This window comes from Eretmochelys imbricata, chromosome 2 (assembly GCF_965152235.1).
Source record: "Eretmochelys imbricata isolate rEreImb1 chromosome 2, rEreImb1.hap1, whole genome shotgun sequence".
NCBI lineage: Eukaryota > Metazoa > Chordata > Testudines > Cheloniidae > Eretmochelys > Eretmochelys imbricata.
The window spans coordinates 240,467,727-240,611,905 of record NC_135573.1 but is presented as its reverse complement, the minus strand read 5'-3'; the positions used below and the strand labels follow the sequence as shown (position 1 = coordinate 240,611,905).

At 42.8% G+C, this 144,179-nt stretch overlaps 1 protein-coding gene and 1 long non-coding RNA gene across 3 annotated transcripts; one reads left to right on the top strand and one right to left on the bottom strand.

Moving 5' to 3' along the window:
• Positions 1-51,965: 51,965 nt before the first annotated feature.
• Positions 51,966-62,327, bottom strand: LOC144259940 (uncharacterized). Of its 2 annotated transcripts, none has more exons than XR_013344955.1 (4): positions 62,093-62,327; positions 61,522-61,581; positions 55,794-55,909; positions 51,966-53,413 (listed from the first exon to the last, which is right to left on the bottom strand). It is a non-coding gene; the product is annotated as an uncharacterized LOC144259940 (long non-coding RNA). The 2 variants fall into 2 exon arrangements; XR_013344956.1 differs by lacking the exon at positions 62,093-62,327 and adding an exon at positions 61,697-61,854.
• Positions 61,967-137,526, top strand: ITGB1 (integrin subunit beta 1). The gene is made up of 16 exons (XM_077808294.1): positions 61,967-62,150; positions 92,339-92,408; positions 92,724-92,809; positions 94,732-94,954; positions 98,226-98,396; positions 98,699-98,937; positions 101,050-101,205; positions 104,837-104,932; positions 106,224-106,313; positions 107,066-107,206; positions 107,374-107,576; positions 111,137-111,375; positions 113,050-113,272; positions 119,338-119,570; positions 122,281-122,447; positions 136,292-137,526. Exons 1-16 carry the CDS (start codon positions 62,142-62,144, stop codon positions 136,355-136,357), a joined length of 2,412 nt encoding a protein of 803 aa, XP_077664420.1. The 5' UTR covers positions 61,967-62,141; the 3' UTR covers positions 136,358-137,526.
• The last annotated feature ends 6,653 nt before the right edge of the window (positions 137,527-144,179 follow it).

The window sequence follows — 144,179 nt, the reverse complement described above, 5'->3', positions numbered from 1 at the left end:
TGAACAGTCTCAGTCTTGTTAATCTCTCTTCATATGGAATCTGTTCCATACCCCTAATCATTTTTGTTGTCCTTTTCTTTACCTTTTGCAATTCCAATATCTCTTTTTTGGAGAAGGAGCAACACATCTGCATGCAGTATTCACAATGTTGGCATACTATGGATTTATATAGAGGCAATATATGTTTTGTCTTATTATCTGTTCCTTTCCTAATGATTTCCAACATTCTGCTAACTTGACTGCCACTGCACATTGAGTGGATGTTTTTGGAGAACAATCCACAACTCCAAGATGTCTGTCTTGAGTGGCAACTGCTAATTTAGACCCCATCACCACTAAATTACCTCTCTCCATTCTAAAAACTGAAACTTATTCCTACTTTTTTCCCCCCTGTCTTTTTAACCAGATTCTGAGAGGACCTTCCCTCTTATCCCATGACAGCATACTTTGCTGAAGAGCCTTTGGTGAGGGCCCTTGTAAAAGGCTTTCTGAAAATCTAAACTATATCCATTGGATCACCCTTGTCGACCCCCTCAAAGTTCTAGTAGATTTGTGAGGCATGATTTCCCTTTACAAAAACCGTGATGACTCTTCCCCAACAAATCATGTTCATCTATGTGTCTGATAATTCTGTTCTTCACTATAGTTTCAGCCAATTTGTCTGGTACTGAAGCTAGGCTTAACGACCTGTGATTGCCTGGATTGCTTCTGGAGTCTATTTAGAAAATGGGCATCACATTAGCTATCCTCCAGTCATCTGATACAGAAGCTGATTTAAATGATAGCTTACATACCTCAGATAGTAATTCTGCAATTTCACATTTGAGTTCCTTCAGGACCCTTGGCTGAATACCATCTGGTCCTGGTGACTTATTACTGTTTAATTTATCAATTTGTTCCATGACACTTCAATCTGGACAGTTCCCCAGATTTGTCACTTAAAAAGAATGGCTCAGGTTTGGGAATCATCTTAAACATCCTCAGCTATGAAGACCGATGCAAAGAATTAATTTAGTTTCTTCATAGAAGGCACTCTAATAACAGGATAAGATGAATGGATGGATCAAGTGAGTACTGAACGGGCAATCAGGAGAACTAAGTACTATGCCCAGCTCTGCCACTGAGCTGCTGTGTTACCAAGGGAAAATCACTTCACTTCTCTGTGTCTCTATTTTTCCTCCCATCCGTAGCCTTTCTTGTCTATTAGGGTATGTCAGCTACACCAACATAGGCTCTGTCATGTAATGTCAGTGTAGGGAGCCAGGGTGGCCTCCCTCCAAACCAGAGGGTAAAGAGCCACCCTCTCAGTGGGCGGGGCCAGACCAAGCTTACTCCAGTCCCTGTGTTGGGGACACTGGGGCATGGCCACTAGGTAACTCGAGGGGATGGAAGACCACGAGTGTCGATGAAGCCCCCTTGCACTAGGCCCAGGTGTCCTTGGCCTCCCCCCCCCCCCCCGCCTGGAGGCACTCGCTGCAGCTCTGCGTACTAGGCCCAAGTGTCCTTGGGCCCCCCCGCCTGGAGGTACTCTCAGCAGTTATGCTGAGGATCTGCAACAATATGTTGCAGAGTCAGACTGCCTGAAACTAAACAAGGCCAAATAGGGCAAATATAAAAAAACAATGCTGAATAAAGCAGCTTCATGTATAATTTAACAAATAATACAAAAAACAAGGGAACTAGCTGGTAACTGGATTGGCTGGCTATATGGATACTTAGGGCAGCTTGCTATTAAATAAATATGCTAAAAAAAAATGTATAAAAGCCTGTGTAACTTCCTGCTCTGTGCGCAGGATTTGAGATTCTATTCTCCCTGTACCTTTTTTGCAGCTGCAAATAAACTTTTCTGCTTCTCCACCCTGTTGTGATTATTGGGTGACGCACACCGGGTAGCAAACCCCCCCGCTGTCGTGTTTTCCTCTCGGCACTGGGTGCTGGCAACACCCGGAAGGGGAGGGGTGGGACAGGAAGTACAAAGGGCGGGGCCCTTTGCCTAGTGAGGGCAGCACCAGGGAGGGAGACAGACACAGGTGGCTGGCTGTTCCCTCCAGAACCTGCTGCTGACCCGGGGAGGTCCTGAGCCAGGAGGAACCTGACCTGGAGGAAGGACTGAGGCGACCAGGACTGCCAGCCACTGAGTACCCAGGGGACCTGAAGGGGCCAGGCTGTAACCTGGGCCAGCGTGAGCTCGACACAGAGAGGGAGCTGGAGCTGCCAGCAGCTGAATACCCGGACGAGCTGGAGGGACCGGAGAGGCCTGCTTGAGAGACCGGGTAGGAAGAAGCCCAGGGGCAGAACTGCACAGTATGGTGGGTGTATTTGGTCAGTGGGGTGCAGATGGCTCTCCGCTGACCCAGCGGCGGGACCCTCTCCTCCTGCCACTGTCAGGGCCCTGGGCTGGAATGCAGTGGAGTTGGGTGGGCCTGCGTTCCCCTACCCCGGCCAACCCGCCTCGGGTAGCAGAATCCCGAATGCCGCAGGCTCGGGCCGCCCCTCCCCGGCGTGAGGGGCGGGCCGCCCCTCCCCGGCGTGAGGGGCGGGCCGCCCCTCCCCGGCGTGAGGGGCGGGCCGCCCCTCCCCGGCGTGAGGGGCGGGCCGCCCCTCCCCGGCGTGAGGGGCGGGCCGCCCCTCCCCGGCGTGAGGGGCGGGCCGCCCCTCCCCGGCGTGAGGGGCGGGCCGCCCCTCCCCGGCGTGAGGGGCGGGCCGCCCCTCCCCGGCGTGAGGGGCGGGCCGCCCCTCCCCGGCGTGAGGGGCGGGCCGCCCCTCCCCGGCGTGAGGGGCGGGCCGCCCCTCCCCGGCGTGAGGGGCGGGCCGCCCCTCCCCGGCGTGAGGGGCGGGCCGCCCCTCCCCGGCGTGAGGGGCGGGCCGCCCCTCCCCGGCGTGAGGGGCGCGCCGCCCCTCCCCGGCGTGAGGGGCGCGCCGCCCCTCCCCGGCGTGAGGGGCGCGCCGCCCCTCCCCGGCGTGAGGGGCGCGCCGCCCCTCCCCGGCGTGAGGGGCGCGCCGCCCCTCCCCGGCGTGAGGGGCGCGCCGCCCCTCCCCGGCGTGAGGGGCGCGCCGCCCCTCCCCGGCGTGAGGGGCGCGCCGCCCCTCCCCGGCGTGAGGGGCGCGCCGCCCCTCCCCGGCGTGAGGGGCGCGCCGCCCCTCCCCGGCGTGAGGGGCGCGCCGCCCCTCCCCGGCGTGAGGGGCGCGCCGCCCCTCCCCGGCGTGAGGGGCGCGCCGCCCCTCCCCGGCGTGAGGGGCGCGCCGCCCCTCCCCGGCGTGAGGGGCGCGCCGCCCCTCCCCGGCGTGAGGGGCGCGCCGCCCCTCCCCGGCGTGAGGGGCGCGCCGCCCCTCCCCGGCGTGAGGGGCGCGCCGCCCCTCCCCGGCGTGAGGGGCGCGCCGCCCCTCCCCGGCGTGAGGGGCGCGCCGCCCCTCCCCGGCGTGAGGGGCGCGCCGCCCCTCCCCGGCGTGAGGGGCGCGCCGCCCCTCCCCGGCGTGAGGGGCGCGCCGCCCCTCCCCGGCGTGAGGGGCGCGCCGCCCCTCCCCGGCGTGAGGGGCGCGCCGCCCCTCCCCGGCGTGAGGGGCGCGCCGCCCCTCCCCGGCGTGAGGGGCGCGCCGCCCCTCCCCGGCGTGAGGGGCGCGCCGCCCCTCCCCGGCGTGAGGGGCGCGCCGCCCCTCCCCGGCGTGAGGGGCGCGCCGCCCCTCCCCGGCGTGAGGGGCGCGCCGCCCCTCCCCGGCGTGAGGGGCGCGCCGCCCCTCCCCGGCGTGAGGGGCGCGCCGCCCCTCCCCGGCGTGAGGGGCGCGCCGCCCCTCCCCGGCGTGAGGGGCGCGCCGCCCCTCCCCGGCGTGAGGGGCGCGCCGCCCCTCGGGCCGGCCCACCTTCTCCGCTAATTCCCCAGTGCCCGAAAGGTGTGACTAAGGCCGGCCAGTGGGACAGTAGCTCTCCATTGCCCCCTAGAGGCTCGGTGGACAGATTGAAACCTGTCACAGTCAGCATAGCTATGCCAGCATAGGCCCCTAGCGTAGACATAGCCTACAATGACAGAAGGAGTTTTTCTTCTGGGGTACGAATATCCTGTCCCTGAGTGGTGTTATCTACATTGACAGAATTCCTCTTTCATTGACAAAGCTGCATCTACACTTGGAGTTTTGTCAGCATGCCTGTGTCACTAGGGAGGAGTGGTTTTTTTCACACCCCGCCAGACAAAACTGTGCCAATATAAGTTTTATGTGTGGACCAAGCATATGACTGTAAGGCCTTCAAAGAAGGAACTAGCTCTTACTACGTTTGTATAGTGCCTAGCTCAATAGGGTCCCAGTCTCAGTTACAGCTACCATTATACAAATAATCATTGTAACGAAGCAGCTTTTGGTGGGACGCTACTGAAAGTATCAATTCAGGACAAATTGCTTAGAGCAGGGCAGTCACAGCCCAAGGCTGGGGGTCCTTCACTACTAAGGCACACCAAACCAGCCAAACAGAGAGGACTTCGGTTTTACCCCACTGGCTAACTAGAAGTCATACAAGGAATTCCCTCACGCTCCAGTTTCCCAATATCACCACCAGCACCACTCCTTATGGGGATGAATGGTTACGAAAACCAATACCCCAGTAAAAGAAAAAAGGATCTCCCGATCTCAAAGGACCAAGCCCCAGACCCAGGTCAATATACCAGTCAGATCTTACCCACAAATCACACTGTTGCCAATCCTTTAGAATCTAAAATCTAAAGGTTTATTCATAAAAAGAAAAAAACACAGATCAGAGTTAAAATGGGTTAAATGGAATCAAATACATACTACAATTGCAAAGTTCTTAGTTCAGGCTTGATGGAATTACTACTGATTTAAACCAATCAAGTCTCTGGAGTACAAACATCCCATCTTGGATGGGTCATTCAGTCCTTTGTTCAAAGCTTCAGTTTCAAGAACAGTTCCTCCAGAGGTCAGAAGCAAGATTGAAGACAAAATGGAGGGGTTTCTAGGGCCTTTTATATCCTCTGCCATGTGGAAGCACTCTTTTGTTCTTACTGTGGAAAATCACAGCAGCAAGATGGAGTTTGGAGTCACACGGGCAAGTCACATGTCCATGAATTACTCAGTTTGCAGGCGGCAGCCATTGCTCACATGCTACCTTGAACATTCCCAGGAAGGCTCCTCAGATGTGGATTGGAGTCTTCTGAGGTCCATTGTCAGTTAAGTGTTTCTTGATAGGACTATTCTGAGTAAGTGCCCATTCTCAAGAAGCTGACAAAATGCTTCACTGATGCTACTTAGAATCAAACATATTGAGATACAAGTACATAGCAAATATTCATAACTTCAAATACAAAAATGATACACACATACAGACAGCATAATCATAACCAGCAAATTACAACCTTTTCGTTGACACCTTACTTAACCTCTTTTGTACAAGATTTGGTGCAACTATAGGACCTTGGTTGGAACAATGATCTATATTGTCAGTTCATGTCAATAACATCACAATCATTAAAATAATGGCCAAAGTAAAGCTTATACTGGCAAGGAATGCTGTGTAAAAACAACATCCAAAATCCACCAGAAATCACAGTCTAAAGCCATTTCACAAGTATATGCTATCAGTATAAGTATCATGTCCAGCACCAAAGTCACGCAACTCTACTGACCCATCAGGTCAGATACCCTCTGGTCCCTACTGGAAGGAGAGACATGTACTCAGCAATCCCAGAACATACCACTACTTCTTCCTGCCTGCCCCCCAAAAGGCAATTGTAGAAATGTGGGCCTTATTGAGCTGCTCAGAGTATGGGGCAGGACCCAATACAGCTGGAGGATAACCAGAATCCCTGTCACTGAGTCCTGCTCTGGGACAGCTGTATCAACATAACCCCTACTTGAATAACCCCAGTTCCTAATACAGCACTTAGATCAGTATAACAGACCAAGTTAAAAGTTGGCAACCACAGCCAGAACTAGTGGTGCATCTGAGTAGAAATAAGTGCCACGGGAGTATGATGTGTATTGGAATGAGAGAAACACCAGTATGGTGCCAAAAACTGCTCAACCTCATGGAAACACCTCTTCCAAATTTGCTGTGTACCCTTGGGTATCTTTTTCTATAATCAGACTACTGCCTAGATAAAACACAGTCATAGGTAATCCTTCCAGGAACTGGCACATAACATTTTGAAAGATTGCAAGCACATCAACCATCCTATAAGCCAGAACACTGCATTGATGCAGCCCATGCGTTGCCTATTGAAGCTTTTGGGACCCTCTTTGTAAGTCTGTGGGAAGTCCAATAGGGGGAAGACCGATCCTGTCACATTACCTGTGGCACCGGTAATGAGACTCTGCAGATTCAGTTATTTTGTAGTCTTCAACAAACAGACCGAGCCATCTACCTTGAGGACTTAAACCACCGGGGCCACTAAGTTACTACAGAGGATGGAGGAATATCACTGAACCTGCTTCCATCTCTGCTAATATTTTGTCCACTGCTTCAGTTAGCACGAGGCATGCCTTAAAAGACAGAGGGAAGGTTCCCATCCCACAGCTACAACTTACTCTTAACACCTCTTTTATTGTTGTTTTAACTGACTCATTCCTGGGTGGGAGATGGGGATAAACTCCTTAATTTGCACATATACAGTCCACCTTTGGCATGAATGGTGTCAGACAGGAAATTCACATTGGTTCTAACCAGGGTCTAACAGAGCTGTCCCCTTGCCTTCAGAGACTGGGAGAATCATGGCTGCAGTTTTAACTGAAAAGTGACCAGCACTTTCCCTTTTCATCAGAGCTTTTCTCCAGAGGATTTTCTCTATACCAGGGGTAGGCAACCTATGGCACACATGCCAAAGGCGGCACACGAGCTGATTTTCAGTGACACTCACAGTGCCCGAGTCCTGGCCACCAGTCCAGGGGGCTCTGCATTTTAATTTAATTGTAAATGAAGCTTCTTAAACATTTTAAAAACCTTATTTACTTTACATACAAACAATAGTTTAGTTATATATTAAAGACTTATAGAAAGAGACCTTCTAAAAACGTTAAAATGTATTACTGGCCCGCGAAACCTTAAATCAGAGTGAATGAATGAAGACTCACCACACCACTTCTGAAAGGTTGACGACCCCTGCTCTATCCCTTTGCCATGGCATTCAAACATCAGAGGAAAATGAGGTGGCAAGGTTACATGAATAATGCTATTGTTGCGTTTACCTTCATCTGCCTCCTATAAATATACTTGCTAGAATGCTGGTTGCATGAATGCTGGGTCATGGTGCGCTTGTATAGCTGTTGGCTCACAACAGTTCATTACTATTTGAAATGGGTTCTGGCTCCCCACTGCCTGTTGCTGTATAAGCCATTCTAGTAAGCATGACTTCAAAATCACAAATAGATGCTAATTTCGTCAATGAAGCCACAAATTCTAACAAGCTCCTGGACACAAGAGTGAACCATTCTAAGTATACTGTTCCATTCATCTGGTAATGGTCCCTAAGAATCCTGAATGAAAGCCAGAGAAGTATCATGAATGCTGCAGTGGTTTACCCTTCCACTAAAACAGATGCAACCATTTTCCCAGTTACCCCTTGCTGGCAGGGTAGCTTAGTCTCCTAGCTAAACCAAACACCCTTCCAGGATAATGAAAGTTCAAAAGGAAACAGAATTCCAATGATAATTCAGCCCTCCTCTTGGCTGCAGCTCCCTCCCAAAGCTCTGTACACTTGATTGTTCCTCAGTCCAGGGAAATGCAGGGACACCTCTACCAGAAGTGTTGACCATGGCCCTTAAGGGAAATGAGTGGTCCAATTCTTCAGCCTCCACTTCAGCTCTTTGTTCAGGGTTTCTTCCTCCACTTTCCCCTGGGGTCCTGCCCACCCCAGTACCCTCTCACTAGCCATTTCAAAATACAAACCTTTCCCTTCTTGGCTTTCCCTCTCCATCCATTCAGCTCCTTATGTTGCTACTGCTATGGCCAACCAACCAGCCAGCAGTCTAGGAGCAGGAGAGATCCACAACCTGATCCCTCTCAAGCTCACTCACTCTGTGTTGGGCAAAGGGCAGCTTTCAGCTGCTCCCCCTCCCCCTTACCTTGCTGAGAGAAAGAGGGAGCACTGATAATGCTCTTGTATAATGTCATTGACCAGCAGGTACTGTATGACAGGCACCTCGGTTGTTTACACAGCTGAGTGTCTTCCATACGCACCAGTTCAAAGACCAGTCCCTCTCTAGCTACCTTACTCAACATATACTGCAAAAATGTTCTATTCCTCATTTGTTTATGACTTACTGAGAAACTGGTATAATGACCAAGAGCAAACTGAGGGGGAAAAATATTATCACTGTCTCCAGTATTGTGTCTGCAGGGAACACACACAGGAACACAGATACTCTCCCACTAACAGCACAAGAAGAAGAACTTCTGCTGACGTACACAGGCAGAAATTGTGGAAAAACAACATCGCTTGCCTCATAACCTAAGTTCTGCAGAACGCAATGCCATTCACAGCCTCAGAAACAACCCTGACATTATAATCAAAGAGACTGTTGTCATCATGAACAGATCTGACTACCAAAAGGAGGCCACCAGAAAACTCTCCAATACCAGATTTTACAGGCCACTTTCCTCAGATTCTACTGAGGAATACACTAAGAAACTGCACCAGCTACTCAGGACACTTCCTACACTAACACAGGAACAAATCAACATACCCTTAGAGCCCCAACCGGGGTTATTCTAGCTACTACCCAAGATCCACAAATCCTGGACACCCCATCATCTCGGGCATTGGCACTCTCACTGAAGGACCATCCGGATATGTGAACTCTCTACTCAGACTCTACACCACCAGCACTCCCAGATATCTCCGTGACACCACTGATTTCCCGAGAAAACTACAATGCATTGGTGATCTTCCAGAAAACACCATCCTAGCCACCATGGATGTAGAGGCTCTCTACACAAACATCCCACACACAGATGAAATACAAGCTGTCAGGAACAGTATCCCTGATGATGCCACAGCACAACTGGTTGCTGAGCTCTGTGACTTTATCCTCATGCACAATTATTTATAATTTGGTGACAATATATACCTCCAGACCAGTGGCACCACTATGGGCACCCGCATGGCCCCTGGAACAACACTTCCTCAGCTCTTGTCCATTCACGCCCCTTCTCTACCTACGCTACATTGATGACATCTTCATCATCTGGACCCATGGGAAGGAAACCCTGGAAGAATTCCACCACGATTTCAATAGCTTCCACTCCACCATCAACCTCAGCCTGAACCAATCTACGCGGGAGGTCCACTTCCTAGACACCACACTGCAAATAAGTGAGGGTCACGTTAACACCACCCTATACCGAAAACCCACGGACCGCTATGCCTACCTTCATGCCTCCAGCTTCCATCCTGGACACACCACACGATCCATTGTCTACAGCAAAGCGCTAAGGTACAACCACATTTGCTCCAACCCCTCAGACAGAGACCAACACCTACAAGATCTTCACCAAGCATTCTCAAAACTACGATACCCACACGAGGAAATAAGGAAACAGATCAACAGAGCCAGACGTGTACCCAGAAGCCTCCTGCTGCAAGACAAGCCCAAGAAAGAAACCAACAGAACTCCACTGGCCATCACATATAGTCCTCAGTTAAAACCTCTCCAGTGCATCATCAGTGATCTGCAACCCATCCTGGACAACGATCCCACACTTTCACAGGCCTTGGGAGGCAGGCCAGTCCTCGCCCGCAGACAACTCACCAACCTGAAGCATATTCTCACCAGCAACTACACACTGCACCGTAGTAACTCTAACTCAGGAACCAATCCATGCAACAAACCTCGATGCCAACTCTGCCCACATATCTACACCAGCGACACCATCACAGGACCTAACCAGATCAGCCACACCATCACCGGTTCATTCACCTACACATCCACCAATGTAATTTACGCCATCATGTGCCAGCAATGCCCCTCTGCTATGTATATCGGCCAAACTGGACAGTCCCTACGTAAAAGGATAAATGGACACAAATCAGATATTAGGAATGGCAATATACAAAAACCTGTAGGCGAACACTTCAACCTCCCTGGACACACAATAGCAGATTTAAAGGTAGCCATCCTGCAGCAAAAAAACTTCAGGACCAGACTTCAAAGAGAAACTGCTGAGCTTCAGTTCATTTGCAAATTTGACACCATCAGCTCAGCATTAAACAAAGACTATGAATGGCTCGCCAACTACAAAAGCAGTTTCTCCTCCCGTGGTGTTCACACCTCAACTGCTAGAAGAGGGCCACATCCTCCCTGATAGAACTAACCTCGTTATCCCTAGCCTGATTCTTGCTTGCATATTTATACCTGCCTCTGGAAATTTCCACTACATGCATCCGAGGAAATGGGTATTCCCCCCTCGAAAGCTTATGCTACAATATGTCTGTTAGTCTATAAGGTGCCACAGGACTCTTTGCCGCTTTTACAGATCCAGACTAACACAGCTACCCTTCTGATACTTGACACAGGAACATGTTTGTTTAAAGTGTGGTTCTAATCTGAAAAGAGATACTGTAAAATGGTTCCATGTTTATTGTGTTTCAATGATTTCAGTGATTTCTGCATCAAATGTGTTCAATTTACAAGGCTCTTTTTTTTTCTAATTGCCAGTCTTACAAACTCAGTCAAGATGTCGGGTAGGTTTTTTGTTTTGTTTTTTTACATAACCACCAGTAAAAGGTTCTGCAGGTCAAGTAACACCTATTTACTACAGCCCCATTTCCTTCCATTTATACCCTCAGTGATACATGTACAAGCCCATTGTTTTCAGTGGGGCTGAACAGGTATAACTGACTATAACTATTAAACCATTGTGTATAATGCATAAGATTTGAACCAAGGATTTCTTTCTCTCTTAGCTGTTGGCTAAATTGGCTTTGCGCGGCTCGTAAAATTTTATTTTTGTCATTAAAATCTACAGCTGTAACTTGGAATACACAAAGGGAGCAGATCCATGAAGAAAGAAATTGCACAGTCATTTTTAAAGAGCAATGAGCAATTAAAATGAGGGTAGACGTACAGCTAAACATAATTTTTCTTTTTTGCAAATTGCATAATTGGGATTATTTGTTGAACTTGTGATTTATAAAGAAAATTAATAGCTTCATAGATTATAAAGCCAAAAGGGGTCATCCAGTCAGACCTCCTGCATAACACAAATCAGAGGGCTTCCCCAAATTAATTTGTGCTTCAAGCCCAATAGATGCAGTAGAACTAGAGCATATCTTTTAGAAAAACTTCCAGTCTTGATTTTAAAATTTCCAGTGATGGAGAATCTACTTTAACCCTTGGTAAAAATGACATAAAATGACACAGCTCCATGTGAAATTGATACACTCTAAGCCATTATAAGCTCTTACTCTTAATGAGATGGGGATTTCTTTGTCTGTTTTGGTTTGTTTGTTTTTGTTATTGTTTCACTTTTTCAGTTCATAAAATATAGGGCTTTGTGACAGGATGTACTTACCCCACACTGGACAAGGAGGGGTTAACCCCGTACTCGGGGCAGAGGAAGCTATGCCCCTCACCTCTGCTGGGCATACTCCCAGTGGAGCATCAGTATAAAAGGGAGTAACCTATTAAATCAAGGCAGACTGCTGAGGAGAGAGGATGTATGTTGCAGGTTCCCACCCTGGAGCTGCCGGAGCCCCAGATTGTGGAGGCCAAGCCTGCCGAGACACAGGTGAAAACCCAGCTACCTGTGGACATGCAGGAGGGATCCAAATCGTCGAAAACTTCACCGACTGGAGACCCCAGTGACCCAGGAGATCACCGAACTATACCAGTGATCCAGTCGTAGGACCAGGAACTAAGTCAGCCTGTTTCAGTCAGATCCCCGCTGACCCAGTGGTGAGTACACTCGCTGCTGACAGGACCCTAGGCTGGGACCCAGTGGAATAGGGTCACCTTCCCCTCGGGTGGTGGCCCATCCCCCTCTGGCCTTTAGGCCACATGGCCCTGCAAGAGAAGGCAGCCATACTGACTCTGGCTGCTAGGCCACAATGCCCTGAGGCTAAGGGAGGTCAGGTGGACTTAGCTGCAGGGCTATAACACCCCTTTCCCCAACCCAAAGTGAGGAGGTGTACTTACCCTGCAACAGGCTTACTGAATAATATGAATTAAATAGGATATGGAGAAATTAGAAAGTCAGTGACTCTGGTTGGTAGTAGAAACTGCTACCTTTTAAGTCTCAAAATAGAAAGGAGATAGAAGGCGATATTGCCATTTTGGAGCCTGCTGTTGCTTTGAATCTATCAAGAGCTAGAATCCCAATCTCCGATACAACCAAAACATCCAATAAACCCAAGATAAATTCAAAAACGAAACCTGTAATACCACTACAGAGCACATCAGAGGCAAGGAAATCCCTTCCACCATGAGAAAAAGAGAATGCTTAAACTAAGATGGAGCTGTAACTTGAAATTTAGGTCACTTACGGAGCTATGATCCAGAGAAAATACTGATATGTTTCAGAGCAACCACTGAAGCTAACCTATCCAGGCTTTTCAAGACAATAAAGACTGCAGGCAGTGAGGTACCAGAAAATAGAACCTTGAGGAAGTCACAACACCAAAATAGCTCCTGAGAAAGCCATCATAATAAAAAGCAAAGAGAAAAGCTTTCAGGAATGAAATAAAATGGAGCTGAAGAATTAAAGAAGTCTAAAAAAAATGACACACAGTCTTTTAAAGTACCAGTGCAAAAATAAATTTGATATGTCATAGTATTCAGGAGAGCATCTGTCAAAATATTTATTTGATAGAGTTGTGTGGAATGTTCATTTTCTTCAGGGAATTCAAAAGTAAAAATCATATTAAATAGATCTAAATATTTCAGATCAGTTCTCAAGGCTGAATCTTGGCTCTATAGTAGTCAATGGTAACTATGTAACATATCACTTAAACCAGCTTCTGTACCAGATGGCTGGAGGGTGGCTAATGTGATGCCAATCTTTTTAAATGGCCCCAGAGGCAATCCTGGGAATTACAGGCTGGTAAACCTAACTTCATTACCAGGCAAATTGGTTGAAACGATAGTAATAAACAGAATTATCAGACACAAATGAACACAATATGTCAGGGAACAGTCTACACTGCTTTCAGAAAGGAAAATCATGTATTAGAATCACCAGCCTATTAGTATTCTTTGAAGGTGTCAACAAACATGAGGACAAGAGTGATCCAGTGGATCTGGTGTACTTAGATTTTCAGAAAGCCTTTGACAAAGTCCCTCACCAAAGGCTCTTAAGCAAAGTAAACTGTCCTGGGATAAGAGGGAAGGTCCTCTTATGGATCAGCAACTGGTTAAAAGATAGGAAACAAAGGGTAGGATTAAATGGTCAGTTTTCAGAATGGAGAGAAGTAAATAGTGGTGTCCCCCAGGGGTCTGTACTGGGACTAGTACTGTTAACATGTTCATAAATGGTCTGGCAAAGGGGGTAAACAGTGAGGTAGCAACATTTGCAGATGATACAAAACTACGCAAGATAGTTAAGTCCAAAGCAGACTGCGATGAGTTACAAATGGAGCTCATAAAACAGGGTGACTGGGCAACAAAATGGCAGATGAAATTCAATGTTGATAAATGTAAAGTATTGCACATTGAAAAACATAATCCCAACTATACATATAAAATGGTGGGGTCTAAATTAGCTGTTACCACTCAAGAAAGAGATCTTGGCATCATTGTGAATAGTTCTCTGAAAACATCCACTCAATGTGCAGCAGCAGTCAAAAAAGCGAACAGAAGGTTGGGGATCATTCGGAAAGGGATAGATGGTAAGACAGAAAATAGCATATTGCCTCTATATCAATCCATGATACACCCACATATTGAATACTGTGTGCAGATGTGGTCACCCCATCTCAAAAAAGATACGCTGGAATTGGAAAAGGTACAGAAAAGGGCAACAAAAGTGAGCTGGGGCATGGAACAGCTTTCGTATGAGGAGAGATGAAAGAGATTGGGAGCTTTCAGCTTGAAAAAGGGACAACTAAGAGGAGATATGATAGAAGTCTATACAATCATGAATGGTGTGGAGAAAGTGAATAAGGAAGTGTTATTTACTCCTTCTCATAACACAAGAACCAGGGGTTCAATGAAATAAACAGGCAGTAAGTTTAAAACAAAAGAAAACACTTCACACAACGCACAGTCAGCCTCTGGAACTCGTTGCCAGGGGATGTTGTGAAGGCCAAAAGCATAACTGGGATCAAAAAAAGAATTAGCTGAGTTCATGGAGGATAGGTCCACCAATGGCTATTAGCCAAGAGGGTCAGGGATGCAATCCTATGCTCTGTAGTGTCTCTAGCCTCTGACTGCCAGAAGCTGGGAGTGGAGGACAGGGAATGGATCATTCTGTAACTGCTCTGATCTATTCATTCCCTCTGAAGCACCTAGCACTGGCCAGTGTCAGAGAACAGTATACTGGGCTAGATGGACCATTATTCTGACCCAGTATGGCCATTCTTATATTCTTAGTTTTGTAACTTAAGTCTCTTGGCCCACAGTTATAAAGCTATTCATATTATAATGCAAGGCCCCTGCTAGCAGTCCTGTATCCTGGACAAACAAAGAGTTTAGCAGTCACCAACCCAGAGTACCTGGCACCCAAAGGGTAGATCTAAGGGCTGAGCTACACACCAGTTCTTTGTCCTGGTGTAACTAAATAAATGTAGATAAGCCTTTAGTATCCCTTTACTCATAATATCCCTATATCTTTTGAGGGGCGTTTCTTAGGGAAACAAGAGGAAAGAAGATGGAGGATCTAATCTTTATAATTTGTTGACATCAAAATAAGACAAAATTCTCAGAAGTGAATTATGCATGGCATACACCTACCTGCCTGCTGACTGTACCCCCACTTTAAGGTATTCATTCATTAGAATTTATTAGCCATGAATATCTTTAGCTGCAGACACATTACAAAATATATAGAAAATATTGAATATGATATCAAAAGTGTGTCCAGAGAAGGTCTACCATACACCTACATATTAGCTACTATGTTACCTACCATACACACGTCACCACGTTAGTCACCATCTCTCCTGCCATATACCCATATTTCACACTATGTAGATATCCATGTTAGTATGTCTTGGCAATATGAACTGCAAGGAGTGCTGCAAAGCATAGTCGATGTTAGGGATGGAAGACAAGTGCAAGCTATTATCATGCAGTTAAGGTTAGAAAACATGGTTTTATTGCCCATTTTAATCTCTCTCTCTTTGTAATTTAAGGGCTAAACTTTTTAATTAATATTTTTCACATTAGGAAAAATATCCATGATTTTGAAGTGACTTTCCTTCTGGTTGCCTTAGCACAGGAGTGGGCAAACTACGGCCTGGGGGCTGGATCCGGCCTGCCAGCCATTTTAATCTGGCCCTCGAACTTCCGCTGGGGAGCAGGGTCTGGGGCTTGTCCCGTTCCAGCGCTACAGCCGGGGAGCAGGGTCGGGGGCCGCTCCACATGGCTCTCAGAAGTAGCGGCATGGCCCTACTCCAGCTCCTACGCGTAGGGGCAGCCAGGAGGCTGTACTCTCCACTCTGCACGTTGTCCCCTCCCCAAGTGCCGCCCCTGCAGCCCCACCCCAGAGCCCACACCCCCAGCCAGAGCCTGCATACCTTCCTGCCCCCCAAACCCGTGCCCCAGCCCTAGCCCTGATCCCATTCTTGCCCTCCAAACCCCGCGGTCCCCACCCAGAGCACCCTCCTACACCCCAAACTCCTCATCCCCAGCCCCACCCCAGAGCCTGCACCCCCAGCCAGAGCCCTTACCCCGCCCCCTGCACCCCGCCTGGAGCCTCCTCCTGCACCCTGAACTCCTCATTTCTGGCACCACCCAAGAGCCCACACCCCTAACCAGAGCCCTCACCCCATCCCGCACCTCAACCCCAATTTTGTGAGCATTTATGGCCCACCATACAATTTCTATTCCTAGATGTGGCCCTTGGGCCAAAAAATTTGCTCACCCCTGCCTTATCAGGTTTCTTGTCAGAAAATTTAAACCTGGACAGGTCTGCAGGTGGCCAGAAACACATTAGAGTAGTGGCTGTCTACTACAAGTGAAACTAATATATAAGAAAACAGAAAATCTCACAGGGATTTTGCCAGGCATTAACAGTTGACTGGATAGCAAGTGGTTGTAAGTATAAATTTCACTGAAACATATTTATTAGTGCTCCCTGCCCCTGTCTTTCTGGAATTATGAAGTGTTCTTGACATTAAACAACCCCCTTCCAAGACTATATTTGAAAGAAGCAGAAAAAAAGAGCCCATATATATTACCCCTTTTTGACCTGAGCAGTTGGCCAATATTTGGGGTCCTATGGGTTATTTTTGTTAGGAGTAGAAATTGATGCTAGAATCAACATTTTTGAAGTAACTCTGTTTATTTACAAAGAATGTACAAAGTCCTGTTTCTCCAAACGCAATAGAAATAAAAACAGGAAATTGCTATTTGCTCACAGTTCCAAGCCTCTTTTCAGCTAGCATTGTACGTAAAAAGCTTTCTACATGGGCTTCTTCTCAGGACTATGCACTCAGTATTTCTTTTGTCTGTCTCCTTGGTTTTCTCTTCCTTCTCTGTGTCTGTTTCTGTGGTTTTTCACACACACAGTTCCACCAATCAATGCCCTGTCCCCTAAGTTTGCTATAGTGGTCCTTATGGAAATCCCTTGGGCCACGTGGTTCAACTTTTACTCAAGCCTTACCATGTGTCTGTTTTTGGTGGTACTCTTATTATTTCAGCTATCTGGTTCCATAAAAGGAGCACAATTGCTTTTTATACTTACCCTGAATGAAAGGCACCACCAGCTTCAAGGTTCAACCTAACCCATAACAATATAATAAAAGGAAAGAGCATTTACTAACTACTCATTTCCTTCTCTTCCCTTTATAACACCTTATTGTTTAAGGAGCAGAAGAGAGTTAGGGCTGGTCTACACTAGAATGTTAGGTCAGCTTAACTACCTCTTTCAGGGCTGTGAAAAATGTCAAGCCCTGTGTGATGTAATTAAACTTACCTAAGCCCAGGTATAGACGCCATTAGGTTAACAGAAGAATTCTTCCGTCAACCTATCTACCACCTCTCGGAGAGATGGATTTACTACAGCGATGGCAGAATCCCATCTGTTGCTGTAATGTTAGCACTACAATTGCGCAGCTCCATCTTTGATGCGCTGCTGAAGCATTTCTAGTTCCTTAAGCACCCAACGTCTATGAATTTTAATGGGAATTGGGACATTCAAATCCCTTAGGAACCTTTGAAAATCTCAGTAGTAATTAATTAGTACAGCAGTTTGTCAACCGGAGCTTATAGCATGCTCTTGAAACATACACATATACCTGACATTATTCAGCTTTCAAACTTAAAATATTTTTAAAAGAACAATGTTTGCAAATTTACCAAATATTTCTTCCCTACTCCACAAACTACACACACTTTTTACTGGAATTTAGAGTCTCCAAGTGAGTGTTAGATCCAGAAAGTTTACAAAGCTACAGTAAGTGGTTTTCAGAATGGATGTGTGTGTCTGATGTTTGCTTTTAAGAACTTTCATTAATAAATAAACATATCCATAAATGTGCTGAATAAAACAAAGGCAAGAGAGACATACATTTCAGCCATTCACTACCAGGAAAAACATGAAAGGATTTCTTTACACAGACTTTTCCTGTAAGTTACATGACAGAACTTCATAAATCTTCTCTTTGACCTAGTTTAGCCATATGCTGCATTTTCCTGTTAAAATATTCATGCACAATTAAATATCCACAGGCAGTCACAGAGGAACAGAGATCATGTAGATCCAGGAGGAATCTGCTACAGTGAACGAGCTGTTTTTCTCTCATGATGTAAGTTACAGAGCACCCCTTAAATGGCCAATGCAAATTAAACCTGCTGAAAATCAGCTTTACCTTACTCTTTCCTCCCACCCTTTCTCCACCAATCATTCCTCCTCCTCCCCATAAATACCAAGAACAAATTGTTGGAGTCATGCAATCACAAACTCCATTGGAATAGAACTTCAGATTTATGTTTTAGATTCTTTTTCATAATAGACTCTTGTACTGGATGAAGAGGAGAGGAAAATAATTTAATTTAAATAAGAGACCGTCTTCAACAAACATCTATAACATTTAACTATCACAGTTGGAGGGGAGAGGGAAAGACCATTATAAACAAAACAGAAGAATCTCTATGAAATATTTTTATATGCCACATATGGAAAAAAGCACTTCCATCTTTAATGTCATCTGTTCTGAATTATAGATATAATGCATGTTAAAATCTAGATCAAATGATATGTTCATCCTCTGGATGATAATATATTTATTAAAACTTTTAAGCATTTTTTGTTGACAGATTTATGTAGCCTTTATTTGTAAACCATATTCTGCTAGCCCTATATTCAGTGTGTTCAGCCAATCTTATGGCATACTAAAAAGTCCTACCACATGGTAGAACAAGCATAAATCTAAATTAGAATCCGGTTCTATACTTTCTTGGGTTTTTTTTCTTTAAAAGCTTCTTGGCAGAGTTGTCCTAAAATATGAATTCCACTCACAGGTTAGAAAAGAGTTGCTGAGATGTTTAGATCCAGAAATATGTATTTTATTAATATGAAACATCTCATCTTGCCAACTGTTTATGATTCTAAATCCAGGAGAAAAAGGAGACCCAGTATCTCTCCTATTCAGACTCTTTCTTAGCTTTTGCTTCCTCAAGGATTCTCTCTATCCAAATGTTTTTTAATGAGAATTCTAGTGTTGTCATGATTATTTCCCTTTTTCAAGAGATCAGAAAACTGTTCTGCACAGAGTGAATCATTATCCAAATCCTATATGGTGGGGATTATCGCATTTGCAAACCCGTTAAGATCTAGGTCTTCTGTGATGTTTGCCATAACTTTATTTTTCAGGGAACTTCACTTTTTGTTCTCCAATTTTTTTTATCTGCATATATTGACTTAAAGGTTTGACTTCTGCCCAGTCAATTTCCTGCACTTCAGTTTTACTGCTATGTATGCAGTCATCTTGATTGTTTTTACTCCCATTTACTGTCCGGATAAGTCAGTGTATTTTGAATGCCATCAGTTTCTTCATGTAAAGCCCCAAGTAATCCTGGGAGGGGAATATCCATTGAAATCAAGAGTTACACCAATTTATGCCAGCTAAGGCTCTGGCCCATGGTTTTTACTCTAGATTGTATTTGCTCCCAATCATTCAAAGCAAATAACTGTTAAGTATTAGTAATAATATGTGAATACACAGGAGCTCCTGAAGAAACTAAAATGACAGTTCAGCTCTACTCTCTTCATTCTCAAACTATTTTAATGCAATCCAGAGCAAGTCACTTAACCTCCCTGACTGTGAAATGCTGACTACATTGAAGTCAGTAACAAAACTTCCATTGACTTCAATGGGACCAGGATGTCACCCTGGGTCTTGGTTTCCTTATCTGTAAAAGAGAGATAATTAACAGACAAAAATGCCATTACCTTTAAGTTAATACTGAGTTAACATTAAAGCTGAATCATGTGCCTCAAAGGGCATTCCAGTTTAAAAGACAATTGAAAAAAAAAGATAAATATTCAAATATCCTTACAGTTGTGACTTTTGCAACCCACCTGATATGCACTTAGGTGATGAGACCAATATTCTAAGGAATAAGCTACCAGGAAGCAAGTCATCTCCTTTTATGTATTCCAAAAATCTGTAAAGCAGTGAGTCATAACAGCTCTAGGCTCTAAGCTGGGCAGGGGGGTCAGGCGTCTGAAGAGAAGTGAGAGTATCCCTCCACTCTTCAATGCTAGAAGGAAGGAGGCTGACATGAGTCAGACAGACAGACTGGAACATGTAACCCTTTGAACTTTGCCTCTCTTAGAAAAAGGTTTGTCATTGTTTTACTGGTGTGCATTAAAAAATTTCTACAGCAAGTATTTTGTGTTCTCATTTTCTCTGTATTTTTATTCACTGCACCCCACTCAGGAGCTGTGCTTCAAGAGAACAGTTTCCCTGCTCTACAGGGGCTTCCAAGTCTCACCCTCATGAGTGGAGGAAACTTTACACTATGAACATGACAAAGACTCCTTCATGCTTTTTCCCTTCCTGTGTTTTTTTCCCCAGAAAGCAGAACATGTGATGCTTAGTCCCTAAGCAAGTATGACTGGTAATCAGGGAAGTAATGTAGCACTGTTTTGTAATTAATGCTGATTGTTATATCAGAGATATTTTCAAGATACCCTTTGAAAAGTTCTCCATTCTAAAATGTCATATCCTGCACTGTGGTATCATGCTCAGAATTCAATAAGGACACAAGTGACAGCTCATATAAGTGCAGCACAGACACTGATTCTAATTTCAGCCTTATGGTCGGGTGGGTTGCTTGAGGTCAGAAAGGGAGAAATTTGGAATGCCAGGCAAGTGGAGGGCAAGGAGCAATGGGTATCTCCTCCTTCAGTGACATTTGTCCTAAAGCTTTCCTTCCCGCCCACCCGGTAATTCCAAATCCCTAGCGTACTATGCCTCCAGCTAGAAAAACCTTCTACTCAACACAGTTTTATTTTTTCCCCTTCCTCCCCTGCTAATATTCTTAAGAAAATCTACCAGGTTTTTATTGAAAAATCTAGTCACCCTAGTTAAAAATCTTTGTTCAGACTGAAAAACAGAAGTCACTCATTTAAATTTCCTAGACTAAGGGCATGGTTACACTTGCAAATGTAGAGCGCTTTGAGTTAAACCAGCCTTCAGAGAGCGCAGCAGGGAAAGCGCTGCAGTCTGTCCACACTGACAGCTGCAAGCGCGCTGTCCTGTCCACATTTGCGGCACTTGCAGCAGTATTGGGAGCAGTACATTGTGGGCAGCTATCCCACAGAGCACCTCTTCCCATTCTGGTGCTGTGACTTGTGGGAAGTGTGCGGGGGGTGCGGGACATTCTGGGTCCTGTCCCAATGCCCCGTGATGCATCGGTTTGCATCCCAGCAATCCCTCTGCTTCCATCCACAATTGGTGCCATCTTTCAGTGTTTTTTGTACTGCACACTCTGTCTTCCCTTTTGGTCTGTGGGAATGGAGCCCAAACTGCTGAGGAATATGCTGACGAGTCTCTCCAGCACATCACGTTTGGCAGTTGAGTTACTCCTTAAGGTCCAAAGTGACGGTGAGGACTCCAACAATATCGACGCGAGTAACGCATGCGACATGAGATTGCTTGTGGCATTCACAAATATGCTCACCACCATGGAACGCCGCTTTTGGGCTCGGGAAACAAGCACTGAGTGGTGGGATCACTTTGTCATGCAAGTCTGGGATGATGAGCAGTGGCTGCAGAACTTTCAGATGAGAAAAGCCACTTTCATGGGACTGTGTGAGGAGCTCACCCCCACCCTGCGGCACAAGGACACGAGATTGAGAGCTGCCCTGACCATGGAGAAGTGGGTGGCTATTGCAATCTGGAAGCTGGCAACTCCAGACAGCTACCGATTGGTTGCTAACCAGTTTGGAGTGGGAAAGTTGACCGTTGGAATCGTGTTGATGCAAGTTTGCAGGGCCATTAATCGCATCCTCCTCAGAAGAACCATGACTCCAGATAATGTGTATGACATTGTGGCTGGCTTTGCACAAATGGGTTTCCCTAACTGCAGAGGCGCAATAGATGGGACGCATATTCCAGTTCTGGCACCAGCCCACCTAGCCTCCAAGTACGTTAATCGGAAGGGCTATTTCTCTGTGGTTCTCCAGGCGCTTGTGGATCACCATGGGCGTTTCATTGATATGAACGCAGGCTGGCCCGGAAAGGTACATGATGCACGCATCTTTTGGAACACTGGCCTGTTCAGGAAACTGCAAGCCAGGATTTTTTTCCCAGACCAGAAGATCACCGTAGGGGAAGTCAAAATGCCCATTGTGATCCTTGGAGACCCTGCTTACCCTTTAATGCCATGGCTCATGAAATCCTACACAGGGAGCCTTGACAGCAGCAAGGAGCAGTTCAACAACAGGCTGAGCCGGTGCAGAATGACTGTGGAGTGTGCTTTTGGCCTTTTAAAAGGCCGCTGGTGCTCTCTGTATGGGAAGCTGGACCATACAGAGAGCACCAGCGTTATACTGTTATACTGGTGCCAATAACAGTATCCCCGCGGTTATATCTGCGTGCTGTACCCTTCATAACATTTGTGACAGGAAGGGTAAAAGATTCACTCAGGCATGGAACTTGGAAGTTCAACACCTGGAGGCTGAATTTGAACAGCCAGAGAGCAGGGCTATTAGAGGGGCCCAGCGCGGGGCTGCAAGGACTAGGGATGCCTGGAGGGAGCAATTTGAGGCTGAAAGTCACCAGTAATGTCTGGTGCCCTGCATGGGAGTGAAGTGCAGTGGTTTCAATGTTAGTAGGAATCTGTGTTTGGTACATATGATACACTGACTTGCGGTGCCTGTTGCTTTCCTGGGCTAAGGTATCTTTTACGTTATGCAATAATAAAGGATGTTTCAAAGCAAAAAAATCCATTTAATGAAAAGAAAATGCATTTATGAAAAGAAATACAACTGCTTGGGAAACACAAAGGGCAAGGGGGTGGGGTGGGGAACGGTACAATCACAGGTTTGCGTATGTCCTGTTATACTCAGCCTTGCTGTCTGGAGTGCTGTGCAATGAGTGCTGCACTTCAGGATGGCTATACTGCATGGTGATGGGGGTTGAGTGCAGAGGGTAAGGGTTGTAGTTTTCAGGGCTGGGTGGTGAAGCTACAGGTGTTGAAGGCAGCTGGTGGCGGTAAGAACCCGGATGTTGGGGAAAGTGAGTTGGAGGTGACGGGGGCACAAGGGAAAGAGTTTTGGGACAAGGGCTGTGGGGGGTGGTGGTGGTTGGACATAGTAGTGTTCCACATGCATGGCTACGAGCACCTGGATCGAGTCTGCTTGGTGCTCCCATGATGCTTATGAGCTGCTCTGTGCTTTGGTGCCGGCGAGCCGCATTCTGCTGGTGGACCCTCCTTTCACACTCCTGCACTTTTTGATTTTCATTAAAGGAGTGCTGCATGACTTCATGCAGCATGTCCTCTTTGCTTCTACATGGCCTCTTCCTGATCCTTTGCAGCCTCTCGGCCAGTGATAACTCAGACGGCTGAGATCTCAAGGTTGCATCTGTGAAGGCAAAATGCAACACTTAACAGAGGAAGCATTGTTCACACCAGACAGAGCAATGATTCCCCCGTACTTAAGGAGGGCAAGCACAGTCTACACAATCGCATAATTTGCCTGTCCCAAAGTGAGCGCACATAACCCCCGGGAACCCCAAAATGGTGAGTAAGCACAGGGTCAAAGGGGACTGATTCTTTCATGGCTGTACTGTCCTCTGGGTTTCTGTGCCTTGGGGAGAGCCAACAGCTGCAGAGGGCCCCTATACTGAACACTGTCCCCACATTTTCCACAGGAGTTTGTTCTGGAAGATATCTTGCTGCTGAGGGTGACCTGGGAAGCAAGGGAGGGTCTTCTACTACAATGAGGCTTCCACCCTGGCCCATATGCAGTTTGCCTGCATACCGCTATGGTCCCCCCGCCCCCCATGGCACAGTGGCATGGACATGTTAGCCTGACTGGGACAAGGACCACAGTGGCTCTCCCATGAAACCTGTGCAAGCGTATTGCCCAAGTTCTGGATGTGACCTTTGAAGAGATCACTGAGGCTGATTACCATGATGTGAGAGAGCACATCACACCCCATTCCGCATCTAGGCATGCATGCAGCCCTAACCCTCCTCACCCCAAGAGTCCGCACCAAATAACTTCCTTCCCAAAATAAAAGCCACTTACCAGGAGCCTCCTCTGGTGTTTGTCCTTCCCCAAGTACTGGCTGCTGCGACTGGCTACCTTCCTCCTGGCTTGCGAGCAGCTCCTGGCTGCATGCATCTTGGGATTCTGGGGTGTCTTCCTCGACCTCAGCACCCTCACTCCCGCTTTGCTCCTCCTACTCTTCCTCCTGCCTTGTTGAACTGGGCTCTGAAGTGTCCATGGTGGTACTCGGAGTGGAGGTGGGGTCGCCCCAAAGTATCACGTCCAGCTCTTTATAAAAAAGGCAGGTAGCGGGAGCAGCACCGGAGCAGCGGTTTGCCTGGCACATTTTGCGGTAGGCATTCCGCAGCTCCTTCACTTTAATCCTGCACTGTAGAGCGTCCTGGTCATGGCCCCTTTCCATCATGTCCCTTGATATCTGCCCAAAAGGTATCGTAATTCCTACAGCTGGAACGCAGCTGGGACTGGACAGCTTCCTCCCCCCAAACACTGATGAGGTCCAGCACCTCACCATTGCTCCATATTGGGGATTGCCTGGCACGTGGAGGCATGGTCACCCGGAAAGATTTGCTGACAGTACTCCATGCCTGGCTGAGTAAACAGGAAGGGGATTTTCAAAATTCCCAGAGAATTTAAAGGGCGGATCTGATGGTTGGTCACCTGAGGGCAGGGCAGTAGAGTTCAAAGTGATGACCAGAGTGGCTAGCACAGGCATTGTGGGACATGTCTGGAGGCCGATCAGGGTGCATTAACAGCCAAGGGTGTCCACACTGGCACTGCAGTGCTCCAGCAAGGGCGCATCAAACGTTATTCTACTCGCCGAGGTGAAGTACCAGGAGCACTCTAGCCGGGGAGTCAGAGTGCTCTACGTGCCTTGCCAGTGTGGATGCATCGTGAGTTAGAGCGCACTGGGCTGCTTTAATGCGCCCTAACTCACAAGTGTAGCCATGCCCTAAAGATATGTCTTCACTAGCAATGTTAAAGTGCTGCCATGGCTCTCCCAGCGCTGTAAAAAACCATCCCCACGAGGGGAGTAGCTACCAGCACTGGGAGTGCGGCTACCAGCGCTGGTGCACTGCCTACACTGGCACTTTCCAGCGCTGAAACTTGCAGTGCTCATGGGTGTGTTTTTTCACACCCGAGCGAGAAAGTTGCAGCGCTGGAAAGTGGCAGTGTAGATAAAGCCTACTTATCTCCCTGCATTTGCAGCCCGTCGCTTAGGATTAACATTCTAAACTATGTTTGATGAGAACAATGATTTATTTGCTGAGCGAGAGAGGTGTGCTTTCCCATCTTTCACTGAGGCAACTGACTGCTTTATCATTACAGGTTGCCATTTGCAATGTATATTTATTCCCCTTTATTAGGTTGGGAAAAGGCGTGCTCAGCCTCATTTGCTGACTGAATTATACAGGACCACAAAATTAAAGCTAAGTTATATATACAATGCTGCACAATGCCTACTTTGCTTCAAAAAAATAACCTGTGACTGGACGACTACGGAAGTTACCATAGACAAAAAAGGGAAAGGGATGCAGATCGGGATAAGTAAAGAACACGTTAGAGATCTTCTGACTAATTTGAATGGATTCAAGTCAGTAGGGCCTGATGCTATTCCCCCAGAGTACGGTAGCCCGTAGGGCTAGCTTGCCTTTATTATATTCACTGCCTTGCCTTCATTGTAGTCTGCCTTTATTATATTTAGCAGTAATGCAAGGAACCTACATGTCTGTATCCTGTAAGACATTAGCTTTATCAGCTAGCATAGTTAGCATGAGGCTTGAGGACTATGAACTTTAAACAGATAAGCGGCCTAACGGAAAACCCCAAGTATTGGGGAGCTGCAAATAGAGTGTTTAAGAGAACTTTCTGACCACAGGACCAGAAGTTCAACCTTAAAAGTGTCATGGCAATGAACTGACGTACATAACAGGTACATGGTTACATCTGCAGATACCTAACCACAAGAGGGCCAGCGCAACAAATTGATATATATAATACAGTAAAAGCTGTTTTATCTGGCACTTCACCAACCGGAAAGCTCTATCAACTGGCATTTCTGATCTTCATTGAAAGTCCAGTTTATAGGCTGATTGGCATGGAGCTAGCAGGGGGCTGGGGCAGGGGGGTGCGGGCTCTGGGAGGGGGCGCGGGAAGGGGTGCAGCGTGCCGGATCTAGAGGGCGCTCACCTTGGGCGGCTCCCCGCAAGCAGCAACTGTCCTGGCTGCTCCTAGACAGAGGTGCGGCAGGCGGCTCTGCATGCTGCCCCCACCACAGTTCTCGGCCAATGGGAGCTGCAGAGCTAGCACACAGGATGGGTGCAGTGCGCAGAGCTGCCTGCCACACCTCTGCCTAGGAGCAGCTGGGACAGGTCGCCGGGGATAGGGGGAATGCAGTGGACATAATATACCTGGAATTTAGCAAGGTTTTTGACACAGTCCCACATGACATTCTGATAAGTAAACTGAAGAAATGTGGGCTTGGCCGAACTATCATTAAGTGGATATATAACGCTTAAACAACTGCAAACAAAAGGTAGCTATTAATGGAATGATGTTAGATTGGATAGAGGTCTCAAGTGGGGTTCCACAGGGATCTGTTTTGGGTCCAGTATTATTTAACATCTTTATTAATGACCTGGATATAGGAGTAGAGAGCACACTGATCAAATGTGCAGATGAGACAAAGCTGGAGAGGGCTGCAAACACTTTTAGGGATAGAACTAAAATTCAAAGGGATCTTGATATATTGAAGAACTGGGCTACAGACAACAAAATGAAATTCAACAAAGACAAATGTAAGGTGCTACACTTAGGAAAGAAAAACCAAAATTAAAACAGAATGGGGGATAACTGGCTTAGCAACTGCTGAGAAGCATCTGGGAGTTGTGGTGGATCACAACCTAAACGTGACTCAATCATGCAATGCTGTTGCAAAACAGCATTTCTAGGTTGCATTAACAGAGACATAGCATGCAAGTCACCAGCATACGAGTACCACTCTACTCAGCGCTGGTTAGCCCTCAGCTGGAGTACTGTGTCCAGTTTTGATCACCAATGAACAGAAAAGATGTAGAGAAACTAGAAAGGATACAGAGGCAAGCAACAAAGATGATGTAAGGGATGGAATGCAAGCCATATGAGTTAAGGAGGGATGTGATAGCAGTCTTCAAATACTTGAAAGGCCGACATAAAAAGATGGAGACTAGTTGTTCTCTCTTGCCATAGAGTGCAGCACATGAGGCAATGGGTTCAACCTACAGCATAGCAGATTTATATTAAATCTCAGGAAAAACTTCTTAACTGTAAAAACAGTAGGATAATGGAACAGACTGCCTAGGGAAACTGTGGAAACTCCTTCCCTGAAGGTTTTCAAAAGCAGTCTGGATAGGCATCTGTCTTGGATGGTTTAGACCAGGAGTGGGCAAACTTTTTGGCCCGAGGGCCACATCTGGGTATGGAAATTGTATGGCGGGCCATTAATTCTCATGAAATAGGGGGTAGGGGTGTGGGCTCCAGCAAGGGGTGCAGGCTCTGGAGTGTGGCCAGAAATGAGGAGTTCAGGCTGAAGGAGGGGGCTCTGGCTGGAGGTGCGGGCTCTGGGGTGAGGCTGGGGATGAAGGGTTGGGGGTGCAGGAGGGTTCTCCGGGCTGGGACCAAGGGGTTCAAAGGGTGGGAGGGGAATCAGGGCTGGGGCAGGGGCATGGGAGGGAGGCAGGGGGGCAGGCTCTGGGTGGCGCTTATCTCAAGCAGCTCCCAGAAGCAGCAGCATGACCCCACTCCGGCTCCTACGTGGAGGCGTGGCCAGGCAGCTCTGAGCGCTGCCCTGTCCGCTGGCGCCGCGCCTTCAGCTCCCATTGGCCATGCTTCCCAGCCAATGGGAGCTGCGGGGGCAGCACTTGGGGTGGGGACAGCTTGTGGATCCCCCTGGCTGCGCCTACATGTAGAAGCTAAAGGGGGGACATGCTGCTGCTTCCGGGAGCCGCACGGAGTGGGGGAAGTCCCTGACCCCTCTCCCCAGCTAGAGTGCTGGAGCAGGGCAAGCCCTGGACCCCGCTCCCAGTGGGAGGTTGAGGGCCAGATTAAAACATCTGGAGGGCTGGATGTGACCCCCAGGCCGTAGTTTGCCCACCCCTGGTTTAGACCCAACAAACCCTGCATCTTGGCAGGGGATAAGACTAGATGACCTTTGTGGTCCCTTCTAACCCTATGGTTCTATGATTCTACATGGCAAGAAACCCTACCGCAATAGATCCGCACATGGAGAGGACTATCTACTCAGGGATTTCCTTCTTACCACACTGGAGTAGGGCTTACACTGACTGAACCTCCTCTTGGTTCTGGGGAGGGAGTTCCGCTGGTCTAGAGATCTGCTTGGGGAAAGATGGCCAGAGGAGTGGGTGAGCCAAGGGCAGGGTCCCAGAAAATGTACATCATACCCCCCATTGGTTTACTTGCCATTAGAAGGAAAACACAATTACAGCCTGGGGCTGAAGTATCTTTCCCATTGCCTTTTCCCTTCCCTTCAGTCCATGATGGGACATACTCTAAGGACCTAAGGGGAATTCCTGATAACATGGCTTCATTGGGATACTTGCTTCCAGAGAGCTGGGGCACTGGAGGTGAAGAAACACAGGGCTTTTGTGTGGATGGCTCTAGCCCTCTTGCTGATCACCCTCTATCCACTGGGCTCAGGGATGGCTCCTGCAGCTCATTCAGTGTGGAGATAAACCTCATCCACCCCACTAGAATGATCAGGGAGCAGCTCCACGAGAGGTTCTGTGTGAAATTTCCTATCTGAGACCACATCCATGGGCTTTATTGCAGGAAGCACATTCCAGCCCACCAGAATAATGGATCAGGGATTGTTCCTGCTGTGTGATTGGGTTCCATAAGGCTCTATCATCACAATTTCCTGTCCGTTGTGGCTGTATATCAAGTACAATGGATTTGGCTGCATCAACACAGTAAACTGTCATAGGACTCCAGAGGATTTTTTTAGGATGGAAATAAAATTATGACTATGTTATTGTTATTATTAATATATTATTTGTATTACTTTAGTGCCTAGAAGCCTTAGTCATGAATCAGGACCCATATGCTAGGTGCCATACAAACACAGAACACAAACATGGCCTGTGCCCCAAGGAACTTACAATTGAAGTTTAATACAAGAGACAATGGAGGGATGGACAAGGGAGTACAAGAAAGCAATGAGACATCAGCCAGTAAAAGTTAGTTATAGTAATCCAGTCAAGTGCTGCACTTCGAATGACATTTTGTTTTTTAGAAAGAAGCATGTTTGCCCTGTGAATGCAATTCACTGTGACCAAGGAGTATTGACAAAAACATTTCATTTGATTTACCTTTTATTTCTATATTATATTTGTCCTTGCTTATTCTGACCTTTGTTTTGAAATACAGTCTATAAAAATAACTGATGTTTTGATAAATCAAAAGTAAAAAAAGACTAATGTATGTTCGATCTGCCAAAATCCAACTTTAACTTACACTTTGCTGTGTGATCTGCCTTTTGGGCTGTTTCTTCCCTTTTTCCCACTAATACTTCTTTCTCCTTCTCTAACACCAATGCTACCTCAATGATTGTTTTTATTTAATTTTCCTTTTCTCAACTCTTTAGTTCTGCACAACTACATAATACTATGTATAGTTGATAACAAATGGTTATGAAGGCAGCTGTTTTGCCTATAGCCATCCCAGTAAAATCAGTATCAGACAGAGAAGTTCATCTGGTGATTAGGGTGTTAGCCTAGGACCCAGGAGACTTGGATTCTATTCTGTACTCTACCACACACTACCGGTGTGACCTTGGGCAAGTTCAATTCAGGAGGATGGTATTATATCCATAGGCCCCTCATTTCCCAAACCTCTATTTAATATTTTTCAATTCCTGTCATCTATACCCAGCCAGTCAATAACTGAGTAACAGTCACCCAGCTCAGGATATTGGGTTTTTTAGTTAACCTTTCTGTTTAACTTTCTGTTTAATTAACTGCAGGTCATTTTCCTGCATTAACTGTAAATAAGAAGGTTTATAAGATAAGAAAACAGCACAGTTGACCCAGGTAAATTATGGCTTACAGTAAATATATCTAGAGTCCATCTCTTCCTGCTGGGATGGCAGCAGCTCCTGCAGGGCCCCTGGACTTGTAGGCCCCCAAGCACTGCTTGGGTATGATTTACCCTCCTAGCTTCAGATCCTGAGCTGAAATCAAGAAGTATTCAGTGCCGTTGATTTGAACCTCCTAATGTGCTCTCCTAATCCAGGGGCCTGACTTAGTGCCCATCACAATGCAGAGCTGCCTGCAGGTGTTTTAAATTGTGCCATCTGTCTACGGCCCCCAAAGACTGTTTTGGTGGCCAGTGCATAGGCACTAGGACTGGCCCTAGACCAAATACGCCCCAGCTGAGGACTGCCTTTAGCACCCTCCCTTCCATTTGTTAAACTTTTGAATACTTTATTTTATTGCATTTGTACCTCATTTCACAACTTTGATGCACAATTTGCATGCATGATTTATCTCTGTCATATAAAACGATAAATTTGCACACTCAGATCTATAAATCTGTATTTATTCGTGCCATATATAAGCAAATACAAAATTTGTTTCCTCTAAGCTTATAGAAACTTTTTAATTTAAGAATAACTGAAATGTACTAACATCAATACCTTAACATTATACTTCAAACATTCTATGTTCTGTTTTGTTGTCGCTAATAACAAAAACAGTATCCTGACCCTGGCACCCCCTAAACCCAACATCCCAGGTGGTTGCTTAGGTTGCCTGCCCTACATCTAGCCCTGATAGACACACCCTGGCTATATCCCTTGCACTGGCAGAGGAGTAATGCCACACCATGTAAAATATTCCTCTGCACAGGGGAAACAGAGGAAAGCTGGTTTTGTACATGGCAGGAGCTGAGACAGTAATCCCAGTGATAACCAAAACGAGCAGGCTTTAGACAATTTTTTTTTGCAAACTATATTTCCTAGGAAGAACAGTAGATGGCACACAATAACCACTGAATTGCTTTTTTACTTGGCTTAGAAACCAAGGATCAAAGCACCATCCAGAAACTGATAAAGTACAGAGCATAGAGTGACAGGTACAAGAAATGCTATAGAAACTCAGTGAAAATAATGTTTTCTTTAAAACCTAAGTCTCCCCTATCACTATTAAAATTTACTATTTATTTCAAATTTTGCTCAGTGGGACAGCCTCATAAAGTAAATGCATATTTTATTTTTGGGATGGTCACAGGGGACAGCAATGTCAATACAATAAAAATCATAATGCAGGACACAATGTAAGGCCCAATCTATGGGACAACACCTGGAGTACAATGGCACACCTTGGTGGTGTAAGTGTCTGTCACCTGGATTCCCTTGCAGGAGCAGGGATTTGATCACTCACTTCAGTTCATTTTCCATTGACCATGTTTTCCTAAAATAAGAGCTCCAAAGACAGAGGGGGACAGATACAGTAGCTATTCCAGCTATTCCAGCCTCTCGAGATAATTTTAGCTCTGGAAACTCTGGCCTAAACAGACTCCTTTAAGCAAAGGGCCTCTTTGCAATCTATAGCTCATTAAAAAGCTTAAAAGTCCAAAGTTCAAAAATAGCATGTAATAATCAATAAAAAGTGTTAAAGTGTTTGCTTTGAAATGGACTCTAAGTATATTTTCAAAAGACTGGGCCAAACCTTTTCCTGGTGCCGCTTCTTCACTGCAGTCATTGATGGAACATCAAGGATAAGTTTTGCCCACTATGTTGAAGATGAACACACAGTCACACTGAAGGTCACACACAAACTACATTTTTAAAATGTTTCTTCTGATGCCCTCTTGTCACACCACACTGAGTTAGCTTACAACTTAACACCATGTTCTAGGGTCGGGGCTACACAAACATTTAACACTAAAACTATTTTGGTTTTTAATTGCTTACAGAGAATCTTTCGTACTCAGAGTCTCAAAAACTAAATATGGAGCTGATCTTTTAGAAAAAATAAAAGAGCGGTTGTTTGACACAATTATCTGTGAAATCCAGCCCTGGCAAAATAATGGATCAGCTAATAAGAGCAAATAGATGTTAGCAGCCCAAGGATAAAGAAACCATAGCAAGAACCAGTATTGGTTATAAAGAAACAACATCTGACAAACCAAACCACTTTATTTACTGATTCACAAAATTAGAGGATGAAAGGAACACACTAGATGCAATTTATAATAGGCCACAATTTAATCCAGGATTTACATAAATGAGAGATAGGGACCTTTTAGTTCATGCCCACAGCGGCCACAGAGGGGAGTTACAGTGCAGCACACCGCCATAGTCTCAAGGCAGGGCAGCGTAGACCTGCCACAAAATCCAGTGTGAGCTTGCAGTGTCATTGGGCTGGGCGGGGGGGGGGCGCCAAGCTTCCTTGAGGTTACAAAGGCAGCATATCAGAGCAATGAGGAGATAATCTCTTTTTATAGGATTCTATCAAGACTGTACCTAGACTGCACTTACTCTGTACAGTTCTAGGAGGTATTCAAATATCCAAAGAACAGCAATCAAAAGGATTAGGGAGCTGGCGGGGGGGGGGGGGGGGGGGGGGGAGGGGAGAGAGATTAAAAGAACTTAGTACGTATAGGTTGGCTAAAAAATTAAGGGAAGATTGGTTACCAAGTATCTGAAGAGTGCAGACATCAAGGAGGGAAAAGAATTCTTTAGGATGATCAAGGGAATATACTATAACTAGGTGTAACAATAAACAGTATAAAATAAAGCAAAGGTATATTTTGGCCAAGTATCAGTGAAAAGTGTCCTAGGTTTACTAGACTATAACATATTCAAGAGATATGATAAAACCTCATTATTTGCGTCATTTACAACCCTCTCTAGAGCGTTTTGTATGGAACAATTTTTCATGGGCAGAGGGATGGAAGAGATGAGCTAATATTTATGATTCATACAGCTTTGGGAAAAAAAATTATTGCTATTTTCTATTTATATAATCCATAACTGTGCGTGACACTTTACAGAACAAAAAAGAAAGGCACTAATCCTGCCCCAAAGGGATTACAGTCCCAGGCTCTGATCCTGCAATCACACTCATGTGGATGATGCCTTGTGACTCTGCAGAACTCCACTGAAATAAGTGGAGCAAAGGGTCTGCCTACACAGATCACGTTTCAGGACTAAGGCCTATGTTAAGACAGTTTTAAGACAGACCATTTGAATACACGCAGTTAGTGTGTAAAGAAGCACAGCAAATGATTACACAGAGCCTTCAAGTTCTTTTACTGAGACAGAGAATGTTGGTCTGGACGTTAAGGGTGAAATCCTAGCCTCACTGAAGTCAAAGGCAAAATCCCATGGACTTCAATGATCCTAGGAGTTCATCCCATGATTATACCTGCTGCTTTTTTTTTTTTTTTTAAAGTAGCAGAGATCTCATCTCTTAGGAGTACAGGTAACAGGGATCTTAGTTCATGGTCTCTAACAACGCTTATCAGAGCCAAATTCTGTACACAGATGATTAGTGCATGTTCAAACATTCTTATTTATTACTAGAATGGACTTGTTGGCCTGACTAACCTGATCTGTCGAGTGTGTCATTAACCTGAATAGAGGAGAAATGCCCTTCCCTTTTTCTGAGAGAGAGGTGATTGGAAAGCACTGACTTTTGAAGATATGGCTGTCTTGGCCCAATATTGCATTTGTGAAGAGTGGCCAGAATTAATTAAACCTGATCTCAGGATGATGAAAAGACAAAAACAACTTTGTCATGTTTCAGGCTTTAACTGAAAAAGAAAAAAAGAGTCCTATCATATAGTAAGTGTGATTGTACGTAGTGCAACTGTGAAGAAAGCTACTTTGGGGGAATACAATTTTAATTTTGGATCTTTACTTTTATTTTATTTTTTACATTAAGAAATTGCTTCAGATTTCGTGCACCTGAATAACACATATTCTGCTAGTGCCCAAGCAGTATTACAGTTAAGATCTCTTCTAAATTTTCCGTTCAAACAAACTAACAGGATCATCCCAAATCAATATCTAATTTAGAGAATATATTCAAAAGTTACATAGGCTTGAAGTCTGGTACTAAGTTGAGGGAGCGAGGCCAAATCTCTATCCCATATTCTATAACGGGGTTCTCAAACTTCATTGCACCATGACCCCATTCTGACAACAAAAATTACTACAGGACCCCAGGAGTAGGACCAAAGCCTGAGCCCACCCAAGCCCCACCACCCCAGACTGGGGGGACCCAAAGCCAAAACCCAAGCCCCTGGCAGGAGCGGGGCAAAGCCAAAGCCTTCAGCCTCAGGCAGGGGGCCTGTCAAGGTTCCTCCCCCACTCTGAACTCTAGGGTACAGATGTGGGGACCTGCATGAAAAACCTCCTAAGCTTATCTTTACCAGCTTAGGTCAAAACTTCCCCAAGGTACAAAATATTCCACCCTTTGTCCTTGGATTGGCCGCTACCACCACCAAACAAATACTGGTTACTGGGGAAGAGCTGTTTGGAAACGTCTTTCCCCCCAAAATACTTCCCAAAACCTTGCACTCCACTTCCTGGTCAAGGTTTGGTAAAAAGCCTCACCAATTTGCCTAGGTGACTACAGACCCAGACCCTTGGATCTTAAGAACAATGAACAATCCTCCCAACACTTGCACCCCCCCCCCTTTCCTGGGAAATGTTGGATAAAAAGCCTCACAATTTGCATAGGTGACCACAGACCCAAACCCTTGGATCTGAGAACAATGAAAAAGCATTCAGTTTTCTTACAAGAAGACTTTTAATAGAAATAGGAGTAAACAGAAGTAAAGAAATCCCCTCTGTAAAATCAGGATAGTAGATACCTTACAAGGTAATTAGATTCAAAACATAGAGAATCCCTCTAGGCAAAAACTTAAGTGACAAAAAAGATACACAGACAGAAATAGTTATTCTATTCAGCACAATTCTTTTCTCAGCCATTTAAAGAAATCATAATCTAACATGTACCTAGCTAGATTACTTACTAAAAGTTCTAAGACTCCATTCCTGGTCTATCCCCAGCAAAGGCAGCATAAAGACAGACCCACAGACCCTTTGTTTCTCTCCCTCCTCCCAGCTTTTGAAAGTATCTTGTCTCCTCATTGGTCATTTTGGTCAGGTGCCAGCGAGGTTACCTTTAGCTTCTTAACCCTTTACAGGTGAGAGGATTTTTCCTCTGCCCAGGAGGGATTTTAAAGGGGTTTACCCTTCCCTTTACATTTATGACAGGGCCTGTAACCTAAGCCCTGCTGGCCAGAGCTTGAGCTTCAGTCCCAGGCGGTGGGGCTCGGGTTTTGGCTTTAGCCCCAAACTCCAGCAAGTGTAAGCCAGCCCTGGCGACCCCATTAAAACAGGGTTGCGACCCACTTTGGGGTCCCAATCCACAGTTTGAGAACCCCTGTTCTATAACAACCTTACCTGGGTTACTAGTGTAGGGAGAAGCAGGAAGCTGATGCACAAGAATGAGCCAATATTTGAATACAAGTGTTTCTTATATTAAAGAGAATGGGGAAAATGTTAACAAGCTTTATTTAAATATTTTCCCTAAACATAACCCTAATTAACTCTATATAACAATAAAAATATACAAAGCATTATATGGCACTTTCCATCAGTACGTAGATCTCAAAGCACTTTACAAAAGGGGCTGGTGTCATTACTCCCATTTTACAGATGGGGAAACTAAGGTATAGGGAGGTAAAATGATTCACCTAAGACCACCTAGTAGGCCAGTGGTTGAGCCAGGAAGAGACCCTGGGACCCCTGCACCCCAGTCCAGTGTTCTATCCACTAGGCACACTGCCTCCCCTACTATCTGTATTTTAGTATATTTAAATTCATAGTAGGATGACTAAGCTGTCTCTTCATTTCAATATTAATGTGTTGGTATATCCTTCAACTACAGGACTCAGTTGAATGAGGCAATAAACTGAGCTGACTGGGGTTTCTGGGCACACAGACTTCATAGGATCAAGCCCACATTTTGGATTTCTGTGAAGGCTCTTATGTGGGAAGACTATAGCAGGAGCATCTCTTGCCCTACTTTCATGGGAAAGAAAGAAACAGGTCAGAGGAGAAAGTGTTGCCACCAGAGGCACTCCTCCACTCTCTAGGAGGGGATTAGATGGGCTGTACGCTGATCCCAGTCCTCTGTGGCTTTCTTCACACAGCTTCTAGCTTCTTTGCTATTATTAACTTATGTGCAAAGCCTTATGACTCATTTTGATTGAACCTAATTTAAAAAAAAAAACTTTTTGGCAACATTTAATGAAACAAAACAAAAATCATAGCCTAACAACTCATATAACTGTGATAATGAGACAATCCCACATTCAGCAATGCTGCCCTGCCTGCTAAAAGTATTACACAGAGGAAAGGCAAACCACACCTATCATATAATTTATATTTTGAAAGCTTGTGCCAATACTTTCAGGCTGCTGTTTTCTTTTACTGTCAATCCAAGTGAGCTTTGCAAAACTCTATTTTCTTGTTTCTTTAAGTCATTAAAAAGAAAAGAGAAAAGAGAATGCATAAGAATCCCTCCAAAAACCTTAGAACACACAACAGCTAATAGAATCAATAGCAATTTTGTCTTTTGAAATATAGTTTTATAATTGCTGTATATTCTGAGCATTTTTGTTTTCAGTTCTTAAATTGAAAACAAACCCAAACTGGAACAATTTATCCAACCCCTTCCCAGTTGAACTTCGATGACAGGAGGAAATCTTAATAAAATGGGCTCCAGTTTTTGGCTTTTTTCAAACATTACTGATGATATTTTGCACACACAAAAACCAAACAAATTTCCTTTGGCTTTGACCAACTCAGTATTCATCATCGGTATTAGCAACTCATGGAAAAGTCTCAAAGTCCTCATTGATAGAGTCTAATTAAGGTTCCATGTTTGTCACAGAGGTCACGGATTCCATGACTTTCCATGGCCTGTGCAGCTGGCCTGGGAGCCACCTGAGCAGCTCGGGCAGCCCCTGGGCCAGTCACACCGGCTGCTGCTGGGGCAGTCTCAGGCCCCCCAGCAGCAGGAGTTTGGGTGTGGCAGGGCTCAGGACAGGGGACTGGCATGCGGAGTGGTACTTACCTGTGGGGGGCTCCCTGGAAGGGCGACAGGCACTCTCCTCCCAGCTCCACGTGCTGCCACTACCCGCAGGCACCGCCCCCACAGCTCCCATTGGCCATGGTTCCCAGACAATGGGAGCTGCAGAACAGGGGTTTGGGACAGAACAGAGGTAGCACATGGAGCTAGGAGCTGGAAGTCATCGCTTCCCAGGAGCTGGGTAGGGAGCCTCGCCTCCGCCAGCACCTGCGCAACCCCAGGGTCACCCCCACCCCACAAGTTTTAGTCAGGGGTATATAGTAAAAGTCATGGCTAGGTCACCGGCCGTGAATTTTTGTTTACTGCCTGTGACCTGTCCATGACTTTTACTAAAAATACCTGTGATTAAAACATAGCCTTACTTATAATGCCAGAAGGGATCACTAGGATCATCTACTCTGCCTTGCATAATACAGACCATAGAATTTCATTCAGTGATTTCTGCATCAAGCCCATAACTTCTGAAAGTTGTTGATAATGGGTGAAAATCATACACATGTAAAGGGCCTAAACAAGACCCTCTGTACTGCAGAACTGCAGAGGAAGGATTTGAAAGTGGGTCGGGGAGGAAAGCCACTGGAGTTACATTTGTATGGATTGCATGGCCCAAATCCCTATAGGGCAGTGGCAGCAGAAGGCATTCTAGCCCACTAACTGAAATCAGAGCTGATTTCCCCAATGCCTGTAGAGTTCCCCACACAAGCCCTATTATTCTGCTTTTTTCTGGGAAGAGGCCTGGTTAATTTCACCCTGTGGGCATATTTCTTTTTAAATCAGTTAGATGAAATTGTATGTTAAAGAGCAGAACAATTCTATATAGACTAAAAGTGGATGTTTTTAAAGCATATCATTTTATGTTCAAATGCGTTGACAGAAATAGCACAGGGTTGGTTGAATAATTGTAAAAGAATCTCTTTCATGCATTGTGAGAGAAGGTCCTTGTGTTTCTCAAGTAATCCAAACCCCAAATAAATCCATTTTACTCTGTATAGAGCTTATGCAGGGTAAACTCATAAATTGTCCACCCTCTATAACACTGATAGAGAGATATACAGCTGTTTGGGCCCCCAGGTATTAATCACTTACTCTGGGTTTATTAATAAACAAAAGTGGTTTTTATTAAGTATAAAAAGTAGGCTTTAAGTGGTTTCAAGTAATAACAGCCAGAACAAGGTAAGTCACAAAGCAAAATAAAACAAAACACGCAAGTCTAAGCCTAATACATTAAGAAACTGATTACAGGTAATATCTCACCCTCAAAGATGTTCCAATAAGTTTCTTTCACAGACTAGACTCGTTCCTAGTCCAGGCCCAATCCTTTCCCCTGGTAAAGTCCTTGTTAGCTCCAGCAGACATCTCAGGTGGTAAGGAGGGGTTTTCTCATGACTGGCAGCCCCCTTTGTCCTGCTCCACTCCCTTGTATAGCTTTGGCACAAGGCGGGAATCTTTTGTTTGTGCTTGTCCCCACCCCCGCCTCATCAATGGAAAAGTACAAGGATTAAGATGGATTCCAACATCATGTGACATGGTTACATGTCACTGTGAGACCCGTAGTGTCCATTCTTCCTGGGTTGGCCCACATTACACAGGAAGGTTTGCAAGTAAATAACCCATTTATAACCAATTGTCTGGGTCAATGGGAGCCATCAAGATTCCAAACCACCAATAATGGCCCACACTTTGCATAATTACAATAGGACCTCATAGTTATACTTCATATTTCTAGCTTCAGATTCAAGAATGATACATGCATACAAATAGGAGGAATATATTCAGTAGCTTATAACCTTTGTTATGATACTTTACAAGAGACCTTTTGCATAAAGCATATTCCAGTTACATCATATTCACACTCAAAAGCATATTTCCATAAAACATATGGAGTGCAACGTCACTCTATCCTCTTCTAATAAATAAATAAATAAATCCATAGCCACTTTGCTTTGCGTGAGACTCCTGTACTTGAGTTTGGCAGAGCCAGTGTTATGGAGAAAGTGAAAATGCTTAACTTCTACAAAAAGATATGAGGTACCAGGCTGAAAACTGATAAATTTGGAACTTTCACAGTGACTCAGAGCTGGGGCAAAGTTTAACAGATTGAGCATTCGAGTGGTAGTGAGAAGAATTGGATTCTTTTCATAGAATCATAGAATCGTAGGACTGGAAGGGATCTTGAGAAGTCATCTAGTCCAGTCCCTTGCACTCACTGAAGGACTAAGTATTATCTAGACCATCCCTGACAGGTGTTTGTGTAACCTGATCTTAAAAATCTCCAATGACGGAGATTCCACAACCTCCCTAGGCAATTCATTTCAGTGCTTAACCATCCTGATGGGAAGTTTTTCCTAATGTCCAACCTAAACCGCCCTTGCCGCAATTAAAGCCCATTGCTTCTTATCCTATCCTCAGAGGTTAAGAAGAACAATTATTCTCCCTCCTCCTTGTAACAACGTTTTATGTACTTGAAAACTGTTATCATGTCCCCCTCAGTCTTCTCTTCTCCAGACTAAACAAACCCAGTTATTTCAATCTTCCCCAATGAGTCATATTTTCTAGGCCTTTAATCATGTTCTTTGCTCTTCTCTGGCCTTTCTTCAATTTGTCCACATCCTTTCTGATACGTGGCACTCAGAACTGTACACAATACTCCAGTTGAGTAACTTTTCCTGACTGTAATAGTTTTGCTGTGTGATTCTGGGCAAGTCGCTCTGCTTCTGCATCATTAACCTAATGTAAAAATGTTAATTTGTATCCACCTTTGTAAAAGGCTTTGAGATCCAGTTGAAAAGGGCTGCAAATTATTTTCTGAAGTATGTATGCATCTTCGGGTATCTCAGTGAATGATTGTTCCCTGAGGTTTTTGTTCAGTCTAGTTTTAAATGCCCCACTTCATTGAGCTTCAATCACTTCACTTGGGAAATGATCCCGCAGCTGAATACACCTCAATGTCTGGAAGCTTTTCCCGATGTTCAGAATAAGTCTTCTTATTCACAGTTTCATCACTTTTCTCTTAGTTTTACTCCTCTTTACTACACTAAATAATTCCTGTATTACCTTTAGTATGATCACTCTTCAGATATTTGTAAACAGTTGTTATGTCTCCCTTTCTTCTATGTCCTGGCTGAGTAAAAGCTATGTGGTACATACTTAGTTCTTAAACCTTTCCTAATAAGTCAGTGTTTCTAGCACCAGGATCAGACTTGTTGTTCTTCTCAACTCTGTAGCTGTCAATATCTTTTTGATAACATGATATCTAGAATTGACATTTTCAGGTGTAGTTGCACCAGAAACCCCATTAAGTGAGCTGTTAAATGTTTGCTCTGTGAGAGTTTGGTTTGTATAAGAAGTCCAAAACATTGCAAAACTGGTACATAAACAGGAACAGTTCCTCATGTTAGATAGATGGGTCTCTATCCTATTTATCATTACTCATGTGATACGTTAGCCAGCTTTTAATTTACACAGACATTCTTATCCACATGGCAGCAGGAGAAAATTACGCTTGAATCAGTCTGGCAGAAAGTGGAAAGTCTACAGGAGTGTAGTCTGGTCTTGGCACTGATAGTTTCTTGCACTAGACCCTTCAAATGAAAGGAGTTGAGGGACCATTAGAGAGATGGGTTATTTATACCCTTTTTCTATAGAATATTGCACAACTACTTAACTGTGATGGGTTCGGTCACAGAGACCCCCTTGGGACTGTCACTTGATGTGCTGAAATTACCTGTGAGCCCATTTTCCCTGCCATTTTGGGACTTCCAGAACCCTGTCTTGTTGAGCCAGACACACTAATCTACTGCAACACAGACCCAGGGTCTGGTCCATGTCCCCAAAGCTGTAGACTTAGGTGACCTGCTGAGCTATTTTCAGTTATCTCCAGCACCCAGACACCCAGTTCTTAATGAGATCCAAACCCCAAATGAATACATTTTACTCTGCATAGAGCTTATGCAGAGTAAACTCATAAATTGTCCGCCCTCTATAACACTGATAGAGAGATATGCACAGCTGTTTGCTCCCCCAGGTATTAATCACTTACTCTGGGTTTATTAATAAACAAAAGTGATTTTATTAAGTATAAAAAGTAGGCTATATGTGGTTTCAAGTAATAACAGCCAGAACAAGGTAAGTCACAAAGCAAAATAAAACAAAACACGCAAGTCTAAGCCTAATACATTAAGAAACTGATTACAGGTAATATCTCACCCTCAAAGATGTTCCAATAAGTTTCTTTCACAGACTAGACTCGTTCCTAGTCCAGGCCCAATCCTTTCCCCTGGTAAAGTCCTTGTTAGTTCCAGCAGACATCTCAGGTGGTAAGGAGGGGTTTTCTCATGACTGGCAGCCCCCTTTGTCCTGCTCTACTCCCTTGTATAGCTTTGGCACAAGGCGGGAATCTTTTGTTTGTGCTTGTCCCCACCCCCGCCTCATCAATGGAAAAGTACAAGGATTAAGATGGATTCCAGCATCATGTGACATGGTCACATGTCACTCTGAGACCCGTAGTGTCCATTCTTCCTGGGTTGGCCCACACATACACAGGAGGGTTTGCAAGTAAATAACCCATTTATAACCAATTTTCTGGGTCAATGGGTGCCATCAACATTCTAAATCACCATTAATGGCCCACACTTTGCATAATTACAATAGGACCTCATAGTTATACTTCATATTTCTAGCCTCAGATACAAGAATGATACATGCATACAACTAGAAGAAATATATTCGGTAACTTATAACCTTTGTTATGATACCTTACAAGAGACCTTTTGCATAAAGCATATTTCAGTTACATCATATTCACACTCATAAGCATATTTCCATAAAACACATGGAGTGCAACATCACACCCCAGAGGGAATGAATAGAAGAGGTAATCATCAAGTGATCCATCCCCTGTCACCCTTCCCAGCTTCTGGCAAACAGGCAAGGGACACCATCCCTGCTCATCCTGGCGAATAGCCGTTGATGGACCTATCCTCCATGAATTTATGTACCTCTTTTTTTAACCCTTTTATAGAAATTATCAGGCCTACAGATAAATATCTGAAATCCTTTTTATCCCTAAAAAATAATGGGATTCTTACAGAGGTATGGAACTGGAAAGGAAAAATATAATTCACTTACATAATTCTTAGCAAATAAAATGCTGACATACCTGAAGGACCTGTAGCTTTTATTCAGGCTACTGAGGTCAACAACATGGTTGCCTGTATAACTCCTGAATTCGGCCCATAAAGTTTGAAGATATCAGGAAATATCTACCTCATTTAAAAGAGGTATTTAATGCCCTGAGCATTAGAAATTACAGATTGTTACCACTGTGATTTAACTAAAGATGATACACTTCTGGTACACAGGAAAAAGAGGGCCACTTCCAAACTGGTCACTTCCAGTGGAAAGAGAATGGCAGATATTTAGAAACTTATTTTGAAAAAAATATCATTTTATATATATAATTTGATCAAAACTCTGAATTGTAGCATTCTACAGGTGCTATAATTACATCATTTTTCATTCTTACTGTAAAGGTTCCTTTGAGAAATAGAAGAACAGAGTATTTTATATTTGTTTATCTATTTAATAATGTTGGAAAGAACATGAGGTTCGCCAGGTACCATAGAGGAAATTTAAACGGGACTAGTGCTAAAATTCATGCTCTGAACACAGGTAGGCACTGGAACATACGTGTGGTGGTGGTTTTATTTTCTAACAGGAAGAGGGTTCATGCCATATTGATAACATTCCCTATCGTTTGTACATTGAGAGAGGAGTGGAGAAGTATGCCTTACATATCATGGATCACAAAAAGCCAATCAACAAGTGCAAAGGATTCTTGTAGGAAGTTAGATAGTTGTGCAGTCTCCGCTGTGATAAGGTTAAGCCTCCTTTTCACGTAATGTATAATTTTTAAAAGTGTCTTAGAACTTCCAAAGATAAGTGGGAAAAGTCAGACCAACTTACATCACTTTACACAGCACCTCTGAATTTGGTTCACCATGTCTAATTAAACTGAAATCTGTCCAAAAAATTCTTGTCTTACACATGAGATATTTCAAATGATTTTGGTGAGCTATAGTAAAATACGAGGGGATTCAAATTTAGGTTTATAATAGAAAACGAGTTACAGTATTGACTATGGAGAGACTATCCTCTCTCAGTGATAAATCATCACAAGAGGTTTATGTGCATTAATTCAAAGCAAAACTGCTCTGCAAGAGCATCAAGTGGAAAGATGTGCACATTACAACCAAGATTTCACAGTATCTTTGGGCTGGATTCACAACAGGAATTAAGAACAGGAGTACTTGTGGCACCTTAGAGACTAACAAATTTATTTGAGCATAAGCTTTCGTGGGCTAAAACCCACTTCATCCGATGCATGCAGTGGAAAATACAGTAGGAAGATATATATATATACACAGAGAACATGAAACAATTGGTGTTATCATACACACTATAATGAGAGTGATCAGTTAAGGTGAGCTATTACCAGCAGGAGAGAAAAAAAAAACACCTTTTGTAGTGATAATCAAGATGGGCCATTTCCAGCAGTTGACAAGAACGTGTGAGGAACAGTAGGGGGGAAAAATAAACATGGGAAAATAGTTTTACTTTGTGTAACGACACATCCACTCCCATCTTTATTCAAGCCTAATTTAATGGTGTCCAGTTAGCAAATTAATTCCAATTCAGCAGTCTCTTGCTGGAGTCTGTTTTTGAAGTTTTTTTGTTGTAATATTGCGACTTTTAGGTCTGTAATCGAGTGACCAGGGAGATTGAAGTGTTCTCCGACTGGTTTTTGAATGTTATAATTCTTGACTTGATTTGTGTCCATTTATTCTTTTACGTAGAGGTGTCCGGTTTGGCCAATATACATGGCAGAGGGGCACTGCTGGCACATGATGGCATATATCACATTGGTAGATGTGCAGGTGAACGAGCCTCTGATAGTGTGGCTGATGTGATTAGCTCCTATGATGGTGTCCCCTGAATAGATATGTGGACACAGTTGGCAACGGGATTTGTTGCAAGGATAGGTTCCTGGGTTAGGTTTTTGTTTTTGTTGTGTGTCGTGTGGTTGCTGGTATTTGCTAGAATCAGGCCCCACGGGGATTCACAAAACCCCACTCAACTATCCCAAAGTCCAGCAGGCATCTAAAATCACTTGGCACCTAAATATTTGCAGTAGAAGTTCCCTAGGAGCCTATGTTTCTGCCTCTGTGCATGCAGGTTGCATTCCCATGCCAGGTGTCCGCACACCTAAGCCCCAGGGCAATGCATTAACTGGAAAATATAGGCATTCCTTCACCTATGTTGCCATGGGACCTGCTCCAATAAGTTTGCTCAGATTAGGCCTGTACAGACAAGCTTACACAAAATGGCTTGGGAGTGAAAGGGGAGGAGGACCTTCCTCATAACTTTTACACCTGTGGTTAGCGTTCTCACTTCGGATGTGTGAGACCTCACATTTCTTTGGTCCAATGTTGAAGCTATTCCACAAGAAAGGTGGAAGACCAGGTTTCAGTTCCCCTGCTTCAATTGTTTTTAAATTATTTATCCACAGTGGAACAGCTTCAACAGGAGAGACTGATAGAGCCCCACAACAGAATATCCTATACCTCAGTGATTATAGCACTCACCTGAGATGTGGCATATCCCTGTTCAAAACCATTCTCACCATGGGTGTCCCACATCCTAGTGAGTACCATGACAACTAGGCTAAAAGTTATGAGGGAGGTGGTCCTCCTCCTTTCCGATCTCTCCCTTGCTTCTTGCTAAAACAACATAGGTGATGAATGCCAACAGAGCAGCTCAGAATCCCAAGCAGAGGAAGGCACTTCCCTGCATCCCAGACTTGATGCCTATCTCCATAAGAGGAGGGGGGCTTAGCACACATCTCTTGACTTGGCACTTCTCATAGGCTATTTTAGGTGAGGAGCTTCCTACCATATTGACTTCTGTGAATCCCATTCTAAGGCAGCTATCTCACCTCATTCATTGTCCAGGAAGACTTGGAACTGAATTTAGGCTTTGTGAATCTCAGCGATGTTCTAGGAGCCTAAAAGCTTGGCGTGGTGACAAGGAGTATCATCACATTTACATTTCTTTTCTCTTTGTGAATCTTGCCTTTTGCTGCTTAAAGTGAATAAATCATTCATTCTTTCAATACTCAAAAGTTTAAAACAAATCCCAGAGCATAGTACATGAGTCCACTTACAGTGAATGATAACTAATTTTCCATGTGCCAAAACAAAAAAACATACAATATTTTTAAATAAATCATAATAAAAGAAGTCTGTGAAAAGCATAACTTCTAATGTACTAAAAATAAAATCCCTCAAAAATGACCTCCTGAAAGAAAGTCTCTTAAATTAATGCATTTACTGTGCATCCAATCCAGAGTATATTTCAATATTCCTTTTAAAGGAATAGATTTGTTACAAAAAGAGAGATGGTGCAATAGGTTTATGATGTATTTATCAGTACTGTATCATTTGTTCTTCTTCCAATAACCACAAAAGAACAAAGGACAAACTGTTATTAACCATTCAAAGCTCTCATAATAGTGAGTCCTAATCTCCTTCCTCAGGTGAATTAATGTCCTCTTTCTGCTTTGATATCAAAGCCATTCCCAACAATAAGAAGATTGTCATTATTATTACTAATCTTCACTTCAGACTTTATCTGACCGTATAACTGGGTATCCCACAGCCTGTTCTTCTCAACTCACAGTATAAAAGAAGACAGCATACATAGGGGTAATACAGTATTTTATTTCCCAAAGGAAATTATATCTATAACAATTTTAATTAAAATTCGATTAAAAAAAAGAAGACGTAAAATGGATGTAATGACTTGGTTAAAATGAAACATTTAAGTAAAGGAAGATGAACACGTCATTTTAAAGCCTCGGAATCTTCTTGCACAAACAACTTATGAGTCTATCCAGATCCAGCTGAACTGGAGGCATTATCTGCCCTATATATGAATCAGCCTGAGTCACTGCAGTGTACTTTTATGGTACAGTACTGGTATAGATTAGAGCAATGCAGCGCTGCTCAATGCATAGGAAATCCTATGAATGTATGTTTTGGGGACACTCTCCATTAAACATTTGCAATTAAATTAATAGAACAGGTAAAATCCCAGCAATTTATCAATTCCATGTTTTGTATTATTTACATTACAGTATTTGAAGCCCAAATTGTGAATAATAGCTGAATGGAGTCCAGAAATAAGACTGTCTCCAAATCACCTGCTGTTGAGACAAATCAGTTTGAAAACTGTTAGTGAACTCTTCATTCCATTAAATTACAAGGCCGTTTTTAAAACGATGAAAAGTAAACTAGAAGTCATATAGTAATAAAGCTGCAATGAATATGGAATGCTTCCAACTATTCCCTTCCCCCCTCCCACAATATATATAACATCCTGGCTGATATAAGTTATATTTGTATTGAAGCATGATTAGACTGATTTACATTGCAGGAAGGTTTCTGATTAACCATTCCCACTGACTGGCCAGAACACTAAGTGCAAACACTTCACTGAGAGTGTGGGTTAATAAGGACTGAAGAAGAACTGAGTCAAGGCTTCAGGACTTGGCCAATAGTCTCTAATCTATTTAACAAATATTATATAGAGCATCCTGTTACACGTTAAATCAGACCTAGACTCATTTCTTGTTACTCAGAAACCTGTTGAATAATGTTTTATACAAGTTTAAACATTGACAATTGCTAGTATAAATGGGGCACAGACTGTGTGGTCAACATTTGACAAAGCATACAGGAAACACTAATGGGGCAGATCCTCAGCTGGTGTAAACTGTCATTGCTCCATTGGCTATTGACTCCAGTGAAGCAATGACAATTTACAACAGCTCAAGACTTGCCCCTGGGTCCTTGGCAAAGACTTTACAGTCTGTTATCCTCAATCCTGCCCATGAAGAATCCTTGCAGAGCAACAGTGTTTATATTTTATACAGCATCAAAAGTCATAATCTTTGACAAAAAGTTGCATTTGTTGTGTAATCAGTTTAGTTATGTAGACTTTTATTTAACAAGTAGTGAAAACAGTGAGATATAAATTTAAAGTAAAATATTAAAGTTTTAGCTACTCTTTAATAAAATTAAGAACAAATTAAAGGGACATCATTAAGACAAATAATAATAACAAGCTTTTAAAAAATACTTGTGTTACCAATAATAGCTTAAATTATCAAAATAGAAAGAATGTTTTAAAATTCTAATTTAGATTTTATGATTTATAGAGGGTGTTTTTAACGTGCATTTTACTAAGCTCGAACAGTGAAACTACGCTGGTCAGTTCCACTTTTTGGTTCTCATGAATTAGTACAATAGTGAGGCACTTATGTTTCCCCCAGTGCAGGGAAATAAGTATATTAAATATTTTTTCTATTATTTTAAAATTATGCCATTATTTCTGTTAATTATTGGTCATGGCGGAGGGGATTAAGTAGTAAAAGAATTTGGAGTCTAAACTACGTAGCAATCTCCATTTAAATCTTCCAAAACAGTACTATAGGTGGAACTGGATAGTATTGCCTGTAGTTAATGTTGCCTAACGCTTCTAATTGTAAACCCTGGTCTACACTACATAATTAGGTCTATATAAGGCAGCATATGTTGACCTAATTATGACAATGTCTACACTATAGCCTTCCTCCAGCCAGTGTAAGTGCCCTACTACACAGACATAAAAACTCCAGCTCCACGAGAGGCATGAGGCTCATGTTGGTATAGTTAGGGTGACACAGAGTGTGTGTAGACACTGCCTCCCTTACATCTGCTGTCTTGTCAATTTCATGGCAGGAACCATAAATTGACAAGAAAGCCAGGGAACTAAAGCGCAGCTGCTCTCCCCCCTCCCCTGGAGAGCTGGGCGGCTGCACCCTGTTCCCAGCTGGGATCCAGGCAGCGAGAAGCTGGGGTGGCTTCAGACCCCACTCCCAGCTGAGACTCAGGGTGAGAAGCCCAAGTGCTCCCCCTACCCTTCCAGAATGGGGAGACAAGGGGGGGCAGCCTGCCGGGAGCCTGTGGGGAAGCCAAGCTATTGGGAGGAAGTTACCAGTGGAGCTGAGAGACTGGAGTCTCAGCTTCCCACACTGCCCCTGTTAGGTCGTGGAAGCGCTGCTGGTGAGAGTAGTGTGGACATGCACCATAAGTCGAACTAATATAGGTTTTGTAATGTAGACATACCCCTTGTTTTCATTTGTTTATATCTTTGCTAAACCTTAATCATTCGGGCTGAAATTTTCCAAGACGTGTCCGTCTGAGACTGACTTATTATTGAAAGTTTCAGCAAATATCATTTTGACATTTCCTAGAACAGGGGTCAGCAACCTATGGCACGCGTGCCAAACACAGCACACGAGCCAATTTTTAATGGCATGCTGCTGTCTGCCGGACTCGGGCAGACAAAGCAGCGTTCCACTAAAAATCCTCCTGGCCCAGCCCGCTCTTTTCCGACCCTGCTCTCTCCTTGCAGGACAGGCAAGCTTCCCCCTCCCCCCACCTCTTCCCCCAGCATGCTGGGTTCCTGCCCCTCCTCCTCTCCCTCCCTGCGGCTGATCAGCTGACGGCCCTTGCTATGGAGGGGGAGAGTTAAAAGCAGAGCCACAGCCGCTCTCTGTTCCAGGGACCTTGGGGAAGGGGATGGAATCAGGTGAGCTGCTCAGGGCAGGGGGCTGGGAGCACCCCCACGACCCCAGCCCTCTGCCCTGACCCTTACATCCCTATACCCAAGCCCCCTGCCCTGACCCCTGCACCCCCATCACACACCCCCGCCCTCTGCCCTGATCTCTGCACCCCCCAGCCCTCTGCCCTGACCCGTGAACCCTCCTCACACACACCCAGCCCTCTGCCCTTACCCCAGCACCCCCTCACAGACCCCCAGCCCTCTGCCCTGACCCCTGCACCTCCCTCACACACACTCAGCCCTCTGCCCTCACCCCTGCACCCCCCACACACCCCAGCCCTGTGCCCTGACCCTTGAACCCCCCCCACAACCCCTGCCCTGACTCCTGCACCCCCCACACATACCCAGCCCCCCCCACCCCATGCCCTGACTCTTGCACCCCCCACATACCCCCCTGAGCACCAAACGGGAGCTCCTGGACACACACACACACACACACATTCCCATCTGCACCCCTCGCACCAAATGGGAGCTGCCCAGGTCAGCGCTCCACACCCAAACCTTCTGCCCCAACCTTGAGCCCCCTCCCTCATTCTAGTTCCTGGCCAGACCCTGCACCCCAACCCCCAGCCTGCTCCTTCACCCTCAGCCATGTTCTCAGCACACTCCCACCTCATCTCAGTGCAGAGAGAAGAAGAGAATGGCTAGAATCAGGGAGAAGGTAGGTACCTACTCTATGTGGACAGAGCCGGGACTCCAGACCGGCAGCGGGCTGAGTGGGGCCAGCAGCCGGGACCCTGGCTTGCAGGAGCTGGCGGACAGAACCCCAGACCGACAAAAGCTGAGCGGCAGCAGGCTGAGCCGCTCAGCCCACTGCCAGTCTGGGGTCCCGGCCGCTGGCCCCGCTCAGCCCACTGCCGGTCTGGGGTCCCGGCCGCCAGCCCCGCTCAGCCCACTGCCGGTCTGGGATTCCGGCCAACGGCCCCTTGCCAGCCGGGGTCCCAGCCGCAGGCCCTGCTCAGCCTGCTGCCGGCCGAGGTGAACGGAACCCCAGGCCGGCAACGGGCTGAGTGGGTCGGCGGCATAAGATCAGCATTTTAATTTAATTTTACATGAAGCTTCTTAAACATTTTGAAAACCTTGTTTACAGACAATAGTTTATTTATATAATACATAGACTTATAGAGAGACCTTCTAAAAAATGTTAAAATGTATTATTGGCATGTGAAACCTTAAATTAAAGTGAATAAATGAAGACTCGGCACACCACTTCTGAAAGGTTGCCGACCCCTGTCCTAGAACAAGATTAGGGAAAAATACTGTGTTTTGCCCTTTTAAAAAATTCTTACAACTGTTTCACTGAGAAGCTCTAGGAGCGCCATGCTTTGGAGCAGGGGCTCAAAATTTAGTAGGAGGGCTGCCTTTGTGACAGGGGCGTGATTTGTGCTATTCCCATTAAAATATGCCCAAATTCGGCCAAGTGCTAAGACTTTGAAAAAATCTCAGTTCAAACATGTTCAGTAGAGACCTATTAGAATTTGGCAGCTAAATTTTCCAAAGATTCCATCTGCACTGAGCTTGCTCCAGCTCTACGTTGCAGGGGCTGAACAGGATTTTTCCCTTTATCTCCTGTTCCCATTTACTGAGGCCTGCTGTGGAACCGGTCACAGGAACTGAGGCCTGGTCCATATTTAATTTAGGACGACACAGCTGTCAGTATAGAGTGTGAAAAACCACATCCTCAGCCTAGCTATGCTGACCTATCCACCGGTATGCACAGCTATGTTGATGGAAGAATGCTTCTATCAACTTAGCTACCATTGTCTGATGTTCCTGCACCAATGGAAAAGTCCCTTCCATTGGTGTAGGCTACAGCTACACTATGGGGTTATACAGCATAGCTATATCACCATAGCTATGCCAGTACAGTCTCCATAGTGTAAACATACCCTGAGAAATAGATACCAGGTTTGTAACAGTTTTGATGCAGCCCAAGGGGCATGGCGCAGAACCCCCAGAGGGGTGTAATGGATGGAGTCCCCTATACTTTGGAGTATGGAGAATGACCAAGGTAGGAGAAAAATACCTGGCATACCTCCATCATACCTGGCACCGAGGGTCACACCACCACTCAAATTTGGGGAGATTGGGCAGGTAACTTGGGCCCCCTCTTCTGGTTGCACCACAGCTCAAACATCAGTCTCAGTCACATGTCCAGTGTACTGGTGGAGCCCAGGCCTCATGGGCCCATATAACCTAGCACCTATGACCCTGATATTGAGGAGACTGCCTCTCTTGTGCTCTCAGTGCTTCCCCTGCTGGAACTCAAGCAGCATGAAGAAGGAGGAACAGCCCAGCCTGGAGGGTGGGAGGACCACAAGGAGTAGATTAGATCAAGGATCCATAGGGGGAGCCAGGAATTGGGAGCCAGGGTAAGGGGAATACTTGAACTAGTTGGGTAAGAAGGCTGGGAGCTAGGGAAGGAAACTAGGACTGGGGATGGTCTGGGACTGAGAGGAACTGGAGGTGAAGGAGCTTGTGTGGCAGAGAAATTGGGACTGGCTGGGCAAGGAGACACCAAACTCTCATTTACTTCAGCACGTACTTGTCTGAGAACAGACTATGGTCTACTAGGGTAATTTTAGTTTTAGCTAAACTTCAGCTACTGCATGAAAGCTGAAGTGTGTGGTTACACAAAACAGCCACAGACCTTGAGTATGTTGTGAGGCATAAGGCTGTCGGCCAAATGCTTTCTACCTGCTAAGAAATGCAGACATTTAATGTGGTTGTCCTATTTAAAGTAAGCTTTTGATTTTAGAACAAGTATTTGCATTACATTTTTCTAACAAATGACTATACCGGATACCTTCACAGTTGGAATCTTTGAACTAACCAGCCTCCTGCTTTCATAGTTATTGGAGGAATTTGTGACAGGTTGGGTCACAGAAACCCCCTCGGGACTGCCAGCTGATGTACTGAGACTACCTCTGAGCCTGTTTTCCCTGACAGCTTGGCTCTTCAGTACCCTGCTTGTTGAGCCAGACAAACTAGCCTGCTGCAACACAGACCCAGGTCTGAACCACATCCCCCAAACTTAACTGAAAACAGCTTAAGAAGTGCTCCTGTCTCCAGCACCCAGATACCCAGTTCCCAACGGGGTCCAAACCCCAAATAAATCCGTTTTACTATGTATAAAGCTTATACAGAGTAAACTCATAAATTGTCCACCCTCTATAACACTGATCGAGAGATATGCACAGCTGTTTGCTCCCCCAGGTATTAGTCACTAACTCTGGTTTCAATAATAAGCAAAAGTGATTTTATTAAATATAAAAAGTAGGATTTAAGTGGTCCCAAGTAATAACAGACAGAACAAAGTAAGTTACCAAGCAAAATAAAACAAAAACACGCAAGTCTAAGCCTAGTACATTAAGAAACTGATTATAGATGAAATCTCACCCCCAGAGATGTTCCAATAAGCTTCTTTCACAGACTGGACTCCTACCTAGTCTGGGTCCAGCAATCACTCACATCCCTGTAGTTACTGTCCTTTGTTCCAGTTTCTTTCAGGCATCTCTTTGGGGTGAAGAGGCCATCTTTTAAGCCAGCTGAAGACCAAATGGTGAGGCTTCCAAGGTCTTTTATATTTTCCTGTCTTGTGGGCGGAAACCCCTTTGTCCTTTTGTGCAAAGTCACAGCAACAAGATGGAGTTTGTAGCCACCTGGGCAAGTCACATGTCTACGAATGATTCAGCTTTTTGCAGGCCGACGCCACTGTTTACACGTTGGTTTGAACGTTCCTACGAAAGCTCAGGTGTGGACTGGCATCTCCCAAAGTCCATTGTCAGTTAAATGTTTCTTGATTGGGCACTTACTGAGAAAAGTCCTTTCTCAAAAAGCTGACCAAATACTTCACTGAGGCTACTTAGAATCAAACACATTGAGATACAAGTACATAGCCAATATTCATAACTGCAAACACAAGAAATATACACACATACAGACAGCATAATCATAACCAGCAAACTACAAACTTTCCATAGACACCTTACTTGGCCTCCTATGTACAAGACCTGGTGCAACCATAGGACCCTGTTGCAACAATGATTTATATGGTCACAGTTCATGTCAATAACGTCACAGAATTATTTCTGAACATTCTAATTGTTATTAGTTCACTGACAACAATTCTTTTTGTCCTGGTCTGTTCATTCAACCTATCTGGCGTCAGAATGGAGTTTTGGATTTGGATTTTTATAAATGATAATATAATTTGGCAATAAAAGTTGTGATTGTGTGTACAAAAGGTAAACTCATTAGTTTTTTAAAAGATATGGAATATTTGTTTTGAGTGGTTCTGTGGGATATGCAAGTACTGCTACAAACTAAAGAGATGCCAGCTATAAAATGATGAGCGCTGCTGGCATGGAGAGGAAAAAAAACACCTGGTGTAAAACACAGAATGCAGCCAGAATAACCGTACAGGAAGTTGCTATGGAAGAGCCTCTTATGGAAATGAGATGAAAAGATAATGGAACAAATCTGTACTCAGGCAAAACTACCATTAACTTCAGCCTTTAGATCCTAGTGAACAAAAAAACCCCAATGAGAACTATGTTGTTAGGTGGAAATTCCGTAATAGACCTTTGAAAGTAGGAGAGCAGTTGGCTGTGAATCATTGGAATCCTAGTACAATCATCTCCTTCCGTATGAGCTGCTCTGCCAAAAGTTTTTGTGTAACAGTCTAGAAAAAAAGAGAGAGACAAAGAGAGAGGAAGAAACCGTTTTAAGGTGTTGGAATGTGGAGAGCGACATTAGGTGTGTAAAAAAGGGGAGGCACTGCATAACGGTGGGTAGAGCTATTTCAGAAATACACCTCTACCCCGATATAACGTGACCCGATACAACACAAATTTGGATATAACGCGGTAAAGCAGCGCTCCGGGGGGGCGGGGCTGCGCGCTCCGGTGGATCAAAGCAAGTTCGATATAACGCAGTTTCACCAATAACTCGGTAAGATTTTTTTGCTCCCGAGGACAGCATTATATCGGGGTAGAGGTGTATGTCAAAGCAGGACAGTATCTCACCAATGACAAAGGAAGAGTCACTATTTTAAAAGTAATGGGACCTGCCCAATATTTAATGTGTGTAGTCATTTTCATATTTAGGTCAGGAGGATCTCCTAATTCCAAATGACTGAGTGGGTTTTCTGGAGGCAGGGCTTCTTGTCTGTCACTGACAGAAAGTGCTACTTCTTTCCTTTAGACTCTCCCCTTCTTGTTTCCTGACTTCTCTTCTTGCCTGTGATCACCTCATCTGTATATACCTCCTCTTCCTCTCACAGTGTGCAAAAGGACTGATTAGCATAAAATTGTCCTCTGCCCAGATTATCTCAGACCAATCAGAGACCAATTTCCTATTTCCTCCATATTCTTCAGCAGGTCAAAAGAAACCCCTTCCCCCACCCATCTCCCCCTCAAAAAAGCTTAACCTTTTTTTTTTTTCACACAAAAATAAATAATATTAAAGGTTAAGAGCTGGAGCACCCTCTCAATGGTAAAATCCAGAAGAAAAGAATCCAGGGGGGAAAAAAACTCTATGGGAGGGTAATATTTACCTCTTCTTCAAATGAGCTTTGGGACATGTTCCCAAGCTCTGTGGATTCCCTAGGGTCAAGGGCAATCTATACAAAGGCCTCAGTGAGTGTTTTGTGACCCTCAGAGCCTACCCCTCCTATACAAAAGTCAATGTAGCTCATAGTAAATGGATTAAAAACTGACTAATTGATGGACCTCAAACATTGCAAATGCAGACTCATCATCCATTGGGGATATTTCTTGTGAGACCCTACAGGTTCTGTTCTTGGCTCAATATAATTCAATATTGTTAACAATAATCCAGAAGAAAATACAAAATAATTGCTAGTAAAGTTTGCAGAGGGCATAACAATTGGTGGAATGATATGCAAGTATAAGTTAGTTCTACAGAGCAATCTGGATCACTTGGAAAGCTGGGTTTGTTTGAACAGTATGTGTTTTAATATAACCAAATGCAATGTCACACATCTAGGTAAAAAAAAAATATAGGTCACACTTACAGGTTTGACTAGAAAACAGTTACTCTAGAAAGGACTTGGAATAACCAACTAAACACAAGATGCCAGTGTGATACTGTAGCTAAGAGACCCAGTGTAAGCCAATGTATATGTCGGGGACTACTGAGTAGAAGTGGGGAGATATTACCTCTTTCTACAGCATTAGTGAGGCCATTACTGTGTTCAGTTCTGGGTTCCACACTTTCAAAAGGATTTTGGTAAACTGGAAAGGGTTTAGAAAAGAATGATATGAGGGAGAAGACTTCTGATAGTAGAGGGCTCTTTAATTTAGCAGGCAAAGGCATAACAAAATCTAATGGCTAGAATCTGAAGCTAGATAGGTTCAGACTAGAAATAGGCACACCTTTTTAACAGTGAGGATAAGAAACCATTGGATCATCTTACTTGTTGATGTCATGATCTCTGTCACTTGAAGTCTCCAAATCATAGAATTGGAAAATAAGAAGTGCTGATACCATACGGGCAGTGTGGTCCAGTGATTTGCACTGGACTGACTCTCAAGAGACCTGGGCTCTATTTCTGTCTCTGTCACTGACCTGTTGAGTGTTATTGGGAAAGTTACTTGGCTTCTCTCCTTCCTCTCATGCTCTATTTAGACTGTAAACCCTTCAGGGCAGGAACTGTCTCTTACTTTTGTACAGTACCTAGCACAATGGGATCTGGATCTCTATTAGGACCACTAGTCACTATTGTAATATATATAATTATTATTAATAATACTTTATAGAACTTTACATCTTCAAAATAGTTTGCAAATATTAACTAATTATTCCTCAGTACAACCTAGTGAGGCAGGCAAGTATAATTATCTCATTTTACAGGGCTGTTCCATTGCTGTGTAAACTTCCTGGCTCAGGCTAGAGCCTGGGCTTTAGGACCCTGTGACATGGAGGGTCCCAGAGCGCCCAGAAGTCTACACAGCCATGAAGCAGCCTTGTATCCCGAGCCCTGTGAGCCAAGTCGGCTGGCAAGGGCCAGTTGAGGGTTTGTCTTTGCTGTGTAGACTTACCCAAAGAGATTAGATCAGAGGTTTTCAAACTGTGGTCCACAGAGTATTGATGATCCATGGGGTACTTGCTGGCGGTCCACAGTGCTGGCTCCTCCTTTTTATTGCCAGATGTTAAACTGCATTTAAGAATAGCTTTAAAGAATTGAACACTTTCCTAAAATTACTCTTCATGTAAGCAGTTACTGTAATTGCCACATGAGTGTTATATAGTGACACACAGGAAGAAATGGTCTGCTCAGTCATCAGTGGGAAAATGGGTGGTCCATGAAACACTCTCTGTATTAAAATGTAGTACATGAATGAAAAATTTTCAGAACCCCTGGGTTAGGTTCGAATCAGTGGCTAGGTCAGTCGTTAGCTGGAGTAATCTATTTCTAATGGCTAACTAAACTAGATGTGCCTACTAAGCAATGCCATATTCAAAAGATGCCATAAATATTTTAAAGAGAGTATCTAAGATGCTAACCTACACTCAGATCTGTTCTTGTTCTCACCATTATCATCTGTTCACAGGATCTCTGAATTTCTACCTTAATTTGGTTATTGGCTAAAAGGGGGCTCTATGGCATCTAATCCATAAAAATTAAATATTATTAAATGAACAGATTACAAATATATACTGGAACACGTACTGCTTTGCCAATATTTCCAGTTGACCTGGTACGTTCTACAGCTTGAGAATATATTCCTTAAACTGTTTATGCACACTTAATATATATTACAAAGAACTGACACAAAATGCAAGGCATCATTACCAATTCCTCCAATTAAAAATACCAATGAAAAGAGGGGGCAGGAGGACTATTTTAATTGAATTCAATAGTACTTTATTGGACCCATTACAATTCTTGTAAAATTTTGTTAGAAGCTGGGAATGGGTACCAGGGGTTGGATCACTTGACGATTACCTGTTCTGCTCATTCCCTCTGAAGCACCTGGCATTGGCCACTGTCAGAAGACAGCTAAATGGACCTTTGGTCTGACCTAGTATGGCCATTCTTATGTTCTTATGCGTATAATGCTATAAGTAAATTTTGATCATGCTATTTACCTTATAACATGGTATCAAATTGTTTATTTTAAATAACCCTTTATTAAGATTTCTAACAACAAATATTTACAACAGCAAAATTCCTATAAAAACATATTAGCCTGACTAAAAATTAGTAGTCCAATGAAAGGCATCAGTTCTAACACACACACATACCCTAGTCTATTCAGTTCTCAGCCTCTTCTCCCCAACCCAACCCATTTCTAGCTACCCCGCTCACAATTCACCATTGGCATGCAGTCCAGTGGGTTTTCTTGCCTTCCTCACAGCCTCCTGGAAGCCCAGGTGGGTTAGAAATACTAGGAATTGAGGTTCATATAATGCTGTTACAGTTACTGACTCATCAGTGCAGGTAAAGGCTAAAAAGGCCAGCTCCCAGAGGTCAATGAGACTCCTGCACAGGTGGACCTTGTGCTTATGTGGGAGGAGAAGCTTGAAGTTTTTGTAGGGTGAAGTTTCTCCCACTCAGCCTTGTGGCCTCTGCCAGGGGAAAAGTTGCACAACTGAACAGAGTCTGTAGTTTCATACATGGCCAAAGCCCTGTAACCTGCGCTGGAACTAATTAAATGCCTGGTACATGACAGCTGGGAATGGACAATGTAGTGCCAGTCCCCAAAGTATATTTAATAAAGTTGCAGCCTGCTGCTTAAATCTATCCCATGTCAATCATTCACCTACTTGTACTAGTGAAAAGTAGAGCTGTGCAGAACCTGGACAGTTAATTTACAAATCCCCCACAAAACTCTGTCTTCCACATTTTGTGGACAGGACATGCTCAAAATTACTTCAACCTTCTCAGGGTCTATTTTTAAACCCTCTACCATTAGAAGGAGTCCAATATACAGCAAAGCTGATAGGTGCAGTGTCTTTTTTCTTACTCAGTTTTAGACTCACTTGGTATGCTGTGTTGAGCAGCATAATCAGGCTATGATTGAGATCAGCATTAGCCTCTTTGAGGGAGTCTACACAACCAAACTAAGGCTACATCTTCATTACCCGCCGGATCAGCGGATAGTGATCGATTGATCCCCGAATCGACGCCTGTACTCCACCTCGGCAGGAGGAGTAAGCGGAGTTGATGGGGCAGCCGCCACAGTTGACTCGCTGCCGTGAGGACAGCCAGGTAAGTTGAACTAAGATACTTTGACTTCAGCTACGCGAATCTTAGTTCGAAACCGTGCCTCCCCCGCCCCCCCCCGTGCAGCCCAGGCCAAAGGGTATATCTACACAGCTGACATTAAAGCGCTGCCGTGGCTGTGTAGTAGAGAGCTCTCCCAGTGCTGCAATAAAACCACCTCCATAAGGGGAATAGCTCCCAGCGCTGTAGCACTATCTACACTGCCACTTTACAGTGCTGAAATTTGCGTTGCTCGGGGGGGGGGGGTGTTTTTTCACACCCCCGAGCGAAGAAAGTTGCAGTGCTGAAAGTGGCAGTGTAGACAAGGCCTTAGACTAAGGGCTAGTCTACACTACTGCGCTACTTCAGCTCAGCTGCACCGATGCAGCTGGACCACTGTAGCGCGTATGGTGAAGATGCTGTAGGCCAACAGGAGAGCACTCTTCCGTCAGCGTAATTACTCCACCTCAGCTAGAGGTGGAAGCTATGTCAATAGGAGAGCGTCTCCCGCCAGCATACATAGAATCATAGAATATCAGGGTTGGAAGGGACCTCAGGAGGTCATCTAGTCCAACCCCCTGCTCAAAGCAGGACCAATCCCCAATTAAATCATCCCAGCCAGGGCTTTGTCAAGCCTGACCTTAAAAACTTCTAAGGAAGGAGATTCTACCACCTCCCTAGGTAACGCATTCCAGTGTTTCACCACCCTCCTAGTGAAAAAGTTTTTCCTAATATCCAACCTTGCTCAGGGGGTGGCTTTTTCACACCCGTGAGCAACATAACTTACATTGACTTAAGCGGTAAACAAGCACTAAAATGTTATCTGCAATTGCCTCAACCTCCTCAAACCTCTCAACCAAATTCCTATTTGGCATTTCTTTCACAGCTACCTATATCTGCTAGGAGTCCAGAAGGTAGCCAATTAAGAGCTTTCTGCATCAAGTTTTAGCTGCAAGGAGCCATCTATAACACCTAAACCAGAAAAGACCTTTGCCTTTTATTAAGTTATTGCAGGATCTGTTCAATTGTTGGTGAAGGATAACAGCATTATAGAGCTTTATTGAGATGTAAGGAATCAATACATATCTGGAGTTTGCCTGCTTGTTTTTTTTAAGCTATGTTGCTGATTCAGTCTGTCAATTCCTTCAGAATCCCATCTTAGTCCTCATCTTCAAAAGAAACCTGCACAACACCTTGAAATGACAAACCCAGGAACTTACATTCATAACTTTGCTAGATACTAAAAATCGTGCACGGAATACAGACACTGGATTTATGGCTTATTGCAACAAGCTATATTCCACTTAAACCCCTCCCCCCAGCTTTTTTTCCTTCCCCCTCCTCCCATGAATGGAGAGGTGTTAATGGGACACTTCACCAGGAATGGTCCCTTGAAATGTGTAGTAATACTTATGCTAAACAATCTGTTCCACCTTGCATTTAGCTTGGCACTCTGAGGGCTAGTCTACACTGGCAATGCTAAAGCGCTGTAAAAACCCACCTCCATGAGGGGCGTAGCTCCCAGCACTGGTGCACTGTCTACACTTGTGCTTTACAGTGCTGAAACTTGCTGCGCTCAGGGGGTGGTTTTTTACACCCCTGTGTGAAATTTCCAGTGTAGATAAGCTGCAAGTCTGAGTACATTTCTCAGACCTGAAGAAAGAGCTATATATAATCTTGAAAGCTTGTCTCTCACCAACAGCTGATGATGATCCAGTAAAAGATATTAACTCATCACCTTGTCTCTTCAAAATAAAGTTCACTTTTGGAAAATCTTTAAGGCAATCTTTATAAATCATAACGGATCAGTCTAAGGTAAGGGCACAAATACATTTTCTTTTTCACCTTTGCTGTTCACCTTTAAAGCAGGATTATTGGGCCTAGAAATGGTGATGAGTCAGAAACCAGCAGCATCCAATTTATCAGCTGCTGCTTCAGGAACTTGGGAAAATGTGTCCCAGGATTTGGGGTACTCCCCGTGTCATATTGCCTAAAGAGGGGAGACTCACCAAATATATAATCAGTGACTTTAAATTAGAGGTGGAAAATGGAAGACACAAAGCACAGTCCAAATTCTGACTAGTGACTGAAATTAACATTACAAGGGAGAGCCTGAGATAAACATTTTCTACTGAAATTATAAGGAAGTGGAGAAAGACGGTTCCTCAAATTATCGATATACTAAGATGCAATGTAGAAAAACTGCCCAACTTTAGGAGAAAGGAAAGAAACTTCAGAGAGAAGTGTCTTGCCAAACACAGTTTTACAGCTTTGGGAGAGAGTTGAGAGAGTACAGAGAGAGCACCCGCACCGGATCAGGGATAAACAATGATGACAAATAGCTGGAGGATAAAAACTCCAAAGACAATGTGAAGCCTAGGCAGATTGTACTAACAGCAATAATGCCAACTGCAGGTATTCAAAAAATCATGTGTCAGGCCTTAAAAATCATGAGATTAATACATTTTGTGTTCTTTGCATTTATTTTCTAGGTTTTGAGCCTTTGGTGTGCAGCCAGGTCACATTTTCAAACTTCTCTCAGAGGGTTGCAAACTTTCTAATTGCAGAAAACCAAACACCCTTTCCCTGCCCCCTGCTCACTCCAACCCCCCTCCTTCCATTGCTCACTCTCCCCCACCCTTGCTCACTTGCTCATTTTCACCACAAGGCCCAAGCAGGCATAGGTACCGACTCCATGGGTGCTCCAGGGCTGGAGCACCCATGGGGAAAAAATGGTGTGTGCTGAGCATCCACTAGCAGCTCCCTGCCACCTCCTAGTACCTCCCACCTGCTGACAGGCCCAACGGATCAGCACCTCCCACCGCAATCAGCTGTTTCGCAGGATGCAGGAGGCTGGGGGGAGGAGCAAGGACGCAATGTGCTCAGAGGAGAGGGCAGAACTGGGTGGGAAGAGGCATGGCAGAGTGTGGGGCAGAGCTGAGGGTTGAGCACTCCCCTGCACTTTGAAAAGTTGGCACCTGGGCAGGGGAGATGGAATGTGTGATTCAAATACCCTTCACCTCACCAGGGAGAGATTTTAAACACTATTGTAAAATGTCTACACGGTAATGTTACAGCCCCAGTCTGCTAAGCCAGGGCAGCAGGGCATTTAATTGCAGTGTAGACATACCCTACAGAGCTCAGAGGGGCTGAAGTGGAGGCTCCTAGGTAGGGACTATGGGGGAAGAGAGCTGTAAATTCGGAGCATCTCCACCTGACCCCTCCTCCCCAAGCAGCCACCCGCTGCTTGTGGAGAGCAGAGCCACTGAGTTGAGGTGGCTGCTGGCTAGGAAGAGCGGGAGGGTGCTTGGGGATGGGGGGTATTGGAGGGGGTTAGGGATGCGGGAGGGGGTATGGGCTCTGGGGTGGGGCCAGAAATGAGCAGTTCAGGGTGTGGGAGGGGGAGCCTGCCTTAGCTCTGCTGTGGCCAACTGGACTTTTAGTGGCCTTGTCAGCTGTGGCCAACCAGAGCTGCCAAGGCCCCTTTTCGACCGGCTGTTCCAGTCAAAAACCGGACACCTGGCAACCCTACTCCACAGCCCGGAAGGCTAGACACTTACTTTTTCTTTTAGCTGAAAGCTGAGAGTCTCATACAATCACTTGAAACCAGGTGGAGGGGCCTATAAATAAATAAACAAACAAACAAATAAAACCCCCCCACCAAAGACGCCAGGCTTGAAATTAAAAGCAACACACACACTGCGGCAGCTTTGAGGGGGAGCAAGAGTCTCTTACACTTGGGCAGCGCCCATGTAACTTGCCCTGGCGATACAATGTTATGGGGCGTGGACGGCGGCGGGGGGGTCCCCTACACTGGGGATTGGGGGAGCCCCTAGGGGTAGGTGAGTCAGTCGGGCGGGGCCCTATTCCCAGTTTCCGGGCCCCCGAGGAACCCCCGCCAAGCTGCTCCCCCGCCCAGGGGCCGGGCCTGACGGCCGCGGGAAGGAATGCGCTTCCGGAGGCGAAGGAGGAGCGGCCGCTGGGCCCGGACCCAATTCCCACCCCCTGCGGCCCGCGCACGGGGCTCCCAGCGAGCGAGCGGCGCCGGGCACAGAGACACCCAGGGAACAGCGCCAGGGGCTCCCGCTGCGCCGCGCCCAGAGTCGCTCCGGGGCCCCCGCGGGGACAGACCTGAGCCAGCCGGGCCCCGAGCGCGCCTCTGCCGCCGCCTTCTCCCGCCATGGCCAAGGTATGGGGCTGGGGGGCCGCGCTCGCTGCCGCTGCGGGTTTCCGCCCGTTCGGTCCGCGGCCCAACCCGGGCCCGTTGCGCGGGCAGCCCGCGCGGCAAGGACTGCGTGACCCGCTGCCCGGGACGGGGCTGGCCACCCCCGTGCCCAGCGGGATGGGGCAGGGCACCGGCCGCTGCTTCCCCGAGGGCTGAAGTGTGGGGCGCTGCCCGGCGGTGCTGGGTCTGACCCCCCCGGGCGGGCCGCGGGCGGCGTGCAGGACAGGGAGCCAGCCGCGGCCGCCTCAGGGCAGTGCCAGCGCTGGCTCCCCGGCCCCCTGCAGGGCGGGGCTGCCCCCCACGGGCCCCGGTCAGTGTCAGCGTGGCCAGGGCTCCCGGCCCTAAAGCCAGACCGTGAAATGCCCGGGCCCTTTGTCCGCCTGCCGCCCAGCCCTTCAACGCCTTGGGGCTCGGCCCAACAAGGGCCTGGCCGTGCAGAGCGGCCGCGAAATACCCCGTGGCACTTTCCATAAGGGTAGCGGCTTTATCCCCGTGCCGCCCTAAAGGATGGGAGCGCCCCTCATCTCCTCGGCTCCCTGCTTTGTGGAGGGTGCTGTACGCACCCCAAAGGTGCTGCTTTTCTGTGGCATTTGTGAAATGGGGTGGGAGTCTAGAGGCTGACCGGAGGCGCTTTGTGAATGTGCAGTATGAATCCTTGTTCAGCCCGGCACTACTAGCGAACTTCTTAACTCACTTGGGTACTAGCAACCGTGTTCGTAAGGTGCATTAGAGAAACCAGTAAAAAGGCAAGGCCCTTACCCCTGCCCCGAAAAGGTTTTAGACAGGAAGGCGACAGACAACAGGGAGGGAGGGAGGAAGGAAGGACAGAGCTACAGTAATAATATCATATGTGACTCAGTTTAAGAGTTTGCAGATCTAGGAGGTTCCCTATTGCTTTTTAAAAAATTGTAACATGATTTCCTTGCATGTATTGAATAGATCAGTGAAAGCAAGCTTGTTTAACATTTAAATCTGATTTAATACATTGTGACTGTATTGTGATAGATATTGTGACTTTGCATGGTGATGTGACCTTCTGACTGCTTGATAGTTACGGATTTGTTGTTGTTTCTCTCATAAGTGATTGTTTTTCAGGGTTTTATAACTGCCATATAAACTTGTTGCAGTCTGAAAGAGAACAGGGAATGAATGCTAGGTCTCAGCATGTAATCTGTTGAATACATGTTTTTTGGAAAAATACTCTAGCTGCAGCAGTATGAAAGCAATGTAGTCTTGAAAGTATTAATTCTTTCCTCAGTATAGCCTGGTCCTTGGGATAAATAAGGGGGAGGGGAAACTTTTCCTCAGTCACTGTAGAGCTACTATATATTATGTCAAATTTTTGACTAATTCGGTGGGAAATGTCTAACAAAAAATCCACCCAGTGGTCATTAAACATTTTTTTTAAATAAAATCTGAATGGTTCGTTTCATCTACTGTATCTGCCCTTAGTATGCCAGTAAGGCCCTGCTCATACCAGTGCTTAAGTGCATGAGTAATTCATTATGTGAGCTGGACTAGTTGCAGTGGGGGAGGTTTAGGTTGGATATTAGGAAAAACTTTTTCACTAGGAGGGTGGTGAAGCACTGGAACGGGTTACCTAGGGAGGTGGTGGAATCTCCTTCCTTAGAGGTTTTTAAGGCCCAGCTTGACAAAGCCCTGGCTGGGATGATTTAGTTGGGATTGGTCCCACTTTGAGCAGCGGGTTGGAGTAGATGACCTCCTGAGGTCCCTTCCAACCCTGATATTCTGACTGCTCATGTGTTTAAAATTAAGCAACAGCTTACGTATTGGTGTGATTAGGGCTTTACTGGAATACAAATAGGTCCAGGCCATCTCTGGTGTTGATGCATTAGAAATTCAAGAGGAAATGCTATCACATGGGAGAGGAAATTATTCTGTGTTTAAAAAAAAACAGAGAAAACTTGAGAGGGATTGAGGTTTTGGATTTTGTAATTTTCCTTGAGTACTTTGACTAATGCCACTACCAAGTAAATTCAGAAATATCTAAATTTAAATAAGCCTTTGAAACTCGTGAAGACATGGTAGCAAAGACACAGTCTATACATCCGCCCTACTCATGACAAAACTGATGATTCACTCTCCTGTCACACACAAAAATTACTTACCTCAGGCAAATGGTTAAGTAGCATTGTGCAAGGCTGCCTAAAGCCATAAGTAAAGCCTGTGAAAACAGTGAGCAACTAGCAATAGATAGCCAAGACCAGGTGAGTTAAGGATGACACATTGTTAACTTTAGGCTATGTCTACACTTGCAGAGTTTGTGCGCTGTCAGTTTCACTGGTGATAGTGAACTGGTGAAAGAAAAGCACTGGTTTGTGTACTCACTTCCACGGGTGTCAGAGTGTGTTTCCTTTGCAGCACTTCCATTGCGGCCGACGAGAGCAGTGCACTGAGGGTAGCTATCCCACAGTGCAGCTCTCAACATTTTGATGATAGGTCTTGTGGGTGCCGGGGGGGGAGGGGTCCCTGCACAGCCTCCTCTCCCCAAACGCTGATCAGCTCCAGTAGCTCAGCATTGCTCTAAGCAGGGGATCCTTTGCTCTGTGGAGCAGGCATTGTCACCTGGCCAGATAAGTGAGCATTTGCCGAGAAAACAGGAAGGGGAGTTTCAAAGTTCCTGGGGCTTTACGGGGGAAGGGCTGGATGTCTGTTTACCTGGCATCAGAGCAGCAGAGCTGCTGGCCAGAGTGATCACCTAGGTGCTGTGGGATATCCTGTGGAGGCTAAAAGCTCTGTAAACAGGAAGAACGTGTCTTCACTCGCACATCACTGCAACAGCATCACCGGTAAGAGCTGTATGCAAAAAGTCATTGATGCTCCCACGGTTTTTGCACAAAAAAGGGACTTTTTCCCCTTTAAATGGCAAGTGTAAACGTGCCCATAGTCCTTTGAAATGTTTGCAATTCAATATATTGAGAAGTGCAAGATTGACAGCCATGGAGACTGGAATCCTGTCTTAATAAAATCTAGAGCTAGAAAACATCTTTAAGGTTTGTCAACACTTCAGTACTGGAGCTCTGGTCTAGTGGATTGAGCATTTGAGTGGTAGTTAGAATTATAGAATCGTAGGACTGGAAGGGATCTTGAGTAGTCAACTAATCCAGTCCCTTGCGTTCACTGCAGGACTAAGTATTATCTAGAGCTAGACCACCCCTGACAGGTGTTTGTGTAACCTGCTCTTAAAAATCTGAGATTCCACAACGTCCCTAAGCAATTCATTTCAGTGCTTACCCATTCTGATGGGAAGTTTTTCCTAATGTCCAACCTAAACCGCCCTTGCCACAATTAAAGCCCATTGCTTCTTATCCTATCCTCAGAGGTTAAGGAGAACAGTTATTCTCCCTCCTCCTTGTAACAACCTTTTATGTACTTGAAAACTGTTATCATGTCCCCCTCAGTCTTCTCTTCTCCAGACTAAACAAACCCAGTTTTTTCAATCTTCCCCCATGGGTCATATTTTCTAGGCCTCTAATCATGTTCTTTGCTCTTCTCTGGCCTTTCTCCAATTTGTCCACATCTTTTCTGAAATGTAGCACCCAGAACTGTACGCAATACTCCAGATGAGTAACTCTTCCTGACTGTAATGATTCTGGGCAAGTTGCTCTGCTTCTGCATCATTAACCTAATGTAAAAATGTTAATTTGTATTCACCTTTGTAAAAGGCTTTGAGATCCAGTTGAAAAGGTCTGCAAGTTATTTTCTGAAATATGTATGCATCTTCAGGTATCCCAGTGAATGATTGTTCCCTGAGGTTTTTGTTCAGTCTAGTTTTAAATCCCCCACTTTACTGAGCTTCAATCACTTCACTTGGGAAATGATCCCGCAGCTGAATAGACCTCAATGTCTGTAAGCTTTTCCCGGTGTTCAGAATAAGTCTTCTTATTCACAGTTTCATCACTTTTCTCTTAGTTTTACTCCTCTTTACTACACTAAATAATTCCTGTATTACCTTTAGTAAGAACGCTCTTCAGTTATTTGTAAACAGTTGTTATGTCACCCTTCCTTCTATGTCCTGGCTGAGTAAAAGCTATGTGGTACATACTTAGTTCTTAAATCTTTCCTAATAATTCAGTCTTCCTAGCAGCATGATCAGACTTGTTGCTCTTCTCAACTCTGTAGCTGTCAATATCTTTTTGATAACATGATATCTAGAACTGATATTTTCAGGTGCAGTTGCACCAGAAACCCCATTAAGTGAGCTATTAAATGTTTGCTCTGTGAGAGTTTGGTTTGTATAAGAAGTCCAAAACATTGCAAAACTGGTACATAAACAGGAACAGTTCCTCACGTTAGATAGATAGGTCTCCATCCTATTTATCATTACTCATGTGATAGGTTAGCCAGCTTTCAATTTACACAGACATTCTTATCCACATGGCAGCAGGAGAAAATCACGCTTGAACCAGTCTGGCAGAAAGTGGAAAGTCTACAGGAGTGTAGTCTGGTCTTGACACTGATAGTTTCTTGCACTAGACCCTTCAAATGAAAGGAACTGAGGGAACATTAGAGAGATGGGTTATTTATATCCTTTTTCTATAGAATATTGCACAACTACTTAACTGTGATGGGTTCGGTGACAGAGACCCCCTTGGGACTGTCACCTGATGTGCTGAAATTACCTGTGAGCCCATTTTCCCTGCAATCTTGGGACTTCCAGAACCCTGTCTTGTTGAGCCAGACACACTAATCTACTGCAACACAGACCCAGGGTCTGGTCCATGTCCCCAAAGCTGTAGACTTAGGTGACCTGCTGAGCTATTTTCAGTTATCTCCAGCACCCAGACACCCAGTTCTTAATGAGATTCAAACCCCAAATAAATACATTTTACTCTGTATAGAGCTTATGCAGGGTAAACTCATAAATTGTCCGCCCTCTATAACCCTGATAGAGAGTGATACACAGCTGTTTGCTCCCCCAGGTATTAATCACTTACTCTGGGTTTATTAATCAACGAAAGTGGTTTTATTAAGTATAAAAAGTAGTTTCAAGTAATAACAGCCAGAACAAAGTAAGTCACAAAGCAAAATAAAACAAACCACGCAAGTCTAAGCCTAATACATTAAGAAACTGATTACAGGTAATATCTCGCCCTCAAAGATGTTCCAATAAATTTCTTTTGCAGACTAGACTTCTTCCTAGTCTGGGCCTAATCCTTTCCCCGGGTACAGTCTTTGTTAGATCCAGCAGACATCTCAGGTGGTAAGCAGGGGTTTTCTCATGACTGGCAGCCCCCTTTGTCCTGCTCCACTCCCTTGTATAGCTTTGGCACAAGGCAGGAATCTTTTGTCTGTGCTTGTCCCCACCCCCGCCTCATCAATGGAAAAGTACAAGGATTAAGATGGATTCCAACATCATGTGACATGGTCACATGTCACTTTAAGACCCCTAGTCTCCATTCTTCCTGAGTTGGCCCACAGGTACACAGGAAGGCGTGCAGGTCAATAAACCATTTACAACCAGTTGTCCTAGTCAATGGGAGCCATCAAGATTCCAAACCACCATTAATGGCCCACACTTTGCATAATTACAATAGGACCTCATAGTTATGCTTCATATTTCTAGCTTAAGATACAAGAATGTTACATGCATACAACTAGAAGGAATATATTCAGTAGCTTATAACCTTTGTTATGATACCTTACAAGAGGCATTTTATATTCCAGTTACATCACATTCACACTCATAAGCATATTTCCATAAAACATATGGAGCGCAACGTCACACTATCCTCTTCTTAAAAATAAAAAAATCCATAGCCACTTTGCTTTGCGCGAGACTCCTGTACCTGAGTTTGGAGGACCCAGTGTTATGGAGAAAGTGAAAATGCTTAACTTCTACAAAAAGATATGAGGTACCATGCTGAAAACTCATAAATTTGAAACTTTCACAGTGACTCAGAGCTGGGGGAGAGTTTACTCCTTTTTACAGAAACCTCCTAAATATTTATGGTTGTCAGTTACTCACAACTTTTCCCTAGTCTCCCTGCCTGCTGTGAAGAGGAATAGGGTATATTTGTTTCGATATGAGTAGTTTCATTCTCTTGACTGGATGATGCTTGTTTTCTGAGCAGCAGTGAGATATAGTATTCTTCTGATGGGGTTCTGACTAAATATCTATCCATGTCTTGATTATTGTGTAAGGAGGCAATTTATGTGCATATGTAAAATGTCAGCAAATGCAGAACATCTTAAGCACAGCATTTTTAAATACTTGCCCTTTCATTTTAACAAACAGTCCTGGAGCTAGTGTCTAATCATTTTAAAAATAGCCTCCACATGATCCAGAATACACTGCAGTAACTCCTTGCTTAATGTTGTAGTTATGTTCCTGAAAAATGCTACTTTAAGCAAAACGATGTTAAGCAAATCCAATTTCCCCATAAGAACTAATGTAAATAAGGGAAGTTAGGTTCCAGGGAATTTTTTTTTGCTAGACAAAAGACTGTTTTTTATGTATATATATATACACACACACACACAGAGTATAAGTTTTAACCGACGATTTAATACTGTACACAGCAATGATGATTGTGAAGCTTGGTTGAGGTGGTGGAGTCAGAAGGTGGAAGAGGGTGGGATATTTCCCAGGGAATGCCTTACTGCTAAATGATGAACTAGCACTCGGCTGAGCCCTCAAGGGTTAAGACATTGTTGTTAATGTAGCCTCACACTCTACAAGACCGCACGAATGGAGGGAGGGAGGGAAGACAGCATGGCAGAGAGAAACACAGACACACCGTGTGTGTGTGAGAGAGAGACACACATTGCCCCTTTAAGTATGCTGACCCTACTGTAAGTACACTCTCTTTTTAAGTAGATCAGCAAGTTGAGACAGCAGCTGCTGCCAGCAAGCTACCTCCCTCCTGAGCCCTGTCATGTGGTGTTCCCCCTCCCATCGTCCCATCCCCCACCCAGCTCTGTGGAGATGGGGCAAAGGAGCGGGGGGCAGGAGCCTGGGTGAGGGGGACACCCTGACATTAGCACCTCTCTTCCCCCCTTCCCTCCCCGCACAGCAACCAGGAGGCTCCCAGGGGCAGCTCCAAGGCAGAGGGCAGGAGCAGCACATAGCAGTGGGAGGAGGGATAGCTGAACTGCCCGGCAATTGGTAACCTGTTGGGCGGCTGCCACACAGGGAACTTAGGGGAGCAAGGAGCTGACGGGGGGCTGCTGGTCCACCCTGGTTCCAAGCCCCCACCAGCTATCTGCAACGGGCTGCTCTTTCTGAAAGCAGTGGACAAAGCAGGCGGCTGCCAAACAACGCTATAAGGGAGCATTGCGCAACTTTAAACGAACATGTTCCCTAATCGATCAGCAACGTAACAACATTAACCAGGACGACTTTAAGTGAGTTACTGTAATTGAATATCACAAAGGCAAGTCTACCACTGTGTGGAAAACAAGTAGAGATGTTGGTGTTACTTTTTCTTGGGTGGGGATATCACTCACTGATCAGTGTTTAAAAACACACACACACACACACACACACACGGAAATGACAAGTTTTATTTTTCTGAAGAACACACTGTGCAGGTTATTTGATGCAAATTGTTTAAATTGTATCTTAAAGCAATATGCTTCATAAACATAGCAATGCCAATGCAGAGAGTTTTTTCTCTTATCTAAGGATGTGGTGGGCAGGCTGTGAATTTGCATCTTTGGATGCAATTGCTTGCATAACTTTTCAGAAAACAAACCAAAACAGGACTCAGCCATCTTGGCTTACTTAGTGTCTTGGGCTGTATTGATGCTAGCAATTTTGGTGGAATATTCCCATCCTTGTTCTAGCATTAGTGAGGATTTGAGTAGGTCAACCACTGGCATGTTTATGACCGAGGCTGCTTGGAGCTGGTATAGTTGGAGATAAAATGGCTTACATTAGAACTTACTGTTGCTAGCACTAGGGGCATGCACTGTTAGTGTAACTATTAGAATTGACTTAATTTCCAACGTAAGGAAGGTCTTAATTGTTTGAGTATGCATGTATTTTGGAATTTGCTTCTCAGGGGACATCTGTTACAGCTGTCTGTCTTGAAGCAGCTTTTAATTACAAAGGCTTTTGTGCCCACTTCATCATTTACTGTCCTGTCTACATAGGGGGTTTCAACTGAGGAACCTCCATCTTATGCATGGTTAAAATTTGGTTGTGGCTAAATCCAGTTCCAACTGTTGGGCTGGCTACCATAGATGGAGCCAACCTGAGTTTTAAAAAATATTCTAGTTCACAAGAGACACCTTAAAACTATGCTCTAACCCAGAAGTCCCCAAACTGTAGAGTGTGCCCCCTGGGGGAGGGGGGGGCACAGAGGAATGTTCAGGGGGACACAGCTGCAGCCTGGGCCAGCCCCCATGGGAGGTGGGAAGGGAGTGCTACCCAGCTACATTCCTGGCTCCGGCTGCTGTCCCAGTTCCCTGGCTGCCAGCCTTGCACCTGGGACCCCGACCCCTGGGGCCCCAGCTGCCAGTCACCTTACTCTGTCTGTGTACCCTCCTGGAGCTGCGGCTCTGCTCCCAGCCCCGGTGGGTAGGGGGGGAGAGGAGGGTGCAAATGGGCGGGAGAGGGGAGGTAAAGGTTACCTGTTGCATCTTGTTTCAGATTAGGTAAAACCACCTCTCAGAGAGTGACTGTCATTTTAAGTTTTGTAAAGAGCCTAGCATATTGCGGCCCCAATCTTGATCTGGGCCTTTGGGTGTTGCCATAGCGCAAATAAATAACTTATTCACGTTTTCTGGTTTTCTGTCAGATCAGGTTGTTCTTTTGCAAATATTTATACTAGAATTGTGGGATTACATATTTGTAGGAATCTAGGGTGCAAGTGTTCTGACACTTAACAACCAGACAACTATCTCCACCATGGAACTAATATTCACTGTGAACAGGTAACTGGTGCTACAATGCGTGCATGTGAGACATTAGCTCATGGGGCCCTACAACCAGTGTAACTGAGATTAAGAAGCGGAGTGTCATTTGCCAGCCAGAATTTTAAGGTTAAATGTATACATTGGGGATGGGGCGGTCTGAGAGCTTTTTGTTACTTAATGCTCAAATTGCTGAGCATTTACTCAATGGTGTGTGTAAATATTCTCAGTGTTTCCTGCAAATGCAATTCTAAATCATTTTAGAATAACGGATGATTAAGTTCCCAGTTGAAATCTGGGAAATAAATATCTAACCTTAGCCTTTGAACAATTAATTGGGAGCCTGAAAAGGAACTGGGAATAAATAATTTCAGCCTTGTATTGTGTTCAGTCTCTACCCTGAGCTAGATGGCATGTTGAACCTTTGTCCAAACTGAGTTAAACCCAGACTGGCGAGCAACCAAGTGTAGTTTGTTAATGATAGTGCTTAAATTCTGTTGAAGGACATTGAGAAGGGGATTTATTTATTACATAGTGCTTGGATCCCCAGTCAGGATTAGTGCATACATGCTGTGCAAACATGCCTAAAGCACTCGTGCTAGCTTTGGTGTAGACAGGCTTCAGGCAATTCACTACCATATATACCGGTAATGAAAATCTACTTCAGCTCGGTTGTACCATTGCTGGGAAACAACTAAAAAACACTTATCCATAGAATCACCCTAGCTGCTGTTTCATTCTGCAAATTCTGTAAAGTAGATGTGCTTAAACTTGCAAATTAAGATTGTGAGGATATATTTTAAAATAAGTTTGTGGCCTTTAAGTCTCTCTAGGCTAGTGTTTCTCAAATGCAGGCACCGTGGCTGCATGTGGCCACCAGGGGCTTTTCTTGCCTCCAAAGCCTCCTGGGCAGTGATTGAGGGGTGAAGGGAGCAGCGAGGTGAGGTTAGGCCCTGCCCCCCATTTTGAGCCACAAACATCGGAAGAGCAGTTCCCCACCTTCCCGGGGGCGGTGGGGCTGTGGCTTCCGGGCTTCAGCGCTGCTGTGGCAGGCAGCAGGCTCTGGCCACAAGGCAGCGGGCTCTGACCGTGGGAACTTCAGGATCTGGGCTTCCACTGCACAGCGGCAGACTCTGTCCCACGTTCGCTGGACGTCAGGCTCAGGCACCACCACCACCCCCATCACCCCTGGCCCCTCACCCATGCACCCCATCGCTCCTGGCCCCCACTGCCTCCCTACCCACCTCCCCATCCATGGTTTAATTTGTCCCCCCGTTTGGCAGGGCTGAGTAAAGCTGCTGTGAAAAGTGATATTTGCATGTTTGTTAATATTGCTTTTCACTGCCTCCCAGCTAGCAAACAAGTCTTTGCTGTGAAAAAGCGATATTAACAAACATACAAATATCACTTTTCACAGAAGCAGACTTACTAGCTAGCAGGTCTAACACCCCCACCACCACCAAAAAAGCAAAAGAAAGAACAAAAAGGACACAAACATGCAAAGCACCTTATTTGTGTTTCTATTCTGTTTAGGTCCAGTAAAAAATAGAGACAGCTGTATGTTGTTGTTGTTGAGTCTTCAAAAACACCCCATCATAAATAAATTACTGTGATTGCACATGCATATGTATTTGTTTTTCCTAAAGTTAATTAAGTATTTTAGGAAAAATTGTTAAAGCGGCCACAAGCAAGAGTTGTTGAGAACCCCTGCTCTAGGCAATCCCACTAAAAGGAGACGTTTCATTGTTTCAGGGTTGTCTTGTAGCAGAAGAAACAGCAGTGAACAACCACTAAAATTAAAGAGCAGTTTTTGTTAACTGCAGCAGAACCCCATTGATTTAATCTGGGGATTTGGGTTGTACCTAAAATTATGGTTAAATGTAAATCAGTTAAAATCTGGTACATTATATCTAGAAAAAAGAAGAGGTTACTTGATCATGTGTTTGTGCCAGTCACTGAAAGGTGAATACTACTATGTAAAACAAGATTTCCATTTAAATGTTGGGTTACTCTGTGGTCTACCAACTTCCTTCAAAATGTCACAGTAATATGCAGTGAAATGTTTCTAGACCTTTTTGTAAGAAGCAAGTAGCTAATAAACCTGCTTGCTTAAGCTTCTACAGTTTTTAAAAATAAAAATACATACTTTTGCCCTGCTATTTCTTTACAATGAAGGTAGGATAGATAGCTTGCCTTTGTGAAGAACAAGGTATAGTTCAAAGGCAGAACTGAGTCATGAGCACCAGTTCTGGTCAGCTGTGTAAGAACTATATTTATATGGTGAACTAAATATTGTATGTGGATAAATTCAGCCTGTAAGGTACACAAAACTAAAATAGCCTGGGAGGAGTGGAGGCTGGAAAACATAATAGGATTATTTTATATTGGCACAAAGGACGTTCATGTATGCTACCAGAAAAGCATAAATTGCTATGTGGGATTTTTATCTTCAATCCAGCTGAAGTGGAAGTGTTAGAATGGAATGTGTGTTTTGCAGGCTAACAAGGCCTTTACAGCCTGCACTTAAAGTGTTAAATACCCAACACAAGAGTCTCCAGAAAGTTATAGTGTCAAATTGCAAGTAAGACTTTAATTTACCATTCCTGGGCAACTTAAATAGAAAGACCTCCATAGGCAAATCCTTGCCCCTAATAGACACAGGTTCAGGATTATTTCTTTCCTGTGACTGGTTTATGTCAACCTGACTGAACAAAGCTTTAACATCATCCCCAATCAAAAGATCCTTAGGGAATAACTTCCTTACACCAGCTATAACTTCATGTTTAACACCATTCCATTCGAGATGGATTCTGGCTAAAGGCACACTTACAGTAAAATCATATTTCAGAGTGATAGCCGTGTTGGTCTGTATCAGCAAAAAGAACGAGGAGTACTTGTGGCACCTTAGAGACTAACAAATTTATTTGGGCATAAGCTTTTGTGGGCTAAAACCCACTTCATCAGAGGATTACAATATTCACACTCTTTTATTTACCAAATAAATCTTCCTCTTTGACAAGATCTGCTTTAACAAGAGTGATGTTAGAAGTTGTAATTTGCCCTAAACAGCTTTTACCATTGACTTTTACATTCTCTGCACAAGTTATGGGGTTACCTTCACCTGAGCTCACAGTAAAAGCATTTACATAAAAGGCGGCAGTGTTGCGGTAAATTTGGTTACACACAGGCAACTGCTTAGAGTCAAACAACATACTAACATTGTTACAAACTGAATAGATTCTATCCCCATCTCTGTGTTTGAGAGAAGCTGGCTTTTCAGGATGATACAGTTCCTGTTGTTTCTTTATTCTCTTGAGTTGGAGTTTAAGTCTGTCCACTTTTGCCTTAGCAATCGAATATATGCCATTCTTTGTTCATGTTAAAAACACAGGCGTTCTCTTTCAGCAGCTTCTCCTTCCATATCAACTATTTTTTGCTTTTGTTCAAGTTCTACCTTCTGGTTTCTCACTGCAAGCATTTTCGCTAGGTCTGCTTCCTTATCACTGGCAATTAACAGATTTCTCAGTTCCTGCTCTGGGGTCTTTTTCTTAAAAGACAACCCCCTCTGTGAGCACAATTCTTCCAGGCTTCTTCTGTCAGGATCTTGATCCTGTGCCACTCGGTGTAACTGATTTTTAACCCTTAAACTCTGCAATATCAAAATTAAATTTTGACAAGCATGTGGTTCTGATCCAAAAACCCAGTTAACCTGTGGTAATGTGTATCCAACCACGACTACGCCACTGTGACCAGTGTCCTAGTGGGGGCCAGCTATGGTCACTCAATTAGGGTGAACTGCAAAGAATGGGGCTGCCAAACCTCATAAAGCTGGTTGATATTCCAATACTTAGATTTACCAAGTCAGCATAAAACAGCTTCTTTATTACCTTACTGGTTACGAAGAAGTCCAAACACACAGTTTCCTTAAAGTGATCCAGCCTCAGACCTCTATCCAGGTACCCACGTCAAATATGATGATTTCTGAAAATCTTATTTCATCATATAAAAGAAAAGGTTCTACCAATCCCAAAGGTTCGACACGTTACCTCCCAGGTTAATGAATATTCCAGATCTTGCCCAAATACACGCTACAGCCAATTCTTATTAACTAAACTAAAATTTATTAAAAAACAAAAGAGTGTGTGGTTAAAAGATCAATATACATACAGACATGAGTTCAATTCATTGAGGTTCAGATTCATAGCATAGATGGTGAGCTTTGTCATTGCAAAGAGTTCTTTCAGAAATAGTTCATAGTCCAATGTCCAAATATCATATTCAGGGTGTACCAGCATAACTGGGACCTCAGTCTTGCGACTCAAACTTCCCCTGATGAAGCCTGAGCAGATCTGAGATGACAGAATCAGGACCCAAGGATCTTTTATACAATTTCATGTCCTCTTTGATAAATTGGGATTCCTCAGGGAACAAAAGGTAATTAGGATGACTTTGAAGGAGGTCCCTCACCTGTAGTTAGCTATAGGAATTAACCTAAGGCCATTTGCTTTTTCCTCCATCATTCACAGTACATTTCAAAGAGAGATGAATACCTTGATATCCCGTCTCTACAATTCATTTAAATTATATCAGAATACAAGCATAGACAGGGATTGTTGATTACATTGTCGACCCTACTCATACATATGTAAATACACAAAAACACAAACATTATCTCCCCACATGTCTTCTGTGGGTTATTTATTTTGCAGGATGTTTAACCCTTTCTAGCCATGCATCACATAAGGACTGACAATATTCTTGTAATAATCCCAGCCCCAAGGAAACTGCAGAGTAAGACAAGACAGGACACACTGGAGGAAGATGACAACAGCAGTGAGAACCCACTACCCCATTGCAGCACTAGGGGGCGCTGTGCTGCAGGGAGCAGGGTGCTCAGCAGGGAGCTTTTCCCCCTCACACTCAGTGATGACCCCAATGCTCTAGTGGTGGGGCAATAGGGGGCGCTGTGCTGCTGGTAGGTCTGCTGCTCACAACCTGCCCAGGCATGCTGAATAAAGATCCCCCAGAGCTCAGGCTTTCTTTCTCTTGTTTTCTCTCTAATATAGTGGTTGGCTATGTCATCTGGGTACTAGGATAGCAAGGACTTTGCATTTGTGAATTTCCAAAGCAGCTTTTGCAACAAAGGATGCAGATGCTGCAGTTGAGATTAGGCATAACCCACAAGTAAAATACTCAATGAATTTGTATCACTAGCATTTTAATTAGATATAACTGCCATGACCTCTGCCTGCCATGCTTTTGAACTGCATAGGCTAGAAAAAATATTCATCTTTTTATTTGTTCTTTCTTACATCAAAAGTACCTAAAATTCAGTTTTAAATGTTGATACATTAAGATTTTGATTGTTTAGAACACACAAACGCAGAACTTGTCAAAGGAGAAATGTAATAGAGTTAATAGTATAACTACAGCAAATGGCTAAACCACTGGTTAAGATATCTGAATAGGAGTAGAAGAAATAAATAGGGCTGTCGATTGATCGCACCTTTAACTCACGCAATTTAACTGAAAAAATTCATCGCGATTAAAAAAAATTAATTGGGATTAATCGCAGTTTTAATCACTGTTAAACAATAGAATAGCAATTGAAACGTACTAAATATTTTGGATGTTTTTTCTACATTTTCAAATATATTGTATTCTGTGTTGTAATTCAAAGTGTATTCACTTTATATTATTTTTATTACAGATATTTGCACTGCGAAAATAAGAAAATATTTTTCAGTTCACCGCATACAAGTACCATAGTGCAATCTGTTTATCGTGAAAGTGAAACTTAAAAATGTAGATTTTTTTGTTGTTGTTACATAACTGCACTCAAAACCAAAACAATGTAAAATTTTAGAGCCTACATGTCCACTCAGTCCTACTTCTTGTGCAGCCAATCACTAAGAGAAACAAATTTGTTTACATTTACAGTAGATAATGCTGCCTCTTCTTATTTACAATGTCACCTGAAAGTGAGAACAGACGTTTGCATGGCACTTTTGTAGCCGGCATTGTAAGATATTTATGTGCCAGATATGCTAAACATTCATGTTCCCCTTCATGCTTTGGCCACCATTCCAGAGGACATGCTTCCATGCTGATGATGCTCGTTTAAAAAAAAAGTGTTAATTAAATTTTGTGACTGAACTCTTTGGGGGAGAATTGTGTGTCTCCTGCTCTGTATTTTACCTGCATTCTCCCATATATTTCATGTTATAGCAGTCTCGGATGATGACGCAGCACATGTTCGTTTTAAGAACACTTTCACTTCAGATTTGACAAAACGCAAAGAAAGTACCAATGTGAGATTTGTAAAGATAACTACAGCACTTGACCCAAGGCTTAAGAATCTGAAGTGCTGTCCAAAATCTGAGAGGGACAGGGTGTGGGGCATGCTTTCAGAAGTTTTAAAAGAGCAATACTCTGATGCAGAAACTACAGAACCTGAACCACCAAAAAAGAAAATCAACCTTCTGTTGGTGACATCTGACTCAAATGATGAAAATGAACATGCATGGGTCTGCATTGCTTTGGATTGTTATTGAGTAGAGCCCATCATCAGCATAGAAATGTCTTCTGGAATGGTGGTCAAAGCGTAAAGGGGAATACAAATGTTTAGCATATCTGGCATGTAAATATCTTGCCAACTCCCGCTATAACAGTGCCATGTGAACGCCTGTTGTCACTTTCAGGTGACATTGTAAACAGGAAGCGGGCAGCATTATCTCCTGCAAATGTAAACAAACTCTTTTGTCTGAGCGACTGGCTGAACAAGAAGTAGGACTGAGTGGACTTGTAGGCAATAAAGTTTTATATTGTTTTATTTTTGAATGCAGTTATTTTTTGTACATAACTCTACATTTGTACATTAAACTTTCTCGATAAAGAGATCACACTACAGTATTTGTATTAGGTGAATTGAAAAATACTATTTAATTTTTACATTGCAAATATTTATAATAAATATAATGTGAGCACTGTACACTTTGTATTCTGTGTTGTAATTGAAATCAATGTATTTGAAAATGTGGAAAACATCCAAAAATATTTATATAAATGGTATTCTATTGTTTAACAGCGCGATTAATCGCAATTAATTTTTTTAATTGCTTGACAGCCCTAGAAATAAAGTATTAACAATCTCACCGGAAATTAAGTCTCAGTTCGGTTCTAGTTAATTTATTTTTTGCGGTGTTTATGCATAGTTTATAAACTGTAAAAATCCCACGTGTCTATAAGCAATACTTGCCTTTCTAACATTGATAGGTTTACCAGAATAACTTCTTAAACCATAAAAAGAAAAGGAGTACTTGTGGCACCTTAGAGACTAACCAATTTATTTGAGCATGAGCTTTCGTGAGCTACAGCTCACTTCATCAGATGCATACCATGGAAACTGCAGCAGACTTTATATATACACAGAGAATATGAAACAATACCTCCTCCCACCCCACTGTCCTGCTGGTAATAGCTTATCTAAAGTAATCTTCAGGTTAGGCCTGGATTTGTGCTGGAAATGGCCTAACCTGAAGATTACTTTAGATAAGCTATTACCAGCAGGACAGTGGGGTGGGAGGAGGTATTGTTTCATATTCTCTGTGTATATATAAAGTCTGCTGCAGTTTCCACGGTATGCATCTGATGAAGTGAGCTGTAGCTCACGAAAGCTCATGCTCAAATAAATTGGTTAGTCTCTAAGGTGCCACAAGTACTCCTTTTCTTTTTGCGAATACAGACTAACATGGCTGTTACTCTGAAACCTGTTCTTAAACCATGGAATCTTGGCTTGGACACACATTTTAAACAAAGCAGTATGAAGAAAGCATAGTATACAAGGCCTTGTCCACATTAGGACAAAAGTAAACTGTATAAACCAGGTTAACACTTCAAAAACCACTTAACATAATAGAATCTGCATAAGTGTGTTAAATTAAATGATTACTAGTATTATAGTAGCCCTTAAGAGCCCTAGTAATGAACCATCTCCCCATTGTGCTGGGCACTGTGCAACCATTAAAGACGGAAAAAAGGTTGTAAGGTCTTGAAGTAGGAACCGTGTAATCCACATTGCTCCTTCTAGGAAACCATTCCAGTGCACTGAATGATGGGGCATATACTTGGATGCAGCCAGTGTTTACTGGGCTCATAACAAAGAAACAGGCCTCTGGCAGTTGCAGCGTCCCCACATTGTCCCCTACAGCCTGGTTCTTTCAAGCTGTTGTTCCCAGCTTGTTTGTGGCCCATTTGAAGTTTTTTCCCCTGCTCGTTCTATTGCTGCCCTTCTCCCACCATATGTTTGGTTTCAGAGTAGCAGCCGTGTTAGTCTGTATCCACAAAAATAACGGGAGTACTTGTGGCACCTTAGAGACTAACAAATTGGTTTCTCATCTTTCATACTATGCTAATTTTGTTCTCAACATTTTCTATGCCCTCCTTTCCTGTCACTCCATCCTCCCTACTTCTTCCTGCTTCTCTTGCACTCCTTCTTTCTGCCTGTCATGTGCCAATGTTAAGTTAACTTCTTCTAACATGCAGTATCTCACAGCACACATTATTTCTATCAACATAAGGGATCTATTTAGAACACTTCACCAGCTGCAATCATGATAATCATGTATATGTGTCTCCTTCAAAGCTGTCTAATTATTATAACTTTTGAATTATGTGAATATTTCTTTGGACTTCTGAATTAGGTGAAGATTAGTGTCTTCAATTCCATTAGTCAGTGAATTTCATAATTTGGGGGGTGGGGAGAAGAGTAGGTGGGGGTGGGTGAAGGAGATATGGAAATACATAGAAACAAAGTGCCCTGAGCCAAGTTTACAATTAAGGCAAAACAAATTAATTCTGACCATAATATTCAGCTGGAAAGACTGGCTGTGCCATATCCATTCAAGGGTCTTGACTATGGATAGAACTACTTTGAAATCAATGACAGCAAGCCTACAGAGACTTTAACAGGAGTCTGATTATCAAGACATTATAGCCTATAATGTGAGCTGCTGTATTTTGAACCAACTATATCCTACATATAAAAAGCAATACTCTAGAGACTTCATTTATGAGTCGTTCCAATTCAGTTTTATTGAGCCATGGTCTGAGCCTGGTGATGTTATAGACTGATATTTGTTTATATATGAATCTTCAATTATGATTTTTGGGAATCAAGATTTAGAAAGCCTCTTAATCCCATTAGGTTCTTTAGTCCCATTGATTTTCAGTGAGACTAAATCACTCAGGCACTTTTAAAAACTTTACCCCCAACATTACTTACGTTTTATAGCAATACATGATACAACTGACAACATCACTAACTGTTCAGAAGCACAGATTATCACTTCTAATGATCAGTGCTTCTGATTAAGCTTCACAGTTATGGACATAATGCTTCCCTAGTAGGACCTACAGAACCATGGTATGATTCTGCATGGCTAGAAGACAAAGGTTAAACTTCCTATTTCTCCTTGTCTCCGATTCTACACAAGGTTTTCTAAACTAGGTACCAGTACATTGTAACTGTGCTGTCCAAACTGAACAGGAAGTTGTAGTTTCCTATTTAATTTTAACTTCCTTTATACAGAAATTTTTCTCATGGAATAAAATTTAAACCTAGTTTCTTTCATGGGTTTGTAATGGGGATACAGTCAAATACACAATATGTATTAAGAAACAGGGTCATTCAGTTACATTTCTAACTTTATCAAACAGAGTTTGAGAAACCACATAGTTATATTTTTCACTTACAACAAGATAGGTAGAGGGTAATGGGAAAAATAAGGTTCAATAAATGTTGTTGAATATTCTGGTTATAGCTTCACAGTGCATGCTTCAGTTGTCCCCTAAACAACAAACCCTGGCTTGTAGCATGTTTAAGTTAGCACCCTAATGGTGATTAATCTAATGTAGTCAACTGTCTAAATTGAAACTTGTTTTTCAAATTAGTGGGAAAGCAATTTTCCAGTTTTTCTATGTTAACAGGTGATAGTTCACTTCTTGTCCCAGGGTTGGAATCCATTTTTATTTTGAAGTGTTTGTACTAACTGCTAAAAACGAGTTGGCACCATAATCTATAGGCAAATGTTACTCTATACAGATCTCACTTTCACATACTTTCCCTCTGGTTGTGATGCTGTGAAGAGAGTACTTTTTGACAACACTCACTGTCAACTTTGGGTATCTTCATTGAACTAAGTCAATCGTTAATTGGTGTAAGGCAGAGGTAGTCAATTATTTTTTGTTAAGGTCCAGATTTTTTGGTCAAAGTATAGTCAAGGTCCAGACTTCAGAGAAAATAATAACTAAATAAATGATAAAAAGTAAATAAAAGGATTTTGGGGTCCGTTCAAAAGTGTCTTGTGTTCCGGATTTGGCCTGCAATCTGCCTATTGATTACCCTGATGTAAGGTATTTATTTGTGCTACTGCAAGATCAGAATTGAGTCTTAATTTCAATGTATTTATGTCATAGGGATGTTCCATATAAAAGCTATACTGATATTTAGATACAAAAATGTAGGAAATGAAGTTCCCTGGCATAAGACAATTAAGCCCCTTCATTTCATCAGCTTTATAAAGACTCCTTCATCAGGAGGACATTTGTTTGTATCAAGATTTCCTGCTATTCAGCTCTCAGTACTCACTGTAAAATGCATGTCCCCTTTCCTGTAAAAAGGCCATTGTATAGTTATTTGGCCCAGTCATTTTAAAATTCAAATTCTGTGAATACGGAATAGTTCAGTGTTTGCCAGCTACCTCTTCTCCCGCTAACCACCCAGAGAATTTGAACTTGGTGTGTCAATAGCATTATATTAGCAAAACCAAGAAAATGGCAGCTCAGCACTCAAGTGAATTACCCTTTGATTGGTGTAGCTGAGGCCTGTCCTGTCATGAGTAATTAACACATGGAGGGGCAAAATAAGTTAGGAATGTAGAGAGGAGGTAAAGAGGAAGTCGAACTGTGGATAGCCTGTGAAATGTGATTGGTTCCTGCAAAGTAAACAAGCCAATCCAAGAATGTGTGATGCAATGTATAGCAAATAGCGATGAGATGCGTAATGTATATAAAGGGAGAGGGTTTCTGTGTAACTTTGGAGCTGTGATGTACCTTGCATCCACTCCCCCCACCCCCCCCACCCCCCGCATTTGAGCCTAATCAACTTAGTGTAGCATTGCTATATGCCAAATAAAGATACTTGAGTGGCGAAGGCTGGAGTCGAGCTGAGTGCAAAGAGGTCTTGGAGGGAATAACTCTTACCGTGTGAAGTGTTTTACTTTCTGGTTGTGCTCCCTTCTGGTAATGTGTTAATTTGAAAAGGCAACAGGAGAATTTAAGAGTCAGTTCACATTTTTATTAGATTTCTTACCTAGCTCTCACAAAACAAAGGTGAGGGGACCTGTGGTTCTTGACACCCAATGTCTGTTTAGTCAAGCATACATCATATCATAGCATCGTAAATTGATATGGCAATACTACTTGAACATCATAAAGAAGCCATTTGTTTTGTCTGTAAGGCAACCTGTTTAATTTTATCACTACATATATTTCTACCAATGTAAATATCTGTATGTTGGGGATTTCCAGTGCATCTCTCTGTAGCATATAGTACTAGTAACCGCATGAAAGACTGGTACTTCAGGGGCGGGCATAGGAATAAAAATTTTACCACTTTTGGAGGGGCACGTTCTGTGCTCCCTCCGCGGCCCTGGGGCTAGAGGGGCTGTGTGCCCCCACTGATCATTGTGGGAGGTCCATGCCCCTGCTTGCCCATGCCCCTGGGTGCTTCGTTAGTTTTCAGAAGTTTTGATTAAGGTTGTGCCTTTCAGGCAATCTTTATTATAATCATCTCAAACTATCACATGAAATTGAGGTGACTTAGTGTAAGCCAGTTTTTATTTAAAATATTCCTTTTGTTTCAGGGCTGTCACAGTCAAAGGCAACAGTTTTGCATCAGTTAAATTGAGGTTACCATTTGAATTGGGGTACCATCTAAAGGATCAGTAGAGGGAAAACGTTAGCTAATTGTATTTAGTGTTGATATTTAGTTCAACACAATTTTTTTATTTTATTTTTTTAAAATTAGCTGAAGCTGCTACAGACTCTCCAAATTGCTGCGCTGGCTTGCCACAGAATTAGAATAGGCACCTTATTGAAGAACTTGCATCAAGCTTGTTGCAGAGTACAGGAGGCCTTGCATAAAACCTACTGCTAGAAACCTGATTGAGAGTTTTGTGAAAAAATTTAAGTCATGTCAACTGCAGTCCTAAACAAAGAGAGAATATCCCATTTGGGTGGAAGGTGTAAGAAAGGGAGGGGAGACAGTTTGTAGAATATCGGAAATCTATTAGTTGGTGGTCTAGTGCTGCTATGGAACATAAAAAGTTGTTGCTTACAGAATTCGCATAACTTACAGATACCCGCAGTTAGTGTCTAGGGTAGAGTTAATTGCAACTGTGTTGTACTTAGGATGGGCAAAAGGTCTTGAACACCTCTCCCACCACCTCAAAAAAAAAAAACAAACCCAAAACCTCAGGAATATAAATCAATAAAATAAAAATTCTCTTCTGAGGATTGCCCTTCACCCAGTTCCAAATTTCCCTATCTCAGTATTTAGTAAACAAAAATATCTAGTTTTCGCTTTCTTTCGGAAAGATAAACAGAAATCCTGAATTACCTTTAAACTAGGCTTCAAAACAAATTCACTCATATTAGCTGGATCCTCTCTGAAGGTGGGTAGCCAACTTCGCTCCCTGTAGCTGTTCAGCTTTCCTAGTGGTGTCCGTAACTAACTTAATGGGCTTCACCTGCTTCTGGTGTCTGCCCCTTAACCTTTGCCTCCCAGAATCCTGAAGCTTCCTGATCCACATCCCAGGCAAGTTGTGTACTGTATCACATATACATTGTGTAATACAAACTTTATATGTGTTAAGACTACAATACTTCCAACAATCTGAACATATGAGAAGGGACGAGGTGGCTTGGAAAGGTTCATATTTCCATTACTCTTATCCTCTGTATCAAGCACATTTATGCTACCACTAATTTAATAAATGATAGCTAACTGCTTATATAGTAAAGGGAAAAAAGTTTCAAGATGCCTGGGTTTTCTTGAGGGAGAACCTTGGCACCTACATGCCACAGGAACTGGCACATTAAACAATATGCATATGTTTCATTCTCAATTAAAACTACATTACAAAGGAGACTTCATCCTTTTTTGTTCATTGACAACTGGAACCATCCTTCTGAGTGATTACAAAGTAGTAGCCTCAAACTTTTTCACTGTTATATTTTATTTTAAAAAACCTTCCAAGTAAACACAATACAGATAAGTACAAATAGCAAGAACAATGAGGAGTCCTTGTGGCACCTTAGAGATTAACAAATTTATTTGTGCATAAGCTTTTGTGGGTTAGAACCCACTTCGTCAGATGCATGTGAAGTGGGTTCTAGCCCACGAAAGCTTATGCCCAAATAAATTTGGGAGTCTCTAAGGTGCCACAAGGACTCCTCGTTGTTTTTGCTGATACAGACTAACACAGCTACCACTCTGAAACAAATAGCAAGGAAACTCAGAGATCCACATGTGCAAAGGCCCAAAGCTATGTAGAAATCTTCCTCTGTAAAATAGGTACATACACAATTTCTGCTAAAATACCATTAGACAGATGTTCATGTGCAGAAATATTTTAAGTAGGGTTACCAGGCATCCGGTTTTTGACCGGAATGCCCGGTTGAAAAAGGACCCTGGCGGCTCTGGTAAGTACCGCCGACCAGGCCATTAAAAGTTTGGTCGGCGGTGCTGCGGGGCTAAAGCAGTCTAGTCCCTACCTGTCTTGGCTGTGCACTGTGTCCCAGAGGCAACCAGCAGGTCCGGTTCCTAGGCGGGGGCACCAAGGGGCTCCATGCACTGCCCCCATCCCGAGCACTGGGTCTGCACTCCCACTGGCTGGGAACCGCGGCCAATGGGAGCTGCAGGGACAATGCCGGTGGGCAAGAGCAGCACACAGAGCCTCCTGGCCCTCCCGCCTAGGAGAGAGACCTGCCGGCTGCTTCTGTGGTGCAGCGCAGAGCCAGGACAGGTAGGAACTAGCCTGCCTTAGCCCCGCTGCGTCGCTGCCTGGGAGCTGCCCGAGGTAAACCCGAGCCCCGACCCCCTGCTCCAGCCCTGAGCCTCCCCCAAACCCCTCATCCCCCAGCCCCACCCCAGACCCTGCACTCCCAGCCGGAGCCCTTACCCCCTCTACACACCTGCCCCAGCCCCGAGCCCGCTCCCAGACCCTGTGAACCCCTCATCCCCGGCCCCACCCCAGAGCCTGCACCCCCAGCTGGAGCCCTCACCCTCTCCTGCACTCCAACCCCCTGCCTCAACCCACAGCCCTCTCCCGCACTCTGAATCCCTCATCCCAACCCCCAGCCTGGAGCCCCCTCCGAAACCCTGAACCCCTAATTTCTGGCCCCACCCTGGAGCCTGGCCCCCCAGTTAGAGTCATCACCCTCTCCAGCACCCTAACCCCCTACCCCAGCCCAGTGAAAGTGAGTCAGGGTGGAGAAGAGAGAGCCACTTAGGGAGGGGGAATGTACTGAGTGAGGGGCAGGGCCTCAGGGAAGGGGCAGGGCTAGGGTGTTGGGTTTTGTGTGAGTAGAAAGTTGGCAATTCTAATTTTAAATCATGTTCTCATGAGGCGATAGTTTAAGCTGTTTTTGTAGGAAAGAGCAAAACTGGATGATTTGATAGCTGGAAAAATTTCAGTAAATAGGAGTGAGGATTTAACCTTTTGCAGGTTTGGTCTTTTTAAACTTAAAATGGTTAAATCAGAAAAAAAAATCATAGCATTTTAAGAAAAAGGCAGATTTTTTTTGTAAAGTGGTTTATTTAAAATACCTAAACAATGCCCTCATGCATTTGCTGTAGCAAACAATTATATTCTGGTACAGTATCGTGTGGTTTAGTGCTGCGAGGCGCTTGGAGCTTGAGGGTGCTTGTGATTTTGCTAGGAGTGTCTGGATCCATAATTAGCAGAGATACAAATCTTTGTTGAAATGTTTTATTTAACAGCCCAGATGGAAAAACTATTAAGCAATACAGTTAAAGGAAGTGAACTAGTATGTATAGGATGGGTAGGCCACTTGTTTCAGGAGAGGCATTGGCCTTCCCATATATGGAAAAAGACATTTTAGTTGTTAACTTCATGAGGAATCTGTGCCCAGAACTACATTCATCACAGGGCTGCATTTCCTCAGGAATGTTTCTGTTCCAAGCTGTCTTAGTCATAGCTTCAACAGTGTGTCACATCTTTATAGACTTATTTATATAGTCTGCATGGATTTGCTGTGCGTCCACAGTTAGGCTTCCCTAAAAAGGTGATCTGCTTATAATTTCTCTTTTCCTCTAACAGTAAAGGCTGTGTGGTGCCAGCAATTTAATTCTACTTACGGAATTTAATACAGTGAAAAGAAGCAGCATATATTCTATTATATTTAAACTGAAGCTTTTTGTAAATTAATACACAAAAAAGTTAATTGTAAAACAGGATTGCTACATGCACAATATGCCTGCTACAAACCCACAAAAGCAAGGAAATGCAAAGTTACCTAACAATACATAGCTTTCTTTATCCACAGGCACGCTCATTACCATTACCACTACCACAAGTACTGTACACCACAGACTGCATACTGCAACCTTAACTCTTCCCCTCTTTCACCCTCTGCACAGACCCCTTTATCCAAACATTAAGAGTTGTGGATGTTAAGTGTGATAGTCGGTTTTTGAGAGGGTAATTTGGCAAAGGGTGCAAACATGCACATGGAAGTTAGAGGAAGGCTCAGACCCCTACTGGGGCAGAATTCAGGATGCAGTGCATGGTCTCTGGTGTACAGTAATTGGATATTGGTAAGGTGTGTGGGACTAAAAGGATTATGCACTGTTAGGTAGCTTAACTTTCCATTTCTTTTCGTGTGTGTGAACCCTTACTGCTGCACAGTTATGTTTTTGTGTCTTAATTTCTTAGGTTGTTTTTTTTATGTTTCAGTTAGGGTTAGCAGTTTGATGGGGAGGGCAATTCTGTTGGGGACAGAAATGCAGCCTCTGTGGCTGCATGTGAAACCTTTTCCATTGTAGTATAAAACTGGATAAAAAAGTGTAGATCCTGATGGAGAAGATTTTCAGTCAGACTTTGGTGCACCTATCCCCTATCAATCAGGCTTGGGGACAGAGTATGTAAACTTTCACTAGCAACTAAAAATGCTCCTAAATCCTTTATAAAAAACAAAAAGCCTATCCCCACTGCCCCAGATCTACTAATAATTGTCTTCTCTTCCAATATTTTTGAAAAATCGACAATTTTTAAGAGAAATCTGTCAGCAAAGAAATGTAAGGCTGCCAAAGAAAAGTTGCAGCCAGAGCCCATTTTCAAATAATTTCTGTTAAAAATGTTATGAAGAGAAACCAGATAAGAATTACATAGAAAATGTAAAGTGCCTAAGAACTTAAATGTCACAGTGATTGGCTATATGCTTGTTGAGAAAAACAGGACCATATGCTTCATTTTAGAACACTATGGAATTACTACCAGGTATTTCCATAATAATAAGGGAAACTAACAGTCCAGTAATTTTCTGGATACAGTGGTTTATAAGCATTCAAATCCTGTGTTTTTCATATAAAATATGCGTAATATGTAGCTTACTCATATTTTTTAGGGATATCTTTATTAAGATTTGTAGTGTAAACAAAACACTTAATCCTTTTTTGTCTTGCCTGATTCCTGACATTTTCAGATCCATTTTAAAGTCATTTTACACTCAGAATGAGACGTTTCTTTTGTAAATAGTTATGTGAAAATTTTGTGTTTTTATTTCTAACTGATCAGAGTCTTATTTTTAATAGTTTCTCTGAGTTTTTACATTTACACAGTAAAATATCTTACTAAATTTGATTTCTTCCTGCCTAAATTCAATTACATCTAATTTTTGTATTTTCAAGATGTCCAGGAGAGCTTCAAATAACTACCTATGGTATGAAACCATGGAAATAAAAACATTTCATATCTATTTATATTCCAACAGACTATGGAGCATTATTGTACATACTAGAATCTGTACTCTAACCTGGGATTATCTATATTATGACCTCCACCAACCTTCACTCTGAGAACAGAAGGAGTAATTTATTCTGAAAATGGTGCATGTATTTAACTAACTTATGGCCATTTGGACTAAATGAAATGACAGGAAAAGAGTGGTTTCATCATTGTGGCATCTTCCTAAAACAGCAGTTGACTGGAAGGTGAATAAGGAGGGAAAACCTGTTAAGTCATATCAAAATGCCGGCTTGTTCTCTTTAGTATATTATACAGTGCCTTTGTTCAGTCTCATTTTAAATAACTGAAAAATGATGCTTCCACAAATTTCCATGAGAGACTATTAGTCAGTCCAACATATCACAAAATCAGGGCATTTTTCTAACGTTTAGTTTAAATGGGTGGGTCTGCTCGCTCACCAGGGATAAAGGGACCAATTAAGGATGTTTATAAAAAACTAAATGATTTATGTGTATCAGTCATCATCACAGGGAGATAACCACTCTTTTTTGGTAATAAAAATGAGGTACTATCAGCAATTGAGGTGTCAGAAGAAAAATGTTGAAACAAAATGATAATCTAAACAGTATTAAGTGACCAGGCCCGAATGGTATGCGTCCAATAGATTTGATGGAGCTTAAGTATGAAGTGGTTGAAGCACAGTGGATTGATTTAAATCAAAGCCGTTTTAAATCACTGATTTTAATCATGATTTAAATTGGCAAGCAGGGAACCTTGATTTAAATAATTGATCTTAATCTTGTTGTGGATATGTACTTTTTAATTCTTTACCTAAAGAAAGATTGATTCTCTTTGGCTTTTAGCCATTACGTCATGTTTTTTACAGCTAAATATAGCGTTTACAATAAATTTAATGCTGCTTTTTGGTAACCAAGAGGATACACAATAACTATACATATTTATTTAAGCAATTGTGAAGCATAATTTGCATTTATTCAGATTCTTAATTTTTACATTCATTTTAATTATGGTAGAAAATACACTTATTTACTAGATTTTTTTATTATTATTATTACTTATGATTTGTGTCAAGCTCTATTTGGATGGAAATTAAAATTCAATTAAAATGCACAAACAGCATTTTTGATTTTTTTATTGATTAAATAAAGCTACCTTAAATGAGCTGGATACATTAGAAAAAAAGCAAGTTAATCAAAACGTGTTTTGCATTTAAAATTAACCAATTTATGAAACAAATTAAGTATGAGCTATAGTCAGTGAATTGAGTTGTTTGTTTGTTTGGTCAAGTCCTTCAAGTTTTTAGAACTAGTCACTACTTTAGAACTAGTTACACCTAGTTTTTATTCATAAATTGGAAGAGGGAAAACAAGTCTTCCTGCTTTTTTAACTTCCAATCGGTTTTTTAATTTTGAAGGAGCAAGTAATTGAACTGAATTAGCTGAATAAACTGAAATGAAGAAAATAGTCTCTGCACCTGCAGAAAAGGGTGCTGCTGTTAAAAAGCTGGTTTATCATTTCAATAAACTCTGGTTCCAGGTGTTTAGCCAGTGGCTTCTGCCAGCTCAGTGGTTTGATTTTCTTTAAAACTTAGCAGCAAACATGTACTGCATAATTTTATTTTTTACAATTAAATGATGTTAATAAATTATAGTAAGTTTACGTATTAACATAGGTTGACATAATATCAAAATAAATTTTAAATAGGTTTATTTAAAAAAAACCCCTCTATTTGATTTAAATTTAAAAAATACAATTTTTTTTTTTTAAATATCATCCACCCTGGGCTGAACTGCTATCAAAAATTTGCAGTCTCATTAAAAACAGCTACTATACCAGAAGATTGGAGGATAGTAGATATCGTCCTTATATTTAGAAAAAGACTTTAGGGGGGATCCAGAGAATTATAGACTAGTGAGCCTACATCTATACTTGGGAAATTTGTTGAAACCATTAAAAACAGGTTTCAGAGTAACAGCCGTGTTAGTCTGTATTCGCAAAAAGAAAAGGAGTACTTGTGGCACCTTAGAGACTAACCAATTTATTTGAGCATGAGCTTTCGTGAGCTACAGCTCACTTCATCGGATGCATACCGTGGAAACTGCAGAAGACATTATATACACACAGAGACCATGAAACAATACCTCCTCCCATCCCACTGTCCTGCTGGTAATAGCTTATCTAAAGTGATCATCAAGTTGGGCCATTTCCAGCACAAATCCAGGTTTTCTCACCCTCCGCCCCCCCCCCCCCCCCCAACAAACTCACTCTCCTGCTGGTAATAGCCCATCCAAAGTGACCGCTCTCTTCACAATGTGTATGATAATCAAGGTGGGCCATTTCCTGCATAAATCCAGGTTCTCTCACCCCCCTCCAAAAACCACACACACAAACTCACTCTCCTGCTGGTAATAGCTTATTCAAAGTGACCACTCTCCCTACAATGTGCATGATAATCAAGGTGGGCCATTTCCAGCACAAATCCAGGTTTTCTCACCCCACCCCCACCCCCATACACAGTATGAGAACACAGTATGGGGGTGGGGGGGGGTGAGAAAACCTGGATTTGTGCTGGAAATGGCCCACCTTGATTATCATGCACATTGTAGGGAGAGTGGTCACTTTGGATAAGCTATTACCAGCAGGAGAGTGAGTTTGTGTGTGTGGTTTTTGGAGGGGGGTGAGAGAACCTGGATTTATGCAGGAAATGGCCCACCTTGATTATCATACACGTTGTGAAGAGAGTGGTCACTTTGGATGGGCTATTACCAGCAGGAGAGTGAGTTTGGGGGGGGGGGGCGGAGGGTGAGAGAACCTGGATTTGTGCTGGAAATGGCCCAACTTGATGATCACTTTAGATAAGCTATTACCAGCAGGACAGTGGGGTGGGAGGAGGTATTGTTTCATGGTCTCTGTGTGTATATAATGTCTTCTGCAGTTTCCACGGTATGCATCTGATGAAGTGAGCTGTAGCTCACGAAAGCTCATGCTCAAATAAATTGGTTAGTCTCTAAGGTGCCACAAGTACTCCTTTAATTAAAAACAGAAAAATAAAAGTCTGGGAAGATCATGATAGGATAGGTTCTAAAGAATGCGGTTTCTGCAAAGAAAAATCATGACTCACAAATCTGTTAGAATTTACTGAAAGTGTCAATAATAGAATATATGAAGGAGAACCAACTGACATAAATTATTTATGCTTTTGAAAAGCCTTGGATAGATCTCTAACTAGAAGCCACTAAATTAATGAATCTGTCCTGGCATGAGAGGCAAAGTATTGTCATGGTTCAAAACCTGACTAAGGGACAGGAAACAAAGAGTAGGGAATAAATTATCAGTTTTTATCCTGGCAAAAGGTAACAGCAAGATATCTCCAGATTCTGTACTAGGTGCGTTGTTTAATATATTTATTAACAATCTGATGGAGGGGTGAGCAGTAAGGTAGCAAAATTTTGCAGATGACAGCATTGATTAGGTTAGTCAGTTCAGAGAAGAATGTGAAGAACGTCCGAGGGAGCTAACCAAACAAAATGAATGGGCATCACAGTAGCAGATGAAGTTCAGTGTTGATAAATGCAAAGTAATACACATTGGAGGGGGAAAAATTGTGCTACTTATGGCTTGTCTACGTGAACATTTAGTTTGCAGCAAGCTAGAGTGTAAGTTTATCCCTCACTAGCCTGTTGTTCACTAACTGTCCATATAGACCCTGCTGCCTTGCACTAATGGTTAGTATGTTTTGATCTACTGCTGTTTCAAAGCAGGGTAGATCAGAGCATGTTGAGGAATTGTTAGTCCGCATCAGCAGGGTCTCCATGGACAGTTAGTACTCAGCAAGCTAGGGAGGGGCAGATTCACACCCTAGCTTGCTGCAAACTGAATGTTTATGTAGGAAAGCCCTCATATTCCTAACAGGGTTCAAACTTCACTGTGTTAAGTCAAGAGAGTTTTTAAAAAATAATTTGAAAATAAACTCTCCACAGTGGTACCTTCCTAGTATGACGTCCAATCTGCATATACTAGAAGTACAATCATATTTTGTTTAACCAGGTCATAACACACTCTCACCTAACCTATTTGACAAAATTAATTGAGGCATGTTATCACAATAATGTCTGAATCACATTTGTATGTCCATATTACCATGCTGTCCTACTATGTTTGGTATATTAGTAGCTCAACTACTTACATTTTATTTTTCAGACAAATTTCAACTCACTCATCTGGGTTGTACTACTATGTTGCTCGATTTGGCATGGATTTGCCCAACCAGGTACATCTAAATGTTGTAAAAACCTTGAATTCAGCAATAGATAGATTTAAAGTAAACTTGAACTGTATATTTTTACCATGGTTTCATTTAATATAAATAGCACACTTTTGCCTTCATGTACTTCATGGTAACATGTCAGAGAAGCAGTAATAATAATAAAATAATAGCTCATATTTTGCTTTTTCTTGGTGGCCTGTTTGAACTGGATTAACCTTGAGTTACATGGCTAGTAGTGAGTAATTTATTTATTTTAAATTAAGTGTGTGATTACGAGCATATTTTAAGATAAAATAATTTATTTCTGTTCCCTGACAGGTGGAAGTGATTGTATAAAAGCTAATGCAAAATCATGTGGGGAATGTATACAAGCAGGACCAAACTGTGGCTGGTGCAAAGAGGAAGTGAGTATATTTGTGAAATGCTTTCTCTGATGTTTTGTCTTAGGTATTTTAGTACCCTAAAAACTATCTATTCTTACCCTATTTTAGGATTTTCAATAGTAGCTATTTATTTCAGTGTCTACAATGTCTAAATCAAAGCTGAAGAACAATTCAAGTATCTTATGCTAAATAACGGGATGAAATCTGGATTGGCTAGCTCTGCCCATCAGAAAGTGCCAGAGATTTTGATCTCTCTTTCATTGCCAAATGTTAAGGGCACATAGACTTTAGGAGATCTGTCTCATAGTTATTTAAAATCATTCCAGCCTGGAGTCTGTCTGGGTGTGTTTAATTATATTCTCCCAGTGACATTAGAGGATTGGTAATTTTAGATACAGACGAAGTGGAAGAGGGAAGCTGGGAGTGAGAGGTTTGAGGGGTTTAGATAGGTTTTAAACCTGAAATGTTGAAGTTTCAGTATTTGATTCTTAGGGTGGATTGGTGTTTTAGTTTTATATTTCATACAAAAAAAAGACAATGCAAGGTTATGTAATTAAGCACTCAAGTCAGGAAGTGCAAAATTTAAGATTGAACGTACAGGGTCTGATCTTATGTATCAAATAATACAAGATAATACCATACAATTTATTCTACAGTCTTAGCCACATATGTTGAACTGTTTGTTCCAACTAAAAAAAAAAACAAAAAAAAAAACCTGAACAGGGATCAGGTATGGAAAATCTCAACCTGAAATGTGACTGTTTCAGACAACTATACAAAACTGAAAACAGGAATGTTAGTGGAGAGTCTGTTACATACAACTTTAACTAGAATGGTTGCTGCCAATTGCAAGTTATAATGTAAATTAATAAGACAGTAAGCCTTACCTATTTACTGTTCCACACACACACATACCCTCCGTAAATATTGGAATATATTTCGTAAACTTCAAATTTGTTGTTTTGGTTGCAGATTCATGTAGCTCCGGGCCAGTGTCACATCAATAAATATGTCTGACACGTTTTACGAGCCGTGCATAAATATCTTCAATTTTTGTTTATGTATTGAAAAAACTTCGCCTTTCTTTCAGTGATTAAAAATGCCTCATACTAGAAGCCATATGAGTGCATGTATTCATACCGTATTTACAGGTCAAAGTGCTTTTGTGGATTGTGGGATGGTAGCTTTTGTTCAAGACGAAGTTTTCCGAGACTGTTTAGTTCAGAAGTATGTTCCTCTCTTTCTCCTCCTCATTGAACTTTTCCCAAGTGTGTCAGGAGTTGTATACATCAGAGCATTAAAGAGAGAAGGTGGGTGAGGTAATATCTTTTATTGGACCAACTTCTGTTGGTGAGAGAGACAAGCTCTTGAGTTACATAGAGCTCTTCTTCGGGTCATCAAGGCACTGTAATTCTGTTACAGTCTACCTAAATACTGTGACATACTATTTAATTACAACATTTCCAAAAAAAGCAAAACTAAAGTTCTGTTGCTGCACATATCAAATACATATGTTCAGTCTCTTGTAGGCTAGTTGAGGAAAGGCAGATTTTCCCATTTGCTAGTGGTGGTTTTCGAGCATCTCAGTCAGAGTAGCTAATTGAATAGTGACTTCATGTTTCTCTTGGAAGAGTTAATTTGAACACTTTTTTTTTACCTTGCGTCAGTCACATGCACAGATTGACTTTAGTAAAGTTAACCGTAAGCTGCTGCACTGGATAAATTTTTCACTATAGTCATTACTAAATTTAGTAAAACAATATATTTGAGTTTTATATTTTACAATTTAAAATACACTTTTAAAAATTTGCCAGTGTCTCTAGAGGTTCTTGGTGCATAAAAATAATGGGGTAAATACCAAAAGTAGTGTTATGTGCTCAAGCCATGTGTCAAAGATTGTAAATTGCTGTGAGTTTGATGATGTTCTTCCCCATATCTTCTAGAACTTTTTACAAGAAGGAGAGCCAACTTCTGCCCGATGTGATGACTTAAAAGCACTAGAGAGTAAGGGCTGCTCTCCAAATAAAACAGAAAATCCTAGAGGTACCAAAGAAATCCTCAAAAATAAAGAGGTAACAAATCGTAGCAGAGGTACTACAGAAAATCTCAAACCAGAGGACATTACCCAGATCCAGCCACAGCAATTGACACTGAAGCTGCGAACAGGTATGGAGATATTAATTCTCATCTTCATATAATTTTTTAGGCTTTCAGTATTATTTATGACTTTGATGTGTTTAATGCTACATATATCTTTCTGCAATAATGATGATTGTTGCTAGGAAGCGCAGCGATTTGAAGAAGAGCAGTCCCATCCCTGTAACTCCAGGCGCTCGGATAACCTGGTGAATGAGAGAAAAGCTTAGGTAGATGGGCGTAATTGACACAGAACATTGAGCTAAAAACAAAAGATGACAAAGAACATGTAGGGGGCTTGCATTAGTAAATATATTCCTACGAAAGGACTAGTTTACAAGTTAAGACAAAATTGTCCCATTTTGTAGTGCTTTTGACCTGTCATCCTGGAGCATGTCCATCTGGAAAATAGAGTAGTAACCTGTCTTGAATTGGTTTTTCGACAAGCAGACTTGAAAGGCAGGATTAATATCAACGGTGAGTAGCTAAACAATCTCAGGTTCGCAGATGTTATAGTGCTGATAGCCGAAAATACAGCTCAGCTTGAGAGAATGCTTAAAGAAGTGAATGTGAAAAGTAGTCAAGTCAGATTAAAAATGAACTGGTCGAAAAAGAAATATGTGAGATCAGATGTTCTGCCAAGAACCCAAATAATTCTTGGAGGAGAGCAGATCCAAAAGGTTGATAAATACATTTATTTGGACCAGGAAGTCAACATGTGCCACAATCAGAAAGGCGAACTGTTGCACAGAAAAAAAAGCTGGATGGCGCGCATTCAGTGACATCAAGGACATCCTCCAAGGAAAGATCAGCAAAACAACTCGTGCAAATCTTTTTAACTCGACCATGCTTCCAGCGGTGTTATATAGCAGAGAAACATGGTCGCTGACAAAGACTGAAGAACATCAACTGTCACACAGAGGGTGATGGAACGAACATTTTTGGGCATTTCTCTCTGCAATTACATCCCCAACTAAATAATGTTGGAAGCAGGCTCAGCAAAATACGGTGGGCAGGACATGTGGCCCGACTCAGCAACAACAGATGGACCGCAGTGATATCCGAGTGGTATCCACGAGAACAGAAACAGCCATGCAGTCAGCCTCCAAAGAGGTGGGATGATTTCCTAACAAGGAGATATGGACAAGCATGACAAAGGATGGCTAGCACAAGAGAAGATGGGAAGACGTGTTGTGATCGGCTCAGTTTCAACTGATGAAGGACCAACAGTCTACACAGATTAATAATAAAAGGGAGGGAAGATGAAAAACACACAGAATGAAAAGTTATAAGAGCACTGCTGTCTGCCAAAGCACTCTGTGCCCAAAGGCTGCACTAGTTGAGAACTAGTTTTTGAGGTTTGGTAACCATGAGAGCAGAATCCCAGCAGCCAGATTTGCAGGTTTCCGTATAAGATACCTTGTTCTAGGAGGCCAAAGAAGTGGGTACAGACCTAGATGAATGAGCACAAACCACAAGGTAATTGTGTAGCCATTTTAATCCCTGAAATAGAGACTTGGCTCCTTTTGAACAGGAAAACAGAGTTCTTACAAGAGAAAATTACAATAGTACTCCAGAGATCTAGGAATCTAGCAGGCTCAATGAAAAGTCTTGCCATCTTTTGGATAAAATGGAGAATTGATTTAGGTATCAGCTCATTCAAGAACTACTTTATCTGGGTAGAACTAAAGTTAGGATTCTAGTTGAGACAGTTGCAAACTAAGAAACTCTGCAAGACAAAGTAATGGCTGGAAAAATGAGACTTTAAAAAGACTTTAAAAGTCAGATGGAAGAGAGAAGCTTTGTGAGGGGTTGAATGGTGGCTTCATGGGGGTTTGTGAAATTAAAGTGACTTACCATTACAGGTGGCCCTTTGACTTGAAGCTTCACATTGGCAATAACTTTCAAGAAGTATGAAGGGAGACAGTCAGTGTGTCTGTCTTCCTGTGAGTTTCGGAGGCTCAAAGGCATGGCCTTGGCCTGTGAGTAATTTAAAATAGTCAAGAAGAAACTAAAACCGACTTGTATGGCTCATGAAGGGGAACTAGATTTCACTCTTAACACCATTAGTAAAAGGTTTTCCAAATCCTTCTATAGCATCTTAGGGTAGAATCTTCCCAAGACTTTAGAATATCAGTAAGGTCCTGAGTGTAGCCCTAAGTTCCAAGTGTCAGTTTCTGCACTTTCAGGCAGAAACCTTCACATTGGTAGGGTCTGGGTATACAGGGCCCTAATGAAGCCTATCCAGATCTAAAGGGGGGACAATCTGCCATCTGTAATAATCTTGGAAACCATTGGTTACTTGGCCAGAGTTGGCAGTGGAATTTTAAGGATTAGTTTCACTGTGAGACATTCAGTCGACTATATTCATCCTGATTATCGCTACAAAAGGTTGTTTTTTTTTTCTCCTGCTGATAGTAGCTCACTTTAACTGATTATTCTCGTTATAGTTGGTATGGCAACATCCATTTTTTCATGTTCTCTGTGTGTGTGTGTATGTATATATCTTCCTACTGTATTTTCCACTGCATGCATCCGATGAAATGGGTTTTAGCCCACGAAAACTTATGCTCAAATACATTTGCTAGTCTCTAAGGTGCTTCAAGTACTCGTTAAATTCTTCAATGTTTCTGCAAAAAGAAATCTTGGAATAAGTCTTTCATCCTTGAATTTTTCATTTAAAGGGGATCTATCTTTGTTGGATTTTTTTTATTGCATGTTATATAAGCTCACCCCATGTTTTAAGGCTGTAATAAGTAATCACAACAGGGTGAGATAGGGATGAAAGGGTAAACCAACTCTTAATTTCCTTTAAGTTTTTTTTACCTCCTTAATTTTACAATATCCATAGTCTTTTGTGTTTATGTGTTTTAATGGCATAAAAGACAGGGGGAAATAGCTGTGCTACTTACCTTGCAGGAACGTTATTTGTTGAAATTAATATTTAGGTCAAGATTTCAGAAGTGACTACTGATTTTTGGTGTCACAGATTTTCATGTATTCAACATAAAACAACCTATAGGGACCTGATCTCAAAGAGTTGGCTTTCAGACCTTTCTGAAAATCAGGCTTCTTTAAGGTGTTTCATATGGGACATGCAAAATTGTTAGTAACTTTTGAAAATCCTGGATATATTAATTTGCCGTTGATCACTTCCAGTTATAGAAGTAACCTTATTCATGGTTGTGGTGAACCTTTTTTTAGGACGTTGGTGAAAGACCTTCAATAAAGAATTTATATTTCTTGTCAGTTCAGTTACTCTTCATTTTGTAATGAATGGGGGTTATTTTTGTTGGTTTAGGGGAACCACAGACATTTTCATTAACATTTAAGAGAGCTGAAGACTACCCCATTGATCTTTATTACCTTATGGACCTCTCTTACTCCATGAAGGATGATTTAGAGAATGTGAAGAGTCTTGGTACTGCTCTAATGACAGAAATGAAGAAAATAACTTCAGATTTTCGAATTGGTAAGAAAGGATTAATTAATTAATGGGCGTGGGAAAAGGGAAAAATCCCATTTGTAGATTTAAAAATAGTAAAGTTGAATTTACTGATGTATTTTTTGACTGTCTGAAAAATAATAGAAGAAAAATGAGCAATATTCATATTATTGCTATTCTTCTAGTAAAGTACAGTTTAGAAACTGTTCCAAAAGAATATTTGGAATGTTGAGGGGGAAAATTGAAATTTTTTGAACTGTGCACTATTCCATCATGATTATATATATACTAGAATTACACTCTGACTGAGGGGTTTTGTTCTGTTTTAGGATTTGGCTCCTTTGTGGAGAAAACTGTGATGCCTTATATAAGTACCACACCAGCCAAACTCAGGAACCCTTGTACAGGGGACCAAAACTGTACGAGTCCATTTAGTTACAAAAACGTGCTCAACCTTACCAGTAACGGAAAGACGTTCAATGAACTTGTAGGTAAACAACACATTTCTGGCAATTTGGATTCTCCTGAAGGTGGATTTGATGCAATAATGCAAGTTGCAGTTTGTGGAGTAAGTGTATATCAATTTTCATTACTACTATATTAGATCAAACTATTTTAATGCAGTCAGAGCGTCTCACTGTTGTTGACCTGAAATTTAAAAACAGATCTACATTTCACTTTACCAACCAAGACTGAGATTTATCCTTAGAGCAGCGGGTGGAGACAGAGCAAACAGAACTGGAAGCATGCACTTACGTTATATAGTATGTACATTCCACTCACTGAAGGTCCCTACTGGGAAATTTGAAATTAGGAATATGAGCCCTCTTTGGTGTGGAGGGCAGTCCATGAACATTCTCTTCCCAGAAGTTTCTGTAAAAGAAAAGTCAAAATCATGAAATCTTTGCGGCACATGGATGTTTTTAACAAGATCAAACAAGTGTTCTCAAATGACTTTTACATGTAATGTACCCTTCATGATTTTCTTTTAAAATATATGCAAAACACTTCTGTGTATTGCACTTTTTTACAGGCCACTTATACTGAGTAGATAGAACTTAACTCTCCCCTTTTTAATTTTTGCTACTTTTTGGGGGACTTCTATGGACCAGTGGATTCCGAGTTCAAAACGTTCACAAAGGAGCTTAGAAAACACTTGCTCACAAAACTTCCTTAGTTCCTCAGTAGTTTGTTCTGGTTCGAGTTTGGCCAGGGCACAACTTTCTACACTTTTTCCATCCCAGCCCACCCCCCTTTTTTTCTGTCATCCTTATTCAAGTAATTACAGCCTTAATGCCCCAGTAGAGATAACAAAAGGAAAGTGACATCTTAAGTGTATAATAACCTTCTCTTCCTTCCTACTCACCACACTCACAAAACAATAGGAAGACCTGTTACAAATAGAAATTCTAGAAACCTTTACTTAGAAGCTAATGTAACATGTCATGCCGCCAGCTTTCCAGACATAGAAATGAAAATACTGTATGTCACACAATACTTCTCATTTAAAACACTTCTAAAACCACCAACAAAAAAACCTTCAGTACAGGCCATTTCAGTAGTGACATGCCAGCACTTTTTGATATGTACAACCATTGGGTCTACACTTGAAGCTCTAAGTTAAACATAATACTATAAAATAAACCTGAGAGACTGTAATGTGCCACCTTCTCATTCTGTTATTTCCCAAACAGTTTCACCTGCAGTCATTGGTACTGATACACACCTGTACAATGCAAAATTCCAGAACACAAGCACGAGCTATTGCTTTTTTACAATATCATTGTACTGTTAAACTATTAAGTCAGAGTTAAGGTTGCTGCTGTTATTTAAAGGAGAAGCCAATGCATTATTTTAGAATTTCAGCTTTAACTATGAATTTTCTGAGATTCTAATGAGTATTTTGCCTTTTTCCTCCCTCTGTCTTAAATGCTATATATGCTTAAATGGCCCAGTCCTGTAATAACTTCTGTAGATGGCTGAGAAAGTTTACAGGATTGAGCCCCATATTTGTAGGCTCAGAACTCTGCTGCGCCCAGTTTGCAATGGGTGGAATAGCGATGAGAAGAGGGGATGTCAGGGATCTAGTTATAGCTCCCCTGATTCTCTAGCCTGTTCTGTGCTGGTTGTGGAACTTGTGCAGTTTAGGACAACCTAAGGGATTCTTTAATGTCCACTAGTTGATAATGGTCCTCTTGGTACCATCTGACCATACAGGCTTGCCAGAGCACACTGTGCACTTTTACCCCAAACATGCTCTCTATCATTGGGCTACAGGGTAGTGGTTTGGGAATTGGTTATGTCGGCATTATGTCTTACCGAAACTCCACAGTTGGGGTGATATGGGCAGTTTCTTCATCCTTTGTGCCACTCAGGTAGTGCTTAGAGAGCAGAACAGACAAGAGTCTAGGTCAGAAAGTGTTTTGTTCTCTGATGAAAGGTGCTATACAAGTGCTACTGTTGCTGATAATATTACAGGACAGACTTGAGCAAAATATGTGCATAAACTAACTATAACTAACTTTTAAAGGCTTATTTTAGGGTTTTTTTGAATATTTGTCATGTCTGCCTTCTTGTATTTAAATCTAAGTGTATGTTGCATTGCTTTAAACAAATTAGGGGGGGCGGGTTAGTTTTTAAAAAAATGAAATAAAAATCATAAAACTTTTTTTCCCCTAAGACACAAATTGGATGGAGAAATGTGACAAGATTGTTGGTATTTTCTACGGATGCTGGATTCCACTTTGCTGGAGATGGTAAACTTGGTGGAATTGTTTTACCAAATGATGGGAGGTGTCATCTGGAAAATAACATGTACACAATGAGTCATTATTATGTAAGTCTTCATGCCTAAACCAAAGTAAATTAATGAAGTTTAAGGTCAGAAAGGGATCATTAGATCACCTAGTCTGGCTGCCTGTGTATCACAGGCCATTAAATTTTACCCTGTTCCTCCGTATCGAGGCTAATAACTTGTGTTTGGCTAAAGCATATCTTCCAGAAAGGCATCCAGGTGTAACTTGAAAAGATAGAGATAGAGAATCCACTGTGTCCCTAGGTAGTTTGTTTCAATGCTTAATCACAGTCATTGGTTTTAAAAAAATTGTCTGATCTGAATTGAATTGTCTAATTTGAATTGTCTGGCCGTTGGTTCTTGTTATGCTAGATTTAAGAGCCTTTTAATAGTTGGTATATTCTCCCTGTGAAAGTACTGCTACACTGTAATTAAGTCACCTCTCAATTGTCTTTTTAATAAGCTAAACAGGTTGAGCTCTTTAAGTCTCACTGTAAAGCATTTTCTTCAGCCTTCAAATCTTTTTTGTGGTTCTTTTCTGTATCATCTCCAATTTTTCAAAAACCTTTTAAAATGTGGTCATCAGAACTGAATACAGTATTCTGGTATCTCTCTGACGTTATATACAGAGGTAAAATTGTCTCCCTAGTCACTTGTTTACATATCCAAAGCATCACACTAGAAGCTCATGTTCAGTTACTTGTTGACTGTAAACCCTAAATCCTTTTTAGAGTTGCTGCTTTCCAAGATACAGTCCCCCAAATCTGCAGGCATAGCCTGCATTCCTTGTTCTTAGATGTGTAACTTTTCATTTGACTATATTAAAATGTACTTTGTTTGATGGACCAATGACTTCCCTGTCCTCATCGCTATTTACCATTCTTCTTTGCTTGATTGCGCATGTGCACACCACTTCAAATGTGCATGCACCCGGTGCACCAGCATCAGAGATCTTCCGTTTAGCCGTACCTCTCGCAGTGGTGCGTGCATCCTGTGCTGCCATGTTCTACTCTGCAATGCTATAAAGGATGGAGCCAACCCTTACTCCCCCTCAGTTTCTTGTTACTGCTCATACTTGGTAGCTGGAGTGTGTTAGCTTGCTTTGGCAATGTTTTTCCTTTCAGGAAAATTATTTCTAGAGTATATCGTTGGTACACGTTTTTTATAAAGTTATAGTTAGTTTAGTGTATGTTTCATTTTTTAAGAGTTTAGTAGATCTGTCAGTTCCTGCTTTTTCTGAGTACTGACACCTGGTACTGGGGAATGCCTCGTTCTCTGGGCTGTATACCTTGCACCAGCTGCAGGAAATCCATGTCAGTGAGTGACCCTCATTTTTGATATGTGAAGTGCCTTGGTGAGGATCACGTCCAGGACAGGTGCCAGATGTGTAAGGAATTTAAGCCCCGAACCAAAAAAGATACAGAGGTGAAGCTTTGTCACTTCTTAAGATGGCTGTACGTTCCAAGTGGGCAGCATGCACGTCTACTTCTGTCAAGAGTGCTCCATTGTGGTGTCTCAGCAGCACTCTCCTCCCCCAGGACCAAAAAAGAAATACTGGTGGGGTACTTTAAAGGACTCTTCCTCCAAAAGATCAAGATCCCCAGCACTGACATCCAGTAGGCATGCTGGGAAACAGGGTAGAGTGTCCTCGGAAAGGAGGCACTCCCCAGTGCCAGTAGTACTTCATGAAGGCTCGTGGATTCCAGCACTGGGGCCTGTGGCATTATGACTGACCGCTGCTGGAGCACTGTAGCAACCCCTTCGATGCAACAACAGCAGCATCAGGTCAGCCCTCTTGGTCCAGATCACACCAGAAGCATGTGATGTGGTGTGATATCTCCAGTGCCTTTCAGTACCAGATTCTGTGGTGGTGCAGGAGTTGCTGATCCATTAGCAGTTGATATGTAGTCTTTGTTGCACTTACCTACCTCTTCTGCAGTTTCCACGGTATGCATCCGATGAAGTGAGCTGTAGCTCACGAAAGCTCATGCTCAAATAAATTGGTTAGTCTCTAAGGTGCCACAAGTACTCCTTTTCTTTTTACCTACCACTGTTATTCAGATCCAGTACCTACTTCAGACCATCTGGCACCTCCTCGCCAGACACCATCAAAAGGCAAGCCCAGCATGCTGTCCCTGTTGCTTAAGTCTTTGGAGACGCACTGCCAGACCTTGTCACTGTGTGGTACTGCACCTCCTTGGTCAGGAGACTCGGTATCTTCCTTAGAGTCAGAAGTAGGTTCTTATGCCCCTCAATCTTGGGATCAAAGGCATTGTTCATCTTCATCAAGAGAGTTGCGCTCCTGGTATGCAATAAAGGGTCCACATTGGTCCAGAGACTTGGTTTCATGTGCAAGTAGGGGTTGGGGGCCCCATGCCTTACCAGTGGCCATATTGGAATCCCTGGGGGTTTCCTCCCATGCTTCTCCCCAAGAGAAGAGACTCAGGACATTGTTCCCAGTGCTGATGTCAGTACCGAGTGAGATCAAATAACCCTCCTGGAGCCTTCTGTAAAAGAGGTTGAAGAGACTCCTTTTCAACCATCTTTGTATGTAGCCACCTCATTACTGAATGATGCAGTGATGTCTGGGGTGTCCTCTCCTCTGCAGGATGACTACAGAGCATACGAGAGTGACCTCCTCTGTGGACATACAAGTGGAGATGGTGCAAGATTCCTCCCATAGACTGGTGGACATACTGGGGTCAGCAGGACCTTCCCATATAGCTCTATAAGTTTTTTCTATAAAACCATATTGACTGGTATTAGTATTCCTGTATTTGAATTATTTGTTAATTGAATCCCGAATCAGCGTTTCTATTATTTTGTGTGGGATTGATGTCCGGCTGACTGGCCTACCATTACCCAGGTCATCCCATTGCCTTTTTTAAATGCTGGCACAATGTTAGTACTCTTGTGGAATTTCCTCATTATTCCAAGATCTATTACAAATTAACATCAGTGGGCCAGAGATCTCTTCAGCCAACTCTTTTAGGACTTTCAGGTGCAAGTTATTCAGGCCTGATGATATGTAGCATGTAATACGTTTAAGACAAGAGTGTGGTTAACAACTATGCTTTTGTGGCTTTTTGGTAAGTAGAAAAAATAAAATGTGTGTAGATAATTAAGTACTCGATTGCTAAAGACAAGTAGCTGTAAAAAGTGTGTGCGTGTACATGTTCCCAAACACATTTTATGTAGATTAAAATAAACGTTTTGTTTAATACCAGACTACATTTGAGTCACAGTTTGTTTCGTCTTTAAATGGATAAAACACCACACAAGGCTAATGGTTTTGATTAAGACAAAAGTATTATGAAACATGATAGGATATATGTTAGCGATTAAATCAGACTTCATAGGAAGTGATTAAGAATGTGAAAATTTGATTTATTTTCTATTTATTTTATATTATAGTCTTGTCTAAAATGTGTTTATACCATATTCACCTGCTGGTAGACAGTCCTGCCTTGAAGGGTTTTGTGGATTTTTTGGTTTTGGGGGAATTTTTGTTTGTGTTTTTAAAAAAGCTTGCCCTTTAACTAAACTATTGTTGTTTGGTTGGAAGCCTATGCTTTTAAAATTCAAAAAGCAATTTAATATTATGTAAGGTTAAAAAACCCAGATTGTTCTTTATCTGCTAAATTTGAATTAAGTTTCATGTCTAATTTTACAGGATTATCCCTCCATTGCTCACCTGGTACAGAAGCTTAGTGAGAACAACATTCAGACAATTTTTGCCGTTACTGAGGAGTTTCAGGCAGTTTACAAGGTAAAAAAAAAAAAAAAAAAATCACATGAGATAAGCTTCTGTTGCTTATATTTTTCCAGACAGTTGAGAGGCTGATTCTGATGATCCAGTATGCAATCATCGAAACTAATTTGATTTGAAATTAAAATGTGTCTGAAAACGGGTGACCATGAAAGTGATTTTTGCCATTCCTGCTAATTACTAAGCACTCTTTTCTTGAGCAGTTGCCTGTCCCAATATAAAACCTACCAGTCTGCTTTTATTTTTCAAGCAGAAAGTGGGTGGATTTAATCTTTCTTACTTTTAGGTTAGAAATAACAGTGCAGGACCTGCTTTTTGCTTCAAAATACCTGAGGGGCATGGAGACGCGGAGTCAAAGGAGAATTGTGGGAGGGGCAGAGCTGAGCTTAAGGGGAAGGAGTTTTGGAAAAGCACATAACTCTTAAACATGTTTTAAAACTAGTTCTCTCAATACCTGATTTAGAGAACTTGAAAAGGTGGGTTTGCCATTATTTGTATTTTATGATTTTACCAACAGAACTAACTTGTTTTCTTTCACCTTCATTTGATGACAGTTGATCTCCCTCTCCCTGACTGTTTTAATGCAGCAGAAGGAAATATGACTTATGGTTCTAAAACCTTTTATAGTTACAGAAGTATCTTCTTAATTAAATACTGTCTGAATATTTTTTAACTTAAATGAGAGGTTTTTTTAAATAATTTTTTAAGGAGAATACCTTCCTTTTTTATTCAATCAAAAGATATACGAGAATTTTAAAAGATTGCATAATTTTGTTTTCAATATTCCAGTCACTGTTTTTATTCCTTCACAAGTTACTGAAACTATTGGCAACATTTTTGTCTTGGTCTTGGGAGTTTTTCCTGACTGTATAAGGTGGAATCTCAGAGTTACGGACAGCCCGGGAATGGAAGCTGTTCAAACTCTGAAATGTTCATAACTGTGAACAAACATTATGGTGGTTCTTTCAAAAGTTTACAGCTGAACAATGACTTAATACAGCTTTGAAACTTTACTATGCAGAAGAAAAATGCTGCCTTTCCTTTATTTTTTTAGTAGTTTAGGTTTAATACAATACTGTACTGTATTTGCTTTTTTTTTTTTTTGTCTCTGCTGCTGCCTGATTGCATACTTCCAGTTCCAAATGTGGTGTGTGGTTGACTGGTCAGTTCATAATTCTGCTGTTCATAACTCTGATCTACTGCATCTCAGTGTATATAATAAACAAGCTTTTAGAGTGGGATTTATATTTGTGTAAAAGTAATTTACACTTTCTACTTTTAATATTAAAAGGAACTGAAAAATCTGATCCCAAAGTCAGCAGTTGGAACTCTGTCTGCAAATTCCAGTAATGTGATTCAACTGATTATTGACGCCTACAATGTAAGTTTGTTTTTAGTTCATGTATATTGGCATCAGTTTCTAGAGAAGCCCACTGAGGTATGCTCTTTTTTAAAAACATTGTGAATGGAGTAGAAGATGGAATGTTGATAATTGCATAATCTTGTCAAATTCTGATGAAAAGTGCACAGCTGTATGTAAAGATTAGCATTCTCTCTGCAAAAAAAAAGACTTATCTTCTCTTTTCAAACCCATCTAACATTAATTGTGTTTTCTTGCATCTGATGTGATCAAGAGGACATGCTTATTTTTCCCTGCATGATCTTTTCTTATTGTAAGGAGAGGAAAGAAGCTGTGCTTTTTCTTCACCGCAGCAACCTTTATGTTTAGTAATCTTTGAGCCATGTTGTTAAGTTCTGGAGGGAAGCTACCTCTGGTCTTTAAATGATGATGGTAGTACTTCAAAGAATAGTGAAAGTGGGTTAAAACAGAAGTAATGAATCTTTGGGGAACTGTTAAGAAAACACCCTGGCGTGAGAAAGGACTGATAAAACCTAACGACCCTCCACAGAACATTCTGAAAAGTGTCTTCTAATAAGGATAATGTATGTGCAATTTTATTCCTTTCCAGATTTTGTTCTCCTTTACTGTACTGAAGGCTGGTGTGTAGAGAATGTATTTTTGTGAAAGTCTCTCTTCAGGAAATGACCATTTAATAGGCTCCACCTTTATTTGTCAACTCTTTTAAAGCTAGATGGTAGTTATTACTTAACTAATAACAATTTTTGTTTTAGTCCTTGTCTTCAGAGGTTATCTTGGAAAACAGCAAGTTACCAAAAGGAGTAACAATCAATTATAAATCTTACTGCAAGAATGGAGTGAATGGCACAGGAGAAAATGGCAGAAAGTGTTCCAACATTTCAATTGGAGATGAGGTAATTTTTCTGTTCAGTTGAAGTATACAGTACATAGCTGACAACATACATTTTTAATACCTAAAGAATTGAACAAGACTGCAGATCTCTGTAATATTTTACTTTTTAATAATTTAGACAGAGCGCCTTTTAGTACTGATGTAAGAATCCATTTATTTCGCTTACAGGTTAAATTTGAGATTAGTGTAACCGCTAACGAGTGTCCAAAGAAAGGACAAAATGAAACCATTAAAATTAAACCACTGGGTTTCACTGAAGAAGTGGAAATTAATCTTCAGTTCATCTGTGAATGTCAATGTCAAAGTGAGGGAATTCCTCGTAGTCCAGACTGCCATGAGGGAAATGGAACATTTGAGTGTGGTGCTTGCAGGTAAATAAATGGACCTTTTATTCTTTTTGGCAAACGGGAAATATGAGCACACAGTTTCTTTAATTAGGCTTGCTTTTTTTTATTTTGGGCAGGTTGGCTGGGAGAAACATTACGGTGCTTGGTTATCTTAGGGTCTTACCTGTGTTGAATACTAACTTGTCTCCAGAAATAGTCCCACTAAAATAAGGGGAATTATTCATGTAGTAAGGCACTGCCAAGCATGAGTCAAAGTATCAGAATCTGGCCCTTCATGAGTTGGTCCTTCAAAGAATATGGAGGCCTTACTATTTTAAGACCCATTTATTATGAAAAGTACTGCAAGGATCAAATAAAAATGGAGCGTAAATTATAATATTCTTGTGAGCTTTAAGATTGACCTAATTTTTACCTTTGAGACATGAAGTCTAGATTTTCTTCCAAGGAGTTTTACAATGCATTTTGTAGCTTCTTGGCAGGAGTGCCTGGCAAGCTGGCACCAGCTGCTCAAGACCAGTGATGAATAAAAATTCAAGGCCAATCAGTATTAACAGACAAGGCTTTTAAGATGCTGTGATTTTCCTCATTGCTTTCTTTATTTTATTTATTCTTAATGTTTGGGGCTCTAATTACGTAGATATTTTCAATTTTTATATGTTTTAAAATCCCTTAGGCTATATAGAACTATGTGTTTATATGTATAATTGAAATTCCCTTTCATTAATTATATTTATTAGTGTTCAGCACAAGCTATGGAAAGTAAACTAGAAACCAAATTCTGCTTTATTACACCAGTGAAAGTCAGACTTAATTCTATTGGCTTTACTGGAGTTGTACTGGATTTTAAAAGATCAGAATTTGGCCCTAGAAGTGGGCCAGTTAGACATCAACCCGATAATCCCAGTTTGGGCTCTTCATTTTCAAAGAAACCTATAGCTAAAATAAAGATGATTCCTTCTGGAAAACCAGGAAGACAACCTGAAAATGTGGCTCAACTCCTAAGAATTTCACCTTTAGGGAAGTAGGATCCAAGCTCTCAGAGAGTAGTGAACAACACTGATATCTGGTTAATACATTCCAAACATTATTTATATGCAGTATTGTTCTAGCCAGGTTGGTCCCAGAATATTAGAGACACAAGGAGGGTGAGGTAATATCTTTTATTGGACCATCTTCTGTTAGTGAGAGAGACAAGCTTTCAAGCTTGCACAGAGTGCTCCTTCGGGTCTGGGGAATTGCTCAGAGGGTCTGTCTACACAGCAAAGAAAAAGCCGCAGCTGGCCCATGCCAGCCAACTCAGGCTCATGGGTCTCAGGCTACAGGGCTGTTTCATTCTTGTGTGGACCTCTGGGTTTCGGCTGGAGCCCGGGCTCTAGGCACGCACCCTGCAGGGCCCCAGAGCCCAGGCTCCAGCCTGAGCCCAGAACTATACACAGCAATGAAATAGCCCTACAGTCTGAGCCCCGTGAATCCGAATTGGATGGCACAGGCAAGCCACAGATTTTCTTTGCTGTACTGACATACCCAGAGTGTCACTACTAAATACAAGGTGCAACAGATTGTTTAGCATAAGTAGTTAATTCATGTTTCAAGGGACCATTCAAGGTGACGTGGACCATTAACACCAATCCTGTCATGGGGTGGGGGAAAGCTGGATTAACCACTTTTGCTGGTCTATACAAGAAAATTAGGTCAATTTAACTGCATCACAGGGGTGTGAAAAATTCACGTAGCTGAGTGGCATTGTTAAACTGACCTAAGTCCCTGTGTAGACACCAATAGTGCCACTGTAGCATTTTAAGTGTAGACATACCCTAGATCTGTGGTTCTCAAAGCCGGTCCGCCGCTTGTTCAGGGAAAGCCCCTGGCGGGCCGGACTGGTTTATTTACCTACCACGTCCACTGGTTTGGCCGATTGTGGCTCCCGCTGGCTACGGCTCACCGCTCCAGGCCAATGGGGGTTGCGGGAAGCAGCGCGGGCGAAGGGATGTGCTGGCCGCCCTTCCCACAGCCCCCATTGGCCTGGAGTGGCAAACCGCAGCCACTGGGAGCCACAATCGGCCAAACCTGTGGATGAAGCAGGTGAACAAACTGGTCCGGCCCGCCGGGGCTTTCCCTGAACAAGCGGTGGACCGGCTTTGAGAAGCACTGCCCTAGAGTACATATCTGAGGGCTGGTCTACACTAACGCTGTAAATTGACCTAAGTTACGCTACTTCAGTTACATAAATTGTGTAACTGAAGTCGACGTAACTTGGGTCGACTTAGTGCGGTGCAGACACCGCTGTATGTTGACAGGAGATGCTCTCCCACCAACTTATCTTCCGCCTCTCGGGAGGGTGGAGTACAGACGTCGATGGGAGAGCGCTCTGCCATCAACTTGGTTTATCTTCACCAGACCCACTAAATCAATACCGCTGCATCGATTGCAGCAATGACAATTTAGCCAGAAGTATAGACAAGCCCTGAGGCCTGAAGAAGAGCTCTGTGTAAACTTGAAAGCATGTCTCTCTCACCAACAGAAGTTGGTCCAATAAAAGATATTACCTCACCCATCTTGTGTCTCTAAACATTATTTTTAAATTGAAGAAGTTTTCAACCCCTTTCCCAGCTCCCTCATATGCAGTTATTTATTAAAGACAAACAGCAATAGACATTGATTTAATGGAAAGATTTCAGGAGCATATTTAATGCAGGACCTAATTTTGCCAGGATACTTTATATGGAATTCCCTTTGAAGTCAATGGAAGTGGTGTGTGCACTGAATGCTTGCAGATTGGGGCATGTTTCTCTAACTGGTAAGCATTTGGAAAGGGGGAGTCATCAAATATTACCTGCCTGAAGCACTACCTGCTTCACTTACTTTTACTTTTATACATCACTGCCACTGACATCTCTATGACTTCACATACAAAGACTAAAAGGATAATGGATTCAATATGAAGAATAGTTCCTTGCTCTTTTCTACACTTGAATGATTTCCTGATGAAAGCTTCATCTCTGGTTTAAGTGGCTCTCAGGTTTGTTTCTGGTAACCATAAGAAACCACCTTTTATTCATAAACACTAGTTCCTGATTTTCTGAAGTGCTGAACTGAAACCCCTTCACTGCAATTGAAGTCATTGGGAGCTGCAGGTGTTCAGTACCTCTGAGAATCCAGCCCTCGAATGCCCAGTGTCCAAGCGAGAATGTTTCCTTGATAGAGATTAAGTGGGGTAAAGGGCAGTAGCCATAGTAAATAGCCATTGGCACTACTTTTATATTAAAATAATAAGTAATAATGATCTCCTTTTACAGAAATAATGGCTATATAGCTGTGTTGTCATAGGTTGCAGCCCTCAGCTTTTCACCTGGAACAAGTAAACAGCTGAGAAACTGCTTAATGGCACAATTAGGTCCTAAGGATGGTTACACTTAAGTCTCAGCTGGTATCTAGTTTGAACCTCAAACCATTCCCTGCAGAAACAGTGACTACTGCCTTCTATCCTGTTGAATCTTTTTCTTGTATATATTATTGTATGTAAACATTTTCAGTTCACATGAGTTTTACCCAATTTAAATCTTAGGCATATATTTTTCCTCTAGGTGTAACGAAGGACGTATTGGAAAAGAGTGTGAATGCAGCACAGATGAAGTAAATAGTGAAGATATGGATGCTTACTGTAGAAGAGAGAACAGTACAGAAATATGCAGTAACAATGGAGAGTGTATTTGCGGACAATGTGTATGCAAGAAAAGGGAAAACACCAATGAAGTCTACTCTGGCAAATATTGTGAATGTGATAACTTCAACTGTGATAGATCTAATGGCTTAATTTGCGGAGGTGAGAAATATAGTTCATAGTTCTACAAAACTTTGCAAATATGTTACAGGGTGAGGCTGACAAATTTGAACTGTGGCTAGGTGACTTAGAGGATATGATAAATGACTATAGAGCCATTTGAATCTGGCCTGAGCAGATAGTGTCTGAAGATAGTTACCTAATAATATAATGGCCATCAGTCTATAGCCAAGGCTATGGTATGTGCTAGTAGAAATGCTAACACTTCAGATTAAATATCTTCCCTGCCAACACAGCTCCAGTCTGTGATGTAAAGTGAATTTGACAAAAGCTGTAAAATGCTATGAGACCGTCAAAAATTTAAATACTTTTGCCTTTTAAAAGGAGACCAGAATTTATTGTAAATCTCATAAATCTGACACCAGGCAAATACCTACAGTATGTACTAATATAAAATGATAAAGTAAATTATAAATGATTAAAGGAGCTGAAATCATTTGAGGGAGAATTTTGCACTTGTTTTTACTACATGCCCCATCTAAGAAGTGTTGGGTGGATCTGACAAGAGGTGTAGTAAATGCTGAGTCAAGTGTCTTGAGACTGTACTACTACACTGTCTTACTGTAACCTCGATCAGTACAAAATGAGCTGGTAATCTTAGCCCAGATACTAGTGGCTATTGTTCACATTGTATAAACCACTGGTGACTATTTAAGCTATTACCAGCAGGAGAGTGAGTTTGTGTGTGTATGGGGGTGGGGGGGTGAGACAACCTGGATTTGTGCTGGAAATGGCCCACCTTGATTATCATGCACATTGTAGGGAGAGTGGTCACTTTGGATAAGCTATTACCAGCAGGAGAGTGAGTTTGTGTGTGTGTGGGGGAAGAGGGGGGCGGAGGGTGAGAAAACCTGGATTTGTGCTGGAAATGGCCCAACTTGATGATCACTTTAGATAAGCTATTACCAGCAGGAGAGTGGGGTGGGAGGAGGTATTGTTTCATGGTCTCTGTGTGTATATAATGTCTTCTGCAGTTTCCACAGTATGCATCCGATGAAGTGAGCTGTAGCTCACGAAAGCTCATGCTCAAATAAATTGGTTAGTCTCTAAGGTGCCACAAGTACTCCTTTTCTTTTTGCGAATACAGACTAACACGGCTGTTACTCTGAAACTGGTGACTATTTGGTATCCTTCCGAGCAGTCTCAGAGAAGGCCAAGGACTTAATCAACTGTGAAGAGTAACTGACCTTTTGTCATGAGACTTAAGCTCTTCTAAAACAAGGTTGAGGTGCAAATTATGTTGTTTACCATATGTTTGTATAGTGCCGAGCAGAGTAGGGCCCCAACCTGATTGAGGCATCTAGGCTACTAGCATGATATAAATGTTAAATTATTGTTAAAGAGAGGTTGCACTGATGCTGATTATCTGTTGTGGGGAGAGGGCTTCATTTTATAATGGTCTCCATGAGTGACCTTTCACCAGCCTTTCTGGTTCTTTGGTTGTGGTTTTGTGAGGAGGGAAGAGAAATGTCTTTAACTATAAAAAAAAAAACTCTTGAAGGAGGCAACATTAATTCTACTTGTCATCTTTTTATCTTTGCATCAGTCAGTTTATATTTCTAATATTCCCTGATGGCAAACATTATTCAAAGTATTTCTCGGTGCCACAAAATGAATATTTACTTAAGTTTACTAAAATATCTTTTTAACATGCAGGAAATGGTGTCTGCAAGTGTAGAGTATGTGAATGTTACCCCAATTTCACTGGCAGTGCTTGTGATTGTTCCTTGGATAAGTCTTCATGTATGGCTTCCAATGGGCAAATCTGCAATGGAAGAGGAACCTGTGAGTGTGGAACCTGTAACTGCACAGATGCCAAATTCCAAGGCCCCACGTGTGAAATGTGTCAGACCTGCCTTGGTGTCTGTGCAGAGCACAAGTAAGTGTCAGTTCAACGAAGGCGAGGCTTTCAGAGATGCTGTGTGTATGTGCGTTTTTGGTATTTACATATTCTCAACTTTGAAAATGAGGCCCTTGATATTCATTGCTGCTTCATTCTCATATTCCAATCTGAAATATAGGGATATAATCCCCTGAGGCAGTAGGAGGAGATGAAGTAAAGTTAAGAGTCACAAACACACACAAAAAGTACACAACTTTGACTGGTTACCTTAGCTAAGATCGTTTAGTCCTTAACTTTCTTCCCTTTATATCAGAATGTGATTTGTGATAAATAAAAATCAGTTCAGACTGGCTTTTTTTGGATAATACTCTGTTTATAGGACAGTGACTACTGCATCATAGTTAACCTTGCAACCTGGTTTCTATGTAAAGCCAAAGGTACCCTGGATTGCATCCAGGAGACTGAGTTCAAATCTCCTCATCCAGTGACTGCAGTTAATATTTCTGTGTATTTCACAACCGTTAGTATTGACTAAAGACTCCTATGAGGAGGTTCTATGGCCTGTGCTATACAGGAGCTCAGACTAGATGGTCCCTTCTGGCCTCAGTATCTATAAATATTCCTACCCTAAATGCAAGGGACCCTCATTTCATAGATAAGATGACAGAGATTCTTCTTTGAATCGTGTCCGACCTGGATTGCATGCGCCTTTGATTGAAGATTTTCAGTAAAAGTGCCCATTCAGCCAGCGCATGTGCTTTATGCCGCCTCATGCCCTGCACCAAAACTATATCGGGCTGCACCAGCAGGCTGTGCTCAGTTCCTTGTCAACCGCCTCAGCCTGAGATGGAGCCTTTAGTGTGCCCATTTATAACTGTTCAGAGTTTATTCTTTAGACTAATTATTTTCTGTAATTTATTTTATATCTCTTATTTTGTAGAGGTTTGCATTATAATCCCTTTTTCTTAAGAGGGTTTTTTTTCTTTTGGGATCCCTGTTGTCTTGGGATATGGCAGGATCTCCAGGCTTCAAGTGTTGTCTTGCGTCACACAGGGAAGCCATCCCGGCTCGTGACGGACACTCCCAGTATATTTGCTGTTAGGGGGAGATGGATGTCCCTTAAAAGCAGAGCTATGAAGAATTGGGAGGTGAAACTTAAGCTCTTAATGATGGAGTATTCTCTCCATCCAGCATTGCATCCAAGCCCAGAGACCCCCAATGGACATCAGCCTCTGAGTGAGCATAGTGCTGCATCATCATCTGCACGCTCTTCACAAACCTCTACAGACCTACACAAAAGAGATCCTCAGAGGACTCAGGGAAAACCCATAAAAATAGGAGTCATTCTCTTCATAGTTTACTCCAGGAATGCCTCAATCTCCTCAAAATAAGACTACACTGGAGACCTCTTATCCTCCACTGGGTATCGCTGAGGCTGCAGGCTCCATCAGTATTGACCTTGTGCCTAGTGCTCTGAGCTTCTGTAAGGCTAAAGGAACAAAACATGCTTTGGCAATGAGGTCCTCCATTGTACCACAGTAGCAAGACACTCCAGGGAAGAAGTCTAAGCACTCTTTTTCTTAAAAGATGGTATCTAGAACTCTCTTGGTATTCACCATGCTTAAGCTGGTCATCCAGAAGACAGGCTTCTCATATTATCTCAGCACCTACCAAGGATTCATCTTCTTTGGTACCGTTGAACTCCATCAGACAAGACTTACCGGAACAGTCTATACCATCATTACCAACTGTGGAGCCTGGCTTCAACTCCACCCCGCGCCACAGCAATTTAGAAATTCCAAAGCCTTACTTGTCTCAGATATGTCTGAGCCTCCATTGCTAATGGGTACCTATCAGTACCACTTGATTCTCCAGCACACCATGACTTTGGCAGAGCTCCTCCTTTAGATGAAAAGGAATTCCCATCCGATTCTCAAATCTCAGTGCAGGATTCCCCTGCTCACCAGTGAAGGGAGCTTCCACCTGACACTTTTAGGGAAAGAGAGAAACTACAAAACAGTGCTCCTCCTTGCTAGTTCCAGCAGCATTGGATACCACCTTCTGTATCTCATGGACCTCCTCAGTGGCCAGACTGGGATCCTTGGGCTGCATATTGACAACAGTTTTCATGAGCCCCTAGTCTTTCTCCTACTTCAGATATCCCTCTTCCATTACCGCAAGTTAAAGAATTGTTTGAGGAGCAGGAGGCCAGAGTAGATAAGGAGGCTACTCTGCAAATGAATATCTCCTCATCTTTTCCAGATGAGACTGTCAAGCCTCCCCTGCCTTCAAGATTTAGTAAAATATATTGCGGACTCCTTACAGATCCCCTTAGAGGAGGTCAAAGAGTTGCAGTGGAAGTTACCAGATATTCTACAGTGGTGATCCTCATCTAGAATTGCCTTACCTGTCAGTGAGGCCCTGTGGGATCCTGCCAAGACCATTTAGCAGACCCCAGCAACAATATCACCAACATGCAAGCATGCTGACAAAAAAAAAAATTCTGTGGTCTGTTCAAGAACTCTGACTTTTTATTTTCCCATCCTTCATGTAACTCCCTTGTTGTAGAAGTGGTGACTGAACGTGGCAAACAGCACCCCATCAAATCCACACCTTAGGATTAAAACTAAAAATGTCTTGATCTGTTCGGCCGTAAGACCTACTCGTCTGTTACAATTCAGTTTAGGATTGCACATTACCAGACTCTTATTATGAAATATGATGACAGAAATTATTCTAGGTTTACCACCTTTGAGTGCCTTCCGCCTGAATACTGCGAGCAATTCCAGTCCATTATTAATGAACATCAGCTACTAGCTAGGAGCTTATTCCAAGCCTTGTTGGACGCAGTTGACACTGCAGCGTGTACTGTTTCATTAGCAGTGCTCATGCGTCAGGCACCCTGATTCTAGCTTTCTGGGTTCTAAAGGGAGGTCCAAAATATGGTTGGGGACCTTCCCTTTGATGAAGTAAGCTTCTTTGCTGAATCCACCGATTAATCCTTACGTGCTTGAAGGATTCTAGAGCCATCTTGAGATCCCTTGGGATTTATACACGGTAGTGAGGCAGTGTGGCCTCCCTCTGACCCAGAGCGGGAGGAACTGGCCTTTGTGCACAAGTGGGCGGAGCCAAGCCTGCCTCGCCCCTCCCACCGGAAGTGGATAACAGGAATGGGAAGTATAAAAGGCGGAGCCTCTGGCTCAGTTGCAGCCAGAACGCCGAGGGAGACAGACATGTCCTATTCACCCCTGGCTGCTGACTCTGCTACCCAGCCCAGTGAGTCTCTTCCCGCCAGGGAACCTGTGCCTACTGCAGACCTACCAGGACTGCTGCTGGCCACCCACCCGGAGCAGATGGAAGATGTCTCTTGGTTGCAGGTACACCCTGAGGGGAGGGGAGGAAGTGGCCCAGGAACAGCCGACTTCAGTGTGGCTGTAGTGCTGCCGGAAGCATGGCCAGCGTGTTGCAGCTGGATTCCCCGCTGACCCAGTGGCGGATCACTCCGCCACTGTTAGGGCCCCGGGAGTAGGGTGGGCCCGGGCTCCACCGGCCACCCCACCTCTGGGTGGCAGCCTCCCCTCGCGAGGTCCAGAGGCCTGCATTTGTCAATCGTCCGCTAGAGCTAGGACACTGACCCCTGGGTTTCTGCTCTGTCCCTGCACCAAGGGCCCAGAGCTAATTGACTCCTGGGGTTTTTCTCTGCCCCAGCTTAAAGGGCTAAGAGCTTAATTGACTGTTGTGTCTGCTCTGGCCCCTGCAAAAAGGGCCCAGAAACAGACTAAGGTGTTTGCCTGGCCTCTGCTTAAAGGGTCAAGAGGCTATAAACAATTGGCTGCTCAGCCCTGTTAGACCAGGCTGGACACTAATGCCTAATGCTAATTCCCCTGATACTAGGCGGTGGTCTCAATGGCGAGGTGAGGCAGTGTGGCCTCCCTCCAACCCAAAGGGAGAGGGACGACCACCACACCACTACATATACCTACATGAAAAGAAACATTCAAACAGCACAAAGATCCTGTCCTGTTCAATTTTCAGGATTTCAAAGTCACACAGAGCTGTCCAGAAAGAAGCCATGGTTTCAGAGAAAGATCTGTCTGTCACTCAACCATCTTTGTCATAAAAATGACAGTTTTGATGGATTGGTTGAGAGCCTGGAACCACCCCACATCACCAAGCTGCAACTACACCATTCTACCCCTCCCCCCACACACACCTTTGTAGACTGTTGCTCCCATTTTCAACTTGTGTGGGAGAAGATTACATCTGACATTATAAAATCATGTTACTCCATCCTTCCCCCTTCTCATGTCCCTTTTCAGCCACCCTTCTCATGAGCACTTGCTGAGACAGGAAATTTACTTCTTTCTAGGCATAGGAGCCATAGAACCCGTTCTAGCTCAGCACAGAGAGAAGGAGTTTACTCCAAGTATTTTTTTCATCCCAAAGGCAGGCGAGAGATAGAGATCGATTCTAGATTTAAGACTCCTAAACAACTTGGTGAAAAAACAAAAATTCAGAATAGTGACTCTCACTGCTATAATTCCATCACTGGCATTAGCCAATTGTATCTTGACCTTCAGGACATGTACTTTCATGTCACAACATCCTTCTCACGAGAGATTCCTTTGGTTTCTGGTAAGTCTGCCCAAGAAGCATGTCCTCACATTAAGCTCCTAGAGTTGAGGGCAGTCAGAAATGCTTCTGTTCACTTCCTTCCATTAATCAGGGGTAAATCAATAAAATTCATGATAGACAAAATAATCTGCATGTTCTACATCAATCATCAGGGTGCGTAGGTAAGATCCCCTTTCCTTTGTGCTGAAGCACAGTAAAGCTATGGAACTAATATATAGCCAATCACATCCAATTACCTTCCAGGCCTATAGAACATGGATGATCTCAGTAAGCACTTCTTCCAAGATTATGAATAGGGAGTTGGACTCGTGAACTCTCAATCACATTTTTCTGACCTGGTGATTTCCAGAAGTGGACCTCTTTGCCGCCGCCACCACTAACAGAAAGTGCAAACAATTTTGCCTGAAAGGAGGGTTGGGGTCTCTCACTCTGGGAGATGCTTTCCTTGTTCTGTGGACGAGGGACTTTCTTTATGCATTCTCTCCAATGCCTTTGGTATTGAAGGTGATAAAGAAGATCAAGCAAGACAAAGCCAAGATAAAAGGGCATTACACTTTCTTACACCTCTTATATTCATTTAGATAGAATATATGGGCCATAACCCACCTACTGTCCAACATTTCAACAGTTTTAAGCAAGGTTCGGAGTTTGGTATAGGGAGACCTCAGCCTGCTGAGTACCATGGCAAACCCTTTAAAAACATTTTTTAAAGATACAGACGATAAAGAAAAACAGTTGAAGCATTGTAAACTATTAAATAAGGATTTCATTTTAACAACATCCTTTGATCCCTTTCCCTTTAGATGGAGACAGGTTTTAGAATAAAAAACCCTTGTTTGACAGTCTTTTAGACGGTATTAAAGAGAGTAATAACTATCCTTTTTTGAAGAAAAAAGTAATAGTTAAGATGGGCTGGAGCTGTCGTTCCTGTTTTCTTAAAATCGGATTCTTTTTCCTAGAAGACAAAAATAAGACACACATAAAATAAAAGAGAAAAGAATAGCAAAGATAGAAAATGCAGCTTTTGTCTCACTTATAATCTCACTGCTGGAGAAACACTGGCAGAGCACACAGTTTTACCAGGATTCTAAAACCTGTCAAATTTGTACCAGCATCAGGCTGTTTAGGGCATCGCTTTTAATTTCCTCTTTATGGTCACAAGTTTACAGCAGTGTTGCAAAATATACAGTCTTGGTCAGCTAAGCCAGACTCTTATTGGACAGAAGTAAAAAGGAGAGCAACAGGAAAGAGAAGAAATGAGATGAGTAAGAAAAAGGACACGAGGGGTAGGGGTGGGGGTGTGTGTGTAGAGGTAGGGGGAGATGATAGATGACAGTCTCACATTCCAGGTGGTATTTCTGCCTTCTTTGCTAATTGATTTTTCAATTAGATGGAAATTAATGTACTAGAAATCTCCCTTTCATGAACATGTTTAAAAGTGGTGTTACTAATTTGTATTTCCACAGGGACTGTGTTCAATGCAGAGCTTTCAAAAAGGGAGAAAAGAAGGACACATGTTCTCAGGGTTGTAAGAATTTCAGCATGACGCTAGTGGAAAGTCGAGAAAAGTTACCACAGCCTGGCCAGGCTGATCCACTGACTCACTGTAAAGAGAAGGATGTTGATGACTGCTGGTTCTACTTCACTTACTCAGTCAATGCAAACAATGACGCCATTGTCCATGTAGTGGAGACACCAGGTACAAACCCCTTATTGCATGTTTCCTTCACCTTTGTGACCAACTCTCTGTTGTTCCTTCTGTACTCAGTTACATCGACTGACCTTTCTGAACCTTCAGACTGTATCCAGAAGTAGTATCCCCACTCCCTCCTCTGAAACTAGGGCTGCTTGAGACTGGTGTTTGTGTCTCAAATATTGACACTGTTTACAGACTCCTACACTGACTGAAACAGATTTGCTCACATGGCTTGGTGTATGTTGTATTTAAAGTTTTTTTTCTTCCTGTTGACATACTTTAATCGTGTTTCTATAATGTCTTTTAATCAAGTCCTAAATACATTGATACAAATCTTTCTGATTTAGCTCAGGTTTGAAACGTGTTACAGGTTAAAACAAAAAACACACAATTAAGTAAAATGTCACATTATATGTCCAGCTTTGTACAGAATAGCAAAAACCTCCTTTGTTTATGCTTGATTATTTCTCTTCTCAGTCCTTGCTTTACTCAGACGACTTACCTTCAAGTAATTAATCCATAATACTCAGACTTCCTGGAGGTGGTTCTATCAAATATCTACTGGCAGAGGAAAAATTGATTCAACTGTGGTTTGATCAATGGTTTGTTATTTTCTGGGAAATTGGCTAGTTTAGATCAGTGTGCAGGTGGCTTACTCTCTAATCAAGCTAACATCTCTTCTGAAAAGGACTTTTGCTTCCAACCATAGTAGTGGTTTCCTGACTGAGTTAGTGACTTAATATAAAATATACCTTTTATTAATTGTACACGATAGGTAGAAAGTTATGTCTCATTCTGCAGGATTATACGAATTGATAAGTGGACAAGATCGATCGTCTGCTTAGTTCAGTGGCCAACACCCGCTGTTTCAGGCATAAATGTGTTAATGCCCATAATGCACATATTTGTACAATGATGCAGCTTTGAGTGACATACCTTCCTCATTCCAGCTGGTGAAATTTATGCCCTGAAGTACGAGATTTGTTTATCTGGGTTTTTTTATTTAATTTTAAATGTTATTTCTGTTTTATGGGAAATTGATGCAGATATTTGCAATAATCTATCTGATCAGTGAAGGCCAGATTTTCCCCTAGTTGTACTAGTTTAGTATGATGTCGACCCAGAGAGCTGTATATGTTTTGCTTAGTACAGCATTTTAAAGATTCATGGAATAGCTTCTCTACGTCATGAACGTTGTATGGAAACTTGCATTAACTCACTATTTTTTGGTAATGTTCCCAAAATTTCATCTTTTACGGTTGAAATTTTCCATGGTGAGGAGCATAATTTTTATATGTTAAAGAGAGCTGTTTGCAAACTCAGCTGACTGAATTTAAAAGCCAACAGTCACTTAGCATGTTTGATTTTAAAAACTGAAGTAGTGAGTGACATTTCTCTGTTGAACATGGCATTTGACATGAAATGGAGGAAGGGCCACGTACAGCCTATAGCTGTTACTACAAAATATCTGACCTGGCCATTCAAGGCTCACATGAGTTCCCCTCACCTAGATGGGGAGCAAAAGGGATCATAGGGGATCAGGAGAGAATAGGGAAAGGAAGAGGAGGAGAGGCAGTCTATCACTCTGTGCTAGGTGCTGTGCCCATGTATAATGAAGGGAATCTTCCTCCCAAAGGGTTTACAATCTCAGTAGAATGTTCATTTGTCTCAGCTGACTTTCAAAATTTTGTGAAGTTCATTAATGGACTTTCTCATTTTATTTCCTTTAAAAAAAAAAAAGTAATATTGGTTAATAATGTTAGCATTCTGTAGGAATCTCAGCCCAACCAATAGGAGCAGGACTCAAAATCAGTGTCCCTTGGGGTGATTCGATACAGTAACTATTCACCTTGACAGATTCCAGCAGTTTACTTGGGGCTTGATCTTGCACAAGTAAAGTTAATGGGAGTTTTTCCATTGACTAGAAGGGGAACAGGATCAATCCTTTAGTTTAGGTGACTATTCAGAATTCTGTATTTTGCAAAACAGGTAACTTTTTTACAAGAGTGCTGGTTACCCTTGCCTTGCCTTCTCCATATAATAACTTCCTTTGTTTGGTTTTAGTTAATTTTACAAGTATCATTTTGAATGATGCAAATGTCAATCATTTTTGCATCTCTTAGTTCAACAAAGCACTGGATTTCCATGTTGGAAAAAGTCTTGTAAAAATCTGTTAAATCTGATCCCTCTGCCTCAGGGGATCATGCTATTACAATTTGGCTTTGTATAAATATTGTAACTTGAGGTAGAAACAAGGCCACACTTTTTCTATAAAGCGAGGGGTATTTTGGGACTATCTGGTTAATCCATATTACACTCATAAAGTCAATTTTCCCCCTGTCTTGTTATGTTCACAATTCATATTCAGCTTGTTCAAAAGTAGTCTAGAAGTCTAATCTTAAGGCTTCAAGTGCTATGAAATTCTTAGCTCTGTGTGGTCTTAAAAGCTGATTTGGTCAATAAAAGTCATTTCTCCATGGCATCAAAACTTGCTTTCTCACTATGTGTATGTCTCAAAACTAGAATAAGAATCTTTGTAGATCTCAGTAGCTCTAATTTAGATTATTATTCACAGATGCATTTTAAATGTGAGAAATCATTGCTCTTGACAAGTTGGATGCTCTGAATATTGCACAGTATAATTTAAATTCTTCAGCAATTGTGCTTCTTTTACATTGTGCTAAAACTGTACTGTTATTATTCTATTCCCCAGAATGCCCCACTGGCCCGGATATCATTCCCATTGTAGCTGGTGTGGTTGCTGGAATTGTTCTGATTGGTCTTGCTTTATTACTGATTTGGAAACTACTTATGATCATTCATGACAGAAGAGAATTTGCTAAATTTGAAAAGGAGAAGATGAATGCGAAGTGGGACACAGTGAGTCATGAACCTTAAATTCAATAAAGCTACTGTTGTTACGGAAAGTACAAAAGGTGTTGCTTGTATGCCCCAAATATTTCAAGGTGCTCCTCTATAGGATTAAAAACTGGAATACAAAAAACCTTTGTTCAGAGTTGGTCTTGAACATATCTTGTACCATACTGTAAAGAGCGATGAATTGTAAAAGAACATCTTTCGCCTAGGATGTATAACCTGACTAGATAAGCCACCATGTACTCAAAGGTTTAGGTTTTGAGTTCTAATTACTTAAATAATTTTGGCCAAGCTTGTAGAAAAGGAAACAGACTGAAGTGATAGCGCTAGACTAGCCCAACTTTGTTACTGTGACATCCGAGTATCACACCCTGTCTGTGCACCAAATTGTTACCTCAGATAATCAGACAGCTTCCATTAAAAGTTGATGGCAGTTGCATTTACAAAGTGTAGAAGAGCAAAAATCATCCTCCTTGTTTGAGTGCTTACACATGTTCATTCCACTGTAGGTGTATGCGCACCCTGAGCACACTCACCAGAAATTTTTCCTTCAGTGCTACTCATTGGGGCAGCTGAGCATCCTCTGGTGCTGTGTGCTCATAGCACCATATAAAGGGCCGAGTTGACCCTGCACACCCTCAGTTTCTTCTTACCAACTCTGACGATCGCTGGAACTGTTCTCCTTGCTACGGCAGACTTTCTCAGTAGAACGTCTGTACAGTCTTGTTTGGGGATAAAGTGCAGTTATGTCCTCACTTTAGCTTCCTCCCAAAGGTGGTTTCCCAATTTCATAGCAATCAGGCAATCTTTTTACCAGTTTTTTACCCAAAACCACATGCAAACAGCGAATAACAGCGGCTTCATTCATTGGACATAAGATGTGCCCTAGCATTCTACGTAGAAAGGACCAAACCGTTTCGTAAATCCACCCAACTGTTCATAGCAATAGCTGACAGGATAAAAGATCTCCCCATCTCTATGCAGAGAATTTCTTCTTGGATCACATCATGCATTCTCAGGTGCATTATGAGCAGGTGGGTGTTCCGCCATCAGTTATCCTGACTGTCCACTCCATGAGAGCATACACATCTTCAGCGGCATTACCAGCACAGATTCCTGTTCAGGACATTTGCAGAGCAGTGACTTGGTCATCAGTACATACGTTCTCTGCTCATTATGCCATCACTCAACAGTCTAGGTATGATTCCAGATTCAGTTAAGCTGTTTTGCAGTCAGCATGTCCATAAACTTTAATCCCACCTCCTATGCAACTGCTTGAGAGTCACCTACAGTGGAATGGACATGTGCAAGCATGTGAAGCAGAAAAAAGTGATTTCTTACCTTTCCTGGACTGTTGTTCTTCAAGATGTGTTGCACGTGTTCATTCAGACTCGCCTTCCTACCCCTCTACATCAGAGTTGGCCGGCAAGAAGGAACTGAGGGGGCGTGGAGTAGGCTGGACCCTTTATACCAGCACTATGAGTGTATGGCATCAGAGGGTGCCCAAGCCACCCCGACAGGAACAACTGAAGGGAATATTTCCACTGACTATGCTCAGGGTATGCACACACCTACAGTCGAATGACATTTGCAACACATCTCAAAGAACAAGATATGGAAAGATAAGTAACCAGGTCTTTGTTTTTTGTTTTTGCAAGGAGACCTTAAATATATATACTAATTAAGGTCTGTGGGGAGGTCAGTAATGGTTGAACATCGAACCTCCGTACTGATGTACAGAAATCTTGTGGGACTCAACACCCACGCATCCTTATAAGCAGAGTTATGCTTCGGTTATTCCCTTAGAAGGGCTTTATCCTTGTTTACTGATCTGCCAAGGGTTTTTCAGATTTGTATTAGAGTTCTACTACTAAATAATTTTAAAAGAAAATTACTAACATAATTTTCCTTTACATACAGCATGACCTTTCCTTTTTTTTATGGTAGTTGAGAATGTTATTTTCTTTTGTTCTGTTGAATTATTCGACATTGACCATTTCTTTTACTTCAGCAAGAAAATCCAATATACAAGAGTCCTATTAATAATTTCAAGAATCCAAACTATGGACGTAAAGCTGGTCTCTAAGTCTCAGTTTGTATTTTCTTTTCAATTTCTTCTTTTTCTTTGCATGTCACTTTTAACTCTTTTGAGACTCAGTGTCATTGCCAATTAATCACAATTTGAGCCTTATTCTGTTGAACTGCTGCTGCTTCAGTTCTGAAATTGTACAGAGTGGAGCTTGAAAATCTTTAATCTGTATTAACAGCAACATTGCTTATTTATTAATATCAGTAGTACTTGCTTGAGAACTGAATTTATATGTGAAGTTGAAGAACAGTATTTTATATAAAGGAAAATAGAACAACAATTTAGATTGGTGGTGGAGGAAGGAGAATCTCTTTGGGCTTTTCTACAGTAGGGGTTTTTTGACTGTCAGTTAACTCAAGGTAGTTTTTTAGGGACTGTCCAGACTAGCCTTTACAGTTTATCTGGGATACAATTGTTTGTGGCTTTACTGGAACAAACTTTTGGGGAGCATCCAGACTAGCTTTTACAATGTATTAATTACCTCAGTTAATGGGCAGTCAGTTAGCTCCAGGTAAAAAACAAAAAAACCCTGTCTAAACATACCCTTGAAATGTGGAATATGTTCATTAATAATTTCATGATTAGATATGCAACCCATTCCTAATTTTCCCATCACAACTGGCAATGTCATAATCCTTTGTCTCTCAGGTGTCATCTTTGGCAGGGGTCGGCAACCTTCAGCACATGGCCCATCAGGGTAATCCACTGGTGGGTCGCAAGACATTTTGTTTACGTTGACCGTCCACAGGTACAGCCTCCCGCAGCTCCCAGTGGCTGCAGTTTGCCGTTCCTGGCCAATGGGAGCCGTGGGAAGCAGAGGGCCACAGGGACGTGCTGACCGCCGCTTCCCGCAGCTCCCATTGGCTGGGAACAGTGAACCGGGGCCACTGGGAGCTGCGGGGGGCCGTGCCTGCGGACAGTCAACGTAAACAAAATGTCTCGCGGCCCGCCAGCGGATTACCCTGATGGGCCGCATGCTGAAGGTTGCAGACCCCTGATCTATGGGAATGAGGGAAGGTCATTTTCTTCCATAGCCAACTGTTAGTCTCCTTCTGCCTCCCTTTCCCTCCTGAAATGATGGCTGAACACTCCAACCTTCTATCTTAAATTGTTGGCTTCAGCTCTGTGCTGCTGACTGCCCCTGCTCCGCTGTTATAACAGCCACCAGCCATGAGGCAGTGAAGCAGGAGCTGCATCCGTCAGTTTGGCTCAGCATTAAGCCCATCACAAGGATATTGTATTCTGAGATTCTTAGCTGGTAGTAGCTTCGATCTTCTCTCCTCCCATGTCAAATACTGAGGAGAAAGGCAGAAGGCAGTGAATGGCATCAGCCCAAAGATCTTATTTCTTCAACCCTAAAGCACAAGAAGCAAGGACAGTGACAGCCAAATGCTGATGTACAGGTCAGGAAGCCAGAGAGGATGGGCTGTCTAAGGGAGATTAGAAGGAAGGCTTCTTAAGTGAGATTGCTCTCCTCCTTCCCCAGGGTCTCCAAAGAGGGGGATGAGAATAGAGAGGACAGGTAGGAAAACAGATGACAGGAGAAGGTTGGGGGTGGGGGTGAGAAAGATGGAAAATCTTGCAGGGGGGAAACAGAAGAGGGGGCTAATAAAGAAAATGGAAAAGGAAGAATTTGTCCATCACAATAGAATCTAAGTGCTGCACCTATTATTTCAAAGTGGTGGGGTTTTTTTGTCAGGCAAGGCCCTGGACCCATAACTTGATTTTCTCCTAGCTGGTCCCTTCTCATTTTTATGTGGTTATACCCTGATATTATCATTAACTACTCATTCTCTCCCAGTTTTTCCTTTATATCTCCAAAATTCTTCCATCCTAACCATAAAAAACCTTTCCCAAGCCCTGATTATTTCTTCTCAACTATTGTAATCCTGTTTTCCTAAACTCTCGCCTCATGAAACACACACTTTTTTCAATCTATCCTAGCTGTAAAAATCATTTACCTTGTCCCTCATTCTGAACCATATCCAGCTCCGTTTCCAGTCCCTTCACAGGTCTCCTGACATTTCCTTAATGATGTTTTAAGTTCCTTGTCCTCCCTTCTAAGACTCTATACAATCCAGCTCCTGCCTACTTCTTTATCATTCCTTTCCCCTTTTGTTGTGCACAAGCCAAACATCTAACTACCCCCTTGTTCCATGCCTCATTCCATGCATCTCTGTATGGCTGGATCCCTCTTGGCCCTGCCATGCCTTTTTCTGATTTCTTTCAAAAGACTACTACTCTTCAGTTTTCTCCTCAAGCAGGTGGTAAGAACCAAGATGAAAGTATCTTCACTCTTTTTTTAAAAGAAGTAAAATAAAAGTCTTGGTTGGCAGATCTCAGATGGTACTAAATGTCATCATTCAGTTTTATGGCTTGGGTCATTTCTCCCTCTTCCTTCCCCCCCCCCCTTTGTTGATGAGTCGTCTGTATATATTTTACATTCTTTGAGGCAGAGGCCTTGTATTTCTACCAGCTTATTTTGGCTTGCACAGTGCTGGGGCTAAACAAATGATGATATTCTAAAAAAAGTTGTTTTAACTTCTAAAGAACAGAGACTTTAATTGCAATTTTTAAACCATAAGTGTGTCTTAAATCTTGAGTAAGCTGCTGAAAGTTCTGTTAACTTCTTTTATTACATTTAGCTTATCTGCAATCATGTCTATTGTGAGCAACTTGATTAGTTAGACAGACATCTAGGGTATAAAAAATGCCCTGAAAATGTTTATCTCCCAAGCAATTCAGAAAACTTTGACATAGCCTTCCTGTTGTTACCTAAGAGACCTATGGGGTTTTTTTAGATTGGCTTCTGCCTTTTTGCTGCTTTATTTGGCATGAGGAGGCTTGGTTTTTTAAAGTTAACTTTTTGTCTTTTTCTTAACTTTAGAAATATCAGGAATGTCAAGGTCTTCTCTGGCTTTGCTGGATGGCCTCAGCCCTATTGCTGTGAATCTGTTCAGAGCAGGAGTCGAGGGTGCCATGGATAGACTGAGTGGGTTTTCGGGAAGGAAATGGAATGTAGAGAACCTCCCCAGTAATGGATGCTTCACTCGAGGTCACAGTAGCAGCAGGCTTCAATCAATAACTTTTAATTCATGCACATCGTAGTGGTTCCTCTCAAACACTTTGGAGAAGAGCCATATATTGTTGCCATGGAAGGGAAGCTGGCTGCTGTGTCACCACAGGAAGAAGCCACTTCACTCTACTCCTAGGGTTTCCTTCTAGCAGGGCCCTGCGACACCTTCTTCACTGTGATGCTCAATTTAGATCTGTGCCAGTGAATAGCATCCTACATTATCCAAGGGGTTAACTCCTGTCTAGCCTTCCAGCCATGCTTGGTGTGTCTCCTCCTTTCTGTATCCTCTGAAAAAGGGATATGTCTTTTTTGGGAGGGGTGCAGTTTCCAACATTGAAACTGGGCAGAGGATCCACATAATGGTGTTGTTCAAAAAGACCTGATGATATTTGTGAAATGGAGTAGATAGTGAGAACCAGTTCTTGAGCAAATGTCAAAAGATTCTAGAGATAAGTTTTCCACTGTAACTTGGGTCGTAACTCAAACTAACTGCACATATCTTGCATATAGTTTTTGTGATTAGATGTTTTGTGATTTGTTTAAATTGAAACAATACATCAATGGAGAAAAAAGTAGTAAGAAGGCCAATGAAACATACTGTATACAGCAAGATACTTAAACAGTAATCTAGAATGCTACACGCTGTGTAATGTAGCAGAGAGAATATTGTTGCAGGAACTGTAATTATATATCTTGTTTCAGAGTAACAGCCGTGTTAGTCTGTCTTTGCAAAAAGAAAAGGAGTAATTGTGGCACCTTAGAGACTAACCAATTTATTTGAGCATGAGCTTTCGTGAGCTACAGCTCACTTCATCGGATGCATACTGTGGAAACTGCAGTAGACATTATATACACACAGAGACCATGAAACAGTACCCCCTCCCACCCCACTGTCCTGCTGGTAATAGCTTATCTAAAGTGATCATGGCCCAACTTGATGATAAATTAAATTGGTTAGTCTCTAAGGTGCCACAATTACTCCTTTTCTTTTTATATATCTTGTGAGCTTTAAATGATCTATCCTAGGTTTTCTATATCGTCTTGATATCTAAGAGGTAGTTAATAGTTTCTTGCATGAACTACAAACCAGTGAAATGCTTAAAACAATACTGTTCAGAGGGTATGAATGGAAAAATTACTTATAGTTATCTGCAGTGTTTGTCCTAGGACATTTGAGAGACAAAGTGGATGAGGTAATACCTTTCATTGGACCAACTTCTGTTGGCGAGAGAGGCAAGCTTTCAAGCTTCACAAAGCTCCTCTTCAGGTCACCATGTGAAAGCCCAAAAGCTTATCTCTTTCACCAACAGTGAAAGATGCAGTGAACGATATTACCTCACTCACCTTGTTTCGCTTATACAGCTATGGCATTTGCAATTTCCTTTTAAGATTTTTAAGCAAAATGGTTGTGAATCCACAAAGATACTTAGGGATTGCAATGCTGGGCATCATAGCACCTAGAAAATCTCAGGAACAACACTGAGATTCACACAACAGGCTCCCTATACAATGTGAATGCGGGGAGAGAGACATCTAAGAATGCGATCCACAAAAGCAAACATATTAGGCAGGGATATTAAGCATATTAAACTAACAAATGGCAGGTGCCAACTGGGGAAGGGGCACTAAGTCCCACCCCCTCTTAGAGATAGGTGCTTAAGTCTAGGCTGCAGGGAGGATTTTAAATGCCTTCTTAGCATGGCTACCAGTTTGGGCTTCACGTGCAACTTAAGCCGCCAAATGCCTGTCTTCCACTGGTTCGTGAATCACTCTGGGGCTTAGGTGGGAGATAAGTGTCCAGATGCTTACAGGGAGGCAGCAGTGCACATAATCAGATGCAGAAACGTAAGCACCCAGGGAAACTTTAACCTGAAAAATTTAGGTGCTGAGTGAGTTTAGGCACCGATAGATTTGACAGGAGTTTTGTGGATTGCAGTGGAGCTAAAACTGGGATTTGGGCACCTAAGTCTGGAATGTAGGTGCCCAAATCTTTCCATGGATCCCTCCCAATGTGTTAGAGTTTTAATGAGAATATTTTTGACATAATTTGACTTAAATATATGGGGACAAGTTAATGCTAAAAAGTTCTATTTTAGCCAGCCATCCAGAATACATGTGGGAGCTAAACTAATACAGTGTTAAATTTGTAAAGTTTCTTAACGTTTTAGTCTTAATGTATTAAAGATTCTATAATTTAACAAACTTAAATTAATGAGGCAGATATGAATCTGAATTAGATGCATTTTTTTAATAATAGAGTATTTATAAATAGAAAGCAAAAGCTATCCTTATATAATCCTGCTAATCCTTATATAAAAGGAGCACGATTAGTGTGTTAGATATACCTAGATCATTTTTTCTCAAACTTTTGTACTGGTGACCCCTTGTACACAGCAAGCCTCTGAGTGTGACCCCGTTTATAAATTAAAAACACTTTTTATATTTAACATTACAATAAATGCTGGAGGCGAAGCAGGGTTTGGGGGTGGAGTCTGATCCCCATGCAATAACCTTGCGACCCCCTGAGGGGTCACGACCCCCAGTTTGAGAACCCCTGGCCTAGATAGTGTTTCAACAGGTGTAGTGGCTATTAACAAGGAAACTAGACCAAAGCCTCAATCTTGCACTAAAAAATATGGCCAGTTCCCTACATCTGCATGCAGCCCTTTTTGAAGCCATTGGGGGCTCTGCGACATCACAGTGGTCTGCCAGTCCAGTCCTGTTTGAAATGGGACTACATGATCAGTACGGAACTTCTGTTGCACTTTTAGCGTGAGCAAGTTAGTGCATGGCACTCTGGTGCACTCTAGAATTTACACCCCACCTGGTGCACACTAATGCACCATGTAGATAAGCCCTAAGAGTTCTTGGTCTCAAATGAAGTGTATAATTAGTTCTACTGTATGAATACGGTGTGAACAGCTAATGTTTCCAGAATCATTTCAGTTAAACTGTGCATGACATTTAGGTGAGCATGTGATAGAAATGGTTTATCTGCTAAATTTGCATGTTAAATGTGTGCTCATTTTGATTTACACTATCTTATAAATGAAATATATATCTTCCTTAAATAAAAACTACAATACACTTATCTCAGAAGGTAAGATATTCTGTGAAACTCCACTGCTAAGAGGTTAATAATGGAAAATAATCTTTCATATTTTAGTTATCAGTCAAAATTCAGCACAGATTGGTAATAACCAATGACTATTAGGTAGCCAATGTGAAATGAGTTTGGTCTAGTGAACAACTGTCCACTACTACATTGTTAGTCTTAGTAGAGAGGCTACAGATCAAGTGGGTCACAAGAGACTGAATTATTCGCACATTCCTAGGAGTGGTTACTCCAGCTCAGATTTGAGACATCCAGGTTGGGTAGCATGAGGAAATTTGCGTTATTGTTGCCTATTATGTACTTAATAGAGGACATCAGTCTCTTACTGGCACTGCACGTAAACACTAAATTCATACAAATGTAAGAAAAGCACAGATATTCTCTGACTTTTTTTCCCTATGATTGGTCATGTGCTAAATTAAGGCGTTTATAAACTTCAAAGCTTCTGATCTGTATTTTCACAGCATTGTATTTAATATATATCAGCTGATCATCTATTTCCAGAAGATAAATGTGGACCGAATATGAATTAGACCCTGGGAACTCTAGAGTTCTAATCCCAGCTCTTACACTGATTCCTACTGTGGCCTGCTGCAAGTCATTTAACCTGTTTGCCTCCGTTTTCGTATTTGTAAAGAGGAGATAATGCTTGCTTACCTCCCTGTGGAGTGTTGAGGGTGACTTATCTGTAAAGTGTTTAGAAGATTTAAAAAGCTACATAAGGGCAAAGTTAAAATATTTATATTGCCTAAACAGCTTGAGGTTTTCTCTCCTTACTAAGGATTATTTGCATATCAAAATTGTTTGCCAGAGTCTGATATGAATGGAGACAGCTGCAAGACTTGCTTTGTTGTGTGCAAGTGCATCACTGTTATTGAAGTGTGTATGTGTTATCCCCCTACTCCATGTAGTATACACACACTGTACTATAGCCTTCCTTTGTTTAGTTAAATAAATATGAACCCAGACTTCTAGAAATCAATAAAATGACTTGGTCTTTATTGTACTAAGGTCCACAGATCCATTACAATGGGTTCTTCAGCTCTTTTAGTCACTGGCAGCAATGGAATGCCCCAACCCCTGAATTTTCTTCCAATTTTATCACTTCCACAGTATCTTAGCCAGACCTCTCTGCTGTAGAGCTTTTTATTTCAAATTTCCATCTAACAGTTTGGCTGGCTAATGTCACAGGGCTGCATTTGCCTTTTGCAGAAATTACCCCTCAGCTCCACTTCAGCTTCTGAAGTGTTTGCAGCAGCTGGTACTTCTGTGGGTTTTGGGAGAGAGCTAGGACAGAAAAGGCCAGAAGCAAAAGAAAGGGTCTATATTGCCTGCTTTTACTGCCTATTAGGTGTCTCATTGAGGAGCTCAGTCAACTCTGTTGGCAGTAAGCAGTTCCTCCCTCAGCCCAGACCAGGTGGGGTCACCAAGGGCCCACCTTCCACAGGCAGGAAAGGAGCTAGATAGGATTGGAGACACTAACTCTACTGGGAAGGATGCAGAGAACATCTCAGCAGCCCAATTCAAGTTGCATGGCCAGCAAAGGAGGCAGGCACCATTAGAAAATTTAGCTCCCGGGCAAGGCGCTTTCTCTCTCCATGAGACATTGTGGTCTGGAAGCCCTTGAAGACAAATAATGTGTCTTATTGTGAGTTGGCCAGTAACCTCAGTGGAGAGTAAGTGGCTGCAGGGGATGAAGTGGGCCATTTAGGGAATTCCACAATGAAGTTTAGTGAAATGGATATCTAAGGCTTTGCAGGTATTTCTGTGGGGACCAAAGTACCAATGAGCTTGGTTCAAAGTGTCTTGGTGTGGACATAGAGTTCACATGAATCCATACAGGCCTGAATTTTGGCCTTCATACAGGGTCAGTAGAAAAAGTGGGAGGCTGCAAAGGAGGGCTTACAATGACCAAAGTGTGCTACCAGTGGGATATCATGATAAAGATGTAGCATCTCAAAGCGGGGGGAGGCCCTCAGAGATACATACATGCACCTGTTGAAACATGTTACTCCATTATGTTAAGAGTGGTGCATACGGGTCCCCAAACACTTGAGATGTGGTCCCCAGCAAGGGGTCCTCCTTAGAGGTGGATCAAACAAGGGAGATCAGATCTCTGTGAACTGCCATGCTGAGAAAATTACTAGCTTTGAGGAGGTGTGCTGTCTCAGCAGTTGGCTCTTTGCCCTCCTGGTATTACTCTCCTTTTTGCAATAAGGTGTCGGCCTTCCCATTTTGAGACCCAGGCAGGTAGGTGATGGTTAACTCGAACTGAGAGAAAAACAGGACCCACCTTAGCTGCTTTTGGTTTGAAGCTTGGGCCTTGCAGAGATGCTTGAGGTTCTCATCATCTTTGAATACCTGTCCAGGTGGCCAAGCCCTCTCAAGGTGGTGGCATCTCTCCTTGGACATGGTTTTAATTGCAGGCAGATACTTATCTAATATTGTCATTTCTTTCTGATGGGGTGAGCTTGGGGAAGTAAAAAGCACAAGGGTGCAAGACTTGCTGGGGTCTGGGCTTCTGCGAGAGTACTGCCCTGATGGCTACAGGCAGGTTGGGTTGGAGTGCACCAGGATGGGGCCATTGTGAAGGTGGACTTGAGCTTGATGAAGGTATGGTAGGCTTCTGGTGACAAAGTGAACCAGACAATCTTATGTAGGAGTTAGGGGAGCTATTTTTCCTGAGAAGTCAGAAATAAATTGCTGATAAAAATTGACACAGCCCAGTAAATGTTGTAATTCACGGGGATTCTGGGTAGCTGACCAGTCACAGGTTGCTGCTTTTTTGAATCTGAACACACCCTGGGAAGATGACATAGCCCAAAAATTTGATGGAGGACTGGTCAAAGAGGCATTTTTCCAGATTGGCATGCAAACCATGCTTCCACAGCAGATCAGATGTGGCAACAGTGTTGTTCTTGGTTCTCTGAGAACAGTAGGATATCACTGATATAAATGACGACATACTGTTCCCCTGTGTCCCTGAACACACAATTCATAAAGTGTTGGAAAGTTCCAGGGGCATTGGTTAGGCCAAATGGCATAACTAAATATTCAAAGTATCTGTATCATGTATGAAAGATTGTTTTCCACTCATCCCTGACTTTTATGCACTATTTTGTAAGCTCCCTGATGGTGTAGCTTCATGAGGATTGTGGTTGTTCACACACAATCTAGAAATTCCAGGACAAAGAGGCAGAGAATACCGGTTGCAGATTTAGGGCTCAATAGTCCCTGCAAATGCACAGTGCCTCATCTTTCATACAAAAAGGACTAGAGCCCCTGCTGGGGAGGAAGAATAACAGATGAAGCCCTTCTTGAGATTTTCTTGGATATAGATGCATAGTGCTTCCAGACTGTGGTTTGGATATAGTGTATATTTGTCCATACAGGGCCTTCACCCAAAGCTGCAAGTCTGTGGGACAGTTCTAGGCCTCCTGTAGGGGACAGGAGGGACGTGGGGTTTTTTTCTCAAAAATGTTAGTGTGTTCCTGGTATTTCTTGGGGAGGTGGGATTCTGGGCTTAAGGCAATTTCTTTCTCACTAGCCCCCGCTGTTTTTCCTTGGGTAGTAATATCTGTTCCAGGGGAACAGGCATTGGCTAACATGGAGGTTGCAGGCCTGCTTTTTGGCAATAATCAGAAGAAAAGTCAATGCTCTTCCCTCGTCAGGAGATATGCGGGTAACGCTACTCCAAACAAAACACAGTATTCCAAGTATTATTGGGAAGTGCTGAGAACTGATCACATTGAAGTATAGGAACATGCGATGCTCTCCCACTCTGGCCTGTAAGGGAATGTCTACACTGCAGTTAAAACCCTGTGGCTGGCCCAGGCTAGCTGACTCAGGCTAAAAACCCTGCAAGTGGGGAGGATCCCAGAGCCCAGGCTTCAGCCTGAGCTAAAATGTCTACACTGAAATTAAACAGCCCCTTTAGCCCGAGCCCTGTGAACCTAAGTTAGCTGGCACACGCTAGCTGCAGGTTTTTAATCGCAGTGTAGACCTATCATAAGAGAACAATTTCCTGGGTTACTGGATCAGATGACAGGGGTGACCCATCAACTGTTTCTACCGGGTCTGATTAAGATTTGGGCCAAAGAGGAATTTGTAGGTTCTGGGCAGCCATTGCATCTATAAAACTATCAATGGCATGAGAGTTGACCATGGCTAACTGCAGGGGAATCAACTTCAATCCTCCTAGGACACATAAGTGCAGTGTTTCAGAGTAACAGCCGTGTTAGTCTGTATCTACAAAAAGAAAAGGAGGACTTGTGGCACCTTAGAGACTGACAAATTTACTTGAGCATGAGCTTTCATGCAGTGCAGGCATAAGTGCAGTGGTACCTGTAGGTGTGCTGAGGCTCCATGCGGTTTGGGTTTGGTTCTCTTTAAAGGTGGGGGAACTAGCTTAGGTCTTGGTGCTTGGTGACACCCAGGCTGTACCCCCTTACTGGGCCTGGGCCGGTCCATTTCCTGATTTCAGTCTGGATGGACAGGAATTGAGGGAATGTTCCGATATTCTGCAGTAGAAACAGGGGTTAAGTTGCCAGTGGTATTCCTTTTCCTCCAGGGTCAAACATTTGGAACCCAGATCCACTTGCATCAGTTCCTGGCTTGATTCTAAAGATCTGGATGCAGTGGGGGTGGGGGGTGGCATTGGACCCCCTTTCTCTCTTCCTTCCACTCACACAGCGAGGTGTCAATACAAAAGACAAGATCAATGAAGGCGCTGAGTCAGGTGGGCTCTCTACATGAGCTAGCTCATCTTTTACCTCTTCACTGCACTGGAACTGGTTCAGATATGTTCCAACGAGAATCTAGCTGTGTCATTTGTTCCAACATCAAGGATAATCAGTGGATTCTTTCCTGCTCCCATTAGTATGCTCTTCAGCCTCCTGTCCACATCTCATAGCTTAGCTCCCAGAAGACAGCACACCCTTCTGTTCTCCAAACTTTGTCACCTGGGAACAAAGTCAGTCAGAACCACAAATGCTCAGTAACTGAAATTCAGGCAACTTTTATTTAAGAGCCTAAATTCAAACATTCCAGTTCAAAAAATGTTGAGTGAAATGCTCCCCCCAACTCCTTCACCAGTATGTCATGAGATCGAAGATATAGAGCCTTCGCCTGATCATTCAGCCTGCAGATGAGCATGTGTGGTTCATAAATTATAAGGGAACCATGTGGCATATCCTAACATGAGAACAGCCATATTGGGTCAGACCAATGGCCCATCTAGCCCAGTATCCTGTCTTCTGACAGTAGCCAATGCCAGGTGCTTCAGAGGGAAAGAACAGAATAGGTAATCATTGAGTGACCCTAAAGTAGAGATCTGTCCTAACACTTTAGCGTTTATTAGCTACGCATGCCTTTTACTAAAGTTGATAGAGAAAATCTTGCTGTTCAGACAATTTAAGCTAGTATTTACTTACAGCATCTGGAAACACTACAGATCAATGGGTAATATCTTAAAATATGTCTTTTGTTTGCAAAGTTGTCATAAATGCAATGCTTGTTGTGTGTACTTTTAATACTAATGTAAACATTTCTCTTTTTTTTTTTTTTAGGGTGAAAATCCTATTTACAAGAGTGCAGTGACAACTGTGGTCAATCCTAAATATGAGGGAAAATGAACACTACTTGTATTACTTCACAACACTGTATGCAACGTAGCAATTTTTGTAGTCACAGTAAGATAGATTTAGGGCAATTCTGCAGTGATTTTACTAACTCATTACATGTAGGTTTGTTTCCTATGCAGGTTTTAAAAATGTACAATATGTAATTTTTTTTTTCCAAATAAAATAATCAGTGCCAGGGGACTGACAGAAAACTTGAGACTGCATAGCCTAATCAGCTAAGGTCACATGGTGCCTTTTTGACCTTTTCCTTACTGTGCTGTTCAAATGTAGGTCTTCTGTGGGAAGTGTATGATACTGCTGTGATGTGACTGGGAGGGAAACGGTGAAATCAATCAGTATGAGGGCTCTGCCTAGCCACTGAGTATTAAAAATTAAGTTTTAGCTTTACAGGGTTATCAGGGCTTGAGTTTGCAGACATAGTTAAAATGTTAACTAAATATTTCCTTGCAAGCTCACACATTTTTTTTTAAAGTTAATCAATGACTGGGTAGGTGTTAGATATATCTGATTAGAAACAGTAAGATGAATAGGATGGAAACAAATGGTGTAAAAGGCTGTGAAAAGTGTCTGCATAGCTAATATTAAATTGTCAAGTGCCAGGTTATGGACAAATTGAAGGGGTTAGGAAGAAAATTTTAGGAAGGAAAAGTTTTAAAATTTATGCCATTTTTCAAGAAGTTGCTGCTTAGTATCTTGCATATTTTTTCTTTGTAAATTCAAGCCCTGGCCGGCCTGCAGTACCATGAAGCACTCACCAGGACATCCTCTAAATACATGAGGGCCTTAATTCATATAGTGTCCTTTATGGTAATGTTTCCTTGCTTTAAAGCCTGATGCCTTGTCACCTTTCTAATCTTTTAATGTATTTGGTTGCAATTTTTGTAATATTTTTCTATCAGCACAACTTTATTTTCTTTTGCAGTCTTGGCTGTACATTTGCCTTTACCCTGTAGCTGAGATTGCATAGTTTGTACTGTGACATGACTGTCACTGTCAGGTTTTATTTTTGACATGTGCCATGTATATTTGCCTGTGAACATTAAGATTGCATCTGTTCCAAATTGGTTATGTTGTTTTAAGTGCCTTTTTATTTTAACAGATGTTCACTTTTTACAGTGCTATTACTGAAGTTATTTATTAATTAAAAGTACCTAAAAACACCTAAACCTCATCTTGCCTTTCTACAATGGGGATGTTAATACTGTTCAAGCAACCTGTACAATCTTTATAATGTACAAAATTGTATCAAAGTTAGGGTTCCTCAAAGATTATTTTTTTTAAAAATTCTTAAATCTAGCTGCCTACAATAGTCAATTTTAGAGTTTAGGGAGGAGGAAGAGAGGTTATATTTATACCAAATATGCTCTTTGGACCAAGTATCAGGAAAGTGAGTTAATTATACAAAAGTAAACTCAAAATTATTTGTTCAAACGTAAAAAGAATAGAATTCTTACACTGTGCACAAAATGAAAGTTGGTTTTGTGTAACCAGAGTTCTTTGAGGTGACTCTGCATACTCCCACTTATGGGTATTGCACCGCCTGGTGCTACCTAACCCTGTAACCTTTTCCAGGTTGTGCCCATGTGCCCCCTCTCCTCACTGTTTCTGAACTTTTTGAGGGAGAGGCTATGTAAGGGTGTACTGTGCCCTCTACTGCCTCAATTCTTTCCTCTTGCCTCTGCTGTCCCAGAGAAGCCATAATGGGACTCTGAAGAAGAGCAAAATGTGGATGGGAAGCACGACTATGTAGAGTCATTTTGAAGAACTCCAGTTACAGATGAAGCAAGTAACCTTCACTACTTCTTTGAGAGGGTCTGCATAGTTCCACTTATCGGTATTTTGACAAGCAGTGCAGAAAACTCAGGAGGTGGAAACAGTGCTTTAATTTAATAATAATTCAAGCATTGCTCTGCCTCATTTGGCATCTGCTCTTGAAGCCAAATCTAGACCATAATGTTTAGTGAATGGATTTACTGACTTCGGAGTAGCAGTCTTGTAAATTTGTAAAATAGGAACATATTAAGTGCTGCTACAGCTCTAGTATGAGGACATACAATAGTAGGCACAGAAATATCTGCTAACTTGTAACGTTCAGTGATGTATTGTTTAACCCATCTAGAATAGTCTGAGCAGACACACTATGACTAGAGCCCTGTGCGGATACAAAACATGTATCTCTGCAATCCACAGTCATGGTCCACGGATATCTGCATATTTGCAGGGCTCTAACTATGACCCCACATTATTCTTAGCATAAAAAACAACCTACATGATTTTGTAAAACTCTTAGTTCTATGTAAATAATAAGTAAGCTCTCTTCCAGTATCTAAAGCGTGTAACATATTCCCCTCTATGTGGCTTAGGAAAAAATATTGGTAAACTAATTGTCTGATTGTAAGAAACTCAGATACTTTATTTGGTAAAAACCTGGGGGATCAAGTCTAAGAACACAGTCATTACAGCATGCAGTTCACCCTTCTGGATAATAGTATAGCAATAATGAATACAGTTTTAATACATAAATAAAATAAGGAACATTCCACCAAGGTTTCAAACAGTGGTTTCATAAACATAGATAAGACCTGAGAAAGATCCCAAGAGGGAACTGGATCCCTCAAAGGATACGTTAGGTACCCCCTTCATAACCTTTTAACTGTATCATCCACAAACAACAATCTATCACTGCCAAAAAAATGGTAAGCTGAGATAGCTGCCAAGTGAACTTTAAGAGGAACTAGATAACTCTTGAAATTTTAAGTAAGTTAAATACTCAAAAATGTAGAAGCTGAAACTGGAAAATCGAAGCAACACTTTCTAGTAGGCAGCTTTCTAAAATGGAGCAGTCTATTCTGCACTAAGAAGGAACTGGACTGTTCAAGATTAGTCCAAGTCCAATAGCTTAGGCAGTCAAATGAAGAGAATGAGGGACCTGCCTTGCTATTGTGGCAAGAGATCTGGAGACAGAAATGCATGCAAACTCTGTGTGACAGCTGAAGCAGGTCCAGATACTACTGCTGTCTTGGCCAAGCTGGGACAGTCAGTATCGTTCTTGCCCTGTCCTGATTAATCTTCTTCACCATTTTCTGAATTAATTGAAATGGAGAGAAAGCCCCTTTTCCACTGCACAAGGATGGTGTCTGAGATGGACTGACTGCCCTTCCTGCTCATGAACAGAAGAGACTACGCTTTTTATTGAATCTTGTTGCAAATAGGTTTACAGCAGGCCAACCACAACTGAAGATGCCTTTTGCTACTTGACCTTTGAAGGACCACTCATGCCTCTGAAAATTGTCCCTGCTGAAATGATCTGCTAGCACATTGCTCTCCCCTGTCAAATGCAAGCTCACCAGCTAGACCTTGTGAAGAATGCACCATAATTCCATAATCTGACCACTTCAGCATATAAGTGGAAAGAATGAACACCCCCCGGTCTTTGTTCACATAATATGTAGTGATTGTGTTGTCTGCTGCTACCTGAATAATCTTCCCCTCTACATAAGGAAGGAAAGATCTGAGCGTCAAAAGAGTGGCTCTTGACACCAACACATGTATATGCAAGCTCGTTTCCTGAAAAGCCTTTTGGCTTCTGATTATGATATGGCCTAAATGCACACCCCATCCTTGTTGGATGAATCTGAAGTTATTGTGACCGATGGTGAAAGGGGAATTGAACAGGATGCCTCTGAGAACATTTGGTCTGTCCATCTATCATCTCAACAAATTGAGGACATTCTGAGGCATGGCAACTGTCGCAGGGCAAGCGCACCCCATCCCTTTTGGGTTGGGGTCAGGGTAGTTATTTCCCCGTGGCTGAGTCTATACGATCCCCCTCTTGCCTCAGGATAGCGTGGCCTAGGGGTAAAAGTCAATATGGCTGCCCTTTCTCAGGGCTTTGTGGCCCCATGGTCAGAGTCAGTACAACTGCCCTCCCCCTCAGGGCTGCATGTCCCGTTGGTCAGAGTCAGTATGGCTGCCTTGTTCAACAGGGCTGTGTGGCCTTGCAGAGAATCGGGGTAGTAGGCTGCCAGCTAGGGGTGGGTGGCAGCTGAGTAGGAGGACCCAGGCCCTCCCTGCTCCACTGGGTCCCAGCTCAGGGCCCTAGCAGTGGCAGGAGCACTCACCACTGGGTCGGTGGGGCATCCATCTGAAACACGATGATGCCACCCAGCACACTGACTAAGTCCCCCCTGAACTACTTCCTACCCTGTCCCTGGTGTGGTAGTCCTGGTGTCTCCAAAGTCCATAGGCTCCTCAGCCTGTGTGGCTGTCAACATCTCCGTTGGCCCTTGGGTGTCCACAGGAGCTTGGGCATTCACCTGCGTCTCAGTGTCTCTGGCCTCTGCCGTCTGGTGCCTCAACAGTTCCCGGACTGGAGCCTGCAGCAGGCATCCTCCTTCCTCAGCAGTCAGCCCCAAATGAGTTGGGCTGCTCCCTTTTACACTGGTCTCCAGACAGAGCATGTCCAGCAGGCCCAAGGGGGCATAGCCTCCTCAGCCAAGAGAGCAGAGTTGACCCTTGCCGTACCACTGTGGGCAAGCACGCCTTGTCACAGCAACAAACATTTGAAGACTGTGACTTGAGACATCTGCATCAGCCTCATTCTGAGATGAGTAAATGGAGTTACATAAGTTGTAGCTGCCATCAAACTCATGAGATCCTGGAAGAGGCCCTCTTTCTGGGTTTGGCAGGTTCGCCTTTGGAAAACAGATTGCTCTATTTTCATAAACCTGTCCTCTGAGAAAAAGCGTTCATGGTTATTGAGTCCAATATAAAACTATAAGAAGAATTCTCTAGGTTGGGTATAGATCTTTTATTTTATTTTTTTTTTTTTTTGCGTTCAGAAGCAGACCCAAATCTGAAAGGAGAGAATTGTAAAACCGATGGGACATAATAGTTCTTTTTTGCGTAATGGTCCCTATTGTATTCCACTGAGAGTTCAACGCACTCCATGCATCCGGAGCCAGAGGTTTTGAAAGCCGTAGTGTCTGTTGGTCCGCACATGCCCTTGCTCTACCTCATAGTTTTGCCGAGGCAATAAAGGGCAGGGTGGACCAACCACACTCTCAGTTCCTTCTTACTGCTGCATGGTCCAAGTCGGAGCCTCTACTGTTCTCTCGTCTCTTGTGACGCACTTTCTAAAACACAGAAAAAAAGACTGTTTTACTCTTGTATATAGGTAATATTTTTGTTGTTTAGGTAATAGTTTTTTAGTATAGCAGTAGCTTTTAGGATTTGAGGACTTTGGACACTGTTTTTCCAGTCTCCCATTCCCCCATCAGTGCCCACACCTGAGTACTGGCTTATACCGAAGACAGCAGGGTTCAAGATCTGCACCTCCTGCTCTTGCTTATTCTCTGTCAGTGACGAGCACCAACACTGCCTTTTCTGCTTGGGGGAAGTCCACATTGCATCCAGGTGCAGTATTTACCTCCCAAGCCATACCCAGGAAGGCCAGGCCCTCCACCTCAAGGAGCACCTCATGGAAGTCGCAATGAGGCTGCAGTTGGATCCAGGCCAGGGAACACCCACCCATCCCATACATCAGCCTGAGGAATCGAAGCATGAGTCTCCTATTGAGGCGTTCAAGTCTGGTTCCACTGGAGTTATGGATCCCATGTCAGGGCCTAGTCATGAGGCAAGGAAGCATATGCGTAAACATGGCAGTAAGTCTTCCTCAAGGCCCAAGAAGGACACTGCGATCTTCCACAAATTCCAGCCACGGAGACATGGCATGTTCCAAGGCTCACAAATATGACAAGAAGTCACACAGAACACTGGACCCACTGGTGCCGGTCATCAAGCGATGTACCCCTTCCAGATCAGCACCGTTGAAATCAAGCAAACTCTCAGTTCTGAGACAGTCTTCTGTTCCAGCTTCCAGTTTTGTTTCTGACTGCAGAGTGCATGCTGCTGGCACTGGGGAGGCTCAAGTCAGCACCCAGCCTTAATGAACTCTTTGTATTGGAAGAGGTGAGGTCTCCACATCTTCAGGTGCATCAGCCACCTAAGAGAATACATTCCCCTGCTTTGCACTTACCTCCTTCGGGTCATATTCCTGACCCTCTCTTATGACTCCCAGGGTCCCAGTAGCACCACCATTCGAACAAGGCTCTGATTTCTCGGCATCGGAGGACTCTGATAGAAGGAAAGGTTCGCCTCTTCTGTACCATCAGCATGACTATCCAAAGGTCCCACCGGCTCAGTGACAATACCCTCCCTTGTCTCATCTCGGGAGTCATTGGTACCCCTCTCTGTGGGGCCCTCTGCACCAACCGCCAGATCCTCCTAGTAGGTCGTACTGGGGGTCTTGGCCCCAATATCTGCCTTTGGAACCTTCCTGATCAGCCCAAGAAGAATCCCCCATCTTGCACCTCCAGCCTTTGTCAAGTAGGCATTCAGAACTGGGGTTAGAGGATGCACTACTTAGCCCAACTCCGACGGTAGCACCGGAACCAGAGCAGTTCACTTCATCTTCTCCAGATGCAGCAGCATTGTCTACTCATTCCTCCCACCCCGGATGACTACCGTCAGTTCCAGGAAATAGTTACAAAGAGAGTCTGATGTCCCCAACATTCCGCTGGAGGAAATGCAGGAGAGCCAACATCGGTTACTTGATATTGCATGCATTGGTACCTCCCCAAGTGGCACTACTGATCAACGATACCATTCTCCAACCAGCCCAAACCGACTGGCATACTCTGACCACTTGCACACTGACCCCAAAGGGTGTGGAAAAGAGCTACTATGTACAAGCAAAGGGGTCTGAGTTCTGTTTTCTCACCTCCTGCCCAATTCTCTGGTTATACAAGCAGCAACAGAATGAGTCCAACAGCAACATCCGCATTCTGCTCCATCATACAAGGAGGGTAAGAGACTGGACATCCGAGGTTGCAAGGTCTTTTCTTCAACCACCCTTCAGTTTCAGATCTCCAACTACCTGGTATTATTAGCTAAATATGACTTCCTAAATTATGGTCAGTTAGTGGACAAGCTTCCCCAGCAGGATCAAGCTTTCTTCCAGATTATCTTAGAGGAAGACAAACTGGTCATCAGAATGACACTGCAGTCTTTGATGGATTTGGCAGACACATCTTTGTGCACTATGACCACAGGAATTGTCATGAGAAGGGAATCCTGGTTGCATTCATCTGATTTCCCCAGGGAGGTACAATATACTATTGAGGACCTCCCTTTTTATGAATCTCACCTCTTCAACCAGAAGTCTGATGATTCCCTGTAGTCCTTCAAAGACTCCAGAGCCATTCTGCAATTGCTGGGTATCTATACACCAGCACCCATGCTCAAGTTTTACCACTGCCTCCTGCACAATGGTTCAGAACTCCTCAATTCTTTCATCGGTGCCCTACGAGCCTCCTCGTAAGCATCAGAAGACTTACTGATACCATCCTCCTGGTCCGTCCACACAGTTTTCAACACCACACAGTATTCACATAAGCAATATTTCTGAGTGCATCTGAGCCATTAATCACGTTTCATCCTACCGTATGTATGACCCACCTCCTTTCCTTTTTGCAACATGTAGCTCTCTTTTTACCAGCTTGGAGTGTGATAACAATGGACAAGTATGTCCTGGATGTCCTTTGACATGGTTATACAATCGAGTTCATGACACTACCTCACCACATCCACATCCCCCATCCTCTGGGACCACTCTCACAACAGTATACTTGCCCTAGAGGTGGACATCCTACTGCAAAGGAGAGTGTTAAAGCCTGGTCCTATGGCCTTTCAAGGCGCAGGGTTCTATTCCAGCTATTTCCTGGTACCCAAGAAGAAGGAAGGATGGAGACCA

Excerpts from the sequence above, each read along its gene's own strand:
- ITGB1 (XM_077808294.1), top strand. Across the intron at positions 92,409-92,723 it reads GCATGGATTTGCCCAACCAG|GTGGAAGTGATTGTATAAAA; the intron begins GTACATCTAAAT and ends GTTCCCTGACAG. Across the intron at positions 107,207-107,373 it reads ACATTTCAATTGGAGATGAG|GTTAAATTTGAGATTAGTGT; the intron begins GTAATTTTTCTG and ends TTTCGCTTACAG.